The sequence below is a fragment of the Rhinopithecus roxellana genome, chromosome 14 (genome assembly GCF_007565055.1).
Source record: "Rhinopithecus roxellana isolate Shanxi Qingling chromosome 14, ASM756505v1, whole genome shotgun sequence".
NCBI lineage: Eukaryota > Metazoa > Chordata > Mammalia > Primates > Cercopithecidae > Rhinopithecus > Rhinopithecus roxellana.
In genome coordinates this window covers 94,636,041-94,780,219 of record NC_044562.1, presented here as the reverse complement: position 1 = coordinate 94,780,219, position 144,179 = coordinate 94,636,041, and the positions used below count along the sequence as shown (strand labels likewise).

General features: G+C 40.2%; 1 long non-coding RNA gene across 1 annotated transcript; it reads right to left on the bottom strand.

The window, feature by feature from the left end:
* Positions 1-29,228: 29,228 nt before the first annotated feature.
* Positions 29,229-86,747, bottom strand: LOC115893178. Its single transcript, XR_004053117.1, has 3 exons — positions 86,493-86,747; positions 83,776-83,838; positions 29,229-29,446 (listed from the first exon to the last, which is right to left on the bottom strand). It is a non-coding gene; the product is annotated as an uncharacterized LOC115893178 (long non-coding RNA).
* Positions 86,748-144,179: the final 57,432 nt, after the last annotated feature.

Below are 144,179 nucleotides of genomic sequence, written 5' to 3'. Positions count from 1 at the left end.
TCAGAACTTCCCGATTTAAGTACAAAATAATAATTATTATTATAACATCTTTATAACTGAAAACTTCCAGATAAAAAAATTAAGACACAGATGACCTTTCCCAATGTACAGGTCACTCTTCCATCTGTTTTAAGTGGAAGGACTAACAGGAATCACACCCCAAGTGAGAGAATAATTAGAATAACAAGGTTAGAACCGCCTTGCTAACCACGGCCAAGGCTGTGTTAAGATGACGAAGAATCCTGGTCAGACCACAAGTTAATACTCTCAGCTCGCCAGGCCACATGCTTGCTGATACCAGGATTTTCTAGTGGATGTGGGAAACAGTTGAAATTGGAATATCTGGGTCAGCACAACTTAATGTGCACTATGACAAAAATCTAACTTGAGCAGCCTTCCCCAGTGTTCAGAGTGTTCTCTTCTTCTCGTTCAGATGCTTTGGTCCACCGCAAACATGAGACAGTTTCTCCTAATGTCCTCTATGAACAGGAAATTCACAAGTGGCAACAAGTAGGTAGCAGCGTTATTATGCAAAGACCAACCATCTAGGAATAAGGCAGAAAGGCTTCTCTCCTCAAATGGGGCACTATTTATACCACTCAACCCACCCATGCACCTTGGAATGTCTTTCTGGAGTCTTAAAGGTAGTTCCCAGAGAAACCCAGATTAATGATTGACTTAAAGTTAAGCTAGACTTTAAAGCCATGTGTCATTGGGGAGAACAAAGGGCCTGCTGAAGTTTCACACTAAGGGTCTCAGTCCTGCTCAAATTTGAATTCAAAGAAATCCTTTTGCCAACTAAATTCTCCATAGTTTCTCTGATTGGGTTGCATTTCAATCTTTATTATTTCATTAATGTAGCTTTAGGTACACTTATTTTCCTAAAGTCCAGGTTATTTCTAATTCATTCTATATTTAGAAGTCCAAAATATCATCATCAGTTTCCCTGAAGCATCCTGGGTGGTTAAGATTATCAATAGACTCTTCAGGCTAGGAAAAAAAAAAAATTCCTGTTAACTATTTCCCCATGGTATCCTTCCCAGCAGTAAAACTTGCAGCAAAGCTACTTGATTTCTTAGGCACTCATTTTTTTTTCTATAATGAGACTGCCAACAGATGCCCATATAATGAAAATCTCCATTGACTACCATGGATCATCTCTATCCGAGTTTTGTAATCTGCATCAAGAAAGCATTTTCAATATCCTCTGTCTTTCTGGATGGTCTGTTTCCCCTTTTGTTGTTATACAAATCCTCTTCACCATGCTTCCACCTTCATGTGTGTGCATTTCTGTTCAGCAGTATATCCTCTTACCCTTATTATAGCAGTTGATTATATGTACTTTGCTTTATTATTCTTTTCTCTAGTGTTTTTTTTCTTCTAAGCATGGATTTATTCCATCCAGCTGGTTCCAAGAATAGGAACCATATCTTCTAATTCTTCTTATGCCTCTAAATACCACTTAGCATATTGAAGATGCCTAATAAATATGCTTCCCTGGTAATATCAGCTTTCTGGTCTTAGCTTCATTTGCATTAATTTGCTTTCCTTTAAAAAATGCCTCAAATTTATTTGTTATAATTTAGATGTAAATTGTTTAGAAAACATTCTCAGGCCTCTTATAAACTCATTTCACCTAGTTACAGATACACTTAGCTGGATTTTGACTGGAAAGGAATCTTGGATGTATGAGCTGTGACATGACTATATTCCTATCTTAACTCATCATCTCACCAATGGCTTTTCATTACTGCAACTCTAACTGGTTTATTATGGGTGGAGTTTAACTAAGAAACAACTTTTATCCTTCTTCCACGTCTGGCCTTAATTATTGTACTTGTTCAGATTTCCCTTCTATGCCTCCTTGGTGACAACTTGGGCAAACCACACAGCCTTTCAGTCAATTTCATAGTGTTAACAAACAGGCTCATTTTCAAGTACAAAATAAAATAGCACAACCCAATCTAATGTAAAAACTTAAATCTTCCATCTAATGGAAGCTCCTTCCCCAATACACCCCCTTCTTCACCTTGTCCCAGAGTCTCTCAGAGGAAACGTGATTCCTCAGGGCTGTAGACAGGCAATGAAGCATGGCCTGATTCCCTTTTGGTTCTTCACAGCCCCCCACTCAGCACGTGGTTCTCAGACTCTTACAGAGTTGGGCTGTCAAAAAGGGAGGAGGGGTAGACGGTGACCGAGTTTCTAATTTGGCTGCTACTTGTACGATGTCAGAGTTCCCGGTATGGCAAATGCCCCATTGCTGAATTTCTTTAGATGGTGTGTTTTGTAGGTAATTGGGGACCCTCCCCACTAAACCCCCCACCCAACACAGAGACTCTGTCCTGCACACGGGAGTGTGTTCTCTGGCTGACCTCTTGTGACACCCTCTCAGTTCTTTGCTCCAGTCATATACTCCACTGAAGTTTCCTTCACTGGGGGGTCCCTGATCCTGATTCCTGTCAAGAGGCCCCTAGAATGGGTACCCCCAGTGGCATCACATGGCTCAGAAAATCTTCATCCTGACTTGGGCTGATAGAAGTGCAGCTGACTCACTCTATTGTCTTTTCAGCTCATTTATTCTCCAGGGACAGTTACTATCTTGGAGGACAGTCCAGGTTCTCTCAAGAACTCTTTCTTGCTCCATCTCCTAAGATCATTTCCTAGTGGACTAAGATGCTGGTCTCTCCAATACAAGGAGTTGTATCAAAACCCCTTCCACTTAGCTGGGAGGGTTTTCAGGGAACTGGGGGAGGCAGACCACCCTCCTTTCCTTTTCCATGGAGATGGAGACTGGAAAAATCACTCCCATGAATTTCTCTGAAGAATCTTCTGTCTTGTGTGCAGCAGGCTGTGAATGATGGGCTAAGGTTCCCAGACCAGTTCAGGCCACTTCTTGCCTCGCTAGTCCTGCAGGGAGGGTCTTTGAAGTATGGGACATGTAACTCTTCTGGTTTTGGCCTTGGAGATGTCAGATGAAGTCTCAGTTAACACCATGTCATGATACAAAAACAATTTGTGGCACTAAAAGTCTCATGTTTCCTTAATAAAAAATAAAGTATAAGTGCACACATTCCTTTAATGTTTATTCCAGATTATTTTACATGATTCTTATAGGTGAAGCAAGGCATTTCCAAAGCCCAGATGTTTATTCTCTTCTTATTCTAATATCATACCTTTTACCACCAAATTCAAAACATATGATTACAAAATTAGATAGGTAAATATTAGAGTGTAGACTTGTTGAATAATATTTGAGCTCAGTATTCTTCATGTTGACACCTCTTTTGGTTGAACAGTTAATATTTGCATTGAAATATTCTTTAGTTAAGAAAACCTGCTATAAAGAGAAGCATATTGTGTGCAATTCTTGGCTTTAGTGATTCTGATTTCTCATATGTTTTTGAGATATCTTAATGCTGAGAATTGGATTCACTCCATAGAGTTTCATATCAGGTGAACTGCTCAGGTTTGGGACCTTGGACAAGGCCTTTTATATGGGACTTGGTTGTATTATCTTTAAATTGAGAAGATTTTACTGGGTAATCTTTAAAGTCTTTCAAGCCTTGAATAGTTTGCCACATTTGGATGATATACATTCCTGTTGGTGTGACTTGAAAAGAAAGCTTAAAAAATGGTAACTGATTTTTAAAATACATCTGATTCAATATTTGCACTAACAGTGTTGTTAGACACAGAACTTCATCATTCACAAATTCATCATATAATTCGTTCAGCCTTTAATTTTATCATGTAATATTGCTATATTTTTAGTAATGAAAAGTTAATGATCAGTGACTTTAATTATATGCTTGTTCTAATTCTAGTATTCTCCCTTTCTTCACTGGTTGTAAAAGAAGTTACTAGACATTTCTCTTAGGCTATATATGTGTGTGTGTGTGTGTGTATACATATACATATATTTGTACAACCACTAGATAATAGATTAAGGTTTCTCATAAACAGTGAGCATAACACCGCCAAAACTGAACTCAGAATGTCTCCCTAAAGTCTGCTCCTCAGGCTTTCCTACCATATGAAATGACACCAAGCCACAAACCAGGAGTCTCCTATGACTCTTTTCTTTCTCTCACCTTTGACATCCGATCAGCTAGAAAATCCTTGGCTCAGCCTCCAAAGTTGATCTCAGATTAGTTCATTGCTCTCCACCTCCTCTATTTCACCAATTCTGCCAGTCCTTCCCTGGATTAAGGCAGAAACCACTTCAGTGTTCTCTCAGCTTCTTTTACCCCTAGGCTCTGCATAGCAGCCACAGTGGTCTTTCAACACCTAAACCACTTCACTTTCCTCCTCTCCCTAAAATCTTCCAGTGGCATTTGCTTGCACTTAGAACAAAATCCAAGCTCCTTATTACGGCATGTTAGTTAAGGTGATACTGGCTGTAGTGGTAAGTACAACTCAAATGTTCAGTGCTTCCTTCACACATGAAAACATATCCCTGGGTCAGGTAATAGTTTGGTGCACGTGTTCCTGGTTTTGAGCAGTTTTCCTCTACTTGGTGATTCAGGGACCCAGGTTTTTTCTTCTTGTGATCCTGTCATCTGCTATGGCCTCAAAGCCTTCTGCATCCAGCTGGCAGATGGAGGAAGAGAGAATGGAAAAGGCACACCCATTTTTTAACTGCTGTGACATTAATACGACCCCATTACAGCAGCTCACATTCCACAGATGAGAACTGGTCGTGATAACCTACAGGCCACATTTGGCAGGCTTCCAAATTACCGCCCCCCCCCCAACCCTGGGGTAGGTCTTATGATTCATGGAGTATATCCTGTCCTGAGTGAAGAATCTTATTGTGAGTTTCTCTGTTAGCACACTGATTAATACATATCCTACTGACAGTGAAAAGGATGCTGATGTGTTTCTGAATCATGAAGTTTTGCTGATTTGTTTCTGAATCATGAAGTTTTACTGACTGTCTTGCACATAGCACATTTTAGCCTGTATGATGTCATCTGCAGCCAATGATTGTAACCTCTGTATTGTAGCCTCCACTGAACAGGACAACTCTGGTATAAGGAGTCCTCCTACCTTCTTCGAAACTTTCCCATAAAAGCCTTCCAGCTTGTAGCAGACTCTGGCACACACGCAACTTTGTTGGAATGTCTTCCCGGGGGGACCCTCACAAATTATTTCTGCCCCAACAGCCTTAATTTCAGTTAAGAGTCACATGAACTTCCCTAGAAGCTAGTGGGGGGAGCGAGAAATGTAGTCTCTGTCAGGGAGACGCTTTCTAGGCAGTGAAAAGCGCTATGGAGGGCAGTCTGAATCCTTGGTGACTAGCCAGCTAGCCATCCTGCCACACATGACTTGCCTCTGCCCTCCTTTCTAACCTCCTCGCATCCCTTTCCCTGGCTATGGTCTAGCCACACCGGCCTCCTTCCTCCTCTAATCTCAGACTCACTCTTGCCTTAGGACTTTTGTGTTGTTCTCTCCCTTCTGCCTGGAAAGTTTTGTTCCCAGACCTTTGCCTGGGTATTTCTCTTTAACACTCAAGCCTCAGTTCAAATGCCATCCCCTCAGGAGCCCCTTCCTGACTACCCAATACAGACACATCACCAGGTTTAGTTGTCTTTACAGCATGAATCAACTATCTGGAATTATCTGTGCTTTTTAACTCAGTTATTGTCTACTGTTCACCTACCCACCATCTGCATAATGTAAACTCCATGCCTGACTGTCTTGCTCTCTGCTGTCTATATGTCCAGCACACAAAATGTGACTGGCACATATATGTCACTCAATACATATTTATTAAATGAATGGATACAATATTTTGGTCGTGGATTCAAATCAATAAAGAATAGTTGGTATAGGAGCACCGGTGCCACTCTACATTTTTAATCACTAAGGTTCAGTTGTGCTGATCAATCATTCAACCAGTAAAATCAACCATTTCTTCTGCATTAAATCCTCATTGTCCCATCCTGGAAGAACCTGGTAGTATATCTTAATCCAGTCAACCAACTAACCATCCAATTTATCCTGTTAGAAATCCTTCTGTGCAAATTATTTAAAAATGTACTTAAGTCTCTTGGAATTTTTTAAATAGTCTTTTCCTGACTAAATGTGAATCTGCATTGCAAGTGGTACATTCAAGTAATTCTTATTGCCACTAATAACACTACCGGGGAATACAAATAAACCAAGGCAAAGCAATTCTAATGGCTGCTCCACCAGCCAGTTTTAAAGCTGCTAATGGAACTTGAGGCGTTAGAGTTTTGTGTGTGCTCAGAATTTTAGAATGACTTCTTAATTCCTTTTCCTTATTATTCCCAGGGTAGAAATTCAAAGCCCTTTTGAATTCTTATTGATGAGATTACTGTCAAAAATATAGAATTTTATGAGCATATATTTTACAGTGAAACAAATACTTGTTTCAAAGCCAAAAGTCCTGAGTTTGAATTTTTTGGGTCTGCCATTTGTCAGCCATATGACCTTGGGCAGGTTGTTAATTTTTTTCTGTGCATCAGTTTCTCAGTCTGTACAAAACCAGTGATAATCCTCACAGGGCCTTTGTGAGATGTAAATGTGAGTGTTTAGCTTAAAGCCGACACTTAGGTGCTCAAACGATGTTAGTTTTTCTCCTTTACGGTATTCTTTACTCCATTTAGCCCAGAGTTCTTTAGAAGACGAAGTCTGACAGAGCAAAAGTTTTTAAAAATGTAGAACACTTTAACACAAAATTTCTCATACATGCACAGGGCTGAATTAGAAATGTTGGGGTCATTTCTTTCTCTCTTGCTCATGCATCTAATAAGTTATAAGCCATGTTGAGTCTACTCCTGAATTATTCCTGGAGACCATCCACTTATCTCTGGATACTATACCTCCTAACTTTCTCAGTAGGATAACTCCCAACTAGTCTCTTCAGCACCTTCTTTTTCAACTCTGTCCTCTATATTGTGTCACTGTTAGTTTTCTAAAATACTGATATAAACATATTGCTTTCCTTCTTATGGCTCAGAGCCCTCAGTTGCCCATAGGTTAAAATTTGTCCATGTACAATCTTAGCACGGTTTAGCTCTAAATAACTTCATTAGCCAAATTTTATTCCTTCCTACTCTCACTCACCCTACATTCTTGTTATACTGCCCTTTTCATTATTCCCCAGTCTGTCTTCTGTGAGCCTTTTTGCCTCGAAAAGCAGTTTATTTTCTATCTAGAATATTCTACCTTCTCTTCTCTGCCTGGTTAACTCCTACTCGTCCTTCAGGATCCAGGTCACATACTAATTCTTCAGCTCTGTTGTGCATGTGGACATTGGCAATGTCTGTGCTGTACCACTGTGTCTACTGCTGGAGTCCAGGCTTGTCTAGGTGAATCCTAAGGACTGGGGTGGAGATGGGTGGCCCCTTCTGCTGACAGCCTGGTAATGGCACATAAACATTCCATAAAATTTAAAACATTATTAAATTCATTTTACATTATATTACTTAATAAAGCAATTCATGTATTTCAGATTTGGAATCTGAAATAGAATTCAAATCAAAGTATATAATATTAAGATGCTAAAATAAACCACATTTAGCAATAAGAGATCTGCAAGTTCAGTCAAGGAAAAGTAACATAAACCACCTTCAAAAGCAAATTACTCAACAATAAAATTTGATCAAGGGTACAACATTAAAATCAGATACTGCCGTGTATGCTAATTATAAAGTATATAAAAGTTTAGCCTGTGATGGAAACATCTAGTGAAAGGTGGATAAAAGAATAAGGCTTAAGTCAATGATATTGCATTCCCTGATAATAAAAGTATAACATCTATTACAAACATCGTCTGCAAACTTAAAAAAAATTAGTTATTAATTGATCTGCCTGGAGAGAATGTTGCTTTTTACTGCTTTAGTCTGTCTGCCAAAAATCATTCAACAAACTGCTTCAGGGCATTCTCTGTCCTCTGAGCACTGTGCTAGGCATTGTGGAGATTATAAAGAAGTGTAAAAAGGTGCTTTCTGACCTCAAGGGGCTTTCAGTCTATTTCTTGTTCAGTTTAACTTCATCTCAGATTCCCTCTCCTAACCTTACATTCAAGGGTTTGGTTAATGAGTGCCATTCTCTATCCACACTGTTCTTCTAAATCCAGTATCAGCACTTGCATCCTTTCACATTTCACATCAGCTTGTTAAGTCCCATTCCAGTTAGGAGCACTCTGGCCTGCATCTGTCCCTCTTCCACAAGAGATGCAATTAACTGGTTAATATAGCCCCCATCTTGCCCCAGAGCTTTCACCACTGTCTATAAGGGTTAAGGCCCATCATTTATATTTAATTACCTTCACCTCTATCACCCTAAATCTTTCTCTACATACTCATGTTTCTGGAAAGAAATGAATCTTAATCCCATCTTCAGTTCCCATCTAGAAAGAACTTTGTTTTCTTCTCCTTTTTCTCTGGAAGACTCTTGAACTCCAAAATTACTCAGGGGAGGTGCTGTTACAAGTTAAGCTCTTTGACCTGAGTTTTCACTAAGATCTTTTTAGGAGAGAGGATGAATGAAACATAGGGTAGGTGGACAGAGGTAATTTAAGAACTTGGAGTGGGGTAGAAACTCCTGAAGGCATGAAGTAGCAGTTCGAAGAGGTGGGAGAGAGGACTAGTGATGTGCTGTTTAGTTTACAGTCTTCTCTAAAGTCTGGTCCTGAGTATTGAAATGGCTCCTCTCTTTAGGGTCTAGTTTCATGAACTCTGCTGCTAGACATTTTTTTCCAGTGAATATTTATTACCCCAACTGTAATCCTTCATTTAACATAATATAAAAACTGTGGGAAAAGAGAGCAATTAGTAATAAATCATCATCTCATCCATTAGCAGTAAATAATACCACTTTGTCAAAGTCAATCATCAAGCAGTCAGCTAGAGGTGATTATGTGTGCTACCCAAGTGGATTCAGTCCAAAAACAAACCACAGCTCCCGTTTATTATCCTAATTATGCCTTAATATGATGCCATCTTTTTCTCCCATAAACTTGATGACAATAAAAGGGTAACAATGAAAATTGACAGGATAAGTGAGGAAGGAAGGGTAGCCTGAGATATGTCCTAGCCCTACCACTTATCAACCTCTCTAATTTCTGATGCTGAAAAAAGCTGTAAGACTCAAGGAGGGAGTTGAACAGAACAGGGAAACTCTTGATGTGTTGTGTGTACCATTATATGGAATAATCTTTTGCCATGAGTCTATTAATCAAATCAGAATACAGGCAGTTCTCACTTTCCATGGTACCATGTCAACTGAATTGTGTGCATAGCAGAACTGTGTCATTATTTTACATGGTTCAGTGGCAACCGAGATTGTTACCATGGAACTGTGCAAAAGAGAGGACACAGTGCTGATACACACACAATTCGGTTAACATAGAACCGTGCAAAGTGAGAACTGCTTGTAGTCTATGTAAAATAGCCCTTCACCCCAAACCTTTATTAACTTGAATTTTATCAGACTCTTTGGAAACAGTGGCACTGATGGGTAAATAAATGCAAAAGGTTTCTATGACATCCTCATCTGTTATCTAGGATGAAAGATGCACATCAGCTGGGTTGAGTGGATCCATGATGGGAAGATGAGACTTCTGTGCTGGAGAAGGTGAGAGAAGTATAGGATGGGGGCTCAAAGGCATAGTTTAAAGATCAGAGTTAGCTGGAGAAACCAGGTTGAAGGCTAGAGAAAGAATATTGGTATGGTGATTAATATGAAGGGCCCAGCTAAAGAAAATTAGGGCATTCTCCAGAACCGGAAGAAGGCCAGTCAAAGATTTGTTGGGTTAAAGTCTGGGGAATCCTCCCTGAATTAGCTGCTCAGGTGATGGTGCTGTTAGGATTGCAACCTGTTGTCCATACCTCCATAGAGGATTTGCACAGCCTAACATGAACTCAAGTGGTCCAACCAGCCACAGTGGTTTATCCCATGGGGACAGTCCTGACAAGGTGACTCTGCTGCCTGGGCACATGGAATTGTCCAAGGGTATTCTCCTAACCTGAGCTGGACCAGAGTCCCTTCCCTGTAGATCTGGAATTGAGAATGATTGAAAACAGTCAGATTCCTATGTGGGGGTTGGATCACTGAAAGCTTCCTTGCTGTGTGGTGGGTGTTTCTTCTCTGCCATGTACACCAAAGATGCAGAGCATGCCTTTTAGCTTTATTCTTTGGTCTCTGTGATGTGCAGATGGAATCAGAGATAAGAGATGAAGAGATGCTCTTGAATGCTCTTCTGGTTCCTGAATCTACTCTTTTGAGGTCAAGATATGCCCCTGTCTTGAGTTTCTGTAAGACATTCATGTACCCTATGCTAAACTCAACTTTTTGATTTAAACTTGTCTGAATACATTTCTGTTACTTGCAAGTAAATAATTACAACGTATGATAGGAGTCTAAAGGGCATAGGATAGATAGAATGAGAATTAATGAGATCTTGATTGGGAGGAAAAGCAGTTTAGACGAACAACAACAAAAAAATTACGATGATCCCCATTCCAAGGGCTGAGTCTAGGAGAGTGGCTTGTGGTCAGAAGGTTCACAAAAACCTTCAGTGATTAGAAATAGTCTTCAATGATCCAAGCTTATGCCATGTTGAGTGATATGAGATTTATTTATGATGGGCCTCAGCTGTACATAATCAGTGCCCTGTAATTAAAAAAGACCCACGAAATGAGGTCTAGGATCTTCTGGTCTTTATTCTTGAGTTTCATGTCCAACCATTTTCTGCCTCACGTCCTTTGCACCAACCAACCTCCAGCTGAACTTCTTTCAGTTCTTTTAATAGACCATGCGGTTCACAGCCCCTGTGCCTCCCACATAATATTCCTCCTGCCTGGAAGTCCTGTTTCTTCTCACATTTTCTACCTGGTGGTCTGTGAGATGTCCTTCCAGGCACCTCTTTTCTATATGCCTTCCCTGAACCCTCAACGCAGAGTAGATCTTTTCTTCCTTTATCTCACATACTGTCTTACCTACTTGTTTATACATTTTCCAGACAGACTCATAGTTCCTTCAGGGCAGACAGTATGTCTTAATCATTTTTATTTCCTCTATGTGAGCACAGTTCCTGGACCATATTATATGCTCAATAAGTATCTATTGACCCAACTTAATGAACCCCCTCAGGTTAGAATACAGATGAAGATCGTACATGAATTGCATCAGTGTGCTGATGTAGACTTGCTGAGGAAGGTAGACCTCTAGCAATCCGGAGATGAGAAACAGTGGTAACTCTTCAGGCATGGCTGTTTTGAAGAGAACAGCTTCTCTCTATCTGATTTTAAAAAACCTGTTCCAGGTTATGGAAGTAAAATGTCCCTCAGGTAAAAGTCAGAACATAGGCTGTAGGAACCTTCTTTTTGGAGGATGCTCTGAAAATAAGCCATCTAATCACACAGACACAGACAGCCCAGGATTGGAAGGAAATAGGATTTTGCTGATGCCTATTAAGCTGCAATATCTACATCTGAGTCTCTAGTCATGACTTCTGAGTGTCATTACATTTTCAGCTGCTGAACGGACATTGCCATCTTGAGTGTTTCCATAACTTCCGACTTAATGAGTGTAAAACTAACTCATCAGAATACCTTCTACCCCAGCTCCTTCTCTAGCCTCATTAAGGTGTCATCACTGTCTCATTCACCCAGTCTTAAATGCTGCAATTTTTTTCTCATAGCATCTGATTAACCTGAATCTTTTCTTTCTCCTATTGTGATGTCTTTTAATCCCTTCTCCCTCTCCAGTTTTACTGTCCCCATCCTCCTTCATTCTTGGACTTTCACAATAATACTAAAGTCTCCTAGCCTGAAGACATTTCACTCAACAATCTATCGTGTATGCCACCACAACTAAATTAGTCTTCCATTCTCATCATGTCAGTCTCCTGATAAAAATACCTGAAGCACCTAGCACAGTGCCATACAAAAAAGTTAATTAAAATTATAAACTTTATTGCAAGTGGGAATTCTGTCCATAATATAGAGCATGTGAATTGCTGCCAGGCCTATATTATTATAGATAAAAACATTATTTTATAGATTGTTAATACATTGCACTATAAAAAAAGGCTTTTTCAGTATTCTATGACCCTATGAGGTGGAAGCTGTATAAAGAGAAAAACAGTAACCATTCCTATTGAATGGAGCAAGCAAGATACTTACAATGCAATTTGTTTTATTCCAATGTATCTATTTATTCCATATATATTTATTATTTACTGTGTGCATGGTGGTAGGCTCTTGGGAGTGTTGAGGAGAGAAATATTTGGGTGAGGGGAGAAAAAGGATAATGGGACCCAGCCCCTGTCCCCCTACAGCTTATTGTCTTCTGGTCTTATCTTCTCTATTGGATCAGGAACTATAAGACAGAAGACAATGTCAGGATGATTGGCAGTTTGATAGGTGGATATGGTGGCAGCATGAATGTGGGTGGAGTAGGTAGGTTGAAGTTGGGGTGACAGAAGGATCAGCTTGACTTGAAGTGTGGCATGAGCAAAGGTTTATTCATCATTCATGATCTCAAGAAAAAGTCAAGGCCATCAAACTTGACTTTGGGTTTTCTATTTATATTAACTGCAATAGTGATTCTGCATGAGAAGCTGTAAGTTGGCTGTGATGACACTGTCGGTTTTTTGGGAAATTTTTAAACTCTTGTAATCCCACTGCCTTAAAGGCTCAGATGACATAATAACATGCCTATTAACTTGGTCTGGGCTTCCCCTGAAAGCAGAGCCTAAGGTGTGAGTACAAGTAATTTATTTAGGCAGTGATCTCAGAAAACAGAAGTGAGGGAACAGGGGAACAAGACAAGAATGGAGGAAAAACCTGATGAAAGAGCCTTCCTGAGTTGTTTAACACTGGGCCAGTTGGGGCTTCATCTCTCTGGGAGACCCTCTGAGGAAACTTGTAGGCCATCTCTCAAAATTTTGCGTAGGAGGGAGACATTTATGAGCCAACTTTGTCCTCCTTTGGAAGAGAGTAAAGTGCCCTGCACTTCCAGAGTGTCCTGCTGCTCTGGCAGAGAGAGCATCATTGGCCAAAGCATAAAATTGGAGAGATGTCACTGGACCCTAATGACTTGCATAGGAACTGTTACCCCAAGCTGGAACTTGAGGCAGCTGAGGACATATGGCTGGATGCAAAAGTTGCCTACCATGCCTATGCATCTACCTGGAGTGTGTATACCTCTTTGGAAATGAGGCAGAGTGTCCGGAGTAATTAAAGAGAGCTATTAAACATGGACTACCTTCCTGAAACCACCACTTTTATCCACAGATTTTTTTGGGAGGTTAAAAAGCCTCCACATTATTTATATGTAAGAACAAATATGGATACACTGTAGACTAAAATGTTAACTATGCAAAAAAATTTTAAGCCAAAAACCAAGACTTCAAAGAAATGCTGCTTCAGACTGGGCTCAAAGATGCCTGTATTTTATTTTTATGTTAACTCCCTATGACAGTTTATGTCAACTTAGCTAGGAGATGGCAACTAGTTACTGAGTAAACACTACTCTAGATGTTGTTGTGAAGGTCTTTTGTAGATGTGGCTAATATCTATAATCTGTTGACTTTAAGTAATAGAGATTATGTTCAATAATATGGGTGGGCTTCATCCAGTTAGTTGAAAGGCCTTCAGAGCAACAGTGAGGTTTCCTGAGGAAGAAGAAATTCCGCCTCAAGATTATAGCATCAGCTTCTGCCTGAGAGTTCCAGCCTACTGGGCTGCTCTACAGACTTCTGACTCACTAGTCCCCGCAACCACAGAAGCCAAACCTTGAAATAAATCTGTGTGTTTATATATATGTGTACATATATATAGTATATATGTATATGTGAGTATATGTGATATATACATATATATACTCATATATGTGCATATTTGTGTATATATAATCTTCATGCATTGGTTCTGTTTCTTTGGTAGAATCCGGACTGATATACAGTCATACCTCAGTATTCATGGCGTATCAGTCCAGGAACACCCCCACCCCGTGGGATGCTCAGGTCACTTATATAAGATGGTGTACTATTTGTGTATACCTTATGCACATCTTCCCATATACTTTAAATCATCTTTAGGTTCCTTATAATACCTAATACAATGTAAATGCTATGTAAATAGTTGTTAATACCATATTGTTTAGGGAATAATGATAAGACATACAATGTATAACTGTATCATCCATATACATTTATACATTTATTTATTCAATGTACAGCAATTTACATAGCATTTATTCATTTATTTATACATTGTATTTACCTTTATGTATACATTTATTTATACATTGTATAAATGCTACGTAAATAGTTGTTATACCATATTGTTTAGGGAATAATGACAAGAAAAGGAATTCCCAAATTTTTCTTTTCTGCATATTTTTTATCTATGGTTGGTTGAATCTATGGATGCTGAACCCACAGATACAGAGGGCCAACTGTAATTCTCTTCTGTTATTAGAAGAGCCTGGTAGAAATGTTTGGAAGGTACTAAGGAATGTTCTTTATATTTCTCAAAGCACTGCTGAGGAAGGGAAATAGGATCTGTCTCTTGTTTTGTTCTGCTCAGCGTGCTTTTTCTTTCTCCCTTTTTCCTTTTTTTTTTTTTTTTTTTTGAGACGGAGTCTCACTCTGTCCCCCGAGCTGGAGTGCAGTGGCCGGATCTCAGCTCATTGCAAGCTCCGCCTCCCGGGTTCACGCCATTCTCCTGTCTCAGCCTCCGGAGTAGCTAGGACTACAGGCGCCCGCCACCTCGCCAGCTAGTTTTTTGTATTTTTTAGTAGAGACGGGGTTTCACCATGTTAGCCAGGATAGTCTCGATCTCCTGACCTCGTGATCCGCCCGTCTCGGCCTCCCAAAGTGCTGGGATTACAGGCTTGAGCCACCGCGCCTGGCCTCTTTCTCTCTTTTTCTAGTAATAAAATCCCGTGGTCTTGTGGAGATTTTTGGCCCTGCACTTTATTTTTATTTATTTTACTTTTTGTTCGTTTTTTTGAAATACGATGTATATAGTTTTTTAAAAATACGATGTACATAATAGATGTACATAGTTTGGGAATACATGTGATAATTTAATATATTCACATAATTTGAAAGATCAAATCAGTGTACTTGAGATATCCATTACCTTAAACATTTGTCTTTTGTTGATGCTAGAAACATTTGAATTACTCCCTTCTACCTATTTTGAAATGTGCAGTAAAGTATTGTAAGATATAATCACCCTGCCGATCTATTGAACGCTAGATCTTATTTTTTTCTATCAAACTGTGTATTTGAACCCCTTAATCAACTTCTCTTCATCCCCCTCACCCCTACCCTTCCCAGCCTCTGGTAACCACTAATCTACTCTATCTTTATGAGATCAACTTTTTAAGCTTCTTCATGAGTGAGAACATGGAATATTTGTCTTTCTGTGCTTGGCTTACTTCACTTCATGTAGTGACTTCCAGTGTTATTCATGTTGCAACAAAGACAAGATTTTGTTCTTTTTTATGTCTGAATACTATTCCATTATGTACATATACACCACATTTTCTTTATCTTTTCATCCATTGATATTTTGGCTATTGCAAATAGTGCTGCACTGAGGGTGCAGATATCTCTTATATGTATTATTTTCCTTTCTTTTGGATATATACCCAGTAACGGAATTGCTGGACCATATGTAGTTCCAGTTTTAGTTTTTTAAGGAAGCTCTGTACTGTTCTCTAGAGTGGCTGCACCAGTCAACATTCCCACCAACAGGGTACAAGAGTTCCCCTCTCTCTGCATCCTTGCCAGCATCTATTATTGCCTCTCTCTCTCTCTTTTTTTTTTCAAAGCCATTTTAACTGGGATGAGATGGTATCTCATTGTGGTTTCGATTTGCATTTCTCTGATGATTAGTGATGTTGAGCATTTTTTCATATACCTGTTGGCCATTTGTATGTCATCTTTTGAGAAATGTCTATTGAGATCTTATGCCCATTTTTAAATTGGATCTTTTTTTTTTTGTTATTGAGTGCTCAAGCTCCTCATGTATTCTGGTTATTAATTCCTTGTCAAATGGATGGTTTGCAAATGTTTTCTCCCATTCTGCGGGTTGCCTCTTTACTTTTTTGATTGTTTCCTTTACTGTGCAGCAGCTTTTTAGCTTAATATGATCCCATTTGTCTATTTTTTTATTTGGTTGTCTGTGCTTTTAAGGTCTTACACAAAAAAATCTTTACCTAGGCCAATGTCTGGGAGCATTTCCCCAATGTTTTCTTTTAGTAGTTTCATAGTTTCAGTTCTTAGGTAAGTCTTTAGTCTATTTTGATTTGATTTTTGTATGTGATGACAGATAGGATATCATTTCATTCCTCTGTATATGGATACCCAGTTTTCCCCACACCATTTATTGAAGAGACTGTCTTTTCCCCAATTTATTTTCTTGGCACTTTGGCAAAAACCAGTTGGCTGTAAATATGTGGATTTATTTTTGAGTGATCAATGTGTCTGTATTTATGCCAGCACCATACTGTTTTGGTTACTATAGCTTTGTAATATATTTTGAAGTCAGGTAGCATAATACATCCAGCTTTATTCTTTTTGCTCAGGATTGCTTTGGTTATTCTGGGTCTCTTGTGGTTCCATACAAATTTTAGATTTTTTTCTATTTCTGTGAATAATGTCATTAGTATTTTGATAAGGATTGCATTTAATCTGTATATTGTTTTGGGTAGTATTGTCATTTTGACAATACTAATTATTCTAATCCAGGAATATGGAATACCTTTCCCTTGCTTTGTGTCTTCTTCAATTTCTTTCATCAGTGTTTTATAGCTTTCTTTGTATAGAACTTTCAATTCTTTGCTTAAATTGATTTCTAGGTAGTTTATATTCTTTGTAGCTATTGCAAATGGGATTGCTTTATTTATTTCTTTCTCAGATTGTTTGCTTTTGGTATATACAAATGCTACTGATATTGGATGTTGATTTTGTATCCTGCAACAGTACTGAATTTCTTTATTAGTTATAACAGTTTTTTTGGGGGGAATCTTTAGATTTTTCTAAGTAGATGATCCTGTCATCTGTGAACAAGACTAATTTGACTTTTTCCTTTCCAATTTGGAAGCTTATTTCTTTCTTTTGGCTAGTTGCTCTGACCAGGACTTCTAGTGTAATAATAAATGAAAATGACATTCTTGTTTGTTACAGATTTTAGAGAAAAGTCCCTCAATTTTTTTCCCCATTCAGTATGATATTAGCTGTGGGTTTGTCATATATGGCCTTTATTATTTTGAAGTATGTTCCTTCTAAACCCATTTTATGAGGATTTTTTATCATAAAGAGATGTTGCATTTTATCAAGTGCTTTTATGGCATCTATGGAAATAATCATATAATTTTTGTTCTTTGTTCTGTTAATGAGATGTATCATGTTTATTGATTTGCTTATGTTGAACTATCCTTGCATGCCTCGGATGAATTCTACTTGATTATGGTGAATTATTATTATTATTTTTTGAGACATTGTCCTGCTGTGACATCCAGGCTGCAGTGCAGTGGCACAATCTCACTGCACGCTCCATCTCCTGAGTTCAAGTGATCCTCCCACCTCAGCCTCCCAAGTAGCTGGGATTACAGGTGTGTGCCACCACGCCCAATTAATTTTTGTGTTTTTAGTAGAGGCAGGGTTTCACCATGTTAGCCAGGCTGCTTTTGAACTCCTGGTCTCAAGTGATCCTCCCTCTTCAGCCTCCCAAAGTGTTGGGATTACAGGCATGAGCTACCATGCCTGGTTGTGAATGATCTTTTTAATGTGTTGTTGAGTTCAGTTTGCTAGTATTTTGTTGAGGATTTTTGCATCTATATAAATCAATTTTATACTTTCAAACAATTTCTTATGGCTCATTAATGTCCATTTCTTTCTGACTGAAGAAACCCCTTTAAGATTTCTTGTAGGACAGGTCTGGTGTTGATAAAATCCCTCAGCTTTTGTTTGTCTGGGAAAGATTTTAGTTCTCCTTCATGTTTGAAGGACATTTTTGCCAGATATGCTATTCTAGGGTGAACGTTTTTTCCTTCAGCACTTTAAATATGTCATGCCACCCTTTCCTGGCCTATAAGATCAGACTTTCCACTGAAAAGTCTGCTGCCAGATACACTGGAGCTTCATTATATGTTGTTTCTTTTGTCTTGCTGCTTTTAGGATACTTTCTTTATCCTTGACCTTTGGGAGTTTGATTATTAAATGCCTTGAGGTAGTCTTCTTTGGGTTAAATCTGCTTGAAGTTCTACAACCTTCTTGTGATTGGTATTGTCATCTTTCTCTAGGCTTGGGAAGTTCTCCTATTTTTACTTTGAATAAACTTTCCATCCCCATTTCTTTCTCTACCTCTTCTTTAAGGCCAATAACTCTTAGATTTGTTTTTTTGAGACTATTTCTGGATCCCATAGGCATGTTTCATTGTTTCTTCTTATTTTTTCTTTTGTCTTCTCTGACTGTGTATCTTCAAATAGCCTTTCTTCAAGCTCACTAATTCTTTCTTCTGCTTGATGGATTCTGCTTTTAAAAGACTGTAATGCAGGGGGAGGGGCCAAGATGGCCTAATAGGTCTGCAGCTCCCAGTGAGACCAACGCAGAAGGCTGGTGATTTCTGCATTTCCAACTGAGGTACCCAGTTCATCTCACTGGAACTGGTTAGGCAGTGGGTGTAGCCACGGAGGGCAAGCAGAAGCAGGGTGGGGTGTTGCTTCATCCAGGAAGTTTAAGGATCCAGGTACCTCCCTCCCCAAACTAAGGGAAGCTGTGAGGGACTGTGCTACCTGGCTGGGTTACTCTGCCTTTCCCATGGTTTTTGCAATCTGCAGATCAGGAGATCCCCTCGTGTGCCTACACCACCAGGGCCCTGGGTTTCAAGCACAAAACTGGGTAGCTATGTGGGCAGACACCGAGCTAGCTGCAGGAGTATTTTTTCGTACCCCAGTAGTGCCTGGAACCCCAGTGAGACAGAACCGTTCACTCCCCTGGAAAGGGGACTGAAGCCAGGGAGGCAAGTGGTCTCGCTCATCAGATCCAACTCCCATGGAGCCCAGCAAGCTAAGAAGCACTGGCTTGAAATTCTTGCTGCCAGCACAGCAGTCTGAAGTCAACCTGGGATGATTAAACTTGATAGGAAGAGGGGCATCTACCATTACTGAGGCTTTAGTAGGTGGTTTTTCCTGATAGCACTAAGGAGGCTGGGAGGTCTGGGTTGGGCATGGCAAAGTGGCTGTGACCAGACTGCTTCTCTAGATTCTTCCTCACTGGGCAAGGAATCTCTGAAAGAAAGGTAACAGCCCCAGTTAGGGACTTACAAATAAAACCCCCATCTCCCTGGGACAGAGCACCTGGGAGAAGGGGCAGCTGTAGGTGCAGCTTCAGCAGATGTTATTGTTCCTGCTTGTTGGCTCTGAAGAGAGCAGCTGATCCTGACAAGAGGGATTCTCCCAGCACAGTGCACCAGCTCTGCCAAGGGACAGATTGCCTCCTCAAGTGGATCCCTGACCCCTGTTCCTCCTGACTTGGAGAGATCTTCCAACAGGGGTCGACAGACACCTCATACAGGAGAACTCTGGCTGGCATCAGGCCAGTGCCCTTCTGGAATGAAGCTTCCAGAAGAAGGAGCAGGCAGTAATCTTGCTGTTCTGCAGCCTCCATTGGGGATACCCAGGCAAACACGATCTGGAGTGGACCCCCAGCAAACTACAGCAGACCTGCAGAAAAGGGACCTAGTAGAAGAAAAACTAACAAACAAAAAGCAACAACATCAACATCAACATAAAGGACCCCTACACAAAAACCCCATCCAAAGGTCATCAGCCTCAAAGATCAAAGGTAGATAAATCCATGAAGATGAAGAAAAACCAGTGCAAAAATGCTGAAAATTCCAAAAACCAAAATACCTCTTCTCCTCCAAAGGATCACAACTCCTCTCCAATAAGAACACAAAACTGGTCGGAGAAAGAGATTGATGAATTGACAGAAGTAGGCTTCAGAAGGTGGGTAATAACAAACTCCTCTGAGCTAAAGGAGCAAGTTCTAATCCAATGCAAGGAAGCTAAGAGCCTTGATAAAAGGTTCCAGGAACTGCTAACTAGAATAACCAGTTTAGAGAGGAACATAAATGACCTGATGGAGCTGAAAAACACAGCACAAGAACTTCATGAAGCATACCCAAGTATCAATAATCAATCAAGTGGAAGAAATGATATCAGAGATTGAAGATCAACTTACTGAAATAAGGCATGAAGACAAGATTAGAGAAAAATAATGAAAAGGAATGAACAAAGCCTCCAAGAAATATGGGACTATGTGAAAAGACCAAACCTACGATTGATTGGTGTACCTGAAAGTGACAGGGAGAATGGAACCAAATTGGAAAACATACTTCAGGATGTTACCCAGGAGAACTTCCTCAATCTAGAAAGACAGGCCAATATTCAAATTCAGGAAATATAGAGAACACCACAAAGACATTCCTTGAGAAGAGCAACCCCAAGACACATAATCATCAGATTCTCCAAGGTTGAAATGAGGAAAAAATGTTAAGGGCAGTCAGAAAGAAAGGTCAGGTTACCTACAAAGGGAAGCCCATCAGACTAACAGTGGATCTCTCTGCAGAAACCCTACAAGACAGAAGACAGGGGAGACCAATATTCAACATTCTTAAAGAAAAGAATGTTCAACCCAGAATTTCATATCCAGTCAAACTAAGCTTCATAAGTGAAGGAGAAATAAAATCCTTTACAGACAAGCAAATGCTGAGGGATTTTGTCACCACCAGGCTTGCCTTACGAGAAGGAAGCACTAAATATAAAAAGACAAAACAGGTTCCAGCCATTGCAAAAACACACCAAAATATAAAGATCGATGACACTGTAAAGAAACTGCATCAACTAATGTGCAAAATAACCAACTGGCATCATGATGACAGGATCAAATTCACACATAACAATATTAGCCTTAAATGTAAATGGGCCAAATGCCCCAATTAAAAGACACAGACTGGCAAACTGAATAAAGAGTCAAGACCCATCAGTGTGCTGTATTCAGGAGACCCATGTCATGTGTAAAGACACACATAGGCTCAAAATGAAGGGATGGAAGAATATTTACCAAGCAAATGTAAAGCAAGAAAAGGCAATGGTTTCAATCATAGTCTGTGATAAAACAGACTTTAAGCAGAGACACAATAAAAAAAGAAAATTTCAGGCCTATATGCCTGATGAACATCAATGCGAAAATCCTCAGTAAAATACTGCAAACTGAATCCAGCAGCACATCAAAAAGCTTATCCACGGAGCAAGTCAGCTTTATCCCTGGAATGCAAGGATAGTTCAATGTATGCAAATCAATAAACATAATCCATCACATAAACAGAACCAATGACAAAAACCACACATTTGTCTCAATAGATGCAGAAAAGGCCTTCAATAAAATTCAACACCGCTTCATGCTAAAAACACTCAATAAACTAGGTATTGATGGAACATATCTCAAAATAATAAGAGCTATTTATGACAAACCCACAGCCAGTATCATGCTGGATAGGCAAAAGCTGGAAGCATTCCCTTTGAAAACCAGCACAAGACAAGGATGCTGTCTTTCACCACCCCTATTCAACATAGTACTGGAAGTTCTGGCCAGGGCAATTAGGCAAGAGAAAGAAATAAAGGGTATTCAAATAGGAAGAGAGGAAGTCAAATTGTCTCTGTTTGCAGACGATGTGATTGTATATTTAGAAAACCCCATCATCTCAGCCCCAAAACTCCTTAAGCTGATAAACAACTTCAGCAAAGTCTCAGGATACAAAATCAATGTGCAAGATTCACAAACATTCCAAAACACCAACAACAGACAAGCAGAGAGCCAACTCATAAGTGAACTCCCATTCACAATTGCTACAGAGAGAATAAAATACTTAGGAATACAACTTACGAGGGATGTGAAGGACCTGTTCAAGGAGAACTACAAACCACTGCTCAAGGAAATAAGAGAGGGCACAAACAAATGGAAAAATATTCCGTGCTCATGGATAGGAAGAATCAATATCGTGAAAATGGCCATAGTGCCCAAAGTAATTTATAGATTCAATGCTAGTTCCATCAAGCTACCAATGACTTCCTTCACAGAATTGGGAAAAACTACTTTAAATTTTATATAGAACCAAAAAAGAGCCCATGTAGCCAAGACAATCCTAAGCAAAACGAACAGAGCTGGAGTCATCACATTACCTGACTTCAAACTATACTACAAGGCTACAGTAACCAAAACGGCTTTGTCCTGGTACCAAAACAGATATATAGACCAATGGAACAGAACAGATACCTCAGAAATAACACCACACATGTACAACCATCTGATCTTCGACAAACCTGACAAAAACAAGAAATGGGGAAAGGATTCCATATTTAATGAATGGAGCTGGAAAAACTGGCTAGCCATATGCAGAAAGCAGAAACTGGACCCCTTCCTTACGCCTTATACAAAAATTAACTCAAGAGGGATTGAAGACTTAAATGTAAAACCCAAAACCATAAAAACCCTAGAAGAAAACCTACGCAATACCATTCAGGACATAGGAATGGGCAAAGACTTCATGACTAAAACATCAAAAGCAATTGCAACAAAAGCCCAAATTGGCAAATGGGATCTAATCAAACTAAAGAGCTTCTGCACAGCAAAAGAAACTGTCATCAGAGTGGGCAGGCAACCTACAGAATGGGAAAAAATTTTTGCAAGCTACCCATCTAGCAAAGGACTAATATACAGAATCTACAAGGAACTTAATTTTACAAGAAAAAAAACCAACCCCATCAAAAAGTGAGCAAAGGATATGAGCAGACACTTTCCAAAAGAAGACAGTTATGTGGCCAACAAACATGAAAAAAAGCTCATCATCACTGGTCATTAGAGAAATACAAATCAAAACCATAATGAGATACCATCTCATGCCAGTTAGAATGGTGATCATTAAAAAGTCAGGAAACAACAGATGCTGGCAAGGCTATGGAGAAATAGGAACGCTTTTACACTGTTGGTGGGAGTGTAAATTAGTTCAATTATTGTGGAAGACAGTGTGGTGATTACTCAAGGATCTAGAACTGGAAATACCATTTGATCCAGCAATCCCATTACTGGGTGTGTACCCAAGAAGGTATAAATCATTCTGCTATAAAGATGCATGCACATGTATGTTTATTGCAGCAGTGTTTACAATAGCAAAGTCTTGGAACCAACCCAAATGCCCATCAATGATAGACTGGATAAAGAAAATGTGGCACATATATACCATGGAATACTATGCAGCCATGAAAAAGAATAAGTTCATGTCCTTTGCAGGGACATGGGTAAAGCCAGAAGTCATTCTCAGCAAACTGACACAGGAACAGAAAGCCAAACACCACATTTTCTCATTCATAAGTGGGGGTTGAACAATGGGAACACATGGGCACAGGGAGGGGAACATCACCGACTGGGGCCCGTTAGGGGGTGGGTTCCAAGGGGAGGGAGGGCATTAGGACAAATACCTGATGCATGCATGGCTTAAAACCTAGATGATGGGTTGATAGGTGCAGGAAACTGCCATGGCACATATATATCTATGTAAGAAACCTGCACGTTCTGCACATGTATCCCAGAACTTAAAGTAAAAGAAATAAAAAAGGCTGTAATGCATCCTTCCATATGCCAATTGTATTTTTCAGCTCCAGAATTTCTGCTTGATTCTTTTTAATTATTTCAATCTCTTTGTTAAATTTATGTGATAGAATGCTGAATTCCTTCTCTGTGTTATCTTGAATTTGAGTTTCCTCAAAACAGCTGTTTTGGATTCTCTGTCTGAAAGGTGGAACATCTCTCCTTCTCCAGGATTGTTCTTGATACCTTATTTAGTTCATTTGGTGAGATCTTGTTTTCCTGAATGGTCTTGATACTTGTAGATGTTCATCTGTGCCCAGGCATTGAAGAGTTTGGTATTTATTGTAGCCTTCACTATCTGGGTTTGTTTGTACTCATCCTTCTCGGGAAGTCCTATTGAAAAGGATTTGGGTGTTGTGGTCTAAGCTGTTATCTGCTCTAGGGGGCATCCAGAGCCCAGTAACACTGTGGTTCTTGCAGACTCATAGGGGTACCACCTTGGTGGTTTTAGGCAAGATCTGGAAGAATTCTCTGGATTATCAGGCAGATACTCTTGTTTTCTTCCCTTACTTTCTTCCAAATAAATGGAGTCTCTCTGTACTCAGCCACCTGGAGCTGGGAGTGGAATGACACAAGCCCCTCTGGGGCCATTGCCACTTAGACTATGCTGGGTCAGACCTGAAGCCAGCATAGCAATGAGTCTTTTCCAAGGCCTACTGTAACTACTCCCTGGCTACTGTCTATGTTCACTCCAGGCCCTGGGGTTCTACAATCAGCAGGTGGCAAAACCAGTCAGGCCTATATCCTTTGCTTCAGGGCAATGGATTCCTCTAGGTCCTGGGCAGGTCCAGAGGTGCCATCCAGGAGCCAGAGATTAGAGTAAAAACCTTAAATGTCTACCTGGTGGTCCATTATACTGCAGTTGACCTGGCACTCAAATCACAAGATGCAGTCCGTCTCACTGTTTCCTATGCTTTCCGAAGGCAGAGGAGCCTCACCTCATGGCCAGTGCCACCACAGGCCCATGGGAAGTCCTGCCAGACTGCCACTGACGTTCCTTTAAGGCCCAAGGGCTCTTCAGTCAGCTTGTGGTAAATCCTGTCTGGCCTGGGACTCACCCTTCAGGCAGTGGCCTCCCCAGGAACCACGGCAGGTCCAGAAATGCCATCCAAAGGTCAAATCCTGGAACCAGGGACCTCGAGAGCCTGCTTAGTGCTCTATCTTCCTGTGGCTGAGATGATACCTAAGGTGCAAGACAAAGTTCCCTTTACTTTTCCCTCCACTTTTCTTAAGCAGTCTTGTCTTGTAGCCATCACAGCTGGGAATGTGTTGAGTCTCACCTGAAGCCAGCAAATCTGAGCTTCTTCCAAGGCCCTCACTACCTGGGTATCTCTGCTGGTTATTCAGGGCCCAAGGATTCTTTAGTTAGCAGGTGGTGAATCCTGTCATGACTAGGTCCTTCCCTTCAAGGCAGCAGTTTCCCTTGTGTCCCAAGGTTTGTCTAGAAATTTCATCTGGAGCTGGAGCCTGGAAAGGGGCCTCATGACTCTGACTGGTACCCTATCCTGATATGGCTGAGCTGGTATCCAAGATGCAAAACAAAGTTCTCCCTGCTCTCCCCGCTTCTCTCCTCAAGCGGAAGGAAAGGGTCTCTTTTGGAGCCATGAGCTGTGGAGCATAGGGTTAGGTGAGGGCTGATTCTAGCACTCTTTTAGCTGCACCAGCTGGTGTCTCAGTAGGTCATATGCCTTCGAGTCCACTGACTCTGGACCCAGTTCAGCACCAGAAGTCACTTACGAGTTGCAGTCCTTTTGGCCTAGACTGCCTTTCGAGTTTATTTAGAGCTCCAGAGTACTTTAACCCATGGTGGTGAGGCTTGTGAGAACTCAAGTTCCGACCACTGGGATTGGTGATTCCCCTCTGGCTAGGGCTGGTTTAAATGCTCCCTCGCTGCATTTGGTCCTATTTTACTTTCTGCTAGAATAGCGCAGCACTAAGTTCAGTGCTTTACAATGTTTCTGGGCACTCCTTCTCCCCAGTGCACAGAAATGCTCTCTGCACCATGCTTCCACTTCTGGGGGTTGTGGGAGAGGGGTGGTGTTGGTAATCAGTTGGCAAAGACTGATTTTCCTACCTCGTCAGTGCCTTTTTCAGCAATATAAAGTTAAAACCAGGTACTGCAAGTACTCACTTGATTTTTGGTTCTTATCAAAGTTTGGTTCTTTTCTTTTGTGTGTGTGCATAGATAGTTGTTAAATTGGTGTCCTAGTGGAGGAGACAGTCAGTGGAGCCTTCTATTCTTCCATCTTGTGTCGCCTCCCTCATGTATGTGCATTAGTGGTATTGACCTGTAGTTTTACTTTTTGTTGTGTCTTTGTTCCGTTTTGGTATTAAGGCAGTACTTGTTTTCTAGAATGAGTTTGGATGTTCCTCTTCAATTTTTTTTGAAAGGGTTGGAACAGAATTGGTATTAGTTCTTTAAATGTTTGACAGAATTCATCAGTGAAGAAATTAGGTCCTGGGAGACTTTTTATTATGGCTTCAGTCTCATTACTCATTATTGGTTTGTTGAGGTTTTCTATTTCTTCATGGCTCAATCTTGGGAGGTAGTATGTATCCAGAAATTTATCAGTTTCTTCTAGGTTTTTAAATTTGTTGGCATTTTTGTAGTTGTTCATTACAGTCTCTAATGATTCCATGTATTTCTGTGTTCTCAGCTGTTATGTCTTCTTTTTATTTCTGATTTTATGTGAGTCTTGTCTCTTTTTTAGTCTAAGTAAAGGTTTGTTGATTTTATTTATTTTTTCAAAAAACCAAATTTTCATTTCATTGATCTTCTGTATTTTTTAAAATCTCAATTTCATTTATTTCTGATCTGATCTCTATTATTCCTTTCCTTCTCCTAATTTTGAGTTTGGTTTTTTCTTGCTTTTCTAGTACCTTGAGGTGCATCATTAGGTTTTTTATCTAAAGTCTTTTAAATTTTTTGATATAGGCATTTATTACTATAAACTTTCCTGTTAATACTACTTTTGCTGTGTATCCCATAGATTTTGGCATGTTGTATTTCTATTTTCATTTGTTTCAAAAATTTTTTAAATAGCCTTTTAAACTTCTTCATTGACCCATTGCTTGTTCTGGAGAATGTTTTTTAAATTTCTATGTGTTTATGTATTTTCTGAGGTTCTTTTTGTTATTGATTTCTGGTTTTATTTCCTTGTGGTAGGAAAAGATACTTGATATGATTTCACTTTTTTGAATTTGTTCAGACTTGTTTTGTGGCCTAATATATGGTCTATTCTGGAGAATGTTCTATGTGCTGATGAAAAGAATGGGTATTCTGCAGCAGTTGGGTGAAATGCTTTATAAATGTCAGTTATACCTATTAGGTCCAGTGTGAAGTTTAACTCTGACATTTCTTTGTTGATTTTCAGTCTGAATGATCTGTCCATTACTGAGTGGGTGTTAAAATCCTCTACTATTATTATATTGCAGTGTATCTCTCCCTTTAGATCTATTAATGTTTGCTTTATATACTTGGGACCTGTGGTTTTGGGTGCATACATATTTAGAATTGTTATATCCTCTTGTTGAATTGACCTCTTTATCATTATATAGTGAACTTCTGTGTCTCTTTTTACAGTCTTTGATTCATAGTCTATTTTATCTAAGTATAGCTACTCCTGCCCTTTTTTGGTTTACGGTTGCATGGAATATCCTTTCCACCCCTTTTCTTTTAGTCTATTTGTGTCTTTGTAGGTGAAGTGGGTTTCTTGTAGGCAACATACAATTGGATCTTGTTTCTTTATTCATTCAACCACTCTATGCCTTGTAATTGTTGGAGAATTGAATCCATTTACATTCAGTGTTATTACTGATGAGTAAAGACTTAGTACTGCCATTTTGTTGTTTGTTTTCTGTTTGTTTTATAACTCCTCTCTTTCTTCCTTTATACTGTCTTCCTTTGTGGTTACATGACTATCTCTGGCAGTATGTTTTAATTGGTTGCTTCTTATTTTTAGTGATTCTATTACAGGTTTTTGCACTGTAGTTACCATAATGGCCCTGTACTTTGAATGAGATTGACTGACTCTCACTTCAGGAGTAGGTACTTGACCCACTCTAGCCAATCAAAAGGACACATTTTCTAGGTCACAGTGATTGGTTTAGGAATGGGAATGTGACTTAAGCTGGGCCAATAAGATTCCCCTTGGCATTTTTGCTTCAACTCTCAGGAAAGTGGCAGTTTATTGTATGGAATTTGCCAGCTGAAAGGGCAATGTAAAGCTGGAGACATGGACGAGGCCATCTCCTCTCCTTGTTACAGATCCTGCCTGAGAATAAAACCAGCAAACAGAGAAAGAGGCAGATTCCTGATGGCTTCATTTCAACCTTAGAATCTAGCTGTGTCCTAAATTTTTGTTTCATGTCCCAGGATAATCACCCCTGCCTCTTTTTCAGTTAGTTTAAGATGTTTTGAGCTGTGTTTTCTGACACGTGTACCCAAGTTCTGACTAACAGGGAAATTGAGCAGGAAAGCCGTGCCGTGGTAGAAGAGGTTACCATTATAGAGGGGGCTGAAAACAAGGCAAAAACTGCTGTATCAGGAGACATAAGAAAGATGTTATAGCATGAAACATAGGACACTGAAATAATTCCTTAATAGGAAAGTGTTTTTGCTCTTAGTGAGACAATCAAATCATAAGACAGCAGCTAAAGGCAACTTCTTAGGGGTTCAATTGCAATTTGTAGAATGCAGGTAGAAAATTTCCCCCCAAATATAAAACGATATTAAAATAGTTTTTACATATAAGTAATTTAATTGAATAGCAGGAGTTGTTTTTAGGACCAGACCATGTGATAAATCCCATAGTTAATTTTTGAAAATCCTGTTATTGAGGATACTGATAAAAGCAACCTCAATTCTTGGTCAGGTTGATCCATCCCTATTTTAGATACTAGGTGGACCCAATGGCCATTTCTTTAACATTTAGATTCTGACTGGCAAAAAGTTATGCTTTCATTGACAAGTAAAAGGAGCAGCTCTGAACTAGCATGGTAGACAGGTAAGTGAACTAGCATTTACTGCACAATAGCATGATAAATACTATCTTAGAGGTAGGTACAAGAACATTAAGAACAAAGAGCAGGGATATCTAAATCAGAGTGGGAGTTTTAGAAAGGTTCCTGGGAGACAAGACTTGAACTGCTGTTGTAGGATGAGAAATAGCTGCAGATGTGGTGTGGGGGTGAGGACATCCCAGACATCAAAAGTACAGAAACAGGAAAAATGTTAAGTAGCTCAGGATGGTAGAAATAAAACGTACATGTGGAAGAGGTGGGAAATGATGGTAGGAAGATAGGCAGAGGGCAACCACTAGGGAATTTGTGTGTCAAGCTTCAGAATTTGAACTCCAAACTGAAATTTATGGGGTACCACTGAAGAATTTTTAAACAGGTTATTGACCATTTATTTAAATTCTCTAAGACATAGACATATATTTTAAAAGCCATAATCACAGTTGAGGTTAGTCATAATTGCATGGCAAATAAGGAAATGAGCAATTGCTCTGATCTGTAGGGTGTTATAGGGAAAGCCTTGACTATCTATGAGGCTCTGATCAACAGGGCTTCCAAGCAGTGACTGGGTCATTGTTCTCATGGGGCTTCACCAAAAACCTTGAGCAGAAAGACAGCACTTTGAGAGAAGTAGGCTTTGTACCAGAAGGTGGTTACTGATTCAAATTCATGTATGTTGAGTCGCAGCGGGGGTCTTGACATTGATCTTCTGTACTCCTGGATCTGAAATAAATTCAGAAATACAGTTCTTTGTAATGAAAGCAAAAATAAGGGTGGGAAAGAAAGGCGAAATATAGAAAAGAATTAGGCTTACTTTAGTGAGAAATTCCCAGCAGGGTATTCTTTTAAGTAGCATGTACTCTGTTCTATTCCATTAATTTTAAAAGGAGGACCACTAGAAATGACTTATCTGAGTAACTCAAAAGATTCAGATCAGCTAGTCAACTAATGGGACCCAGGTCACCTTTTACATGAATGATGCATGAGTAGATGATAGATACAAAGAGCTTTGCTAAGTCTGCCGATGTTTAGTGTCTAAGAAATTGAAGGGTTTCAGTCAAATGAATAAAGATTCTTTCAATATAGTGATTTCCTGTATTTTGGGAGATTAACTAGTGTATGCTTCTGCTAGCAGTTTATTTTTCTGCTCTGACAAAGAGAAAAAAATTAAAGAAAAAGAAAGGTTGGTATGTACACATATTAGAAAGATGGAGGATTTATAGAACTGCACTATTTTACTGTTTCTGAACAACCCTTTTTTAATGGAAAAGAGACCTGTGACCTCATTTGCATTTCAAATATTCCTGGAGTGGAATGGTGAAGATCAATGAATTGATTGTCAGAGAAACAGCATGAGTGATAAATTTCTTAGTAAAGAAAAAAGAGACACAAAGAAGAAGGATACTGAGGTCTTCTTGATTCAGGAGTAATGGAACAAAAAGGTCTCAGTTCTATTCTTCTCATTTTTCTAAAATTTGAATAATCTTAGAGGATAAAATAAAAATGCTGACCTGAAAGTGTGGTTAAATATTTTCTCAGTGTATAATTATGTGGCACTTGAATATGTCCCAACATATATTTTAGTGGTGGGCTCTAGTTTCTCTTGTCTGGGGATATTTTGAGAGGCAATGCAATGTAATAGAAATTGGATTACATTTGGAAGCAGAAATCCACTTTTCTAGAAAGCCAGGCCTCAAATATTTAAGGCCAGAGGTTGCACATTTTTTCAGAAGGGTTAATAGTAGAACCATTTATTATATTCAGAGGACATTGCACTCCATTGTCTCCAACAAAATAATCACTTTAGCACATAATTGTCCCAAATCTAATCCTTAGCAGTCATCAACTGGGTTAGAGTATTTTGAATAGCATCGCATGTTTAATGCCAGTTGTCCTAAGTATGTGGAGCTACAGCAAATTAAGCACAGCTCCTTTTTATGACCCTTCTCCAATTCAAGCTGAAGGTCTGGTCTGTGCACCTTCCCTTCAGTTTGCTACATCTTGTTAACCGGTTTGAACAAAAAGAGACTTAGATAAGGAGATAAAGATCTACCCTGATTCATGGGCATATCTGATGGTTTGGTAGGTCGGGCAGTGACTTGGCAAGAACAAAGGTGGAGAATTGTTGACCTAGAGGTTTGGGGACTAGCTATATGGTTAGAAATCTCAGAATGAGCCCAGTGTTAGAGAATTTGTGTATCCTATATGGATGCTCATTGTAGTGGTTGATTTGTGTCTTCCTCCCAAAAAACACATCTGAGTCCTAACCTCTGGTACCTGTGAATGTGATCTTATTTGGAAAGAGGGTCTTAATAGATGTAATTAAGTTAAGGATTTCAAGATGAGGTCATCCTGGATTTATGGTAGATCCTTAATCCAATGACTGGTGTTCTTATAAGAGAAAAGAGAAGGAGATTTAAGACACATGGGGAGAAGGCCACATGAAGACAGAGGCAGACATTGGAGTCAGGCTGCCATAAGCCAAGAAGCAGCTGGAGCCACTAGAAACCAGAAGAGTGAAGGAAGAATATTCCCCTGGAACTTTTGGAGGAAGTATGGCCACGCCAACACCTTGATTTCAGACTTTTCCTCCACAATCTCTAGAACTGCAAGAGAATATATTTCTGTTATTTTAAACCACTAAATCTGAGATAATTAGTTATAACAGCCTTGGGGAAAAAACCTACTCATGAAAACAACCCCCCTCTGGAGACTCCAATTACTACCTTATCCCAAAAGGGGTGAAAAGGCAAAGCGGGGGGCTACGGTGTTGCTGGGTTGAATGACAGACATGGAGAAGAACTGCATATTCCAGGGAATGCCTCATACTTTTTTTTGTGAGCAGTGAGGGAAGAACAGGGACATGGAATTACTGAGTCTCCAGGTGTTCTAGAAGGGCTGTCTCTTGATGGAGAATGGGAACAGTGGAGATGGCACTGTATCAGCAGGGGAGACAAAAAAGCCACACGTTTCAGGCAGGGTGTGTGTGTGTGTGTGTGTGTCTGCATGCGTATGCATGTGTACAGATTTGAGAGAGTAAGAGGCTCTGGAGAAGTTATCAATACCTAGAGAGAAGAGGATATGGGGATTTTTAAAAAGTGTTTTTGTGGCTGGGTGCGGTGGCTCGTGCCTGTAATCCTAGCACTTTGGGAGGCTAAGGTGGGTGGATCACTTGAGGTTAGGAGTTCAAGACTAGCCTGGCCAACATGGCGAAACCCTGTGTCTACAAAAAATACAAAAATTAGCCAGGCATGGTGGCAGGCACCCAGCTACTTGGGAGTCTGAGGCAGAGAATTGCTCGAACCCAGGAGGTGGAGGTTGCAGTGAGCTGAGATCGTACCACTGCACTCCAGCCTGGGTGACAGAGCGAGACTCTGTCTCAATAAACAAATAAATAAATAAATAGTTTTTGTGAGTCATACATTTAATTTTCTCTAATACTCTTCAAAAGATAAAAGCAATTGGGATTGCTTTTTTTTAAAATGAACTTTATTTTTTAGAACAGTTTTAGATTTACAAAATAATTGAGAAGATGGTACAGAGAGTTTCCATATCCCTGTGATTGGTTTCACCTGTTATTAACATCTTACATTAGTATGATACATTTGTTATAATCAGTGAACCAATGTTTACATTATTATTAATGAAATCCCATAGTTTATTCAGATTTTGTTTTTTACATAAAGTCTTTTTCCTGCTCTAGGCTCCTGTGTTAGCCTGTTTTGTATCGCTATAAAGAAATACCTAAGACTGGGCAATTTATAAAGAAAAGAGGTTTATTTGGCTGATAGTCCTTCAGGCTGTACAAGATGGCACCAGCATCTGCCTGGCTTCTGGTGAGGTCTTGGGGAGCTTTCACTCATGGGGAAGGCAAAAGGGGGAGCCAGTGTGTCACAGGGCAAGAGAGGGGGCAAGAGAGAGGGGAGAAGTTTCCAAACTCTTAACAATCAGCTCTCGTGGTAACTCATTACCACAGGGAGGGCACCAAGCCATTCAGGAGAGATCCACCCCCATGACCCAAACACCACCTATAGGCCCCACCTCCAACACTAGGGATCACATTTTAACATGGGATCTGGAGGGGACAAACGTTCAAACGATATCAGATCCCATCCAGGAAACCCCATAACATTTAGTTGTAATGTGTCCGTAGACTCTTTTTGGCTGTGGTGGTTTTTTAAGCTTTCTTTTGATGATCTTAATAGTTTTGAGGAGTACTGGTCACGTATTTTGTAGGATGTTCCTTTATTGGAATTTGCCTGATGTTTTTCTTATGGCTAAACTGGGGTTCTAGGTTTTGAGAAGGAAGACCACAGAGGTAAAGTGCTATTTTTATTACATCATATCAAGGCTACAGATGACTGCCCTTTAAAGTCACTTGTTTTTTGAACTTTTCTTTAAAGTTCAAATACAACTGAGCTCTATGCAACAACTGGGCCTGAGGGACCATGGGATTTATTCTGGTTACAATGAACATCGAAGAAACGCCTTCTTATTAAAAAAATCAACAATCTTTACAGAAATACTATATATTGCTTTTAATGAAGACTGTCACAGTATAAAGACTGCTATTGAGCATCTGTATTACATTTCCTAGCTTGAGCTCTCTCTCCTTCGCTGGGCTCTGTTAGAGTTTGGAAAATGCTTTTGTGTATGTAAAATTTTGATCCCAATAATAAATTTGTGAGACAGATAAACCATGTATTATTGTACTGGTTTTATAGGAACAAGAGGGTCAAGGATTCTAAGTAACTTGCCCAAGATGACACAACAAGTAAGTGATGAGGATAGAATTCTGCACAAGGCCTGCTGGCTGCAAGTTATTGTCCCAGTGTATTAGTTTGCCAGGGCTGGCATAACAAAGTACTGCATGGCACAAACTGAGCAGCTTCAACAATAAACGGTTATTGTCTCACCAGTCTAGAGGCTAAAAGTCCAAGATGAAAGTATCAGCAGGGCCATGCTCCCCATCAGGTGCTGGGGAAGGATGTGTTCCAGGCATCTCTCCCAGCTTCTGGGAGTTCCTTGGCTTCTGGTAGCACAATTGCCATCCTCATGTGGTGCTCTCCCTGTGTGGATGTCTATTTCCTGCGTTTCTGATGTTAATTGTTGAGCTGCGCTGCCTCTCTGAGTGTCCCTTATTTCTTTTATTAGCACCTCGCTGTTTGGTTTCCACCAAAGGTCTAGCGCAGAGTTTGGAGGCACCCTGGTTTCAGAATCTCAAGATTGCATCTCCTGTGAGTGGGAAGAGTGTCTCCCCTGCATCCAGTGTTCTGCAAAGGTGCAGATGTTCCAAACAGCCCTGCTGACCAACTTCCTTTTAAAATGCCAGAGCCATTAAGTACAGTAAATTTGTTCTACTTGAGAAGGGTGGGTTGCAGTTGGCAGGAGTAAAAGCCTGCTACTTATTGGTCTAAAAACGTGTTTAGCAGCTACAAATAACCCTTTGGATTAATGGAATCAACAGTCTTTAGGTCTCCAGATGTAAAGAGGCCTTTTATTAGACATGCATTCATTTATTCAACAAGCCCTGGTGGCGGTTTGAGTTGAGCTAATGCTGATTTGACGCTGCTGTCCTTCCTCTTTAGGCTATCTTCAATAATTATTCTGTTATTGACACATCACTGACCCAGGCATGACTAATGGTTTAGTATTACTGAGAGATGCAGCTAAAGGTCAACTAAAAGGGGACGTGTGGGGAGTCACGCTGACATTTCTACTGTACAACAGTGGAGCAAATGGAGATTTTAAGGGGGTAGACCCCACTCAATCTTTACAGCAGACTTGAGTGCCATTACAGTGCTGCGTAATCGAATTTCTCCCTTTTCTGAAATCTTTGTTCCGCTTATTAATTAAGTGAAATGACACAACAGGGTGAGCACTGGAGGTCTGTGGCACACTTAGGTACATTGTTAGGATGGCGGCACAGGCTTGATTACAGTCAGCGCGCACAGTAGCAGGTTACTTATTGGGTAATAACACAGACCCAGGAGTGTCTTTGTAAGAGTTGAGAGAGGCATTTTCAGATACAGAAAAAAAAAAAAAAAATGTTTTTAATGAAATTTAGAAAATGGGGTCAGAGTATAATTTATTGACTATATCGTGCCCTCCAGCATCTGCAGAGATAGAAAGAAGCCAGGGAGGAAGAAAGAATGTAGAGCTCTAGGGTATTTCTCATTAGCTACATCCCCCCTTTTCATGTCCACCTGTAACCCTATGTCAATGCATTGGCTATTTTTCCAGGCAAGGTTTACTATCGTCTCCTCAAGATGCCCTTTTATTTTAAACACTGAAGGGCTTGCCTGTCAAATACTCTGGTCAATTGCTTTTTGCTGTTGTCAGTTTTCCAATGTGTAAAATGGGCAGGCGAGTCCTTGATGCAGTACTGCCTCACAGAGAACTTGAGTGAGGCAATGGGCCCAAAACTCTTTGTGTTCTGTGCTTGAAGACTTGCTGGCAAACATTAAAGTAATCCATAATCACAGATCCGTTCCATGCCCATTAAAGTGATACAACAAATGTTTCCTGAATGCACACAGGAACCCGAGCGGGACTTTTCTCTTTGGTGTCTGTGGTAGATACGGAGATGTGCTGCTCAATCATCTTTCAGGACTTAGGTCTGACTTCCCAGTCACTGGGCTGCAGGCAGATGGCTCACAGCATTCAGTTCCTTTCAGGGATGTCTCAGATGAGGAGAGCAGCCTCGAACAGGTCACAGCCCCTTCCTGGGCAGCTGCATCCAATGACTGGCTGATGAAGGGATAGAGAGGCCTGGCTCTCTCCCCAACTGGAACAGCACTGAGAGGTCTGTCCATCTTCACAATTCTCCAGTGGGCCAGCGAGATGTTCACTGAAACTTCACTGTAGCCCAGCTTTCTCCCTCTGCCTAGTCTTCCCGCTTCCCTTCCCTTCCCTCCCCTCCCCTCCTCTCCTGTGCCCTCTTCTCCCCTTTCTTTTCCTAAGAGTTAAATCCTAACAGCACTCCCTAAAAATGTTCTACACACTAATCTCTGTTTCAGAATCAGCTTCCTGAAAACCCCAAGCTGCAACATTCATAAAATTGTATATGTATCATGTACTATGCTCCAAATACAGAAGAGATTTGGGGACCGACTGGATGGGGTGGCAAAGACAATATGGTCCTCATTGATGAGAGAACTCTGGTTTGTGATTAGAGCTGTTATGTGGAATTTGCAGGCTGGAACACAGCTGCTCACAGCCCCCTGCTTTAATCTGGGATCTCATGGCCACATCCCCCTCAGAGCAAAACTCCTTTCAATTCTCTCCCCTTGAAGGCTGAACCATGCTGGGCCTGGTTTACTGGAACCATGACTGTTTTCCACAGCAGATGTTAATGAAGAATGGGCACATGAGGTCGAGAGTACTTTCTGATTGGCTAGTGCATTTTGAAGAGAACATTGAATCTATTAAAATGTGCAATTGGGAAACAGAGCCTACGATGCCACCTACATATTTTTTGTGACCTTTGTTTAAAGGGTTTCATTCAGTTCTCTAATAAGTGAAGGGAACAGTTCCAATAGTGCCATCTATTTATTTTCTTCCCCTGTTTTCCCTTTTTCAGAGCAGACAACATGATGCAGACCTTTCCTACGTCCCAGATCTGTGTTTATTTTTTCCTGCCATTTGCTTGACTCTATTGTTAAAAGAAGAGAATATGGGAAAAAGAAAAGTTATGATCCTTAGAGGCTTTTCTAATTAACTGTTTGAAAGAGACTTTAAAAAAATGCCTAAGTGTGAGGTTATTTGTATGTCTAATTTCGTTTTTATGTTACACTTACTTTTAAGTGTAATTTACCAAGGCTTAACACTTGTATTCTTTCAGGGGCATTACAAAGAGCATTGCACGTTTATTACAACCCTTTAAATGGCTATGTTTTATTTCCATATCCTTTTAAATGGTTATTGAGTGGATTTGGTGCTCTTCCTGTAGTTAAAGTGCATTTTTTTATTGTACATAAATGGTAAATAATTGATACCTGCCATATGCTTCTCTCCCTTTCTGAGCTCCACTTTCCCTTTCTCTTCTTCATTCTCTTCCCTTCTCTGCTCCTATTGGTTTATGCTCTTATTGTGCTCGCCATCCTTTCCTCTCCTCTCTGCAGGTTTCCACTGCTTTCAACGCCATTTTCCTTGCCTCTCAATGTGCTCATTTGAGAGAGAATTTTCACATGGGTTCTGGAGACCATTGCATTATCCCATGGGGTGAAGTGGGGAGGGTAAGGACAAACAGCTTTATTAGGTAATGCCTGAATCAAGAATTTTAAATAAGAGAGTGGTTTCAGAGAATGTTTTTAAAAGATTATTCTTTTCTTCAGATTGCTGAATTGATATTGGACTAATTCTTGTTGGCTGTCTTTTTTCTCTGGCTAGTGAGAGCCTCTAGAAGCCTGAAATTAAGGACGATGTGGCCAAGTGTCTGAGAGCATTCTTAGCAAGCAGCAGCTTCTCAAGCCCAACAGTTTTAAAAGATCTCTCATTAGGGAAATGAGAAGAAATTGTGCAAGAGAAAATTTAAAGAATGTTCAGTCTTTGATAAACTTGTTTTCAGGAAATTCCTACTATATTAAGGACACAGAACTATAGAAATTTTAGATTTCTTTGCTTTTAAGTCTAAAGAAGGCAACAATTAAAAGCCATTTATAGATGTTGCAACCCACTAACACTAGAATAGTTTTCCTTTTTGAGACAAGAAGGAGTTGAAAATTCATGTGGAAATGCAAGGGACCCAGAATAACCCAAACAATCTTGAAAAAGAACAAAGTTAGAGGACTCACACTTTCCAATTTCAAAACTTACTACAAAGTAACAGTAATCAGGACAGTGTGGTTCTGGGACAAAGATAGGCATATTGATCAATGGAATAGAAATGAGAATCTAGAAATAAACCTACATGTCTATGGTAAATTGGTTTTCAACAAAGGCACCGAGTTCATTAAAAGGAGAAAGAATGTTCTATTCAACAAATCATGCTGGCGTAACTGTATGGCCACATGCAAAAGAATGAAGTTGGATTACCACTTTAAACGATATACAAAAATTAACTCAAAATGAATTGAAGACCTAATGGTAAGAGCTAAAACTATAAAACTCTTAGGTGAAAACATAGGGGTGAATCTTTGTGACCTTAGATTTGGCAATGAATTCTTAGATGTGACATGAAAAGCACAAACAAAAGAAAAAAATAGATAAATTGGACTTCTCTAACATTAAAAACTTCCCTTCCTCTTCAAAGAATACAACAAAGTAAAAAAGACTGACAGAAAGGGAGAAGTAAATGTCCAAATCATATATTTGATAATGGACTTATATCTAGAGTATTAATGCTTACAGCTCAATACTAGATAACCAGACATTAAAATGGGCAAAGGATTTGAATAGAAATCTCTCTAAAAAAGATATATAAAAGTCCAACAAGCACAAGAAATGACACACAACACATTAGTAGCCACTGGGGAAATGCAAATGAAAACCAAAATGAGATACACTTCATACCCACTATAATTAAAAAACAAAAAATAACAAGGGCTGGTAAGGATATGGAGAAATTAGAATCCTTATGCACTGCTGGTGGGAATGTAAAATGATGCAGCCATTTTGGAAAACAGTCTGTTTGTTCCTTAAAAGGCTAAACACAGAGTTACCATACAACCCAGTAATTCCACCCCCCCAGTTATCTACTCAAGAGAAATGAAAACATCTGTTTGCACAAACACTTGCACATAAAATGTTCCTAGCAGCATTATCTATAATAACTAAAAGGTAGAAACAAGCCAAGTGTCCATCAACTGATGAATTAATAAATAAAATGTGGTATATCCATACACTGGAATATTATTTGACTATAAAAGGTGTGGAGTACTGATACATGCTACAGCATAAATGAGCTTTGAAAACATCACGCTAAGTGAAAGAAGCCAGCCACAAATGTTCCTGTGTTGTGTGGTTCCATTTATATGAAATATCTAGAATTGGCAGAAAGTAGAGACATAGAATTTGGGAGGCTGAGGTGGGTGGATTACTTGAGGTCAGGAGTTCAAGACAAGCCTAGCCTACATGGCAAAACCCCATCTCTACTGAAAATACAAAAATTAGCCAGGCATGGTGGTAGGCACCTGTAATTCCAGTACTTAGGAGGCTGAGATGGGAGAATTGCTTGAACCCAGGAGGCAGAGGTTGCAGTGAGCCGAGATCAGCTCTCACGACAGAGTAAGACTTGGTCCCTCCCGCCCCACAGAAGAAAGCAGAGACATAGAGATAGAAAGTAAATTAGTGATTGCTTAATGCTGAGGGAGAATGGGGAGATTAGGGAGCGATAGCAAAAGGATATAGGGTGTCTTTCTGGGGTGATAAAATGTTCTAAAATTGCTTATGGTGATGGTTTCACAACTCTATGAATATACTAAAAGCTGTTGAGCAGTGTACTTTAAATGGTTGAATTGAGTGGTGTGTGAATTATATTTCAATAAAGCTGTAACCAAAAAAAATCTCCAATGATTAAAAAAAAAGGAGTTGGAATATTTTGAAGTCATGGAAGTATATCTTTACCCAAAAGCAAAGCTACAACTTCTTTGAATAATAACTTCCAAAGTTCAAGAAACACTTGGTGCAAATAAACAATTATTGCTGCTTTACAGATGCAGCACTCGAGACTCACAGGGTTAAGTGACTTGCCCAAAATTAAACAGATAATGGGTGGTAGCTGTGGGGAACCTAGGTTTCCATCTCAGTCTCTTAGTACATGGTGCTGTTGTTAGACAAGCTCTTCTCCATGTTTCCTTCTCAGAGTCCTCTGGAGGCAGCAGAAATTGGAAACAATGCTACCTTTGCTTGTTTTCTTATAGTTTTGTTATGAACTAATCTAACACACAATTCTCAAGTCCTTTTTGGTAGGTAACAAGAACCTCTGATGAAGTTTGAGGTGGGTGTGGGTTAGCTATTGCCTCACAACCTTCCTATCAAGTTATCATGAAAGCAGATCTCAGGCCAAATTCTGCCACACATGTGAACATTCACGAAGCAGTCATGTAAGTAGGCACAAAACAGCTCCGATAATCTGCTCTGCAAACATAATGGTATCCTAGGCTTCTGTACTTTTGTGTGCATGTATCCCCACTTGCATGAAAAGTCCACTTGAGGTGGACGTGAAGATATTCCAGAGGCAGGATTCTGTTCCAACTGCAGTTCAGGCAAGCAGAGTTCCTCCTGGCTAATGGCTGGACATGGGGCCATTCAGAAAACAAGCTCTGGGCATCATCTCAAAAGAGATCATCCATAGGCCTGGTTAGATTCTGATACCCTGTTTAAACACGGGTGGGGAGAGTGTCTTAAATATTTTAACCAATATATATATCTTGAACACAGTTTTACCAACAAAGCCCATTTCTAACATTCTCGAACCTCAGAAACCACTGCTATAAAATAGGGTATTTAAGGAGTAGAATAAATATGTGAAAAATCCTGTGATATGCCCATTAGAAAGTCATTAATTTATTGAATAAGTAGCCCCTTTTCATAGTTCTAAAACTCACTATGCTAATTAACAAAATATTGGGTGCTGATTGAGATACAGAAAGAAGAAGCATTTTTTTAGTAGCTGTTTCTAGAGGCATCCATTCTGATACCTTGCCAACAGAGCACCCCAGAAGTATGGGTTTTCCATTAAGGTGGCTGACTTCTCCTGGAGTGGAAGCCTAGACTAGCATAGAAGCATACCTGACAGACTAGGCTGAAGTCTTTCCAATTAAATTGCAGACATATTAATAAATATGCAATAAAACTCCAGGCAATGTACTAAAGCTGTCACTTGCTTTATGTATTTTAATTACATATTGTGATGCTTATAGCCTCAGGCTTGTTACAAATGATACATTTTTTTCAAATCAAATCAGGAGAAAATAGAAGAAGAAGGGGAGGGAGGAAAGAGAGTAGAAAGAAAACAGAGACAGAAAGAAATAGAAACTGAGGAAGAAATAGAGTGGTAGATTTGGGAATCAGGCTCTGAGTGAGACACACAGAGAGAATGAGAGATTGAGGACCAAAATAGTCGTGCGTCCTCAGGTCGCTCATTTTTCTAATTTCTATGCAATCCCTTCAAGGACCTCCTTTCTACTGGCGAAGAGTAATAGGTCTGTCTCGACAAAACTATCCCCAGCCAGGATGGAGGGATCACTGAAGTTCAACAGAGATGTATACTGAGAGAATAAACCTAAGCTGACTCTCCCTCCCTGGGTCTGGGAGGCTGCTGTTGTGCTGTTGGTGGGGTGGGAAGCATCCTCCACAGGACAGGCCCGGAAAGCTGCAGCGACACAGCATCTGGGGGCAGATCCGGTGGCCCTTTCATGCGGTAGAGCAGATGGCTGTCTGTGGGCAATGATGTGAGGGGTCCAGCCAAGGCCCTTCTTACTTCACTATTTCTGCTCATTGCCTGTCTTGGCTTTGCCACCTAAGGTTATGTGATGTTGGACAAATTACCAAACCTTTCTGGACCTCAGATTCTACTTTTACATAAAATGAGGTGCATTGAGGACTATTGTCATAGTTGTAGGTTCCAGGACCCCCACAGACACCAAAATCCATGGATGTCCATGTCCCTTATATAAAATGGTGTAGTATTTGCATATAACCTACATGCATCCCCCTGTCTACTTTAAATCATCTCCAGATTGCTTATAATACTGAATATAATGTAAATGCTATGTAAATAGTTGTTATACAGTATTGTTTTAAATTTGTATTTTTTATTGTTTTATTATTTTTTTATTTTGTTTAACTTTTTGGAATCTTTTCAATCCATGGTTGATTGAGTCTGAAGATGCAAACTCGTAGATATGAGGACCCAACTGTAATGCCATAACTATATGAAGACTCCTGTAAACACTTCTTTCACTTTTTACTTTTTCTTTCTTTTTTTTCTTTTTTTGGTAACAGATTTTATTTTATTTTTTTCAATACGAGTACCTTGTTAAAATGTCAATAGCCCTGGGAGAGGTACATTTGGACAGTTTTTCTCAAATACCCATCAAAGCACCCCTAATGGAGGAGGAAAGCAAATATTTTGACCCCCTGAGATCTAGGCAAGGAGTGGGAAGCTCTTGCCTGAAGCTCAAAATGTATTTGCAGTTTTAAGTTTTATTTTAAAAGTCCATGAATTTTGCATTTTACTACAAGTTTGCGTTTTACTCTAGTTTGTAATGCTCCAAAAATAGTGACATTTCCTCTTCTATTGGTACTCCAGGAAAATGTACCATGGTTTTCCTGTGCTTCTTGTCCTCCTGCATGTCACCTTACACTCCTCAGAGTCTGTAGTCCCTGCTTGAGTAGAGGGAACTTACCTTATCAGCTAATGTGCTGTGTTGACAAGTAAAGCTGCGAGGGAAATGGGACACCTGAAGGTGACTCCAGTTTTATCTTGGGCCCATTGGGCCTGGTATTATACCCAGACTACTCTAAATCTCTGGATGGAAACCATGCTAATTTCATTTCCAGACAGAGGCAAAAAGATGATAAGAGGAGAAGTGGGTTAGAGAACTAATAGTTTTCTGATGTTCTCAGCCTCCTGAAAATTTGATTTTAGACTTGAGGTCTTCTTGGCCACGTGAGGAAGGCTGAGGGATTCCAGTCCTCTCAATGAGCATCTTTACTAAACTCAATTATCCTGAGCTTATCAGAGAGGGCCAGAACTTGGGAATGGTACTTGAACCTGAAGTATCCTTCAGGTAATATTTATAGTTTTGGGGCCCCTGAAGTTCTCAAGGACCTCTTGTTCCAAGGTGTAAGCATTACTTTAAGATGGCCATGCCAAGTGAGAAGACATCATCTCATCCTCTGGGGACATTAAATTCATGATCCTGCTGTCTCGGAAAGGTACTAAGAGCTTAAACATTTATTGGAAGAGGATCTTTTTAGAGTCATCTCTCAACAAGTTGTCTTATGCTGCACAGATTGTCTCAATCATTACTAACAGATGCATCTGCAGCAAAAGACAATTCTGCAAGCCCAGGCAGAAAAGAACTCTTGCTTTTCTGAAATCTTTCCCCTGGCTCATATTAAAACTAGCCGGGAGAAGAGACATAGCAAAGTTTATTAGGGATGGTTCCCCGGAGGGGAAAATAATGGGTATAATGAGACAAATATTCTTAAGGCATCCAGGGGTTTCTGAAATAAGCAGACTCTGGTCCACTGAAATCACTGTTGGAGAAATGTTTTGCTATGCAGAGTTTTACACAATGTGTTCTGTTATGTTACATTCCAAATACGTTGGAAATTTTCTAAAGGGGAGCTAGTCACGTTTAAGAGCATCATCGCCAGAAGTAGCCAACTGAATAACAACATAGATCATCCTTACTGATGTGGATGGGGTAACACAATCGTTTCCTTTGTGGGTAAAATTCACCTGGGCCTCAGAAATGGCCAGAGTGAGCACTGCTCACGTTTGGAGCCAGAACAGACTGCAAAGATAGGGATTTAGGGAAATCAAGAAAGGAGAGCTGTCATTTCTGCTTCAAGGCTGCTTCTCTTTAAGAAGTAAAAATGTGGGCTTGGGGAAAATGTGCTGAGACAGCAATTCTGTTTGGGAAGTTTGGGAACTACCCATTGTAAAGTCCAGAGATGAAGAAAGGAACTTTCATTTATTCCAAGTGACACTGCAGAGTCTTGTTTAGCTTATCTTTCCTAGGGAACTGTCGCTAGCCATGAACACAGATCATGTAATGGGAAGATGTGGGAGAATGTTCTGTGTGCCAACCAGGGAGCTTTCATATCTCTCTGCTGGCCATCTTATGGCTTTTATGCTGGCCATCTTCCTACATGCCAGGCCCTACGGGAATATAAAGTTGAGTAAATCTGCACACAAATTACATGGGAGGAGCTCCCAGTTTTGTGTAAAAGAATTATGTAGCGGCATTATATAATGGTTAGAAGCACGTATGGGGCATGAGAGTATAGTGTTTAAGCTCACAGGCTTCTAAAGTTAGACTGCCTGAGTTTGTACCCTAGCATGGCTCCACTAATTAGCATCTCAAGCTCACTGAGTCTCAATTTTACCATTTGTAAAATGGGAATAGTAGTTGGACTGGCTATAGGATTTTTTTTTTTTTTTTACCATAAATGATCTGACAAATGGGTAGTGCCTGATCCATAATAAGCATTCAATAAGTGAGGCTGTTGCCATTTATAGAAAATCTGTAGTAGATTATTGACATTCCTGAAGGAAAAGGATATAGGGAGACCTTTCGTAATCCCTTGAGAATAATGCCATAACATAGCTATGGAAGCAAAATTTCAGAAGAGGCAACTAAGCCTTAGTAAGAAATTTTGATTTTACAAACCAACTAACCTTCTTCCCTAGAAAATGCAACATTAGAATGAGTTCTGAGCAAATGACAAATTGCTTCTTGCTGTGGACTTTTGGAGTTAGATGGGTCTAGTGCAAATTGGGGCCATTAAATTCTGGAGAATGTAGAAGGTCCATAAGAGTAAAGTCATCACAGAGCAATGCAATTTGCTAGGCAAGCAAGGGGGTGGGATGCACCCAACAAACCGTCTTGTGACAAACTTGGAAATTCCAGCTTTGCCTAAGTAGTTGTCTGGGGCTTCAGGAGCTGCACTGGGGTTAGGAGTTCTTGACTGACCCAAACCTGAGGTGTATGTTGGGGAGGGTGGGGGTAGAGAGAGAGAGTGAGAGAGAGAGAGAGAGAGAGAGAGAGAGAGATTGAGCAAAGGAGAAAGTGGGAGGGAGAGACGCAAAGTGAGCAAGCATTTTGATGGTGGGCCTGTGGACTTCTTGGTTAACAGGAAGAGAACTCATAAGGATGTTGAACCAATTCAGACAAACTCTACTACAGATTCAATCAGAGACTGTGTGGAATAACTTCCTTAGCTCTTATTATTGATCTGAAAAGTTCAGATAGCCGCCTAGAGTAGGATAGTGAAGCCACATTTTTGTGAGGCTGAATTAGACCATTAGACTGTCTGGCATTCTATGATGCTCTGTAGACACTTCCTGTTTTTCTGAGAGGTGTTTATGCTCTGTCTGATTCTGAATGAGCATAACTGGACACTTTTACATAACCCTGACATTGAAGGGTAGAGCAAGTTCAAGGCAAAGTGAAACTCCATACCCAGTTGGCCTTCAATGAACTAGCCTATGTTTTCTGCATAATTTTCTGCCATCTACTGAGAGCTCTCTTCCTTTTAAAGGGCTTGACACCCTTTTCTATCTGCACTCTTTTTTTCCATCAATCACTGCTTCAGCAAAATATTTGATATTAGTCATTTACATTGCATATGAATTTAAGCCAACACATTGTTTCCCCCAGAAGTAATTTCCCCTTAGCCTCAAATATGTGTGGCAATTGAACTCATCTTGTATCTGGCTTTGACTTGGCTCTTGTGCTCATTGAGCCACAAAAACAACTTCAGGGAGGACATCGTAGGTTTTAGTGTGGTACAACAAGGGACTTTGGTAGCAGGAGTTTTGATTCACAGGTCATACTTTGATCAAAGAAAGTTATCTGTACCAGGAGAAGAAACATGCTTGTAAGTAAACCAAGGAAGAACCTCTATACCAAACTGGATTTAAAAGCAAAGGAAGGAGAATAGGGAAAAAGATGAGGAGATGGAAGAAAAGAAGAAGAAACAAATAAAAAACAAAAAAAGGAAGAGAAATAGAGAAACAATGACCGCTTTCTCTTGGCAGCTAAGAACAAAGAGCCCAAGGGACAATGCCCAGACAAGGGCCCTGCTGAGGCTAGAGCTGGCTGGTGCAGGCAGGGGCTCAGGGAATGGCACTGATTGCACAACCCCTTTCTCTTTTCCTTTGCTTTACAAATCTTTGCCTTATGAAATGACTTCAAAGGCAACTAGCACTTTCCTCATTTTCTTATTTTTTTTTTTTTTTACTCAAATGTTGCTCAAATCACACATATACAAACGAACAATAAGAACAACATGCACACACACACACACACACACACACACACACACACACACACCATTTTAGGAATTTTCTATGACTTTCCAGCCTTGTTTGATTGTTTTCCATTCTGCTCTTTACCTAGTTATTTCTCTTGCTGATTGATTTATTTGAAGATTTTAAAGGTCAAAGTTTAGTTTATTATTACCTTTAAAAATGTATGTTAAAAAATAGAACAAAGAATATCCTGAAGAACTAGCTAGGTGCTGTGCAAAGCCCAGAAGTTGTTCCAATTTCTACTTACAGGATTTAAAATCTTGCTTTTGAACAGAGATAAAACTAGAGGGAGAAAAGGAGAAAAGAACACCATCAAAGCAAAGAAAAAGGAGGCTGAAGTGTCCAAAAGTGTCATGTTAGCTTTTTTTTTCAATAGATTAAAATAATCCAAATAACCTCTGAAACACAGCAACTTTATATATAGGGTGTGTTGAAAATGATATATCAGCTTATAACTGTTTTTCTTAAAAAATAGCTCTTTTTGTACTTATAATGTCAAACCAATGATATTGTTGTTAATTTGTGGGAATGTGTAGCTCGAGGAAACTTGGTACCTGAGTTACAGGTTAAAATGTAAAACTTTATGAAATAATGGCTGTATGAAATAATGGCCTGATTTAGATTAGGCTATTGTGGCAAAAAGATCCCAGCAATATAAATCACAGTTTCCAATCAAGCTGTCCAATGAATGATTTCACTTTCTGCTATGTGCCACTTCTTGGAGGGCAGAAAGAATTGGGGTTTCTCCCTGAAAATGTGGGTCCCCAGGGATGTCTCTGTCTGCCACTCTCTCATACTATATTAGTGGTCGCTTCTCCTCTTTTCAGCACTAGAATCCAACACGGAATTGTTTTAAAAAGACACATGACTATATTTTGTTACAGAGAGTGTGGGAATAAAAACTGTACAACAATAGTAGTCATGTGTTGCATGTTTCATATGCTCCAAGCATGGTACCTGGTGCTGTACATTCATACTTCATGAACCTCACAACTCAGCCAGCTTCTTCAGCAGTCCTTCCAATCTGTGGAAGAGAAAGCCTTCCTGTTTAGGCTCCAGGCTCATATTTTTTCCTGTTAGCAGGGTCTTTTACATTGGTGAAGGCATTCACTCATGGTCAAGCTGACAGTGGGGTTGGTAGTGTGGGAGACAGGGACTTTAACACCCTCAGAGCCTCAGAGTGTTAGAATCCTGCAAGCAGGATTGGTGTTAGCCCTCAGAGTGTTAGACTTCTGCAAGCAGAGGCAGGAAGCAGATCTGGGTCATGTGACTGCCTCCCCAAACAATGCAATCCACCTGCAGATGGTGCTGGGCAGTTTCTGTCTTACAGTTGAGCCCTACTCTCTTATGTTTGTCTGAAGAACAAATGGAGAACATCAAAGTTTTTCTGTTTTTGCCATGTCATGATTTGACTTGTGTTTGAATGCCCTCACTCACTTTTTCGTGCTGGGCTGTGTGCCACTTGCTGGCCCCTTGTAAGTAGAACTTTAAGGTGGTGCCTGGAATGATCGTGGGTTTTTAGTTTGAAGTTCAATGGCCTGTATTTGAACCTCAGCTTGACCACTTATCAAAACTTTGTGCAGCTCACTTCTGTGAGTCTCAGGAGCCTCCTTCAAAAAATGAGGATTAAACAAGACACATAACATTATGCAAAACACTTCGTGTAAGGCCGGGCATGGTGGTTCATGCCTGTCATCCCAGCACTTTGGGAGGCTGAGGCAGGTGGATCACCCGAGGTCAGGAGTTTTAGACCATCCTGGCAACATAGTAAAACCCGATCTCTACTAAAAATACAAAAATTAGCTGGGCATGGTAGTGTGCACCTGTAATCCCAGCTACTTGGGTGGCTGAGGCAGGAGAATCACTTGAACCCGGGAGGTGGAGGTTGCAATGATCAAATATCACACCACTGCACTCCAGCCTGGGTGACACAATGAGACTCTGTCTCAAAAACAAAACAAAACAAAAAACAAAACAACACTTAGTGTGGTACCTGGCACTTAGTAAGCATTCAGGAAAAGTTACTCATAATTTTTATTCTGATCACTAGCCTGAGAGCCTGTATGTAGCCTGTAGTACATGGGCTACATGCTTTTGAATACAGATTACTAGCTTTGTCAATCATGTAGGAAATATGCTGTGTAAGGAATATTTTCCTTTTGTAGCTGCACAGATGTGACAGTCTTGCCCTTTGTTGATCTTTTCTTATACTATTTAAGGCTCTCTTAAGATATAAGCTATTAGGCAATTATACACACACACACACACACAAATAAATAAGGCTGGGCGTGGTGGCTCACACCTGTAATCCCAGCACTTTGGGAGGCTGAGGCAGGCAGGTCACTTGAGGCCAAGAGTTCAAGACCAGCCTGGCCAACATGGCAAAACCCCATCTGTACTACAAATGCAAAAATTAGCTGGGCATGATAGAGCGTACCTGTAATCCCAGCTACTTGGGAGGCTGAAGCACGAGAATCGCTTGAACCCAGGAGGTGGAGGTTCCAGTGAGCCAAGGTCGTGCCACTGTACTCCAACCTGGACGTAAGTGAAACTCCATCTTAAAGAAACAACAACCACACCAAAAAGAAACAAACAAAAAAACCCCAAATAAATTAGTAAAATAAATGTAAATATACAATAAAATGTTATATATTTATAGTAAATATATAAAACTGCTATCACACTTACGTTAGAATATGATAGTTTATGAAGCATATCCATTGTTTTTTTGATCTCATCAAACATACTACGGAAATTATAGGTTGATTAGTATCTTTCTTTGGGCACAAAAGTGGTAATCAATGTGGCACTGTGGCCTAGAAAATGTTACCCCAAAGTACTTTGAACTGCAGGAGATTGGGAGGGCCTCAGAAGTAAGAAGGGCACTGTGACCTTACCCTGCCTTTCTGTGTGAAGCATGGTCATAAAAGAATTCTCCAACCTACCTTATCTGAAAGTAGGACATAAGGCCCTCATCCCAGGGTGACCTGCCCCATACTCAGGGAGAAGGTATGCTACATAGAGGCCAAGAGTAATCTGAGCAAACAGGCCTTGCTGGGTTCCCTTCTCAGTTGATTACCAGTAGGTCAGACCTTTCTAATCATGTTTCTCCATAACTATCTACTTCTTTCATCAGACTTAGCATACAAGTACAAATTTTCCTGAGTCTTCAGGTCTTCATTTCTGAAGGCTCCTGTGTCAAGTGAAACTTTGCTAAATAAATTTGTTGTGCTTTTTTCTTGCTAACTTGTCTTCTGTCGTAGGACTGTTGGCCATGACTCTTGTGATGGGTGAGGGAAAGGTGTTACCCTTTCTTCCTTACAGTGGTAAAGTAATTTGCATTCAGAAGCACGCCATATGCCATGCTATATATGTGTGTGTGTGTGTATATGTCTATACATATTTGGTCATGTTAAATCAGGAAACAAAGTAATTTAGTCTAAACTTTCTTAGACAAAAATAAGTTGACTATTCTTTTTTGGTGTCATGCACATTGCAGAAAACCTAGTTTACTAGTTAATGTGGTTAATACAATTATTTCTGAGATTCTGCCGTGTTTAGACGAGTGGCTTCCTCCTGAAAATTTGCCATTTTTTCATCTGAGTGCTTTGATTCAGTGAATTGTGAGAACTTTGTCTCTTGATAAAGCAATTTAAACATGGATTTGTTATACGGAAGGAAGAACTTTCTCTAAATTCTCTTCCTGAGGAAGTTGATCCTTTGAACATGGTATTATTTTTCTCTCAAAGGATTATTTCCTGAATAAGGAAATTTAGTTTTTCATAAAGAACCTCCAAATTTGTTGAAAACTGTTTTTTTTTTTTTTTTTTTTTTTTTTTTTTTATACTTTAAGTTCTGGGATACATGTGCAGAACACATAGGTTTGTTGCATAGGTATATATGTGCCATGGTTGTTGGCTGCATCCATCAACCTGTCATCTACATTAGGTAATTCTCCTAATGCTATCCCTCCGCTTGCCCCCAACCCCGACAGGCTCTGGTGTGTGATGTTCCCCTCCCTGTGCCCATATGTTCTTATTGTTCAGCTCTCACTTATGAGTGAGCACATACGATGTTTTGTTTTCTGTTTCTGTGCTAGTTTGCTGAGAATGATGGTTTTCAGCTTCATCCATGTCCCTGCAAAGGAAACGAACTCATCCTTTTTTGTGGCTGCATAGTATCCCATCATGTATATATGCCACATTTTCTTTATCCAGTCTATCATTGCTGGGCATTTGGGTTGTTTCCAAGTCTTTGCTATTGTGAATAGTGATACATTAAACATACATGTGCATGTGTTTTTTTAGTAGCATGATTTATAATCCTTTGGGTATATACCCAGTAATGGGATTGCTAGGTCAAGTAGTATTTCTAGTTCTAGATCTAGATCCTTGAGGAATCACCACACTGTCTTCCACAATGGTTGAACTAATTTACACTCCCACCAATGGTGTAAAAGCATTCCTATTTCTCCACATCCTCTCCAGCATCTGTTGCTTCCTGACTTTTTAATGATTGCCATTCTAACTGGCGTGAGATGGTATCTCATCGTGGTTTTGATTTGCATTTCTGTAATGACTGGTGATGATGACCTTTTCTTCCTGTTTGTTGGCCGCATAAATGTCTTCTTTTGGAAAGTGTCTGTTCATATCCTTTGCCTGCTTTTTGATGGAGTTGTTTTTTTTTTTTTCTTGTAAATTTGTTTAAGTTCCTTGTAGCCCTTTGTCAGAGGGATGGCTTGCAAAAATTTTCTCCCATTCTGTAGGTTGCCTGTTCCCTCTGATGATAGTTTCTTTTGCTGTGCAGAAGTTCTTTAGTTTGATTAGATCTCATTTGTCAACTTTGGCTTTTGTTGCCATTGCTTTTGGTGTTTTAGTCATAAAGTCCTTGCCCATGCCTATGTCCTGAATGGTATTGCCTAGGTTTTCTTCTAAGATTTTTATGGTTTTAGGTCTTATGTTTAAATCTCTAATTCATCTTGAGTTAATTTTTGTATAAGGTGTAAGGAAGGGGTCCAATTTCAGTTTTCTGCATATGACTAGTCAGTTTTCCCAACACCATTTATTAAATAGGGAATCCTTTCCCCATTGCTTGTTTTTGTCAGGTTTGTCAAAGATCAGATGGTTGTAGATGTGTGGTGTTATTTCTGAGACCTCTGTTCTGTTCCATTCGTCTATATATCTGTTTTGGTACCAGGACCAAGCCGTTTGGTTACTGTAGCCTTGTGGTATAGTTTGAAGCCAGGTAGTGTGATGCTTCCAGCTTTATTCATTTTGCTTAGGATTGTCTTGGCTATATGGGCTCTCTTTTGGTGTCATATGAAATTTAAGGTAGTCTTTTCTAATTCTGTGAAGAAATTAGCTTGATGGGACTAGCATTGAATCTATAAATTACTTTGGGCAGTATGGCCATTTTCACGATGTTGATTCTTCCTGTCCATGAGCATGGAATGTTTTTCCATTTATTTGTGCCCTCTCTTAGTTCCTTGAGCAGTGGTTTGTAGTTCTCCTTGAAGAGGTCCTTCACATCACTTATAAGTCGTATTCCTAGGTATTTTATTCTCTTTGTAGCAATTGTAAATGCGAGTTCACTTATGATTTGGCTCTCTGTCTATTATCGGTGTATAGGAATGCTGTGATTTCTGCATGTCTATTTTGTATCGTGAGACTTTGCTGAAGTTGCTTATCCGCTTAAGGAGTTTTGGGGCTGAGATGATGGGGTTTTCTAAATATAAACCATGTCATTTGCAAAGAGAGACAATTTGACTTCCTCTTTTCCTATTTGAATATGCTTTATTTCTTTCTCTTGCCTGATTGTCTGACCAGAACTTCCAATACTATGTTGAATAGGAGTGGTGAGAGAGGACAACCTTGTGCCACTTTTCAAAAGGAATGGTTCCAGCTTTTGCCCTTTCAGTATGATATTGGCTGTGGGTTTGTCATAAATAGCTCTTATTATTTTGCGATACATTCTATAAATACCTAGTTTGTTGAATGTTTTTAGCGTGAAGAGGTGTTGAATTTTATCAAAGGCCTTTTCTGCATCTATTGAGATAATCATGTAGTTCTTGTCATAGGTTCTGTTTATGCGATGGATTACATTTATTGATATGCATATGTTGAACCATCCTTGCATCCCAGGGATGAAGCCGACTTGATTGTTGTGGATTAGTGTGCTGCTGGTTTCGGTTTGCCGTTATTTTATTGAGGATTTTCGCATTGATGTTCATCAGGGATATTGGCCTGAAATTTTCTTTTTTTTGTTGTGTCTCTGCCAGGGCTTTGGTATCAGGATGATGCTGGCCTCATAAAATGAGTTAGGGAGGATTCCTCCTTTTTCTACTGTTTGGAATAGTTTTAGAAGGAATGGTACCAGCTCCTCTTTGTACCTCTGGTAGAATTTGGCTATGGATCCGTCTGGTCCTGGGCATTTTTTTGGTTGGTAGGCTATTAATTATTGCCTCAATTTTAGAACGTATTATTGGTCTATTCAGGGATTCGACTTCTTCTTGGTTTAGTCTTGGGACAGTGTATGTGTCCAGCAATTTATCCATTTCTTCTAAATTGTCTAGTTTATTTGTGTAGAGGTGTTTATGGTATTCTCTGATGGTAGTTTGTATTTCTGTGGGATCAGTGGTGATATTCCCTTTATCATTTTTTATGGTGCCTGTTTGATTCTTCTCTCTTTTCTTCTTTATTAGTCTGGCTAGTGGTCTATCTATTTTGTTAATCTTTTCCAAAAACCAGCTCCTGGATTAATTGATTTTTTGAAGGTTTTTTTAATGTCTCTATCTCCTTCAGTTCTGCTCTGATCTTTATTTTTTGTCTTCTGCTAGCTTTTGATTTTATTTCTCTTGCTTCTCTAGTTCTTTTAATTGTGATATTAGGGTGTCAATTTTAGATCTTTCTTGCTTTCTCCTATGAGCATTTTAGTGCTATAAATTTTCCTCTGAACACTGCTTTAGCTGTGTGCCAGAGATTCTGGTACATTGTGTCTTTGTTCTCATTGGTTTCAAAGAACTTATTATTTCTGCCTTAATTTCATTATTTACCCAGTAGTCATTCAGGGGCAAGTTGTTCAGTCTCCATGTAGTTGTGTGATTTTGAGTGTGTTTCTTCTTTTTTTTTTGAGACAGAGTGTCGCTCTGTCACCCAGGCTGGAGTGCAGTGGCGTGATCTTGGCTCACTGTAAGCTCTGCCTCCCTGGTTCACAACATTCTGCTGCCTCAGCCTCCCGAGTAACTGGGAGTAGGGCGCCCACTACCACGCCCGGCTAATTTTTTGTATTTTAAATAGAGACAGGGTTTTACCATGTTAGCCAAGATGGTCTCGATCTCCTGAGCTCGTGATCCACCCGCCTCAGCCTCCCAAAGTGCTGGGATTACAAGCCTGAGCTACCGTGCCCGGCCTTGAGTGTGTTTCTTAATCCTGAATTCTAATTTGATTGCCCTGTGGTCTGAGAGACTGTTTGTTATGATTTCCGTTCTTTTGCATTTGCTGAAGAGTGTTTTACTTCCAATTATGTGGTCAATTTTGGAATAAGTGTGATGTGGTGTTGAGAAGAATGTATATTTTGTTGATTTGGGGTGGAGAGTTCTGTAGATTTCTATTAGGTCTGCTTGGTCCAGAGCTGAGTTCAAGTCCTGAATATCCTTGTTAATTTTGTCTCATTGATCTGTCTAATATCGACAGTGGGGTGTTAAAGTCTCCCACTATTATTGTGTGGGAGTCTAAGTCTCTTCGTAGTTCTCTAAGGACTTGCTTTATGAATCTGAGTGCTTCTGTATTGGGTGCATACATATTTAGGAGAGTTCTTCTTGTTGCGTTGATCCCTTTCCTATTATGTAGTGCCCTTCTGTCTCTCTCTCTCTTTTTTTTTTTATCTCTGTTGGTTTAAAGTCTGTTTTATCAGAGTCTAGGATTGCAACCCCTCCTTTTTTTTCTCTTTCCATTTGCTTGGTACATCTTCCTCCATCCCTTTATTTTGAGCCTTTGTGTGTCTATGCATGTGAGATGGGTCTTCTGAATATGGCACATGATGGGTCTTGACTCTTTATCCAATTTGCCAGTCTGTGTCTTTTAATTGGTGCATTTAGCTTGTTTACATTTAAGGTTAATATTGTTATGTGTGAATTTGATCCTGTCATTATGATGCTAGCTGGTTATTTTGCCCATTAGCTGATGGAGTTTCTTCATAGTGTCGATGGTCTTTACATTGTGGTATGTTTTTGCAGTGGCTGGTACTGGGTTTTCCTTTATATATTTAGTGCTTCCTTCAGGAGCTCTTGTAAGGCAGGCCTGGTGGTGACAAAATCTCTCAGCATTTGCTTGTCTGTAAAGGATTTTATTTCTCCTTCACTTATGAAACTTAGTTTGGCTGGATATGAAATTGTGGGTTGAAAATTCTTTTCTTTAAGATTGTTGAATGTTACCCCCATTCTCTTCTGGCTTGTAGGGTTTCTGCAGAGAGATCTGCTGTTAGTCTGGTGGGCTTCCCTTTGTGGGTAACCCAACCTTTCTCTCTGGCTGCCCTTAACATTTTTTCCTTCATTTCAACATTGGAGAATCTGATGATTATGTGTCTTGGGGTTGCTCTTCTCGAGGAGTATCGTTGTGGTATTCTCTGTGTTTCCTGAATTTGAATGTTGGCCTGTCTTGCTAGGTTAGGGAAGTTCTCCTGGATAACATCCTGAAGTGTGTTTTCCAACTTGGTTCCATTCTCCCCGTCACTTTCAGGTACACCAATCAAATGTAGGTTTGGTCTCTTCACATAGTCCCATATTTCTTGGAGGCTTTTTTCATTCCTTTTCATTCTTTTTTCCTCTAATCTTGCCTTCACGCTTTATTTCATTAAGTTGATCTTCAATCTCTGATATCCTTTCTTCTGCTTAATTCATTCAGCTATTGATACTTGTGTATGCTGCATGAAGTTCTTGTGCCATGTTTTTCAGTTCCATCAGGTCAGTTATGTTCTTCTCTAACCTGGTTATTGTAGTTAGCAGTTTCTGTAACCTTTTATCAAGGTTCTTAGCTTCCTTGCATTGAGTTAGAACATGCTCCTTTAGCTCGGAAGAGTTTATTATTACCCTCCTTCTGAAGCCTACTTGAGTCAATTCATCAATCTCATTATCTGTCCACTTTTGTTCCCTTGCCAGTGAGGAGCTGTGATCCTTTGGAGGAAGAGAAGCATTCTGCTTTTTGGAATTTTCAGACCTTTTGCACTGTTTTTCCCTCATCTTTGGGGATTTGTGTACCTTTGGTCTTTGATGTTGGTGACCTTCGGATGGGGTTTTTGTGTGGTTGTCCTTTTTGTTGATGTTGATGCTATTGCTTTCTGTGTGTTGGTTTTCCTTCTAACAGTCAGGTCTCTCTTCTGCAGGTCTGCTGGAGTTTGCTGGAGGTCCACTGCAGACCCTGTTTGCTTTGGTATCCCCAGCAGAGGCTGCAGAACAGCAAAGATTGCTACCTGTTCCTTCCTCTGGAAGCTTTGTCCCAGAGGGAAATGCGCCAGATGCCAGCTGGAGCTCTCCTGTATGTGGTGTCTGTCAACCCCTGCTGGGAGGTATCTCCCAGTCAGGAGGCATGGGGGTCAGGGACCTACTTGAGGAGGCAGTCTGTCCCTTAGCAGAGCTTGAGTGCTGTGTTGGGAGATCTGCTATTCTCTTCAGAGCCCGCAGGCAGGAACGTTTAAGTCTATTGAAGCTGCACCCACAGCTGCCCCTTCCCCCACGTGCTCTGTCCCAGGGAGATAGGAGTTTTATCCATAAGCCCCTGACTGGGGCTGCTGCCTTTCTTTCACAGATGCCCTACCCAGAGAGGAGGAATGTAGAGAGGCAGTCTGGCTACAGGGGCTTTCCCAAGCTGTGGTGGGCTCTGCCCAGTACGAACTTCATGGTGGCTTTGTTTACACTGTGAGGGGAAAACTGCCTACTTATGCCTCAGTAATGGTGGATGCCCCTCCCCCACCAAACTCGAGCATCCCAGGTTGACTTCAGATTGCTGTGCTGGCAGTGAGAATTTCGAGCCAGTGGATCTTAGCTTGTTGTGCTCTGTGGGGGTGGGATCTGCTGAGCAAGACCACTCGGCTCCCTGGCTTTAGCCCCTTTACAGGTGAATGAATGGTTCTGTCTCACTGGCCTTCCAGGCACCACTGGGATATGAAAAAAAACTCCTGCAGCTAGTTTGGTGTCTGCCCAAATGGCCGCCTGGCTTTGTGCTTGAAATCGTGGGTTCTGGTGGTGTAGGCACCTGAGGAATTCTCCTGGTCTGCGGGTTGTGAAGACAGTGGGAAAAGTGTAGTATCTGGGCTGGATAGCTCCATCCCTCACAGCACAGTCCCTCACAGCTTCCTTTGGCTAGGGGAGGAAGTTCCCCGACCCCTTGCACCTACTGGGTGACACAACACCCCACCCTGCTTCGGCTCCCTCTGTGGCATGCACCCACTGTCTAACCAGTCCCAGTGAGATGAGCAGGGCACCTCAGTGGGAAACGTAAAAATCACCCCCCTTCTGCATTGGTCTCACTGGGAGCTGCAGACTGGAGCTGTTCCTATTCAGTCATCTTGCCCGGGAAAATCTGAAAACTGTTTTTAATAATCTGTTTCATTTCCTGTGTCAAGTATCAGGGTAGAAACATACTTTTTGAGTATCATAGTTAATCCAAGGGCCATGAAATGTAATACATCAAGTGCTGAGTCAGCAAGCGGTGCACCTTTGTGTTCTCACTCACTGGCAGAGGTGTTTTTACTTGTTTGAATAAACTTTTGAAAAGTAACAAATAATATAAAAATTTTAAAATTAAAAAATTATTTTTGAGATAGAGTCTCACTATGTTACCCAGGCTGGAGTGCAATGGCACCATCTCAGCTCACTGCAACCTCTGCCTCTCAGGTTCAAGCAATTCTCCTGCCTCAGCTTCCTGGATAGCTGGGACCACAGGTATGCACCACCATGCTGGGCCAGTTTTTGTATTTGTAGTAGAGACAGGGTTTCACCATGTTGGCTAGGCTGGTCTGGAACTCCCGGCCTCCCAAAGTGTTGGGATTATAGGCATGAGCCATCATGCCAGGCCAAAAGTTTGTTAATGACATTCTATATGACCCTGCACTTTACATTACAATATGGAATTTTTCTTGAGCATGTCTATTATTTTTGTTTAAACCCTCAAACAGACCTCCTTACAGCAATTACAAGCTGGTTAGCATTTTTCTTTGGACACAAAAGTGGAAGCTGTTGTTCTGTGGACCCAAATGAAGAACAGGGTCTGAGACTTGGACAGGAAAGTGCAAGTTGTACCTAGACAATGCCTTATGATGTATCTTGCTTCAAGATGAAACTTAGAAAGCCTCAGAAATGTGAGCTTCTTGGTCCTCATGGCTTCTTCTTATTCTACCAACTTTTTTTTTTTTCTTTTCCTTTTTTTTTTTTTTTTTGAGGTGGAGTCTCGCTCTGTCGCCCAGGCTGGAGTGCAGTGGCCGGATCTCAGCTCACTGCAAGCTCCGCCTCCCGGGTTTATGCCATTCTCCTGCCTCAGCCTCCTGAGTAGCTGGGACTACAGGCACCCGCCACTGCGCCCGGCTAGTTTTTTGTATTTTTTAGTAGAGACGAGGTTTCACCATGTTAGCCAGGATGGTCTCTACCAACTTTTTATTTTGAAAAATGTTGAACCTATAAAAAAATGAAATAGTTATAGAATCCTGATATGCTTTACTAGATTCAATGATTGTTTTAGCATTTTGCCACTTTGTGCTCCCCCTACCCCCACCAGGCACACACATACACCCCCATGTCCCACACTCTGGATTTATGCGAATTTCCCTGCATGATAAGATTCAGGCTAAACATTTTCGGCAAGACTGCAACACAGCAGAGATTGAAAAGTGTTTAGAGTAGAAAGGAATGTGGACAATTGCCCTCTCCTGTGTAAGTGAAGAACTCGGGCAGAGTCCTTCCTCAGATCAGGGGGCAGGGTGACAGTTGCACATTTGGGGAGGGACATAGAGTGACTTAAGGAGCTAGTGGGTGTGCAGGGCAATATAGAAAGATGGTGACTTCTGCCAAGTTGCACATTTAAATATTTAAATATTCTCGAGGCTAATACATTTATGTATCATTGGTTTGCAAAACTCTCCCCCACTGTCTACATTTCCAAGGCAAAATCTATGATGATGTTCCTTTCATATCTGCTCACAATTCCTTCCAAAAATTTGTGGACCTTCCAAAAGTTTGTTTTTCACTTCAGTGATATTTTTGATCATCATTTATATCAGGTTTGACTTAAATAAAAAGGTCTGTGGTTTAGGATAAGGATAGGGAGGGAATCACTGTATGATTTGCCCCATGTCTTGTACTTATTAAAGTCAGCTCCAAACTTGTTTTTATTTTTCATTTGAAAACCATGATTCTCTGTGGTGAAAGGGGCAGAGGAATACTTAGGAGGGAAAATGTTGAGAAGGATTTCCCAAATTGGCATCTGAAGAAACCATGATGGAAATCCTGCAAGAGGAAATGAAGCAACCAGAAGGATGAGGTCAAATGCTCGAAGTCCTGGAGTCTCCAGGAAACGCTGTAAACAATAGATTGTTTGCCTTAAAATATGACTAAAAAAAGTAAGTGACCAAAAAAATGGTAAACTTCAGAACACTTCGTAGATTTATCTTTTTAAGTAATTTTTTTAAGTAAATATTTTTTTAAGTAAATATTTTTAAATAAATAAATGTTTATTTATTTATTTCTCTGTGCCCTGGGGCACATTACCTCTGTGGCAAAGATGTCAGAAAACTGATTTTAAAAAATGCTGGCCAAGACTTGTAAACAACAAGGGCAAACAGCTATCCAGAAGTCCTGGGAGAATGGGGGTTCTGGGGCCCACCCAGGCTCGAGCTGGAGTCCCCAAGCCAGATCATGGGAAGCAGTGGTAGCTATCGGACTTTTTCCCTCTAGGTGGTTCTCTGGGCCTTAGAATCTCCTCTCTGACAGATAGTGGAGGCTGCAGAACAGGACAGCAACACAATGAACTCCGGGCAAAGACTGAATTTCCTAACTTTCTGCTCTTGTCAGTGGCTTCTTGAAGGTCAGGGCTGAGTTCACAGAAAAAGTGGCACAATGGCTGTAAATTAATTATTGCTGTAATTTCCATTCCTATTTTTCTTTACTTTCCATTGGCAGGTGGCTCATGCTTAAGTGCTCAAAAAGTTCAGCCCCAAGATGCCTGGGCAGCAGTTGGCATGTGAAATGAGCTATGCCCCTCAGAATACCGTCCTTATCAGTAGCTGTGCTAAAGAAACATCTGCCCCCATAAAAAGTCAAGGGCAAAGGTCATCTGGCATTCCAAGGGAACTCTCCGCAGCAGGGAGCCTTCTAATTGGCTGGTATTGATCGGTAAATTGTGTCCCTGCTGTGATTAATTCCAGCGCCCCCCCCCACAAACTCCCACAGCATGAGCGTGATAGGTCAAGGTTTGGGGCCTCTAAGCATCCTTTACAAATGGACCTCAGGTCCTTAAAGGTACCAGTGAAGGATTGCAGCTTGTTAAGTCTTCCTGGCTGCTGGTGCTAACCCAGGAAGCCGGTTTCATTCAGTTTCCTTGCTATCACTAATAGCAGCTTAATGGGATGCTAATGTGAGGAACAGACGTTATCTGATGGCTTATGCGATTTATGATGGATTTATTGCCACTCTGTGTTCCCTTGGTGTTCAGTGCATCTTTTCCCCATCCATCCCTGTTATTGGCCTTAGCAAATGGTTTCATAATTAATTAATTTTTTTTCCTGAAGGGGGTTAAATTATTTTTGCCCTGCTGCTTTTCCTCCATATTTAATTCTCAATGGGCGACTCTTCTCTGTGTGCCTACCAAAGAGGGAATATACTAACTCACAGCTGTTCTCTCCATGGCATCCTCTGTGCCCCACCTTTCCTGCCAGCTAATGCCTACTCATCTTCCTAGAATAGTGGTTCTCAGGCTTCACTCTTCACTGGAGTTACCTGGGCGAGCTTTTAAAATGCTTAGACCTGGGCCGCATTCCCAGAGACTCTGATTTAATTGTTCTGGGGTGCTGCCTGAGTACTGGGTGTTAGAAAAGCTAATTCTAATGTGCATAGTTGAGGAGCACTGAAGTAAGATTCTAGACCGTGCTGAATGCTACCTAGCCCATGATGCTTGCTTTTCCAATGTCTCCCAGTGGGCACAATCTCCCATTCCTTGTAATCCAAATAACACTGTATGCGTCCTTGGAATCCACATAATACTTCACACATTTCCATTGGCAGCCACCTTACAGTTCACCTATTTGTGAACTTGTCTCATTGCCATTATCAGACTGTGAGCTACTTTGGGCAGGGACAGTGCCCGAGCCATCTTAGTGCCATTGCAACACTTTGCGCATAACAGGAATTCAGTAAGTATTTATTGACTTGAGTTTTCTACCAGTGACAACACTTCTTGGGAAGTGTGCTACCAGCCCCCAGTCCTGAATCCATATCAGGCAACAGGAATGGATTCTATTTTCGGGCCCCAAAGACAGATTTTTCCTGCCAGTGTGTCCCTGCTACCTTCTACCATCCCCTCTCATCAGGGTGACCACATGTCCTGGTTTGCTGGGGCAGTCACTGCTTATGCCTTTTGTCCACTGTTATTATGAATAGCACCTCCTTTCACTCTCAAAGGTGTCCCAGTTTGGATGACAAATTATAGGGTTCCTCTACTCACCCTCCTCCTCCACGTCTCTTTCCTCAAGTCAGCCTAAAAAAGGAAGACTGCTTCAGAACCCATATCTTCTTTATGAACTAAGCTTAAATAAGCTTAGAAAGACCTGTACTAATACTACATAATTTTTTAATTCCATGTATAAAAAAAATTATGAAAACTGGTAGAACTAATCTATATTGTTAGAAGTCAGGAAAGGAGTTTTCTTTAGATGAAGAATGCCTGGAATGGGGCACAGGGGCTGGTTCTGGGATGCTGTAGGGATTCTGTTTCTTCATCTGAGTGTTGGTTTCACAGGTATATTCATTTTATGAAACTTCATCACACGTAACATTTATGCACTTTTCTATATGTATGTTTTATTTTTATAGTTTTTTTAAAAGAGGGCTAAATTATTATCAGTAGAGAACTGCAAAAGTCAATGTTTATTCTTATTAATGAATATAACTGTTCTGATTGGCAAATTCTTGTCAGCATCAGCAAAGTTCTACAACACACAGAACACCCAGGAAATCTAGTGTTCGTCTTCTTGGAGACATATATTATTATCGTTTTATTAAGAATGTTATTTTTTTATTAGGAAGATATATGTCATCAGTTAAAAATATAGTACAGTCTTATTATATAATTCTTCCAACAATTCTGTGAACTAGGTGAGTGTTTTCTCATATTACAGATGAGAAAGCTGCCGCAGAGGTGTTGGAAATGGGCTGAGTTTATATGGGCTGAACTTATCCAGAGTAGGTTGTAGAATTGCCAGGGTGTTCAGCTGTCTCAATGACAGAATCAGATTAAATGTATGGCTGATCTCATTGATTGGGCAGAAATCAACTCAGAGAGCTTAAAACAAAACAAAATTAAATTACAACTAGAAAATAAACAATTTTGTGGCTTTAGATAGAAAAGACCAGAATGTCAATAGCTGAATTGAGATTAGGACCAACAGTTTCTGAGTTTCCAGAAAGCATGATCAAAGTCTAGGCACCATGAGAGACTCAGTCCCAAATTGAGAGAATTTGCCGAGGGTTTGACATGAACCTTGCCTTGTTTGAGCCCAGTTCTCCAAGCCCAGAGCACAGGTTCTCCAGGATGGAATCCTCTTAGAGACTCCTCAGTGACTGTCCCCATCTCCTTTCCATTCTATCCCTCTCTGTATGACTAGAGAGAATTGTTTTCCCTTTTAGGCATAGCTAACATGGACAAATGAAACAAATTAGTTTTCATTATTACAGATAATAAATAAATCTTGTGGTGAAATAAATAATATAATATATAATAATGGACTGAAAAAACACAGCTCAAAACAGACAAAGCTGGGTAAAAACAGAAACCATCAAAAGTAGAGAAAGTCAGAGAACTATCCAGTCAAGCAATAAAGCAACAACATCTGAGAGGCCTCATGTACTGTCCTGAAGTGACTTTTAGCTACTCACGCTGTGTTAACTGTTGATGAAATGTCATTGAGCTTAAAATAAAATAAGTTTGTAGTCCTAGATAACACTCTGCAAGAGCAAATAATATTAGGCCACTATACACCGATATATGAAGAATAACTCATAGCAATGTACCAATATGTCAAGATTTTTCACAGGAGGGAGTATGAAAACTAGCTGGATAGTGTCAGGCTCATTTAAAAACTCATTTGCTCCCCTTAGTCACTGTCCTTTAACCTTTACATGGCATCTCTCCTGGTCTCTTGTCGATGTGCTTGTCAAAGTACCAGCTTAATAGTGCTGGTCCATCAGCAGAGATGTGTTAAATGTAAACATGGCAAAGTTCCCCACAGAAAGCTACATGCAGACTCTGGAGTCAGCTGAAGTCATGGGGCGTCGGGTGACAGTGAGACTATGTCATCAAATGACATGTATCCCTGAGGTGCCCACTGAATTTTACACAAAGTTTTTTTTTCCTATTGTATTATTCTGACATCTTGCTAAAAACAAAAAAGAGAAAAGAAAGAGGACAGACATTTCTATTCCACAGAAAGGAAAGCTTGGACTCAAAGAAGTTGCCCGAATTGCTCTAGATGACTTTATTTGGGATTTCCTGGTTTCCATAAACAGCCACCCATCTGCCTACCCTCCCTCTCCCACTCACTTCTGACCACAACTGCACCCTGCTGTGTGTTAGGGGGAGTGAATTTGATGTCTCGGAGGCAAGGGGTGTGCCTGAGGTGAGTGGGCATGTCCATACCTCCCTACTTTGTGAAATGATTGCAACAGAGATCACCCACATACTCCCAGCCTGGTTCAGTGCAACATATGTCTGGTCCATTAGATGCAGCCTGTTCAGGCCTCTTCTCTTCTACCTGCTGAGACTTCACATCCACAGAATCCAGTTAACACCTCTGAGTCACAGGAGGCTGCCCTATCAGAAGACTACACACTTCCCAGCTTCCCAGCTCAGGAGTCACAAGACCTGAGTTCAGATTTCATCTCTGCCACTTACTGAGGCGAATACTTGTATCCATCTTAATGTCAGGTGGTCATGTTGAGTAACCTCTGATTTCTTATCTAGAAGTATTTTTTTTTGGATAATTGAATGGAAAAACTACCTTAAATTGCTTAGTACAGGAGTCATCAATGTATAGTCTGCCTGCTGCCTGTTTATGGAAATAAAGTTTTATTGGAACACAGCTGTGCCCATTCATCTAAGGCTAGCATTTATATTTATTGTTTACAGCTGCCTTTTTGCTACAATGTCAGAGATGAGTGGTTGTCCCACATAGCAGGTCTGTATGATGTATGAGTTGCTTACTCCTTTTCTTCTTTCTGTTTGCCCTCACTCTTAACTGTATGCTCCTAATCGGTTGCTCTCTAATTATCCAACCCCTCCCCAGAAACAGACTGACTACACTTTCTTTTAACAGTAATTTGCTGGAGAGTTTCAATTTCACTTTGGGCACTGCTCCGTCTTAGTGACAATAAGGAATTCAGCTGGGGTGATAGGGTGGGGGTGGGGCTGGAGGAGGTGAATAGGAAGCATTGTAGCTTCGCACTTCGTGAGTGGACTCAGTGAGGAACAACGACAGACACAGACCCTAGTTCAGTGTGCTATCTCTGTGTTTCATCAAACAACTACAGGATTTTGTTTGTTTATTGTTAGCAGGAGTACATGGTGTAAGAGCAAGTCGAAACATTTTTTCCCCCTAATTTCAGCATCGTTAAAAAAAGTATATTCTCCAATGTATTGTGATATCAATGTAGTGAAGAGAGGCCTTTTATGAGAAGTCAGAAAATCTAGGTTCAAGTCTGGGTTTATTTAGTTTTATTATGTTGGTCAAGCCACAACTGAAGAAACTTCAGTTTCTTCAGAACTAAGACTGAGGATAGTAATATGACTTGATTCCTAGCATGATTCTGAAGCACAAAAGATAATGCAGGTGGAAAACTTTGTCAACCATGAGGCCATCTGTAAAATGTGACACATATGTATAATAGGGTGTTTCAGGGGATTTCATTATTTTCTTTTTCTTTTTATATTTACATCAAACGCACAGTTTCGGTTTTTACAATAGGTTCTGATACCTTACAAGGCTGATCCCTAAGAATATTTGTATTTGGCTAGTTTTCCTGTTTATAGATTTGAATGTTTTTAATAAGATAAGCGCTAAGCTTAGCAATTCGTCAATGTTCATTCTAATGACCTCCAAGAAACGCCCCATTGGATCTTTAGACAGAATTATTTTAGTAAGTTTGAGGAGCCTTGGCATCTTTATGTTGAATTTTTCCATCTAATAAAAATATAACTCTCCCTGGGCGGAGCAAGATGGCCGAATAGGAACAGCTCCAGTCTCCAACTCCAAGCGCGAGTGACGCAGAAGACCGGTGATTTCTGCATTTTCAACTGAGGTACTGGGGTCATCTCACTAGGGAGTGCCGGACAATCGGTGCTGGTCAGCTGCTGCAGCCTGGCCAGCGAGAGCTGAAGCAGGGCGAGGCATCGCCTCACCTGGAAAGCGCAAGGGGGAAGGGAATCCCTTTTCCTAGCCAAGGGAACTGAGACACACAACACCTGGAAAATCAGGTAACTCCCACCCCAATACCGCGCTTTAAGCAAACGGGCACACCAGAAGAATATATCCCTCACCTGGCCGGGAGGGTCCCACGCCCAAGGAGCCTCCCTCATTGTTAACACAGCAGTCTGCAGCGATCTAACAGCGAGGCAGCAGCGAGGCTGGGGGAGGGGTGCCCGCCATTGCTGAGGCTTAAGTAGGTAAACAAAGACGCTGGGAAGCTCGAACTGGGTGGAGCTCACAGCAGCTCAAGGAAACCTGCCTGTCTCTATAGACTCCACCTCTGGGGGCAGGGCTCAGCTCAAAAAACAACAGGGGAAGCAGGAGAGGCCTGAGCAGACGCGAACGACACTGTCTGACAGCTTTGAAGAGAGCAGTGGATCTCCCAACACGGAGGTTGAGATCTGAGAACGGACAGACTGCCTGCTCAAGTGGGTAACTGACCCCTGAGTAGCCTAACTGGGAGAAATCCCCCACTAGGGGCAGTCTGACACCCCACACCTCACAGGGTGGAGTACACACCTGAGAGGAAGCTTCCAAAGTAAGAATCAGACAGGTACACTTGCTGTTCAGCAATATTCTATCTTCTGCAACCTCTGCTGCTGATACCCAGGCAAACAGGGTCTGGAGTGGACCTCAAGCAATCTCCAACAGACCTATAGCTGAGGGTCCTGACTGTCAGAAGGAAAACTATCAAACAGGAAGGACACCTATACCAAAACCCCATCAGTACGTCACCATCATCAAAGACCAGAGACAGATAAAACCACAAAGATGGGGAAAAAGCAGGGCAGAAAAGCTGGAAATTCAAAAAATAAGAGCGCATCTCCCCCTGCAAAGGAGTGCAGCGCATCGCCAGCAACGGATCGAAGCTGGTCAGAGAATGACTTTGATGAGATGAGAGAAGAAGGCTTCAGTCCATCAAACTTCTCAGAGCTAAAGGAGGAATTACGTACCCAGGGCAAAGAAACTAAAAATCTTGAAAAAAGAGTGGAAGAATTGACAGCTAGACTAATTAATGCAGAGAAGGTCATAAATGAAATGACAGAGATGAAAACCATGACACGAGAAATACGTGACAAATGCACAAGCTTCAGTAACCGACTCGATCAACTGGAAGAAAGAGTATCAGCGATTGAGGATCAAATGAATGAAATGAAGCGAGAAGAGAAACCAAAAGAAAAAAGAAGAAAAAGAAATGAACAAAGCCTGCAAGAAGTATGGGATTATGTAAAAAGACCAAATCTACGTCTGATTGGGGTGCCTGAAAGTGAGGGGGAAAATGGAACCAAGTTGGAAAACACTCTTCAGGATATCATCCAGGAGAACTTCCCCAACCTAGTAGGGCAGGCCAACATTCAAATTCAGGAAATACAGAGAACGCCACAAAGATACTCCTCGAGAAGAGCAACTCCAAGACACATAATTGCCAGATTCACCAAAGTTGAAATGAAGGAAAAACTCTTAAGGGCTGCCAGAGAGAAAGGTCGGGTTACCCACAAAGGGAAGCCCATCAGACTAACAGCAGATCTCTCGGCAGAAACTCTACAAGCCAGAAGAGAGTGGGGGCCAATATTCAACGTTCTTAAAGAAAAGAATTTTCAACCCAGAATTTCATATCCAGCCAAACTAAGTTTCATAAGTGAAGGAGAAATAAAATCCTTTACAGATAAGCAAATGCTTAGAGATTTTGTCACCACCAGGCCTGCCTTACAAGAAACCCTGAAGGAAGCCCTAAACATGGAAAGGAACAACCGGTACCAGCCATTGCAAAAACATGCCAAAATGTAAAGACCATCGAGGCTAGGAAGAAACTGCATCAACTAACGAGCAAAATAACCAGTTAATATCATAATGGCAGGATCAAGTTCACACATAACAATATTAACCTTAAATGTAAATGGACTAAATGCTCCAATTAAAAGACACAGACTGGCAAACTGGATAAAGAGTCAAGACCCATCAGCCTGCTGTAGTCAGGAGACCCATCTCACATGCAGAGACATACATAGGCTCAAAATAAAGGGATGGAGGAAGATCTACCAAGCAAATGGAGAACAAAAGAAAGCAGGGGTTGCAATCCTAGTCTCTGATAAAACAGACTTTAAACCATCAAAGATCAAAAGAGAAAAAGAAGGCCATTACATAATGGTAAAGGGATCAATTCAACAGGAAGAGCTAACTTTCCTAAATATATATGCACCCAATACAGGAGCACCCAGATTCATAAAGCAAGTCCTTAGAGACTTACAAGGAGACTTAGACTCCCATACAGTAATAATGGGAGACTTCAACACTCCACTGTCAACATTAGACAGATCAACGAGACAGAAAGTTAACAAGGATATCCAGGAATTGAACTCATCTCTGCACCAAGCGGACCTAATAGACATCTATAGAACTCTCCACCCCAAATCAACAGAATATACATTCTTCTCAGCACCACATCGCACTTATTCCAAAATTGACCACATAATTGGAAGTAAAGCACTCCTCAGCAAATGTACAAGAACAGAAATTATAACAAACTGTCTCTCAGACCACAGTGCAATCAAACTAGAACTCAGGACTAAGAAACATAATCAAAACCGCTCAACTACATGGAAACTGAACAACCTGCTCCTGAATGACTACTGGGTACATAACGAAATGAAGGCAGAAATAAAGATGTTCTTTGAAACCAATGAGAACAAAGATACAACATACCAGAACCTCTGGGACACATTTAAAGCAGTGTGTAGAGGGAAATTTATAGCACTAAATGCCCACAAGAGAAAGCAGGAAAGATCTAAAATTGACACTCTAACATCACAATTAAAAGAACTAGAGAAGCAAGAGCAAACACATTCAAAAGCTAGCAGAAGGCAAGAAATAACTAAGATCAGAGCAGAACTGAAGGAGATAGACACACAAAAAACCCTCCAAAAAATCAATGAATCCAGGAGTTGGTTTTTTGAAAAGATCAACAAAATTGACAGACTGCTAGCAAGACTAATAAAGAAGAAAAGAGAGAGGAATCAAATAGATGCAATAAAAAATGATAAAGGGGATATCACCACCGACCCCACAGAAATACAAACTACCATCAGAGAATACTATAAACACCTCTACGCAAATCAACTAGAAAATGTAGAAGAAATGGATAATTTCCTGGACACTTACACTCTCCCAAGACTAAACCAGGAAGAAGTTGAATCCCTGAATAGACCAATAGCAGGCTCTGAAATTGAGGCAATAATTAATAGCCTACCCACCACAAAAAGCCCAGGACCAGATGAATTCACAGCTGAATTCTACCAGAGGTACAAGGAGGAGCTGGTACCATTCCTTCTGAAACTATTCCAATCAATAGAAAAAGAGGGAATCCTCCCTAACTCATTTTATGAGGCCAACATCATCCTGATACCAAAGCCTGGCAGAGACACAACAAACAAAGAGAATTTTAGACCAATATCCCTGATGAACATCGATGCAAAAATCCTCAATAAAATACTGGCAAACTGGATTCAGCAGCACATCCAAAAGCTTATCCACCATGATCAAGTGGGCTTCATCCCTGGGATGCAAGGCTGGTTCAACATTCGCAAATCAATAAACATAATCCAGCATATAAACAGAACTGAAGTCAAGAACCACATGATTATCTCAATAGATGCAGAAAAGGCTTTTGACAAAATTCAACAGCCCTTCATGCTAAAAATGCTCAAGAAATTCGGTATTGATGGAACGTACCTCAAAATAATAAGAGCTATTTATGACAAACCCACAGCTAATATCATACTGAATGGGCAAAAACTGGAAAAATTCCCTTTGAAAACTGGCACAAGACAAGGATGCCCTCTCTCACCACTCCTATTCAACATAGTGTTGGAAGTTCTGGCTAGGGCAATCAGGCAAGAGAAAGAAATCAAGGGTATTCAGTTAGGAAAAGAAGAAGTCAAATTGTCCCTGTTTGCAGATGACATGATTGTATATTTAGAAAACCCCATCGTCTCAGCCCAAAATCTCCTTAAGCTGATAAGCAACTTCAGCAAAGTCTCAGGATACAAAATTAATGTGCAAAAATCACAAGCATTCGTATACACCAGTAACAGACAAACAGAGAGCCAAATCAGGAATGAACTTCCATTCACAATTGCTTCAAAGAGAATAAAATACCTAGGAATCCAACTTACAAGGGATGTCAAGGACCTCTTCAAGGAGAACTACAAACCACTGCTCGGTGAAGTAAAAGAGGACACAAACAAATGGAAGAACATACCATGCTCATGGATAGGAAGAATCAATATCGTGAAACTGGCCATACTGCCCAAGGTTATTTATAGATTCAATGCCATCCCCATCAAGCTACCAATGACTTTCTTCACAGAATTGGAAAAAACTGCTTTAAAGTTCATATGGAACCAAAAAAGAACCCGCATTGCCAAGACAATCCTAAGTCAAAAGGACAAAGCTGGAGGCGTCACGCTACCTGACTTCAAACTCTACTACAAGGCTACAGTAACCAAAACAGCATGGTACTGGTACCAAAACAGAGCTATAGACCAATGGAACAGAACAGAGGCCTCAGAAATAATACCACACATCTACAGCCATCTGATCTTTGACAAACCTGAGAGAAACAAGAAATGGGGAAAGGATTCCCTATTTAATAAATGGTGCTGGGAAAATTGGCTAGCCATAAGTAGAAAGCTGAAACTGGATCCTTTCCTTACCCCTTATACGAAAATTAATTCAAGATGGATTAGAGACTTAAATGTTAGACCTAATACCATAAAAACCCTAGAAGAAAATCTAGGTAGTACCATTCAGGACATAGGCATGGGCAAGGACTTCATGTCTAAAACACCAAAAGCAATGGCAGCAAAAGCCAAAATTGACAAATGGGATCTAATTAAACTAAAGAGCTTCTGCACAACAAAAGAAACTACCATCAGAGTGAACAGGCCACCTACAGAATGGGAGAAAATTTTTGCAATCTACTCATCTGACAAAGGGCTAATATCCAGAATCTACAAAGAACTCAAACAAATATACAAGAAAAAATCAAACAACCCCATCAAAACGTGGGCAAAGGATATGAACAGACATTTCTCAAAAGAAGACATTCATACAGCCAACAGACACATGAAAAAATGCTCATCATCACTTGCCATCAGAGAAATGCAAATCAAAACCACAGTGAGATACCATCTCACACCAGTTAGAATGGCAATCATTAAAAAATCAGGAAACAACAGTTGTTGGAGAGGATGTGGAGAAATAGGAACACTTTTACACTGTTGGTGGGATTGTAAACTAGTTCAACCATTATGGAAAACAGTATGGCAATTCCTCAAGGATCTAGAACTAGATGTACCATATGACCCAGCCATCCCACTACTGGGTATATACCCAAAGGATTATAAATTATTCTACTACAAAGACACATGCACACGTATGTTTATTGCAGCACTATTCACAATAGCAAAGACTTGGAATCAACCAAGATGGACTTGGAATCAATGTCCATCTGTGACAGACTGGATTAAGAAAATGTGGCACATATACACCATGGAATACTATGCAGCCATAAAAAAGGATGAGTTTGCGTCCTTTGTAGGGACATGGATGCAGCTGGAAACCATCATTCTTAGCAAACTGTCACAAGAAGAGAAAACCAAACACGGCATGTTCTCACTCATAGGTGGGAACTGAACAATGAGATCACTTGGACTCGGGAAGGGGAACATCACACACCGGGGCCTATCATGGGGAGGGGGGAGGGGGGAGGGATTGCATTGGGGAGTTATACATGATATAAATGATGAATTGATGGGTGCTGACGAGTTGATGGGTGCAGCACACCAACATGGCACAAGTATACATATGTAACAAACCTGCACGTGATGCACATGTACCCTAGAACTTAAAGTATAATAAAAAAAAAAATAAATAAAAAAAAAAATATAACTCTTCCTCTTAATTATTAAAAATATATCCCCCAATCAAGGTTTTAAAACTTTTAATACATTTCTTATTGAGCTTATAAATATTTTATATTTGTTGCTATTTGAATGGCTTTTCTTTCGCTTTATATTATCTATCTGGTTATTGCCAGTATATAGAAATACTGTTGCTTTTTAGGTATTTATCTTATTCCAAGTCATTTTATGACTCCTTATTTAAATTAAGAAAGCTTTTAGTTAATTCTTTTGACTTTTTCAGATTTATGTTTGTGTGATTTTCATGTACTTTAGTACCTTAGTTCGCAAAATTTATTCATTTTGTTTTTGTAACTTACTGCATTAACCAGAGAAACTAAAGTGATAATGATGCTAGCTGATAGTCCTAGCTACTCGGGAGGCTGAGGCACGAGCATTGCTTGAGCCTGGAAGACAGAGGTTGCAGTGAGCCAAGATCGTGCCACTGCATTCCAGCCTGGGTGACAGAGCAAGACTCTGTCTCAGAAAAAAACCCAAAAACCAAACAAAAACCCAAAACAGAGATAATCATACTAAAGGACATTCTTTGTGTTTGTTTCTGATTTTCAATGTTTACCAGTTAATTATAAACTTTATTTACTTTAAGCCAAGAGCATCTTTATCACATTGAAGGAGCATCCTTCTATTCCTATTGAAATGTTTACTCTATAATTAGGAAAAGGTGTTGATTTTATCAGATGTGGTATCTATGAAATTATCACATTGGCTAATTATTGTTGAATCAGTGAATACTCAGTGGATTATTTTCTCCTTGGAAATCAATCCCTGTGGTCAGCTGACTGGCTCTGCTAACAGTGACAGATGTGTAAACGGTGCCTTCATGAGTTCAGACATTTCAGGACCAAACTTTTTGCACAAGAAAGTGGCCCAATGCAGAAGCAAGGGTTGCAGGAGTAGGAATCCCCCCACCAAGTTTCTCTCCTTGGACATATCTTCCAAAGTTGGCCGCTTTGAACAATCCTTTAAGGTAAGGACAATGGACATGGCAGTTGTTCACAAGAAGAAGAAGACAGTAGAGGAAGGAACATGGAATATGGGAACAAAAACCTGCCGGCTGCTCAAGAAATGTGAAATTAGAAAGTAGAGAAAGATGGTGTCTTTGTATGTGCTCCTCCCCTCCCCTCAGCCAGGCCTAACAAATCCTCAGCCGCACCCCTCCACCCCACTGACTACCCCTCGGAGCCTGCTCATGCCTTTGGGCTTAGGACTGGGAGTGGAATTTCAATGCCATGGAATTCGCATTTTAAAATGCCATGCTCAAAAATATCGCCTGAAATGTAGGCAAATGAACTGCTAACATCAGTGTCTCTACCGGGCTCTTACTGGCACTCTGGCCGCATGTATGACCTTTCAACACGGTATTTTAAAAAATGAGCAGCGCTTTCCTCTTCCCCTGGCAGCTCAGAATAGCCCTGTTTCCTTTCCTATAAACAAGTCATATCTCTGGGAATTTCTAAAGTTGAATATTGTCTGCTAAGAAGACGTGACTCACGCCATTTCCTGGCAGTTCTCATAAATTCAAGAACACCTCTTGAGGAAAGAATCCCAGGCAAGAGTGGCCACAGAGAGCCTCGGATGCCTTCATTTCAAACACAGGAAGCTGAGAGACAAAGGAAAACACTAGCAATCATCCCTGGCCTCGGCATTCCCCTCTTCTGGGCTGAGTTCCTATTGTGGCTGTCAGAGCAGCCAGGGGACGCCCACTGGGAAACTTCTGGGCTGGTCTTCAGGCCTTTAGTCACTCACCCACCCCCTCCATTTGGAAACTCACCTAGCTTAGCTTCCTTCTAATTCTCGGGGTAGAGGTTCTCTGAGGCGGGATTCCCCAAGGAAATTACCAGGAGTTCACACACACTGGAGCTGTGGGGCTTCCTAGCTGCTTTTAGCAAAAACTCTGTGGCCCAAAAAACTCTCCTTTCTGCACATTCTCTTCCCAGCACATCCTCTCCTCCTCCACCCACTGGCCCTGTCTCTCTGAGTCCCCTCTTCAGTGCCACATCATTTTCCTCATATTTGCTGAATAGTCTAGAAACAAAGGAAAAAGTGTTTTACTTGGCTTCTCCCAGCTCAGCCGTGTAAAAACCTCTGTGTGTATGTGTGTGCCTCTGTGTGTTTATTTGATGTGTATGTCTCTGTGTTTGTGTGTCGACCACATGGGAACAATAATGCAAGGGGGTTGGTTGAAGAGACTGGATGAGAAAAGTTGGAAAAGTGGGTAATCAGGATGTTGCTTTAGTTATACCTACTTCTTGCCTTCAGTTGCACCTATTTTTTGCCTTCTCATTAATGAAACGTCAAAGGATTGATTTGCATATGGCTCTGCAAATGCACTGCAGTGGGAAGGTTTAATTCCTGTTGGTCTATAGCATGCCCTGATATTGGTCTCATTAGAACCAGAACCCTGGAAGTTGGAAGTATCCGTAAGGGCATGATCCAGAGACAATAGTGACTAACATGTATAAAGCATGATGTATGTGTCAGGCATGATGGTATGTACTTTGTATGCATTTTCTCATGTGTCACGACCTAATAATTTTCAGCATTTCACTAGTAAGGAAGCAGGACTGGGGAAGTTAAGTCGGTTGTGCAAGATTTTTTAAAAGACATGCCAAAGCTGGAATTTAGACCCATATCTATTTGGAAACCACAATCTGGCTCTTAGTCACTGTGCCATAGAGCTACCCTAAGAGAGTAAGATGGGATAGGAAGGGAGGGAAAGAAAGACAAGGAAGAAGCAGAAGACAAGTATGTGTTTACTACCTTGATAAAATTGAATGATGTAATTTCTCCCTCAACTCTCTAGGATGACCAACTTATCCAGGTTTGCCTGAGATCTTCTTGGTTTTAGTACTGAAACTCTCACATCCAAGGAACTCCCTCAGTCTTGGGAAAACCTGGACAGTTAGTCATTCCATTGCTTACCATCTGGAAAATCTGCTACAGATGGTGTGGATTGTTAGAAGATAAAGCCCATCCATTTATGACCTAAAGAACCTGGGTTATTGGGGGATACAGTTGAAATCCATGTCATGGATAACTGCACATTATGTATATGTTGTTTGTATGCCTCTCACAGAGTTCTTGAAATTTTGAGTCCATAAAAGACATGTAATAGTTGTTGACTCGATTTATAAAGAGCAAGATAGATTATGAGTAAACATCTGTAGGATGAGCACAATTGCAGGTAATAGGACTTTAGGTAAAACCTAATCCATGAACAGTAAAGATTTTTTTTTTCAATGTAAAGTTGTTTGCTACATGTATGTGCAATTTCTTTCAACACACTGAAAATAATACGTTTTGACTAGATTTTTTTTTTATGTTAGAGTCTAGGAATATTCACTTTGTGTCACTGCTGTGCTCCTGAATGGTTCTATGAAAAAATAGTGGATTTTTATAAACCATATTTTCTGTGTATTAGGGATGTGAATTCTTTTGCAGAATGTGATTCACATCCCTAATGTGAATTCTGCAAAAGAGCCAATACGGTCCCTCACCTGTTTGGTTTTGCAAATGTCTGTTTTAGATATACAGTTAAGACGCTAGCTGCAAGTGGAAAATACCTATGCCAAACACTTGAGGAGCAATAAAGAGAATTACTTTATTGGTGGATCTGGTTCAGCCCTGATATAGGTTTAATCTTCAATAAAACAACTTCCATTTTCTTTGGAAATAGAACTGACTTTCTCTCCTCCTATGTCTGTCTCTTTTACCCTAATCTAAAAACTCCCCTACACAAGCATCTACTTCCTCTTAAGCTTTTTAAGCTTCTTAATGCCTCATCTTTCTGATGTGATGTGTTTGGGTTTTGTTTTCTTTTAGAGTTTTTGAAGAACTCCAGGAAGTGGCTGCAGAGCAAAGTAGGATCCTGATACTGGTAGGGAGGCTTCTGCAGTAACGATCTAGGGGTGACCAAAGTAGTATTGATTACAAGCAAACCTTGAAATGTGATCAACCTACAGCTCAGTTCAGCTCAGCTCTCTCCAGTTCCTCCATGGGAGCTTTGTTCTTCCATTTGAAGGGAGTAACTAAGACTGCAGACATCCTCTACACTAGAAAAAATTTGGTTTCCATCACATCAATTAAAAAGAAAAATTTGGGACAATCTGTCCCCTCCTCCCACTTTTTCAAAGGCAAAGGGGAAACCTTGGGATATTTGGGTGTAATAGACACTGCTCGAGGCTGAGCAGTCACTCATCTCTCTCAAGGGTCCTTCCTTGCCTCCCTTTCTCCAAACGTTCATATATTTGCTTTAAAGACCCCTTCAATTTAGGTCCGGCTGACCCAAGCTGGGGAAAGTTATCTTTCTTTTCTACCTCTCCTTCAGGTGAGAAACAAGGCTGACAAATTTATGGATTTCAGTTATTTCTTTAATAAATTACTCCCTGGGATGTGATTCCAGGAAAAAGATGCTTTAGGGGATAAAGGTTTTAGAGAAAGTGGTGACTAGGCAGAATTAATGCATTGTGGTGAAAGATACTCCACACTCCACGTTAGGCACTTCTAGGAGACTAGTCATTGTCAGAGAAATACCCACAGAAGTGGACAGGGGTTGGTAAAATGTCTTCCATGGACATTATAGTGATACAGCACCTAATGATGAGAATGCGTTCTGAGAAATGCATCATTAGGCGATTTCATCGTTGTGCAAACATTAGAATGCATTTACACAAACCTACATGGTACAGCCTACAACACACCTAGGCTGTGTCATCTAGCCAATTGCTCCTAGGCTGGTTACAAATCTGTGCAGCATGTTACTGTACGGAACATTGTAGGCAATTGTAACACAATGGTAAGTATTTGTGTATCTAAACACAGAGAAGGTACAGTAAAACTTGGTATTATAATCGTATACGGTCTATCATTGACCTAAACAGCATTATGCAGCGCATGAGTATACTTTAGGATAAAGAGAGAAACACTTTTTTTTTTTCTCCACCATTCCTGCTTGTTTAGTGTTTTAAACAGAACAAGTAGTGCTGAAACAACCTGGAGAACTTGTCAGTCGTTTTTGAGAATCTAAAATATTTTTTTAGGAGAACAATTCCCACCACTTCTTTTTATGACATTCTTTGTCTCTTGAGGGAACAGGAAAAAATGACTTTGAGTATTTCATAGGGTATGGAAGGAGAAAGGAGTCTTTCTGATGTGGTTATACAATTTCTTCCTTTTTCGAGATGAGAAAACTGAGGCCCAGAGAAGTAAAGGAAGTCATCGTAGATCCTACAGTGAGTTTGCACGCATGACCCAGGCCAAAGCTCAGTTTCCCTTTTTGGCACTCTATGATTACGTGGGAATTACCTTCGGAGGCTGTGTTCCAGACCCTGGAACCACATGCATCAGCCCCTCCCGCTCCCTGTGCTACAGCTCATAGCTCACCTGCGCTTTTTTCTGTGCTGGCCCGGATATAGTTGGTTCGCCGAGCTGCCCTTGGGCTCCTCAGAGAGCATTAGTCATGAGCTCCTGTCTCAAGGGCCCTGATTCATTTCTAGCCATGATTGCATCAGTGTGCATGCGTATCTCTTTGTGAGAGATGTGAGTCCATGTTGCATGTGTGGGAGTTTGCCAGAATTACAACCTTCTGCCCCTTCCTAGCCATGGCTAAAGAACAAAGCAAAGAAGAAAGAGACATCCTCTTGGGGCTTTTTACAGACTAGAGGTCCTGTTTACTTAAAGGTTATAAATGCTGCTGTAGGAAATGTTAAGAATTAAAATCATGATTACATTAGGCATCTGCTTTGCTTTCCGGTGAGCCTAACTAGCATTTGGAGTCAGTGAATAAAGTGAAGGCAGCATTTTAACTGTCTCCTTGCAAAAGTGGCTGGGCAAGGATACTCAGGCTTGTAGGAAAGTGCATTGAGATCTCAAGATAAAAGGTTTTACTTGAGGGAAAGGTTATTGTTATTATTTTGAACTTTCAGAGTGGTTTCCTTTTTGCATATTTATGATATTAATATAATCTTAATAGAAGGTTTAATGTGCAAGTTGCTAAGCACATTGTCCAATGGAAAAAAATAAATTATACAACTATTGCAATGATAAGCCAGTTTTCTACTACATTTAGTTATCTCTTTCTTAAACAGAGAGACTTGCAGAAATCTTAAAAGCATACTGGAAAAGTTTCAATAATAAAATAGTTTAATTTTAAGATTTATGTTTCAGGTAAATACCAAATGATACTGGCCTTTACACAATATAAAATAAAATATAAAATAAAGTGAGCTTAAAATTTTTCATGATTGTTTGATATCTATTACTGCTGGAGAAACTGGATGTTGAAATGGATGAGACTGAAAACTGAAATAGATATATTCTTCAAAACAGTGTGTGAAAGAAGCAAAGGATATGGAGCTCTTCAGTGAAATAAATCTGAATTTGGCCTAAACCTATTTTAGCACTAGGCTTTGATGTAGTTTTGCACTATACATAACTTAAATGGAAAAGTGTGGGCACCATTCTTCTTAAATAGTTGAAACTGTGGCTTTGGCCCTGTAGATCATGTTTTATCAATTTGTACGAAACAGAGATGAGACTCACTATGTTATTGGATTGAAGTATATTGTATAAGCAGTTTCCTGCTATGTAAGTCAGTTTCTTAACAACCATGTGAATTGATTCAGCTACATATTTACAATCTTCAGCTTTTGCAGGGTCCTCATGGCAGCCCATATCCTATGCTTCCTTATTCCAAGAGAATGTTAAAAATTTTCACCGTTCTCACTCTGAACAACCTTACACTTGGCTCGTGATATTACTTTCTAATTCACAGAAAAAAGTATAGCCTGTCAGGGAGGAAATCCCTCAATTTCTCCCTTCCCACCCCAGAAACAGTGACAGCCATACCCCTCCTTTCTTCCTTCTTTCCCTTCAAAATCCTCCTGTGTCCAGACCTGGCCCCTCCACCTGTGCTTTGGGCTACATCACTCCTCCTACTCCCATCTCTTCAGGAGGTTTGCTCTTTGCATTCAGTGTTCTCAATCACTCTTTTTCTGTTGCTTTCTTGTTCTCAGCACAGAAACATACTTAATTCTTTCCCATCTTAAGAATATTTTTATGCATTTTCCTTAACCTAGGGTATCCTAGCTACTATCAAGTCTTCTCTCCACATACACACAGCATAGTTTATACTTAGTACTTCTACTCCCTTATCTTTCATTTATTACTCAATTTAGTCCCATCTTCTACCCCTACCACTCCCCAGGAAATGCTCTCACCAAGGCCATCCAGCATCTTGTAAACTCTAAGTTCAACAGCCTTTTTTTAGGCTTCAGATGGCTTGACTTTAAGGTAAATGCTTCAATCATCTTTGACTCCTCCCTTTCTCTCACTTCCCACATCTGGTCCCACAGCAAATTGTGTCAGCTTTACTTTGAAAATCTGTCTGGAGTTTAACTACTTCTCACCATCCCACTGCCACCTGGTCCAAGTTACTATCATTCTTGCCTGAATTACTGCAATGGTTTCTTAACTTGTCTCACTGATTCTGCCCTCACCCTCCTCCACCCTGTTATCAACCCACAACCAAAGTTGAGGGCTTAAATTAGATAATGCTATTTCCTCTCCTAACACCCTCCAATAAGTTCCCATCTCAGAGTAAAAGCTATAGTTCTGAGTATAATGCACAGGGTTCTACATGATCCTCCCCTTCTGCCTGTTTTCATCTTCTATTAGTCCTCTAATTCCCCAGAGCCAGGACTAGCTCAAGGCCTAGGAGATGCCTAGGGTGCGAGATGAAAGAATTAAGAAGGTGCTCAGTCTCGGGGGTCAGCTGCGCTATCAACACCTTCTAAAAATCGCTCTTCTTGACATTCTCCTTTCTTTGCTTCTGTTGCCTGGTTTTCCTTCAGCAACTTTGACTTTCTCCTTAATTCTACACCTCCTACCCTCATCTAAGCTCATGATATAGTCATGGTTTTGTTAGATTTTTGCAGTGCAGATACACAGTTAGATTGCTTGAGTTCACCTTTTGCTTCTAGAACCATGTGGCCACAGATAAATTATTTAAACTTTCTAAGCCTCAATTTCCCCATTCGCAAAAAATCATACTGCCTACCCAATAGTGTTGTTATGAAATTTAAGTAAGTTTAAATTAAGTCATGTAAGAATTTAGTGCAATACTAAGCACATAGTAAATGTATAATAAATATTGTAATTAGTAATTATTTTTAGTAGTATTAATATTACTCTTGTACCTGTCCCCTTAAAGCCCAGCATCCTCTCTGTTAAGCCATTTGAGTTTTTCCAGAACAACTGCAAAATATGAATTCCTGGTACATAAGTGAGTAATTTTGTCCCTAAAAGGTAGAGAAGAGAATAGCACATTTTACATTTCCTTTTTTTGTAGGAAAAATGTTACAGATCACACTTTTGTCAAGAAGCCAGAGAACAAAGTTGATTAAAACATTATGCCTGGAAATAAAGGGGAACAGGACATCAGCAAAATTCTTTTTATCAGTTCACATGTTGAAGACATGTAAGATCAATGACACACAAAATGGAAGAGAAATCATAATCATATGTGTGAAGACTAGCAAGTATTTTTTTCCTGTGCACATCAACGGGCTGTATTGTGGCATATACATAAAAGGGTGAAGTGCTTGATGTCTTTAGGTTATATTTTCCTAAAACTCCATGCTACTAGGAGAGAGGATTTTGTTTAATTAACAATTATTTCAGGAGTCATACTGTGAGATGCAGTGTTAGGATGCATACTGGGGGAGCACTAGCTGTGGGTTCAGCAAGGAACTAGAAGATCCTTCTGCCTGAAATACTCTCTCCCTGGATTTTATCATGACCATCTCCTTCTTGCCACTAGGGTGCCAGTTTCCTAATCAGTCAGAACTCTTTATCTCATTTATCTGTTTTATTCTTTCTCAGACCTTATTGCCCTGAAATTATTTTGTTTACTTTTTGCTTTCTTGTTTACCATCTGTCCCCTTTCTCTATGAATATAAGTTCCACGAGAAAATGAGACTTCTTTGTCCCTAGAATCTGTAATAGTGCCTGGCTCTTGAAGACATACAGTCAATGCTTGCTGAATAAAATAGGTCGTACCTGGTCACCAAAGCGCTCATAACTTTATTCCCAGAGAATAACTGTTGACGATATGCTTCCTTAACTTGATCGTGTTGAAAGAAATAGTTAAACTTTGTGAATGTGACAAAACCACAGCCAGAATGTTGTGATTTCAAGATACTGTGAAAAAAAAATATTTGTTTACCCTATAAAGGTCCACAGGATACCAAGCAGAAGGTCTCATACAAGTGTTGAAATGAGGGAAGAAGTGGAATCAGATTTTTAAAAATTAATGAAATAATACAAACAAGCACCCAGAGAGAACAACGCAGTGAACATCCGTACATGCAACTTCATCAGGCTTCCTTGTAGCTTCACCAAGAGTTTATGTACCATAGTACCCTCGGGTTTTTAAAAAGTGTTACAGTATTTCAGAATCAGTTAAAGGACCCTATAAATTCCTCCAAGTCCCATTTTCTTCCCTCCTCTTTCAGAATTTACCACTACACCAGAGAGTTAGAGCTCGCTAAAAAATCTAAGTTGGGGTCGTATGACGTTTCGGCCAGAGAAATATGAATTGAAACCACTTTTGGATCAAGGCATTCAGAGCAAGGGTGGTCACCCCCGTCCTTCTCTGATGTGGTGCATCTTGCAGGCCATGTGCCCCAAATGTCCAGATACAAGTGCCACTTGACTCATATCACACTCATATCAGATGAGGAATATGTCTTTATAAGCCAATGGGATTTTGGGATGTGCCTATTGACACTCCATAGCCTATTCTTTCCTGAGTAGCATAGACATAACTGCTCATTTGGGTGTTTATTATTTATTGTTTTAATAACATTGCTGCATATATATGATGTACAGATAATATTCAGGTTATTGTAATGTTTTGAAATATGCTGTAAGTGGTATGATATGCTAATATAGTTGTGTAACTCTCCCTCTCAACATGAATTTTTGGGGATATATCCATGTTGATACTTTTAGGCTTAAGTTCATTTAATAAAAAATTATTACAGTTCATTCATTCATTCTCTGTTGATGGACATTTAGGCTGTTTGTTTTTTTCTGTCATAAACAGCACTGAAATGAATAGTTCATGTCTCCTCCTGCATGTGGTAGGAGTTCCTGGAGAGTTTATATCTAGAAGAGGAATTGCTGAATTCAAGGGTATGTGCAACTTCAGTTTTACCAGGTATTGTGAAATTGCTTCCTAAAGTTATATCAAAAAAACTTGCCTTTTTTCTTTAATGTCATAATTCCAGCAAACACCATTTCTATGATTTCAAGTAGCTTTTTCAAATTATGTATCCTCAGTGATATACATTCAGTACCTTGAATAGATTGAACCAAGTCCATCAGGGTACAAAACCCTACGTGGATTTTAATGTTAAAGATGAGCTCTTGGATATTCTTTAGCAGACTAAACTGTGGTGCAACTGGCTTAATTATTGAGGTTTTTACTCTTTTCTAACAGGTAATTGTCTTGACTTGTTGGAAAAATAACTTAATGGTATATCATTGCACATATTTCAAAACCACATGCAAAAGAGTACAAGAAAATAATAACAAATGCTTTCAAGATGTAAATGCAACCAAAAAGAGGCTTAAGAATTTATTTCCCATTAGCTCTAGTTCAAACATTCAAATGTTCCACTTTTGAGAGTGATATGCTTGTCAATCTAGCATCTGGCAGAACACTGATGGTATCTCTCAGCAAGATAACTCTCCAAAGTTATCTTGAACCTGTGATGGTTCGGACTCTACAGAACTATCTGAAAAGCCATCAGTTATCAGCTGCTATTCCCAACAACCTATAATTGTGAGTTAGTTAAGATTTTTTCTTTTCTTTTCTTTTCTTAGACCAGATCTTGCTCTGTCGTCCAGGCTAGAGTGCAGTGGTACAATCTAGGCTCACTGCAACCTCTGCCTGCTGGGTTTGAGTGATTTTCGTGCCTCAGCCCCAGAAGTAGCTGGGACCACAGGTGTACACCATCATACCTGGCTAATTTATGTATCTTTATTAGAAACGGGGTTTTGCCATGTTGGTCAGGCTAGTCTCGAACTCCTGGCCTCAAGTGATCTGTCCACGTTGGCCTCCCCAAGTGCTGGGATTATAGGTGTGAGCTACCATGCCCTGCCAGGATTTTCTTTTTCTTTTTCTTTTTTTTCTTTCTTTCTTTTTTTTTTTTTTTTTTTGAGACAGAGTCTTGCTCTGTTGTACAGGCTGGAGTGCAATGGCGCTATCTCAGCTCACTGCAACCTCTGCCTGCCAGGTTCCAGTGATTCTCCTGTCTCAGCTTCCCAAGTAGCTGGGATTACAGGTGCGTGCCACCACGCCTGGCTAACTTTTGTATTTTTAGTAGAGACAGGGTTTCACCATGTTGGTCAGGCTGGTCTGAAACTCTTGACCTCACGTGATCTGCCTACTTCGGCCTCCCAAAGTGCTGGAATTACAGACTTGAGTGACCCACTGCGCCCGGCCAGATTTTCTTAATTGAACAAAAGAGTAGGATGCAAAACTAGACCTATTCTAAAGATGCAAACAATATCATCTCTTTCATGGATATGAAACAATTATTATTACTGCTGTTAATGTAAGATAATATGTTTAATTTTAGTATTTTGAATATTTTTGATGAATTTTCTAAGCCTAAATTGGTTGTCTACATGTATGCCAGCATAGATATCTTTAAGAATTTAAGAAATTCAACCCAAATGACAGGATCAGTCACAGGAATCGTCAATGCCTATGGCTTCAACTGCCCCTCTTGGGGTCATGCCAACTGAATCAAATCTCTGGGCACCTCCAGACCAGATCTCTGTGCTGATCATATTCCTAAATATCCAACATGATATTTGACAGCTTAACCCAGCTACAGCCGACTCTTCAAATTCAGCAAGTCCAAAGTTGATCTCATCATTTTTCACTCCAGTTCATTTTCCTTCTTCAGGCAATGCTTAGATAACAGTATCACCATCTATCTAGTCACTGAACGCAGACATTTTAGGTCACCTTTTTCCTCACATGTCACTTCCTTTTGAAACTATCCCCCTCACTCCATCTACTACCATTGCTGGCTCTGATTCAGGGCTTCATTGTCTTCTGCCTGGACTATCACGGTAGTCTCATATTTATTATCTCTGTCTCCATTCTGGTCCCTGCCAGTCATCCATATTTCTTCCAAAAGAAATTTTAATAAATGCAAATGCCATTCACTAGTATCACTTACTATTCTTTCAAGGCTACCTATTTCTTTGCAGGTAAAGGCCTTTTTTTTTTCTCTTTTTAAACCAGGTCTTGCATAATCTGATATTTGCAGACATCTCATTTCCTAACAGTTTTTGGCTGGACAAGAACACAGGATGCATATGAAATGTCTTGTAATTCCCTAAGTCCATCTTGCCTTCTTAGCTACCTTGCCTTTGTACATGCCTTCCTTCCAACCAGAAGATGGTCTGTTCATCAAGGGCCTGCGCAAATGCCATCTTCTTGGTTGCTCCTTTAGTGCTCTCTGCACACTTACAATCATCACACATTCACTCCTTCTGCTGGGCTGGGAGAGCTCCTAGAAAGAGGGACTGAAGTTGTATTCATGTCCGTCATGCAGTTTGTGCGTTGCAGCTCAGACCTGCTACAGATGCGTGGCCAGCAGTCAACAAAGGGGGTGTGGTCAGCTTTCTTCTTCGTTTGTACTCTTACTCTCCCACATTGCTAACCTAACTTTCTGACCCTTCAAGCACTGAAGACAAGGCAGGGCTTGGAAAATCTTTAATGTATTCTCTTTCTTTTCTGGACTTTTTTTTTTTTTTTTTTTTTTTGCCAGGCTGGAGTGCAGTGGTGTGATCTTGGCTCACTGCAACCTCTGCCTCCTGGGTTCAAACAATTCTCCTGCCTCAGCCTCCTGAGTAGCTGGGACTACAGGCACACATCACCACACCTGGATAATTTTTGTACTTTTAGTAGAGACAGGGTTTTGCCATAATGGCCACACTGGTCTTGAACTCCTGACCTCAAGTGATCCACCCGCCTCAGCCTCCCAAAGTGCTGGGATTACAGGCATAAGCCACTGTGCCTGGCCTCTCTTCTGGACACTTTCATGGCTTCTTGAAGACATTGCTGATACTCTTGCCTGGAGTTCCCTCAACCCAAGTGAATAGATCTCTATTGTGGTAGTGCACAGGAGCTCTCATCCTGCCCCAATTGCCTGGTCATGATAGAAACCCCAAGCCAGTCTTTTTCCCCTACTCACTCAGCCCACATTTGGACAAGCTTGGAAAGCCTGCCCTGCTGCCCTCAGAAAGCCTCACTACAGAAGTAATGAAGATTTTTATACCTCGTTGATGTAGGTATGGTATCTGTCTTGACATCTGAACCAGATTTTCAATGAAGGTCCATTCTGCAGAAGAAGGGGTTTATATAATAACTGGTACAGCAAACAGGATAACCACAATATTTATTGTGTCTGATGTTAGTATAGCCAGTCCATTTCTCTTGTGGTTGCTGTTTGTATATCTGTTTTGTGTATCTTTTTCCATCCTTTCACCTTCAACCTATTTGTATCTTTCAATCTAAAATGTCTCCTGTAAGCAGCATATAGTTGTACCTTGTCATTTAAAAAATCCAATCAGATATCTCTTTCTTTTGATTGGATTGTTTAATCTAGTCACACTTAATGTTATCACTGGTGTGGTTGGATTTACATCTGTCCAACCATACCAGTGTTTTTCTGTGTTTCACGTTCATGTCTTTTTCCCCCCCATTTCTCCTTTATGTTTCCTTTTAAAAAATAGACTTCATTTCTAGGACTTTTTGGATTTACAGAAAAATTGAGAAGATAGCAGGGGTCCTGTATATCTTGTCCCCAGGTTCCCCTATTATTAACATTTTGCATTGGTATTGACAATTGTCACAGTTAAAGAACCAGTATAGAAACATTATTATTCACTAAATTCCGTAGTTTACTCAGATTTCCTGTTTTTGAAAAAAAATGTGGCAAAATGTATATAACATAAAATTTATGATTTTATCCACTTTTAAGTGTAAAGTTCGGTGACATTACTATGTTCACATTGCTGTGCAGCCGTCACCACCGTTCATCTCCAAAACATTTTCATCTTCCCTTTAAACACTGTACCTATTAAACACTAAGTCCTCATTCTCTCCACCTTCAGCTCCTGGCAATCACCATTCCCTTTTCCGTCTCTATGAATTTGACTGCTTAGGTACCTCATGTAAGTGGAATCATATAACGTTTGTCTTTTTGCACAGGGCTTATTTCACTTTGTGTCATGCTGTCAAGGTTCATGTATGTTATTGCGTGTGTCAGAATTCCCTTCCTTTCAAAGACAGAATCATATTCTATTGTATGTGTGTACCACATTTTGTTTATCCATTCATCTGTCAATGGACATTTGGGTTGTTTCCACGTTTTGGCTGTTGCGAATGATGCTGCTGTGAATGTGGACGTGAAAACATCTGTTTGAGTTCCTTGTTTCAGTTCTTTTGAGTATATACCCCATGTTTCCTTGGTTTTTATTTAATGTATTTTTTTGTTCCCAGATCCGATTTATGACATGTTACATTTAGTTTGCATGTCTCCTTAGGCTCCCCTTGGTTGTGACGATTTCTCATTTTTCTCGTTTTTGATAACCTTGATGGTTCCAAGATCAAGGAGTACCAGTCAGGTATTTTATAGGATGCTCTTCGATTGGAATTTGGAATTTGCCTAATGTTTTTCTCACACTTAGAGTGGTGTTATAGGGGTTTAAAGGAAAACCATAGATGTCATGGGTCATTTTCATCACGTCGTATGAAGGGTAGATAGTATCAACATGATTTGTCACTGTTGATATTTACCTTGAACACTCGGCTGAGATAGTGTTTGTCAGGTTTCTCCACACTAAGTTACCCCTCTTCCGTAGTACTCTTTGGAAGAAAGTCATTATGAACAGTCCATATTTAAGGATTGGGGTTTTATGGTCCTTTCATTAAAGGAAGAGTATCTACATAAATTATCTAAAATTCTCTTGCCAGGAGATTTGGCTCTTGTCCCCCATTTATTTATTTATTCAATCATTGTTTTAGATTAGTATGGACCCATGAAAATTTTTTTTGTACTGTGGATTATAATCTAATACTATTTTGTTCTTTTTTTTTTGCTCAAATGGTTTCAGCTTTGGCCACCGGGAGCTCTTCCTGTTGGCTTCTGTGTCCCTTTGAACTACCCCTATCAATGCAGGGGTTTTGTTTGCTTTTAGCACTTCCTTACTTTCTGGCACTATAAGATGCTCCAGGTTTATCTTCTATTTTCTGCCCAAGTACTAGTTTCAGTCATTTCTTCAAGAGATCCTGTTTCCTTTTATTGGAGGATGGTATTTGAAACCAAGGTCTGGGAAATATGTGCTCACAACTGCTGTTTCCTTGCAGGTCTCACAATTTTGTGTTGAAACTAGACACTGTAATAATATTTTACAGCAGCCCTGGACACGGACTCCTTTCCTTCCCAACCCCCAGGACTGGTGGTGTTTGTTGTATGTTTTGTCATTTGTTTACTTGTTTAATGATTGGACTGAACTGATCCTGTGATGTCTGTTTCTCCCACAGTGTGCAACCTCTGACGTCCATGCTTAGATATTTTCCCCTTGTTTTTATCTTTTAGCTTGGCTACTTAGGGGCTGCTCCTGGGTCTGAGTCCACATAAACCACTTGTTGGCCAAAGGTGGTACTTAAGCCCCCTTAGCCAGTTAGACTTTTACTCTTTATCTTTGGATGTGTGTGTGACTTATAGGCTGCCATAATAATTCAGAGAATTTATGTTTATTGCCCCCATATTCAGCCATGGACTATTAGCTTGGAGTTTCTTTCTCTAATTGCTCCCAAGAAGGCTTAGTCTTGGGCATGCCATGATCTTCCAGTTTGCCCAGGGTGAGTGTGATTTTATTTTTAAGCCTAGCTTCTTAGGAGTCACCCCTGGGTCACGAAGGCTTATTATTCAAGCCAGTGTTGGGTCAGAGGTTGTGTTTAAGCCCCTTGTGCCTGGGAGGATCCTACCTTGTGTTGACTGTGATCCCAGGAGGGCTTTTCCTGGCTGCTCTTTGTCCGATTCTGTCTATTGAACTTCTGAATGCTCTGCTGTTTTGTTTGTATCCTGGAGCTACTGGCTTCTTCTTATTCTCCACCAAGACTTCCCTTGTTTTCGATAACATCCTTAGGCATGGAGTTCTCCATTCTCTGTTTCAAATAGCCCCTTCAGGCAGAGCTGCAGAGCTGTACATCCTTGGGGTCACCACATCCCCTGGGCAGTACCCTGTGCCACTGCAGCAGAGCTAGGGGTTATACTCCAGCTCTGTGAGCCAGCTGGGGAAGCAAGTGCCAGCCCCTGGTCTTCTCAGCCTGTACTTTCTAACATAGAACTTCTTATGTGGGTGAGTTGGGGCAAGGGTGATCAGAGCCCCAGGATTCTCAGTGAGCTACAATTGTGTAGGACTGGGGAAAGGAGCCCTGTCCTCTAGGGCCAAGCCTGCCTTGAATAGAGCTTCTGCAACACCAGGCTGGAAGGAAGAGAATGAGTAATGCCACTGGCAACATGCCCCTCCCAGGGTGAAACCATAGCCCTAGACTGCGTGCTGTGGGGAGAGGAAGTCTCTATCTTCTTGGCTGTTCATGGTCAGGGTACAGTTTCTGTGACATGGAACTGAGTGGGTGGGGAGGAGGGTTAAAGAAGTAGGTCATGGCTAAAATGCCACACACTTGCCATTTTTATGAAACTTGGTAGATTGTGTTAAATGGATATTTTTCCATTTGTCCTATGTTCTTGGGACAATTTCCAGAAACTGTAAATGATGTATTTTGATTTTTATAATTATCACCAGTTAAATTGTTTTGCTGGGGAGAGGTTTCACCAAAAGTCCTACCCATCCTATTTTAATACCCTTTTACATCACCATTATGATCCCGACCATGAATACTGGAGAAAGTCTTCTGAGATATTAAGGTTGCTGTTGCCACAGATTGCTTGGTGGGGAGTTGAAATTTGAGAACCAATGAGAATGTAAGGTCATTTTTGAGGATTAAAGAAAGAACTGACATGGTCGTTAGTGGGAAAGAGGTGCCAGAAATGGGTTTCATTCTCATCTGTGGCCTCTGAGTGTAATTCAGGTAGATGATTATTACTCCGGTCTTCTTACTACATTCATTCTAGTGTTCCGGCGATCTTGATATTAGCCATCTGATGTTTCCTTAGGCATGTGAGCTGATATCAGCATCAAATAACATCTGTTCACTGTGAGGAGAGAGAATGCACTTTAATTGCAGCGGGAGGAATTTGGGCTAAATGTCAGTAGATAGTCTCTGATCATAAATGTCAGCCCAAGAGGCCTTTTTCAAGTGTAAATCAGATCATGCTACTCTCCTGATTCCAGACCCCCAATAACTGCCCAATGCAATTAGAGTCAAGTTCACTCTTCTAGCCAAGACCTACATTTCATTTCACTCTTTCTGTCACTGACCATGCTCCAGTCACGGGGGCTTGCTTTCTGCCCTTCAAGCCCAACAGGCTTGTGCCTGCCCTGGGACCTTTGCATTCGCTGGTTCTTCTATCTGGAATGCCCTTGCCTAGATCTCTATGTGGTTAACTCTGATGAATAGTCTCAACTCCAAGGTCACTCCTTGGAGAGGCCTTTCTGGACGACAACATCTAAGGAAGGTTCTTCACACCCCCAGGCTTCAGTGTTTCATGTTTGTTATTGAGATGCCTCTATTCTCCACTAGAATGTAACATCCATGAAACAGCAATCTTTATTTTCAATGTTGTCTGCTCTGTTCTAGGTACTTAAAACACTGCTTGCCATCCAGTGAGAATGTATTAAATCCAAAGCACAAAAGAGTGAAAACATGACATGGAATGAATGTGCACAGTTTTCTTTTTAGGTTTTAAAGGAAAGAATAAAATACTATAATTGTATATTTTAGTATAGGTATCTCAGAAGCAGGGGTCTAGATGAGATTATATGATGATGTCTTGCAATGTGGTAATTCATTTTCTTAGTAGAAGAAATCTTTGTAGGAGTTGGCAGACTAAAGTGTTTTTCAGGGAAGTAAATCTTCCAAATAAAAACAATCCAAAATATAGTCAGTTCAGGTCCTGTTTTTAGTTCTACTTTGACCCCTGATTATGAACAATTTCATGTGTGTTTTTATTATCTTCTGGTTATGACACCCAGGAAGAGGCACAATATGAATAACACAATGGTCAACCTCATATATTTGTGATTGCAACAATAATTTTGAAGGTTATGACTCATAGAAGACACAGAAGCTCCAAACAACGCTGGCTTTGCCAATTTAAACAAATCCTCGTTTCTCTCTATTTCATAATCAAGTAAATGTCCCTTCCTCCACCACAATGATTAAACTATTCAGTTCCAAGAGGTGTCTTCTTTGTCAATTATTGTACTGAGCAATTTTATCATCTTGAATTTAGAAACTAATCTTCTTATGAGAAACGCAGGAAGATGACCCCAGTTTTAACAGGTCTAGGACTTGGAAGTCTGCATTATGGAAGGGTATGGAAACGTGACATTTGATCATGGGAGGTGAGAGAGAATGTTAGAGGTTCAGTCTAGTAAATAATGGACTAGATACACTGTATGCATAAAATATTGTGTACCTCATCTGTTTGTTCATCAAATGCATAGCAAAAACTACATGTGTGGAAGTTGTCAGAGTCAAAATGGAGTCACTAATGTTAAGAAAACCTGACAAACAGAACCAAGGAAGGCCATGAAGAGATGGGTCTCATGCTTGTATGTTTTATAACAAAAAAGACTCTACAAAACCCACAACCTTGCACAAAGGCCATCACAATCTTACTCAAAAAATATTTCCCCAAGGACATCTGCCCAGCCACTGTCTGACCAACTTCAGACTAACATCACCCTGTTATTGATCTTTGTAGCCAAGGATAATTATTTCAAAACACTTATGTACTCCTCCTCATTTTTTCCTTTAAAACCCTTTCTCTTTCTTTACTTCCCTGAATACACACATAATTTACTATGGTATGTGTAATTCCCATTGCAATCAATGCTTTATTCCCAGGTTTAAAGGTCTTTCCCTGTAGTGAGCCTTTCTCTGTTTGTTATTTATGTTGACACATGTAAAGAGTAATTATCGCATATTTCCTTTGACGTGATGACCAAGAGTGCAGAGAAAGCACACCGTACACTGAATAGGGCTTAGAAGCCAAGTTTTAAGGCTGGCTTTATTTTTCCTTCACCCTCCAGCCCTCAGTTCATGACGTAGAAATGTGGGTTCCAAGTGCCCAAACTGTTAATAATTTCAGAACTTCACATTAAAAAATTCACATTTCAAAAGTTCTTTATTATGAAAAATTTCAAACATACACAATAGCTGAAAAGGTAGTACAATGATTTACCCATATACTAACCACTTAGATTCAGGAATAGCTAATATTTTACTAATCATTTGGATGTAATACTTCAGATTTAAGTACTTCAATATGCATCTTCTAAAAATAAGAATCTTTTAGTGACCTGCAGTTTGGAGGGTCAGGAGAGTGGCTTCCCAGCCACGGCCCTGTTGCCATGGAGCTGCAGACCCAGACGGCCTCAGACTGGGGCTGGAGATGCTGGGGACACTGGTGTTGGGATATGGTTCATATATTTTCTGTTTAATCTTGGGCATTTTGTCTCTCTGAGAACATAACTTGAAACACTACAGAACCAGTAATTATATAAAAAATAAATCTGTGAACATGCTACAGTTTTATATACATTCACAATGTATTTCTGCTGCCTTCTAGATAATTTATTTCTCAACACATTATTGCACAGTTGTAAATAACTTAGGCACTGTAATAGCACTTTCGGTTATGTGTAAAGACATATATGAATTTAAAAAATAAAAGGAACATTCTTTAGTATAGTCACTTCTAGGATCATTAACAGTAATTCTCTAAGATCATCCAATAAACTCAAGTGTCCCCAATTATCCCCAAAGTATCTTTTATACCTGTCATTTTTCAAGCCAAGATTCATCAAGGTCATGCATTCCATTCAGTGTTTCTAGTCACTTTTAATCTGGAATAGACCCCGCCCTCTCTCTCTCTCCCTCTCTCTTTTTTTTTTTTTCTCACAACATTGTATTTTTTGACAGACTAGGCCAGCTATTTTGTAGAACATCCCACATTCTAGATGTTTCTTGTTCTATTGGGTCATAGCATTTTTCTTTATCCCTTAGGCTTGGTCCAATTTAGGTTAAACATCCTTCAAAAGTGATGCGGTACACTCATATTGCATCACATTAGGAGGTATATAATGTTAGAATGCTCTACTATTAATGATGCTGATTTTTAATTTGTTTAATTGCAGTGTTTCCATAAGAAAAAAGTTAGTATTTTAGATAGTAGAGAGCTATTTTGTACTAAAATTAAGGTGATTTACAGTGTGCAAAATAGTGACAGGCAACAGTTTGCAGGAATAGTCTAAAATGATGACTCATTATTCATTATTCTGCCATTGAGGGGAGAGATACAGCTGAATGTTAAAGGGACTTAAGAAATAGTTAAGGTCAGATTACCTCTCCCCAGGAGGATAAGAAGATGCCCATGTGGCCCAGGTCCTGGTAGGTACTTTGGGAACATAGGTTTCAGACCTGGGTGACAGTATGTAAAAGGCTTAGGATGGTGGCAGTGAAGTTCAGCCACCAGCCCCCATTGCTGCTTCTCCAAATTTTAGGAAACCCTCCAGGCTCTTAGGCAAATAGTTATACAGCTCAAGTGGAAATTCTAGCCCTACTGCTTGTGCTGCTTTTATTTCAAGTGCAACGACTACACATTTATCTATTTGATTTAAAAAATTGGTCCCTGCTTTAAAAAGCCTCTGGGCACAGGAACAGTAAAATTATTCAATAAAATACTTAAATCAATTGACACCATCATGTTTAAAAACACAGTCTATCACCAAGGGACAGAAAATGCCGTGACTACTGTGAGATTCCTTTTGACTACACAAATTTTAAAACGCAGGCTTTATACTCGATTGTAAACATATGCAAGCCTGGGTCTGGTTGAACTAGTGAAGACAGATGGCATGATTGAAGAGACACCCTTCTGATTTGGATGGGCAGGTGGGTGACTAGCAGCACAGTTGAAATTATCATCCAGGCTAACCTGCATCCTTTGTTCACTGTGCACTAGGCACTCTTACTAGGCTAAAAGACTTATACTCCTGGCATCATTTAATTTTCACAACAAACCTGTGAGATAGGCATGCCTGTTATCCCGATTTTACAGGAGAAAAAAACCAAGGCACAAACAGAGGCACTTAAAGGTCAAGCCAACTGTCTAATGTCACACTAGCTGGTTTATGATAAACCGGGGATTTGAACCCACGCACTTTAGTTCTAGAGCCTGTGCTTTTGCTTTCAATTTTTGCATTTCCATTCTAAACTGACTAAAGTCATTCATTTGGTAACATATTTAATGAATTATATACATGATATGTTTATGTTTGTGTATGTATCTTACTATGCGCCTGGCATTTTATTCAGCTGAGCTCAGGAATGCACTCAAAGTCCAGAACATGTGTGGCTCCTCAGTTCAGACTGACCCCAATTCAAGTTGACCCCAATTCAGGTTGACCCCTAATTATATGGGTCTTGGATTTGTAGATAAAACCTGATGAAGGGGCCACATGTCAACAAGTTATGTAATTGCTGATGGAGGCATTTCAGGCTGGGAAATCTTCATTCTGACCATTACATGGGCTCTGTGCCATTAACATTTAATGACATGTTGGAGGTGTGTTAAAATTTATCACTGTGTAGACGATATAAGAATGGGCCCAAGGAAGCTGATGTTATAAAAGCAGACTAATGGAGGGAGAATCAAAAGATAAGGAGGTAACTTGAAAAGTATCTTCCACATGGATTGCTCATATTAGCTGCAGTCTAGAAACTAAATACAGCAAGCAAAAAAACCCACTTTAACAGAATCCATTTAGAGATCCTATTTTGGATATAAGGATTTTTTTATGAGGAGATGAAGTGGCTTATTTCAGAGAGGTACTGTTTCAACAATAACAGTGGAAACAAGGAAGGCTTCATTTGTACAGTCTAGTTGAAAGCTCATCAAACTTATACAAGTGCAGAGACTATGAGTTGGAAAGACAGTTGCATTTTCAAGAAGACCAATAAAACAACATCACTTTTCATTGTTTGTGGCTTTACAGTTTCTAAACCGCTTTCTCATGCTGTATCAAATCTATCTTGCATGCATCCTCTCTTCCTCGTGGGATTCTTTCATCTGCATGACAGTCTCTCACCCTTCCCTGCCCCCTGCTTGCACTGAAGTTGCTTATTCTGAAGTAGCTGTCACTTTTGAAGCCAAAGGGTTTTGGGTGGGGTTGCAGGGTTTCACCACTCATGGTCAATCCGGAGATTCCATCTCTTCCAGACACTCCCAGGCTTGGGTGAAATGTCATACTAAAGGACAGAGGAGTTGATTTCAGGGGGGACTGGGGAGAGGTGGGTAAGGATGAGGCAATATGGAAGTGTGGGGGGGTAAAATCTCCAGTGGGTGAATATTGACCAATGTTCTGTTCTCTCTTGATATGTTTTTTCAGGGTAGAGTTTCTCCATGTAAAATGTCCTCTGTGGTCCAATGGATGCCCCTGTCAAGTGACCGATGTGTCCCTTTGTGGCTTCACATGAAGCAGTAGTCAGTGTAGGAGCCCACCCACGTTTTATTTCTTCTCTTTCTTTCTGTTTTTTCTTTCCCTTTTCCCTCATTCCCAATGCTTAGGGATTGTACCTCCTACTTAAAACACCAGCACTTGATCCCTGCCTTAGGCTCTGTTTTCTAGGAAATTGAGTCTATACATATTTTATTTCAAACTCTTGCCAACATTTTGACTCAGGCAGGTATTTTGTTGTTGTTGTTGTTGATCATACTTTAGAGATGAAAAAGCTAAGGCTCAGAGAGTTTAAGTGACTAGCCCAAGATTACATTCGTTTGTTCATTATTCTGTTTATTTAGCAGACATTTTTCAAACACCTTCTGTGTGCCAGGCACTGTTCTATGTGCTTGTGGTGACTAAGACAGACAAGGTTATGCTTTCATGAAACTTAAATATGGATTGGTGGAGACAGATGGTACATAAGTAAATACGTCAATCAACAAATTAGGGCAGTGGTAAATTATATTATTCTATTCTATACAACAGGATTTTGTGTTAGAAAGTGGAGGGAAGGCAAGGAGAGCTAATTTATAATGTGATCAGGACAAGCATCTCTGAAGAGGTGACACATGAGCTGACACCAGGGCTAGGTTAGAACTTCTAGAGGTTCTAAAAACTCATAGTTCCCCATCCCTGCTTATGTATTGTAATTCAAATAGAAACAGTACCACGTTGTATAATGAAGTCCAACATAGAAGGTAATTGGTAAGTATCTGCTAAATGAATGAATTAATGAACAAATGAAAGATTCTTATTTTCCCCATGATGACTACTTGGATTTTAAAAATATATACCAACCCCCCAAAAAACCTTTATCTGGGAGAGGGTTCCCTATTGAGTAATGCAGTATTTGTTAAGGGTCAAATAATTAGCAGACTACAGACACTCTTAGGACATTGTAGGCAGAGGGAGCAGCATGTACAAAGACAATGAAGTATGAACAAACCCAAGTGACCTAAAGGAACAGAAAGATAGGCTGATGTGTCTGGGGTGTAGCAAGTAAGAGGGAGAGAAGTGTGAGATGGGGTCAGAGAGATGGCAAAAGCCAGATGATACAGTCTTGCATTCCATCATAAGGGGTTATGATTTTATTTTAAGGGCAATAGGGCACCATAGGAAGACTTTTAGCAGGTGAGTGACATGATTAAAGTGATTGCTAAGTGGTAATTCTAAGTCTAGAACTCAGACCTCTGACTCCTGGACCTAAGTACTTCTATACTAAGCAGGTGTCAGGATTGGAACTAGGGTTAAACTCTGAGGCTCCCACTCCTGTGACGGAGTGAAGCCTAGCTTCATAGTTGTGTCTTCAGATGACATAGAGGCCTTCAGATGATGCAACAATATGTCTCCAACTGTACCCTGTTTCCTGGCAATAGACAATGTGAGACAGACTCATGAAAGCACATCCACTCAACTGGGCCTTTGTTGTTCCATCTATAGACTGGGATTGATGTAACCTCTCACCCATATAGGGAGGTGGTGGAGTGGTGACTCACAGGTCATCAGGACAGGAAGCATGTGATGTTGGGACTGCTGAGAATCACCAGTGGTTCTCATCAGTCTGAATACTCCAGCCGTCAGAACAGCAGCATCTATCCCACCATTGAAGAAGTGAACATTATGGAGAAAGTGCTTCATCCAGTGTAAGAGGGCTATGTGGTTATGTGCAGTAACAAGGGAAAGTCCAGGAGGAGACTCATAGTTTTAAACATCATCCAGAAAAATGGCAGGGAAAGACCAGTAACCACCATCTGATAAGTAAAGTTTTATTTTGTTACTGTTTGCTGCTTTTGCCTGAAAAGGATGGAGGATTTTCTTAAATGGGACACCTTTGCGAAGAATTCTGAGATTCTCAATAAATGGGCACATCAGTGCATATGTCAGGGGTCACTATTCTGAGGAGGATTCAGGACTTATCCATAGGCTTGAAGCTTTTCTCTCCCTTTCCCTCCCAACTTCCATTTTCTTAAAAGAGAACTCTGGTCTGGAGACACAAGCTCCTGTTTTCCCAGGGATGCCTCTCTCCAGGGAGGGGAGTGGGGACCAGGCAGTCCTTGAGGCCTTTGATAATTCATGCACCTTGTGCTTTTGCACCATAAGTGCACAAATTCCCAACACTGACGCAGCCATCCCCTTAACTCCCTAGCCTGTCCCCCAGTGCTGCTGTGATTTCTTCTGGCTCTGCAGATATAAACTCCTAAATAGGATGCCTTGAGGACATCAGAGAGACTGCCCCCTTCAGCTGATCACTATGTGACATTTTGATGTTATTAATGTGTGTTCATCTGCTCCCTTCCTTCTCCCAAAAGGAGACAGGGAGAGAAACGTTATTGAATAGAAATGCGGGGACCCACGGAGTGAGCATGCAGGAGGGGGAAGGGAGAGAGGAAATTTAAACTGGGGAGAGGTTGATGGAGCTGAGGGACGTGGAGAGGACTCCAAGGGGAGTGGGTAAACAACAGTTTGTGCATCACAAATCACACCTTCTCTCGAGTCCAACTGTTTCACCATCCTGCCCCCACCAGCCCGGCGCCTCTTAGCAATTCCCTGGCTGTCAGCTCTCTACCTGCCTGGCTCTGGCTGCTCCGCTCAGAGCTGCTCCCCTGGGCCTCCCTGGCTTGTCAGTGGGCTGCGTCAGCATCACGCCACACTGTCTCCCGTTGGCCCGGTGATCAACGCCTGACGGACCAGCCCTCTCTCCCCTCTCAGCTGGGGCCAATGGGAGTCAGGCGAAGGTTTTGGTTACAAACGAAAATAAAATAAATAAGTCATACTCCTGCACTCAGGAGTCTGGGAGGAACGTCTTCATGGCCTCGTAAATCTTTCATTTTAAATCTGTCCTTCTCCTTCTAGATGCCCCTCCCACCCGCCCCCCACCCCAACCCCTTTGGGCTGCCCCTTACAGTGCAGGGAATACAAAATGAGAGGCTTAGATTTAGACTTGGTGTTAGTAATAGCACCTCCCACAAAAGGCATTCGTACTCTGTGTGTGTGTGTGTGTGTGCATGCGCACATGCACAGAAGCCAGCAAGATAGAATTCATGACAGTGTTATACTGTCCCCACCCTGACTCATGGTCTTCTGACTTTTGCAACAAGTCACCCAGCCCCCTCCCAGGTCACCCCTCGACCCTGTCTTCCTACTCCAAAGCTCTCAGTTCATTTCTTCCCATTACAGGGAAGCTGAAATGTGGAGATTAAATGCATTACCCTATTTTAAGATGTTTTTAAATAGAAGTGTTTCTTAAAATCCATGTCTGTATCTCTCTTTATTAGACATTTAATTAAAGCTCATTCACTTTGAATCTTCTGCTTAAGACATTGTCCTCTTTTTCAAAACATATACCTTAAGGTAGGGGGTGTTATTAATCTCATACCTTGAATGAGAATAAAAGTGCTTGAAAATTGGACCTCAGAGGGTCAGGAGAGATGGCCAGACCTCCTGAAGACCCCGTGGGTGTGGGGAGCAGGGGTGCACGCTGGAGAAAGTCTGGGGCGCTTTGCTGGATTGCCTAGGGTTGCCCAGGAGCTTTTCTAAGCACGGTTCATCTTGGTCATCAGGCAGGTGTCCTCTGAGCAGATGCAGTGGTGGCATGAGGAAACAACCATGGGCACAGGGGCCAAAGAGTTAGAGGGGAGCTGGGGAGGAGAAGCATTGAGAAATTAATGCTCAGTGCACAAGAGGCCCCCAAAGTGGTAAGTTTTTTCTTGAAAAGTCCATTTTAGACCAGGGTGGGCAACCTTCCTTGGCCACTCCTCCCACACTCCCTCCTTGCCTCACTCCAATGCACAACACATGAAGAGAGTGGGAGTTTGCCCTCCATTGACTGTGTCCAGAGGGGGTCACCTGGCCAGTGTCCTGGGCTGTTAAGGGGTCCAGGTGTCTGGTGTGTTACCTGAGGTTAAGAAGAAAGAAGAGTATGTGAAAGGATTAGATTTCAGGAAATGTTGCCCAACTTCTGCCGGATGGGAACACTGAAGGCATTGCATGGCCATGGGGTTCTCTGAGAAATGCCAAGATGGAAGCCTGTTGGCTCTGAAGGACAGACAGGCAAGATGTCTGCTGCCATTTAATCATTATCTAGTAAGATTTCACTGTGTTCAGAGCCACACACATTTCTATCTCTTTGAGCTCTTTCTAACTGTTTCCTCTGCGTGGTTGCAATGCTGAGGCAGTGTTGAAGTTTTTATAGACTGTACTTTTGGTGGGTGGAGTAGCTTCCAGATTAGGTTGCGGTACAAGATGCAAAAGACTTCATCGCAGAGCCTCTGCATAGAGGTGGGTTTGCCATGAAGCTAGTGCATTTTAAGCTTCAGGGCCCTTCATTTGCATGGGCTCTGTCCATGGCTCTGAAGCTGGCCAAGGAATAATCACACTAAGGATACAGTTTGCCCTTGGAAGGAAAGACTCCAGGAAGAGGTCTAGGGAGGGTCTGTTTGATCAAGAAATTCCAGGGTCCTGTGTACTTGGAGTGAGATCAAGAAGCAGGGGGCATGGGCTTTGAGCAGACATGTCTCCTAGCCCTACAGATTTCTTGCCCTGTGCAGAGAGACACCAAGGGCAGAGGAGCAGAATATATTCCTGTCAAGTGCAGGTTCCCTCTTGCCTGGGTGGTTCTGATGGTATCCCAGTACGATGTCTGAGATTAGGAGTATGCGGGTATACAGAGAATAACAATAGTTCAAATAGTGCCAGAAGTTAGCTTTTGGAAAGTTATTCCACATCTTATACTTCATATGTATGAAAGAAATTTGATAAGTTCCCCCAGATTTGACAACTATCCCAATAAAAAAATAAAAAAGTTTTTCTAAACTGTCTGTCAATAATCAGAGGTGAATTTTGGTTAATGATGCTAGAGGAAAGACTGAATTGCTTTTCAATTTTTCCTGTAGGAAAGAATTTACAAAATCCTTGTCATGTGAAGAAGTTACCAAAGAGCACACAGCAAAGATTGAAGAGGAACAAGTATTATAGGCATGTGAGGAAGTTAATCCATAAAAACATCACTTTTTTGTTATTTGTGATGTATGTGATATTTGCCCACCTTATTATTTTATATTTAGAGACAGTGTCTCACTCTTTTGCCCAAGTTGGAGTGCAGTGGTGCCATCATAACTCACTGCAGCCTCAAACTCCTAGGCTCAAGTGATCCTCCTGCCTCAGCCTCCTCAGTAGCTGGGACTACAGGTGCAAGCCACCATGCTCAACTCATGTTCACTGAAAAAATTAACTGCATTTTATATTTCCTCATTCTAAATAAATATTCTCTTTTTGTACCCAATTTATATTTTTAGCTTAGCGTTGTTTTTCCTCAGAGAAGCTTTGAAGTTTTATAAACTTCAAGTCCCACAAAACCTGCCCCTGACACCCTAATCCTTTTTGGGTAACAGTATTCAATGGCCTTCATTTCCTAGCCTGGCAATGAGAGGAAATTTTTGTAATGACTTCATATCCTCAGCAGATTGGGTCACATAGGCTGAGCCCAAGTTTAAAAATGTTTATGAAACTTGGGATGTTTAACAAACTTGCAAAGCTCCATGATCTTGAATAAGTCATTCAACATTGTAGATTTTAGATTCTTCATCCGTAAAGTAAGAGGGTCAACAAAATGTATCGTAGTTTGCTCTCTGCCACTAATATTCTATGCTTTTTCCACTGAAAGAGAATCCGGCATAGGTAATCAGTGGTGGAGGAACACACAATATGAGCTGAGAACTGTAGGTATCAGTTATCATCCATACTGATAACTAGATCCCCAGATGATGTCTTTCCTAAGCAGCATCCAGTCCCACAACTTCTTCCCATATTTTACTTCAATATAGGTGCAGCCTGAAATTTACACAACGTACATGCTTCTGTACAGTCATATTTTTCTGATTCAGAATACGTAATGAAGGTACTAGGGAGGCATTTAAGAAAAAAAAATCTATCATGAATTTCTTATTGGCAAATGTAAGAAAATGTGACCTTAAAAAGGATTATTCAAGTGGGTTCCATCTACACAAAGATATTCATGTCACTCATGTAATTTCTTAAAATTCATATATTCAGACTCATAGAATGTGAGGTCACATTAGCAACAGGCAAAAGTGACAACTAGGAGAACCAGTTTAGATCTTAGAATGGGGACAATGAGTAAAGGTGGAGAGATCTGAGGTCTGGAAGTTGAGTGTATGGGTTGAAAAGGGCTTGCTTGTACCAAAATGTCTGGGTGATACCAAACTGAATGGGAGCTCTTGGAATGCCTCAGATGCCACACGTACTCCTACTTTGGCTACAAGACTTTCTGGCATCAGAAATATGGCCAAGACATTTCCACACATTATTATACATGGGTCTGCTTCTACATATTGTATATAATATGTTCAAGAACCCATAAGCATTCATTTATGCCTCTAACTGGAAAAACCTTGCAGCGATGAGGCTAATAGGCTTCTGCCTGAGGGAGCTGAGATCTCCTAGCTCTAACAAACAAATAAACTAATCTGACTCTTTGCCATTGTTCAACAGACATTTCTCTCTTTTTTTTTTCTTACTGTCTCTATGCACTCCCCTCCCTTATCTTAAAATGGTCACTAGCTGGTTGCATATGTAATTCTGAAGCAGTAATGGCTTATTTATTAATTCTCTCTGCTGTCTCTGTGTCACTGTCTCACTGGATCAATAGTCTTGGCATGGGAAGTGCTAACTGGAAGCTGAGGCCATCTCCTTCTTCCCCTTGCAGAACAGCAGGGCCTCCCTGGAGTGTGACTAACACCTGTGCATTTACCATTTCTCTTTTGTTCCTATTTCCATCTTCCTCCATCAGGTCGAGGCAGACCCTGCTTGTAAGGTTGGACTGAAGGATGGAGGACTTAGATCTTGATTTTTTTTCTTTCATCCCTGTGCAAAGTTTCATTTTAATATGAGGAAAGAATCTGTTATTTTTAGCTTGCATTCTTTTGCCTAGACAAAGTCGTTTAGACATTAAGCCCATAGATCTAGAGAAAGACTGATTTCCTCAGTTCCAGTATTTCCTATCTGTGTGTCCTTGGGCAAGTCATGGAACCTTGCTGAATTATAATTTCACAGTCTAGAAAATGGGGATTTAAAATGTGCCTTCCCGTAGAGTTGTGTCATTAGGTGGCATAAGGCATGTCAAGTGCTTGGCATGGCTCCTACAGGTACACAGTGAATGCTCAATGAGGGTCAGCCAAGATCACTGCTTCTCATGCCTCCTCTACACTTTATACCCCCGGGAGGTTTTCTTCTGACTCGAGTTTTTGCAGGAGGGGCAAGAGATCGGCTTAGATCTCTATGATTAGCCCTTTGGCTTTGTATTGTGATTTTTTCTTTTTCTTTTCCTTTCTTCCTTTTCAAGTTCTCTCTCTTCTGGACCACTGCCTTCCTCATCTCCTCCCCTCTCATACAGACTCACCTTGATTGTGAGTTTCTCAGGGGCCAGGAGAGATGATTTTTGTCTCCTACCCCCACCCCAGCCTCCGACTTAGGACACAATTTGTAGTAAATGCCCAATAAAATGCCTAAGTGATTTCTCTTCTATATTCTGATCAGACTCTTGTCTTGCTATTTTTATTAGAGTCCTACATCCTGAACATTTGCTTGTTTTGGCAATGAAATCTGTGTTTATAAGATATTCCTGTAAGGCTGTGTCCTCAAAAAACATTTCACAAAGTATATATGCCTTTCAGGACACTAGTCCAGTGGGAAGTACCAGGAGAAAAGGTGTCTATGGTCATCTCTATCTGCTCTTGTGCTTTGTGAGAAATGGACACTTGTAAATAACTATCTGGTGAGGAGACAATGACAGTCTACATGACCCGGAGCGGGTGCTGAGGCTCCTGTGCCTTCTTGGCTCCTTTTCTGCACTGACAACTTATAAGGAACCCATCTGGCACCTGACATCCTGGCCTAGCCCCCTCCATCAGCCAGCCAGGCCCCTTCCTCCTTTCCAGTTGCTTTTCTCTAACTTCCTAAATGTTTGCAGCCAAGGCTCAACTTTGCCCATCAGGATTAGGTGACAGCCTCTGCCACGCCTGTTTTTTTTTTCTTTTTTTTTTTTTTTAACACTTCCTCTCTGTCCTTTACAATGATGTCTGGCTGGCAATGTAATCCGTCCCCTCCCTGCCCTTTCCAGCAGCATTCACCCCTAGTAGCCGTTTATTGGCCTCTCCGCAAAGGAAGCTCATGGTCGTCTACAGCTAACTTCTAAAAGCAAGAGGAGTGGGAAAACACTGAGCTAGGGTAGGGATTCCTTTCCATGAAATTTAAATAAACACTTTATCTCAGAGGTAGCTTTAGATTTATAGAAAAGTTGCAATAATAATACCGAGAGCTCCTGTATACCCCTCACCCAGTTTCCATGTTGTTACCATCTTACCTCACTGGGCAAATGTGATGTTTTCAAAAAGTTTCACATTTAATGTGATGTTTTCAAAGTTCATTCATGTTGTGGTATGTATCAATACTTCCTTTCTTTTTGTGGCCTAATAATATTCCATTGTATACATATACCAGAATTTATTTATCTATTCATAAATTGATGGATGTATGGGCTGTTTCTACCTTTTGGCGATTGTGAATAACGCTTCTATAAACATTCATGTACAGGTTTTTGCATGGACATACATTTTCTTTTTTTTAAGGTATATACCTAAGAATAAAACTGCTGGGTTATATATGACAAATCTATGTTTAACAATTTTAGGAAGAGTCAGACTGTTTTCCAAAGCAGCGGTACCATTTTACGTTCCCACCAGCAGTGTATGAGGGTTCTGGTTTCTTTATCTCTTCACCAATATTTGTTGTTACCTAACTTTTTGATTCTAGCTATCTTAGTGTGTGGTGACATCTGGTAGCTTTGATTTGCATTTACCTGATGACTAAGAGATGGGCATCTTTTCATGTGTTTATTGGCCATTTGTGTATCTTCTTTGGAGAAACATTTACTCAAATCCTTTGCACATTTTAAAACTGAGTTGCCTTTCTATTAAGGAGTTGGAAGACTTCTTATATATTTTGTATACAGGTTCCTTATATATTATTTTTAAATATTTTCTCCCATACTGTGGGTTGTCTTTTCATTTTGTTGATAGTGTTCTTTAAAGCAAAGAAGTTTTAAATTTTGATGAAGTCCAACTTACCTATTTTTTCTTTTGTTGATCTTGCTTTTGGTGTGGTATCTAAGAATACATTGTCAAATCTGAGGTCAGTAGATTTACCCCTATATTTTCTTGTATGAGTCTTATAAATTTAGCTTTTATACTTAGGTTTTGATCCATTTTGAGTTAACTTTTATATATGGTTTAAGGTAAGGGTCCTATTTCATCCTTTTGCTTGTAGCTATGCATTTGTTCCAGCACTATTTGTTAAAAATATTATTTTTTTCCAATTGAATTGTCTTGGCATTGTAGAAAGACAGTTGAGACACATGGGTTTACTTCTGGACAGTCAGTGCTAATCCATTGGTCTACATGTTTATTTGTAACTATATGTCAGCATCATACTGTCTTGATTACTGTTGTTTTGTAGTAAGTTTTGAAATTGGCGAGTGTGTATCCTCCAACTTTACTCTTTTTTGGATGAATTTAGTGATTCTGACTCCTTCCAATTCCATATGAATTTTAGGACTGCCTTGCAAGTTTCTACAAAAAAGCCAATTGGAATTCTGATAGGGATTTTTTTGAATCTGTAGCTTAGTTTGGGGAATATTACCAACTTAACAATATTAAATGCTTCAATTCATCAAAGTGGAATGTTCTTCTATTTTATGTAGATCTTCTTTAATTTCTTACAACAGTATTTTACAGTTTTCAGTGTGTAAGTTTTATACTCCTTTCATTAAATTTATTCCTACATATTTTATTACTTTTGATGCTATTTTAAGTGGATTTTTTTTTTAATTTCACTTTTGGATACTTTGTTGCAAGTATATAGAAACACAGTTGATTTTTTAATATTGGCTTTGTATCTTACAACATTACAGAACTTGTTTGTTCTAGTAGTTTTTTTCATGGATTCCTCAGGATTTTCTATAATATGAGTTCATGTCATCTGTGAATAGATATAGTCTTATTTATTCTTTTCCAATCTGGATGCATTTTATTTATTTTTCTCACCTAGTTGCTTTGATTAGAACCTCTAGTTCAATATTGAATAGAAGTGGCAAGATCTAACAACATTGTCTTTTTCCTGATCTTAGGAGAAAGCATGTAGACATTCACTATTAAGCATTAATACGATGTTTGCTGTGGGTTTTTGTAGGTTCCCTTTATCAGGTGGAGGAAGTTTCCTTCCGTTCCTAGTCTGTCAAATATTTTTTTATCATGAAAGCATGCTGAATTTTGTCAAATGACTTTTTGACAAAAAAAAGACCATATGGTTTTTGTTTTTGTTTTCAATAAGGTGCATTGTATTTACTGATTTTTGGATGCTAAACCAATCTTGCATTCCTAGGATAAATGCTACTTAGTCATGCTATACATTTTTTTTTTTCTTTTTTTGAGACAGAGTCTCACTCTGTCACCCAGGCTGGAGTGCAGTGGCGCCATTTCAGCTCACTGCAACCTCCGCCTCCCAGATTGAAGCAATTCTCCTGCCTCAGCCTCCGGAGTAGCTAGAATTATAAGTGCTCACCACTGTGCCAGGCTAATTTTTGTATTTTTAGTAGAGACGGGGTTTTGTCATGTTGCCTAGGCTGGTCTTGAACTCCTGGACTCAAGCAATCCACCCACTTCAGCCTCCCAAAGTGCTGGGATTACAGGTGTACAATTCTTTTTATATATTGCTGTATTCAGTTTGCTAGTATTTTGTTGAAATTTTAAATCCATATTCATAAGAGACATTGGTCTGTAGTTTTCTTTTTTTGTGTGATACCTTTGTCTGGTTTTGGCATCAGGGTAATACTGGCCTCACAGAATGGATTGGGAAGTGTTCCTCTTCTATTGTTTGGAAGAGTTGTAAAGAATTGGTATTAATCTTTAAATGTATCATAAAAATCACCAGTGAAGACATCTGAGCCTGGGCTTTTCTTTATGGGTAGTTTTTTGGTCACTGATTCAATCTTTTTACTTGTTATTGGTCTATTAAGATTGTTTGTTTGTTCCCCAGTCAGTTTCCTTTTTGGAGTTTGTCTATTTCATCTAGGTTGTCCAGTTTATTGGAATATGTTTGTTTACAGTATTACTTGAGAAATCTTTTTATTTCTGTATGGTTGGTAGTAATGTCCTCTCTTTCATTTCTGATTGTAATAATTTGAGTGTTCTCTCCTGTTTTCTTGACAAAGCTAAAGGTTTGTCCGTTTAGCTGTGTTTGAAGGAGCAGATTTTGGTTTTATTGATTTTTCTCTATTATTTTTCTCATTCTCTCTCATTAATTTTTCCTCTGATCTTATTTCCTTTCTTCTGCTCTCTTTGGGCATGAAAAGTTTGCTTTTGTTCTCAGTGCCATAAGGTGGAAAGTTAGGTTATTGCTTTGAGATCCTTCTCCTTTTTTAAGTATCTAAAGCTATAAATTTCCCGGTGAGCACTGCTTTAGCTGTATTTCATTATTTTGCTATGTTTTCATTTTCATTTATCTCAAAGTCTTCCTTAATTTACCTTTTGATTTTATCTTTGACCCACTGGTTTTTTAGGAGTATGTTATTTAATTTCCACATATTTCAGAGTCTCCAAAATTTCTTCTGTTATTAATGTCTATACTTCATTCCATCATACTTGGAGGACATAGTTTGGACTATACTTATTCCTCTAACTCTGTTGAGGTTTGTTTTATGGACTAGCTTATGTTCTATCCTGGAGAATGTTCCTTAAGCACTTGAAAATCATCTATATCTGCCGTTTGGGGTGGAGTTATTCATAGATGTATGTTAGGTCTATTCGGTTCATAGTGCTGTTGAAATGTTGATATTCTGCCTAGTTTTTTAAATCCATCATTTAAAGTGGGGTACTTAAGTATCTTATTATTATCATTGAATTTCTCCTTTTATTATTGTCTCTTTTTATTGTTCATTTTCCCCTTCATTTCTGTCAGTTTTTGCTCTTTTTTTTTGCTGCTCTCTTGTTAAGTGTATGTTCCTAATTGCTATATTTTCCTCATAGATTGCTCCTTTCATCATTATAAAATGTCCTTCTCTATCTCTAGTAACTTTTTTTCCTTTTAAAGTCAGTCTTGCCTGATATTAGTATAGCCACTCCAGCTTTCTTGTGGTTACTATTTCATAATATTTTTTCATCCTTTTACATTCAATATATTTTAATCTTTGAATCTTAAATGTGTCTCCTATGGACAGCATAGAGTTGTACTCTATGGACTTTTCCATAGGAAAAAAAAAAAAGAAAAGCATGGACTTTTCTAGTATGACAATCTCTGACATTTAACTGGGGTGTTTAATCCATTCACATTTAATATTAATATTAATATATTGGACTTACATCTGCTGTTTTTTGTTTTCTATCTCATGCCTTTTTCATTCTCTTATTCCTCTTTTAGTGCTTTTATTAGCATTAGTAATTATTTTCTAATATACCACTTAAATTTCTTTAATAATTTAAAAAAATCATTGGTCAGAGACTTTGAGATCATTTTTTTCTAATAGGTTTTTTTTAAGGTAGTTTTAAGTCTACAGAAAAATTGTGCCAGAAGTAAAAGAGTTGCCATTTAACCTGTCTTTCACCACCATAATTTCCAGTATTGTTAATATCTTGCATTTCTAGGGGACATTTATTACAATTTATGAATCAATATTGATAATAATTATTAACTAAAGTTGATAGTTTATATTAGCATTTACTCTGTGTTGTATTGTTCTGTGGGTTTTAATAAATGCATAATGTCATGTATCCAGCTTTACTGATTTTTGTATTTTCATTTTTTGAGTTATTTCCTTACTGGTTGCTCTAGGGACCATATACATATTAACTTATCAGAAATAGCTTCAGATTTATATTAAGTTAATCCCCATGAAATATAGAAATGTTACTCCTTTATAATTGTGTTCCTTTTCCCCCTTTGGTGTTATTACCATACATATTACATTTATAAATGTTACAATCCCAATAATTCATTGTTATATTTGTTTACTTTATGTCTTTTAAAAAAACTAACAGAAGAAAAGAGAACAAGTATGTATTTCTCGCTCTGCCGCCCAGGCTGGAGTGCAGTGGCCGGATCTCAGCTCACTGCAAGCTCCGCCTCCCGGGTTCACGCCATTCTCCTGCCTCAGCCTCCCAAGTAGCTGGGACTACAGGCGCCCGCCACGTCGCCCGGCTAGTTTTTTGTATTTTTTTTAGTAGAGACGGGGTTTCACCATGTTAGCCAGAATGGTCTCGATCTCCTGACCTCGTGATCCGCCCGTCTCGGCCTCCCAAAGTGCTGGGATTACAGGCTTGAGCCACCGCGCCCGGCCTATATTCATCTTCTTATTCATCATTTCTGTTTCTCTTAATTTGTTCCTGTGGATTCCAGTTACCATCTGGAGTCATTTCCTTTGCCCAATAAGTTTTTTTCCCCTATCTACCTTCTTTGTGCCATTGTGGGTAAATATCTTACTTTTCTGCATGTTATAGGCCCAACAATACATTATGTGCATATTGTTTTAGACAATTGTGTTTTAAATCAGTTAAAGAAGAAAGAACCAGAACTATGCATCTCTAATGTCTTTTATAATTACATAATTACTTTTTCCAGTGTTCTTTATTTTCTAATGTGGATTTGAGTTACTGACTGGGGTCACTTGCTTTCAGCCTAAAGAACTTCCTTTAATACTCCTTATGATGAAGATGGGCTAGCAACAGATTCTCTCAGGTTTTGTTTTTTCTTTATTTTGCCTTCATTTTTGAAAGGCAGCCTTGCTGGATGTAGGATTCCTGGTTATTTCAACACTTTGAATGTTACCCCACTGCCTTCAGGCCTCCATTGTTTCTGTTAAGAACTCACCTGGTAACCTAATATGTGTTTCCTTGTAAGTAATGTGTCTTTTTTTTTTTTTCTTAACTGCTTTCAAGATTTTCTCCTCGCCTTCAGCTTTCAATATTTTTACCATCTATTTGTGAATCTGTGTTTATCCTACTTGGAGATCATTGAGCTTTCTGAATATGTAGATTAATATTTTTTCAGACATTATTATTATTTTGAGATAGGGTCTCACTCTATCACCCAGGCTGGAGTACAGTGGTGCAAGACAGCTCACTGCAGCCTCAACCTCTAGGACTCAAGCAGTCCCCCTATCTCAGCCTCCCGAGTAGCTGGGACCACAGGCACGTGCTGCCAAACCCAGCTTGTTTTTTTGTATTTTGTAGAGATGGGTTTCACTACGTTACTGAGGCTGGTCTTGAACTCCTGGCCTCAAGTGATCCTCCTGCTTTGACCTCCCAAAGTGCTGGGATTACAGGCGTGAGCCATAGCACCTAGCTTTTATTTTTTCAAATATCTTTTCTGCTTTTCCGCTCCTCTCCTTGTAGTCTCATTATAGACATTTAGTATGATTAATGGCATTCTATATTTCTCTGATGCTTAGTTCATTTTTCTTTATTTTTTTCCTTGCTGTTCTTCAAATTGCATAAACTATATCAATATAGCTTTGAGCTTGCTATTTCTTTCTCCTGCCAGTTCACATCTATGGCTGAGTCCCTCTAGTGAAATGTTCATTTTAGTTATTATGTTTATAAACTCCAGAATTTCCATTTGGTTCTTTTTTTTTTTATAAAAAATAGAATGTCTATCTTTTTTTTTTTTTTTGGTGTAAAATTCTTTCTTTTTTTTTCTTATTTATTTATTTATTTATTTGTTTATTTATTTATTTTTATTATACTTCAAGTTCTAGGGTACATGTGCATAACGTGCAGGTTTGTTACATATGTATACTTGTGCCATGTTGGTGTGCTGCACCCATCAACTCGTCAGCACCCATCAATTCATCATTTATATCATGTATAACTCCCCAATGAAATCCCTCCCCTCTCCCTCCTCCCCATGATAGGCCCCAGTGTGTGATGTTCCCCGTCCCGAGTCCAAGTGATCTCATTGTTCAGTTCCCACCTATGAGTGAGAACATGCGGTGTTTGGTTTTCTCTTCTTGTGATAGTTTGCTAAGAATGATGGTTTCCAGCTGCATCCATGTCCCTACAAAGGACGCAAACTCATCCTTTTTATGGCTGCATAGTATTCCATGGTGTATATGTGCCACATTTTCTTAATCCAGTCTGTCACAGATGGACATTTGGGTTGATTCCAAGTCTTTGCTATTGTGAATAGTGCCGCAATAAACATACGTGTGCATGTGTCTTTGTAGTAGAATTTATAATCCTTTGGGTATATACCCAGTAGTGGGATGGCTGGGTCATATGGTACATCTAGTTCTAGATCCTTGAGGAATTGCCATACTGTTTTCCATAATGGTTGAACTAGTTCACAATCCCACCAACAGTTTAAAAGTGTTCCTATTTCTCCACATCCTCTCCAACACCTGTTGTTTCCTGATTTTTTAATGATTGCCGTTCTAACTGGTGTGAGATGGTATCTCATTGTGGTTTTGATTTGCATTTCTCTGATGGCGAGTGATGATGAGCATTTTTTCATGTGTCTGTTGGCTGTATGAATGTCTTCTTTTGAGAAATGTCTGTTCATATCCTTTGCCCACTTTTTGATGGGGTTGTTTGTTTTTTTCTTGTATATTTGTTTGAGTTCTTTGTAGATTCTGGATATTAGCCCTTTGTCAGATGAGTAGATTGCAAAAATTTTCTCCCATTCTGTAGGTTGCCTGTTCACTCTGGTGGTAGTTTCTTTTGCTGTGCAGAAGCTCTTTAGTTTAATTAGATCCCATTTGTCAATTTTGGCTTTTGCTGCCATTGCTTTTGGTGTTTTAGACATGAAGTCCTTGCCCATGCCTATGTCCTGAATGGTACTACCTAGATTTTCTTCTAGGGTTTTTATGGTATTAGGTCTAACATTTAAGTCTCTAATCCACCTTGAATTAATCTTCGTATAAGGAGTAAGGAAAGGATACAGTTTCAGCTTTCTACTTACGGCTAGCCAATTTTCCCAGCACCATTTATTAAATAGGGAATCCTTTCCCCATTTCTTGTTTCTCTCAGGTTTGTCAAAGATCAGATGGCTGTAGATGTGTGGTATTATTTCTGAGGACTCTGTTCTGTTCCATTGGTCTATAGCTCTGTTTTGGTACCAGTACCATGCTGTTTTGGTTACTGTAGCCTTGTAGTATAGTTTGAAGTCAGGTAGCGTGACGCCTCCAGCTTTGTCCTTTTGACTTAGGATTGTCTTGGCAATGCGGGCTCTTTTTTGGTTCCATATGAACTTTAAAGCAGTTTTTTCCAATTCTGTGAAGAAACTCATTGGTAGCTTGATGGGGATGGCATTGAATCTATAAATAACCTTGGGCAGTATGGCCATTTTCACGATATTGATTCTTCCTATCCATGAGCATGGTATGTTCTTCCATTTGTTTGTGTCCTCTTTTATTTCACCGAGCAGTGGTTTGTAGTTCTCCTTGAAGAGGTCCTTGACATCCCTTGTAAGTTGGATTCCTAGGTATTTTATTCTCTTTGAAGCAATTGTGAATGGAAGTTCATACCTGATTTGGCTCTCTGTTTGTTACTGGTGTATAAGAATGCTTGTGATTTTTGCACACTGATTTTGTATCCTGTGACTTTGCTGAAGTTGCTTATCAGCGTAAGGAGATTCTGGGCTGAGACAATGGCGTTTTCTAAATATACAATCATGTCATCTGCAAACAGGGACAGTTTGACTTCTTCTTTTCCTAACTGAATACCCTTGATTTCTTTCTCTTGCCTGATTGCCCTAGCCAGAACTTCCAACACTATGTTGAACAGGAGTGGTGAGAGAGGCCATCCCTGTCTTGTGCCAGTTTTCAAAGGGAATTTTTCCAGTTTTTGCCCATTCATTATGATATTAGCTGTGGGTTTGTCATAAATAGCTCTCATTATTTTGAGGTACGTTCCATCAATACCGAATTTATTGAGTGTTTTTAGCATGAAGGGCTGTTGAATTTTGTCAAAAGCCTTTTCTGCATCTATTGAGATAATCATGTGGTTCTTGTCTTCGGTTCTGTTTATATGCTGGATTACGTTTATTGATTTGTGAATGTTGAACCAGCCTTGCATCCCAGGGATGAAGCCCACTTGATCATGGTGGATAAGCTTTTGGATGTGCTGCTGAATCCGGTTTGCCAGTATTTTATTGAGGATTTTTGCATCGATGTTCATCAGGGATATTGGTCTAAAATTCTCTTTTTTTGTTGTGTCTCTGCCAGGCTTTGGTATCAGGATGATGTTGGCCTCATAAAATGAGTTAGGGAGGATTCCCTCTTTTTCTATTGATTGGAATAGTTTCAGAAGGAATGGTACCAGCTCCTCCTTGTACCTCTGGTAGAATTCAGCTGTGAATCCATCTGGTCCTGGACTTTTTGTGGTGGGTAGGCTATTAATTATTGCCTCAATTTCAGAGCCTGCTATTGGTCTATTCAGGGATTCAACTTCTTCCTGGTTTAGTCTTGGGAGAGTGTAAGTGTCCAGGAAATTATCCATTTCTTCTAGATTTTCTAGTTGATTTGCGTAGAGGTGTTTATGGTATTCTCTGATGGTAGTTTGTATTTCTGTGGGGTCGGTGGTGATATCCCCTTTATCATTTTTTATTGCATCTATTTGATTCCTCTCTCTTTTCTTCTTTATTAGTCTTGCTAGCAGTCTGTCAATTTTGTTGATCTTTTCAAAAAACCAACTCCTGGATTCATTGATTTTTTGGAGGGTTTTTTGTGTGTCTATCTCCTTCAGTTCTGCTCTGATCTTAGTTATTTCTTGCCTTCTGCTAGCTTTTGAATGTGTTTGCTCTTGCCTCTCTAGTTCTTTTAATTGTGATGTTAGAGTGTCAATTTTAGATCTTTCCTGCTTTCTCTTGTGGGCATTTAGTGCTATAAATTTCCCTCTACACACTGCTTTAAATGTGTCCCAGAGATTCTGGTATGTTGTATCTTTGTTCTCATTGGTTTCAAAGAACGTCTTTATTTCTGCTTTCATTTCGTTATGTACCCAATAGTCATTCAGGAGCAGGTTGTTCAGTTTCCATGTAGTTGAGCGGTTTTGATTGAGTTCCTTAGTCCTGAGTTCTAGTTTGATTGCACTGTGGTCTGAGAGACAGTTTGTTATAATTTCTGTTCTTTTACATTTGCTGAGGAGTGCTTTACTTCCAATTATGTGGTCAATTTTGGAATAAGTGCGATGTGGTGCTGAGAAGAATGTATATTCTGTTGATTTGGGGTGGAGAGTTCTATAGATGTCTATTAGGTCCGCTTGGTGCAGAGATGAGTTCAATTCCTAGATATCCTTGTTAACTTTCTGTCTTGTTGATCTATCTAATGTTGCCAGTGGAGTGTTGAAGTCTCCCATTATTATTGTATGAGAGTCTAAGTCTCTTTGTAAGTCTCTAAGGACTTGCTTTATGAATCTGGGTGCTCCTGTATTGGGTGCATATATATTTAGGAGAGTTAGCTCTTCCTGTTGAATTGATCCCTTTACCATTATGTAATGGCCTTCTTTGTCTCTTTTGATCTTTGATGGTTTAAAGTCTGTTTTATCAGAGACTAGGATTGCAACCCCTGCTTTTTTTTGTTCTCCATTTGCTTGGTAGATCTTCCTCCATCCCTTTATTTTGAGCCTATGTATGTCTCTGCATGTGAGATGGGTCTCCTGAATACAGCAGACTGATGGGTCTTGACTCTTTAACCAGTTTGCCAGTCTGTGTCTTTTAATTGGAGCATTTAGTCCATTAACATTTAAGGTTAATATTGTTATGTGTGAACTTGATCCTGCCATTATGATATTAACTGGTTATTTTGCTCGTTAGTTGATGCAGTTTCTTCCTAGCCTCGATGGTCTTTACATTTTGGCATGTTTTTGCAATGGCTGGTACCGGTTGTTCCTTTCCATGTTTAGGGCTTCCTTCAGGGTCTCTTGTAAGGCAGGCCTGGTGGTGACAAAAATCTCTAAGCATTTGCTTATCTGTAAAGGATTTTATTTCTCCTTCACTTATGAAACTTAGTTTGGCTGGATATGAAATTCTGGGTTGAAAATTCTTTTCTTTAAGAACGTTGAATATTGGCCCCCACTCTCTTCTGGCTTGTAGAGTTTCTGCCGAGAGATCTGCTGTTAGTCTGATGGGCTTCCCTTTGTGGGTAACCTGACCTTTCTCTCTGGCTGCCCTTAAGATTTTTTCCTTCATTTCAACTTTGGTGAATCTGGCAATTATGTGTCTTGGAGTTGCTCTTCTGGAGGAGTATCTTTGTGGCGTTCTCTGTATTTCCTGAATTTGAATGTTGGCCTGCCCTACTAGGTTGGGGAAGTTCTCCTGGATGATATCCTGAAGAGTGTTTTCCAACTTGGTTCCATTTTCCCCCTCACTTTCAGGCACCCCAATCAGACGTAGATTTGGTCTTTTTACATAATCCCATACTTCTTGCAGGCTTTGTTCATTTCTTTTTCTTCTTTTTTCTTTTGGTTTCTCTTCTCGCTTCATTTCATTCATTTGATCCTCAATCGCTGATACTCTTTCTTCCAGTTGATCGAGTCGGTTACTGAAGCTTGTGCATTTGTCACGTATTTCTCGTGTCATGGTTTTCATCTCTGTCATTTCGTTTATGACCTTCTCTGCATTAATTAGTCTAGCTGTCAATTCTTCCACTCTTTTTTCAAGATTTTTAGTTTCTTTGCGCTGGGTATGTAATTCCTTCTTTAGCTCTGAGAAGTTTGATGGACTGAAGGCTTCTTCTCTCATCTCGTCAAAGTCATTCTCTGACCAGCTTCGATCCGTTGCTGGCGATGGGCTGCGCTCCTTTGCAGGGGGAGATGCGCTCTTATTTTTTGAATTTCCAGCTTTTCTGCCCTGCTTTTTCCCCATCTTTGTGGTTTTATCTGTCTCTGGTCTTTGATGATGGTGACGTACTGATGGGGTTTTGGTATAGGTGTCCTTCCTGTTTGATAGTTTTCGTTCTGATAGTCAGGACCCTCAGCTATAGGTCTGTTGGAGATTGCTTGAAGTCCACTCCAGACCCTGTTTGCCTGGGTATCAGCAGCAGAGGTTGCAGAAGATAGAATATTGCTGAACAGCGAGTGTACCTGTCTGATTCTTACTTTGGAAGCTTCCTCTCAGGTGTGTACTCCACCCTTTGAGGTGTGGGGTGTCAGACTGCCCCTAGTGGGGGATTTCTCCCACTTAGGCTACTCAGGGGTCAGGGACCCACTTGAGCAGGCAGTCTGTCCCTTCTCAGATCTCAACCTCCGTGTTGGGAGATCCACTGCTCTCTTCAAAGCTGTGAGACAGAGTCGTTTGCGTCTGCAGAGGTTCTGCTGCCTTTTTGTTGTTGTTTTTTTTTTAGCTGTGCCCTGTCCCCAGAGGTGGAGTCTACAGAGACAGGCAGGTTTCCTTGAGCTGCTGTGAGCTCCACCCAGTTCGAGCTTCCCAGCGTCTTTGTTTACCTACTTAAGCCTCAGCAATGGCGGGCGCCCCTCCCCCAGCCTCGCTGCTGCCTTGCGGTTAGATCGCTGCAGACTGCTGTGTTAGCAATGAGGGAGGCTCTGTGGGCGTGGGACCCTCCCGGCCAGGTGTGGGATATATTCTCCTGGTGTGCCCGTTTGCTTAAAGCGCAATATTGGGGTGGGAGTTACCCGATTTTTCAGGTGTTGTGTGTCTCAGTTCCCCTGGCTAGGAAAAGGGATTCCCTTCCCCCTTGCGCTTCCCAGGTGAGGCGATGCCTCGCCCTGCTTCAGCTCTCGCTGGTCCGGCTGCAGCAGCTGACCAGCACCGATTGTCTGGCACTCCCCAGTGAGATGACCCCAGTACCTCAGTTGAAAATGCAGAAATCACCGGTCTTCTGTGTCACTCGCGCTGGGAGTTGGAGACTGGAGCTCTTCCTATTCGGCCATCTTGCTCGAATGTCTATCTTTTAATTGATATTCACCGTTTGACGTAAAATTGTCATCATGCTTACCTTTCTTTCTCTTTTTTTAGAGACAGAGTCTAACTCTATGACCCAGGGTGGAGTGTACTGGCACAATCATACAGTCATAGCTCATAGTAACCTTGAACTCCTATGCTAAAGCAATTTTCCTACCTCAGCCTCCTGAGTAGCTAGGACTCCAAGTGCATGCCACTAAACCCAGCAAATTTTAATTTTTTTTTTTTTTTTTTTGAGACAGGGTCTCACTGTGTTGCCTAGGCTCGTCTCTAATTCCTTGCCTTGAGCAGTCCTCCTTCTCCAGCCTCTCAAAGTGTTAGGATTATAGACATGAGCTGCTGAACCAAGAACCTACTTTTATTTCTTCTATAATGGATTCCTTTAGTTTTTATGAGTGTATTTATATTTGCTACTTTGAAACCTGTTTCTGTTAAACTGACATTTGATCACGCTCACAGTCAATTTTTGTTGCCACCTTCCCCCTCCTCCCCCCAGTATACAGGTCATATTTTATGATATTATTATTGTTGTACTTTATTATTTATTTGCATGTATCGTTTTTTGTTGTTAGAAACTATGTATTTTGGATAATCTACCGTAACAATCTTGAGTGCCAGCCTCTCCAGGGATTTTTATTATTTACTTGTTTACTTCTTTCATAGTTGATTGAATTACTTTAGTAAAATCTATTTCTCCTCCCCATCTCATCCCTCTGGCAGTGTGAAGGCTCTGATGTTGCTCTTCAGGGCTGTAATGTCAGATATGCCCACAGTCACCTGCAATGATAGTGGTTTTAACTGGGCTTAGTTTGACTGTTTTTCTCTTTCCTTGACCAGACACAACTTTAAACTTAATTAATTTCCAGCTTGATTCCTCTGTTTTCAGTAATGCCCCAGGCATAAATTGATTCACAGCCTAATCCAATCAGATTTGGGCTTCTTTGAAGGAAAAGTTCTGAGGCCAGATATTTGCAATTTGTTCTTACCTCAGGAAGGTAAGATGTCTCTTTCTTCATGTCTTTCCAGCAAGCTAGCTGTCCCACAGCTTCGTCCGAATGTCCAGCGACTCTCAATCAACTTCAAATTGCCTTACATCACAAATTCCACTGCTTTTGAGAGCACCTTTAGGCTTGTACTCTTTCACACACTGTTGAAATAAAGTCAGTTCCTTTGGGGAGAGATCTGGAGCTCTCTGTTCTATGACCTGCTTCTTCCCTCAAACAAACTCTGTGATCCAGGCTCTGGTGTTGGGGGCAGGGATCACAGTGTATTTTCCTCTGAGTGACATTCTTGCTTTAGAAGCTGAATGCTTAGTGGATGAGGAGGATGCAGCACCAGGCTGCCGCTTTTGGCATGGAATTCCAGTGTTACAAGCCAAGATAAGCACAATTGGGGCCCCAGTATTCTCATAGCAGCATCCTCAAGATAGAGCCTCAGTATTCTCATAGCAGCGGGGGCTGCTGGGCAGAAGAAGGGAACCCTCACCTTTTGGCCACGCTGACCCAAAACTTAGCCTCAGCAACAAAAAGCTGGGGTAAAGATGAGAAGTGCCAAATGCAATACACCTCCCAGCAAAATAGCCCTCAGACTGGTAGCAGGAGGGAGAAGAAGCCCTGTGTTTTCAGCTGCAGTTTGGAGTGAAATCTCCACCTTCCTCAGCTGGGAGAGGAGAGGAAGTATGTTGGTCTTGGTTTGAATATTGCTAACACTTGTACTTTTTAGTTTTAGTAGATTTTCAAGAACAAATGTTCCTTCATTTGCTGTATGTTGGTAAGACTATTTCCAGAGACCTTAAATTATTGTTTTCGAAAACAATTTTCATCAGTTTCACTGAGAAGTGGGTCTGCAGAGCTCCTCATGCTCAGTGAAACTTCTCAGTGATAGGGTAGGGATTCTTAATAGAAAGTGGGTAGGGGGAGAGCATATCAAAATCCCATGTTCAGAAACATGGAGAGTGGTGTATGAACTTTGGGTATCAGTGGTAGTGGGACATCTCTCATGAGTGTGATGGGATGAAAAAAAGGCAAAAAATGACTGAGGTTCTTTCCTACAGTTAGGAAGTTACTTGTAGGGATAAATGGATATGCTGTCTACATAGAAAACTCCCATAGATTCCAAGTAAATAAAGAATTTAGTTTTATGGTTAATTTGAAGTAATGTAGGCCAGGCATGGTGGCTCATGCCTGGAATCCCAGCACTTTGGGAGGCTGAGGTGGGTGGATCACTTGAGGCCAGGAGTTTTAGACCAGCCTGGCAACATGGTGAAACCATATCTGTACTAAAAAATACAAAAATTAGGCTGGAATGAGCTGAGTTTGTGGCACTGCACTCCAGCCTGGGTGACAGAGCGAGACTCCATCTCAGGAAAAAAAAAAAAAAAAAGAGAGAGAGAAATGTAAATACATTTACAAGAAAAAAAACAAACAACTTTATTAAAAAATGGGCAAAAGACATGAACAGACACTTCTCAAAAGAAAACATTCATGTGGCCGACAAACATGAAAAAAGCTCAACATTACTGATCGTTAGAGAAATGCAAGTCAAAACCACAATGAGATACCATCTCACGCCAGGTGGAATGGCAGTTATTTAAAAGTCAAGAAACAGCAGATTCTGAAAAGACTGCCGAGAAAAAGTAACACTTTTACACTGTTGATGGGAATGTAAATTAGTTCAAGGATGGTGGAGACAGTGTGGCAATTCCTCAAACATCTAGAAGCAGAAATATTATTTGACCCAGCAATCCCATTACAGGTTGTATACCCAAAGGGATATACATCATTCTATTATAAAGATACATGCATGTGTATGTTCATTGTAGCACTATTCACGATAGCAAAGACATGGAATTAACTCAAAGGTCCATCAATGATAGACTGGATAAAGAAAAGGTGGTACACATACACCATGGAATACTGTGCGGCCATAAAAAGGAACAAGATCATGCCTTTTGCAGGGACATGGATGGAGCTGGAAGCTGTATCCTCAGAAAACGAATGCAGGAACAGAAAACCAAATGCCGTATGTTCTCACTGGTAAGAGGAAACTGAATGATGAGAAAACATAGACACATTGCGGGGAACAAGACATACTGGGACTTGTTAGGGGGTGGGGAAAGGGGAGAGAGAGAGCATCAGGAAGAATAGCTAATGGATGCTGGGCTTAATACCTAGGTGATGGGTTGATCTGTGCAGGAAACCACCATGGCACACATTTACCTGTGCAACAAACCTGCACATTCTGCACATGTGCCCCAGAACTTAAAAGTTGAATAAAAACAAAGACTTGAAAGCAAAAATAAAGAAATAAATAAATAAAGTAACCATAAGGAATTAAGAACATAGTAGTCAAATTGCCTGGGTTTGCTTCTTGGCTTCATCTTTTATTAGCTGTTTAACCTTATGTGAATGAGTACTTAGCCTTTCTGTGCCTCTGTAAAATAGGAATAAATGTCAACCACTAGGCAGGTTATGCAGACTTTTGAGTTTTGCTGGATGGATAAGTGAAATTGTCTAATGATCAACATGAAATATCAGTTTCAAAGAAAGAATTAATAATGCATTCAATTATGATTGGTGTAGTTAAGTGTTTCTGGGGTGATTCAGAAAGCACTTAAGCATTTTACAGTAACCAAGCATCATGCCTCTGAGAGGAAGAGGTGAGGAAGATGGATTGAATCCAACCTGGCCTGATGACATTCCCTGCAAGTGAATTTTGTAATGAACTATTAAAATTTGTTTAGCTTGCTTGCCACTTTTCTCTGTTCTAAAACAAGAGTGCCAAATGTATGAAGAAAAAAAATCTATTGTTTGGATACTTTGTGTGTGGAGTTTTTATTATGCTACAAACACAACAGGTGTCACAGCATTTCCTGAGGGGTTGGATTAGGTGAGCCATAAGGTTGCCTCCTATCCTTAGAGTGTGTGGTACTTTGTATCAGCATCATCAATACATTTTCCTCCAAAGTCTCACTCATTGTGCTGCCAAGAAGCAGCCCCATGGAGCCACTTTAGTGAAGTAAAGCTTACTCTTAGTCCTTCTGTGATCATTATAAATTCATCATTTCCAGCTGCTCCTGAATGCGTTTCTACCTTTCTTCTTTGCGCTTTACAAATTGCATAGCTTGGGGGGTGGAAAGGGGATAACTTTAGTAGGGAAGCTATTGCCAAAAACATAAAATGAAAGAACCACTCTTCTTTCTTTCAAATATGCCATCTCAGAGGATTTCTTTTCTTTTATTTTTTCTGTTAAATTACATCTCCTAATTAGGTCATGCCACTGGAGGTGACCTACATTTCAGAAGCCAACAAGCAACACCAGAGAGGCAGGGAAATGGGTGGGAGAGAAAGAAGAGTGGTTTCAAAATGGCTTCAAATGCAGCTTTTCTCAAATATTTCATTGTGAGAGAAGTTTTCATAAGCTGAATTTTGAAATAAAAGATGCATTTGTTGGTTGAATGCAATATTCTGAAAGCTTATCTAATGGGATATACTGTGCTTATTCATTTATTCACACATGTTCACCAGGCACATGATATATGTATACACACAGGTATATATGTGTATTTGTGTGTGTATGTGTGTGTGTACATATGCAAAGACACACAAGAAATGATCCCTGCCCTCAAGGAGTTTGCAATCTGGTTGAAAAGTCAAGATCTTCCCAAGAAGGGTTAGGTAATGGAAGACAGTATATTGTAATAGAGGTCATACTATTTATCTATTGCTGCAGAAAAAATACTCCATAACCTAGTGTCTTAAAATAATAGACATTTATTATCTTCCATAGTTTTTGTGAGTCTGGAATCCAGGAGTGGCTTAGGTGGTGGTTCTGGTTCAAGATCTCTTACAAAGTTGCGGTGTCAAGATCCTAGCTAGACCTGAGTCATCCTAGTTAGGCTTAAGTCATCTGAAGGCTTGACTGGGATTGGAGAAGCCACTTTCAAGTTGGTTCACTTATATAAATGGGAGTTCATGATGGCTGTTGGCAGGAGTTCTCCATTCTTTACCAGGTGGACTTCTCCATAGGGTGTCCTGAATGTTCTAAGTATGTGTCTTCTCCAAGAGTGAATGGTCCAAGCAAGCAAGGCAGAAGCTGTAATGTCCTTTATGACTCACACTTAGAAATAATGCATCATTTTCATAATATACTATCGGTGACATAGGTGAGTCCTACCAATGTGAAAGGGGGTATACGAAAGCACTAATACCATGAGGTAGGAATAACTGGGGGCCACGTGAGGAGATATCTACCATAGGTGTCAAGTGAAATGTTTAGAATTTAGGAGCTATAGAAGTCAAGAAGTAAGAGAGATAACTTTGGGTAGGAGTGTTGTATTAGTTTCCTCAGGCTGTCATAAGAAATTACCCCATACAAGATGGATTAAAACAAATAACATTTATTTTCTCACAGTTCTGGAGGATAGAAGTCCAAAATCAAGGTGTTGCAGGGTTCCTTCTGAAGACTCTAGCAGGGAATCTTTGCTTGTCTCTTTCCTAGCTTCTGGTGATTGCTGGCTACTCTTGGAATTCCTTGGCTTACAGACAAATTACTCTCATCTCTGTATTTGTCTTCACATATTTCTCTTTGTGTGTCTTCACATGGCCTTCTTATAAGGACACAAGTCATTGGATTTAGTGTCCACCTTAATCCAGGATCACCTCATGTTAATTTAACTAATTACATTTGCAAAGACCCTAATTTCCAAATGAGGTACCAGGAGGTAGAACTCAGCGTATCTTTTTGGGGAGCTCAATTCAACCCATAAGTGATCAGGAAAAGAGGGCATGAGGAAACAGAATTGGAGCTTCAAGTAGGGTTAAGATGTGGATGGAGAAAGAATAATACTCTAGTTGATGAGCTGTCATTGCAAAGGAAGGAGGAGAAGAAGCAAAGGAAGTTGAGGAACCTTGAGTTCTATTCAATAAAATTAGACACAAGAGAGTAAGCCTGATTGGAGAAGAGAAGTGGTAGCACTTCAGTTTGAAGTTAGGTTATGAATATATTGTGAAAGATCTTAAAAGACATGCTAAGGAGTTTGGATTTCACTCTTCAGTCAATGGTGAAATCACTCAAGTTTCTCTCTCTCTCTTGCTCCTTCCTCTCTTTTGAAGGCCCAGAACTACATTTATTTATTTTTATTATATTAATTGAAGTATAAATCACATACAGCAAAGTACTCAATTCTCAATAAACTTTTACTTATACATACACATGCACACATAAACACACAAGTAAATACCTCTGGATTAAATAACAATTCTGACACTTCAGAATGTACACTTTGTGTCTCTACCCTGTCAATATCATCCCCCAGAAATCACTGTTCTCACATCTATCACCATAGAGTAGCCTGCTGTTAAACTCCATATAAATGGAACCATATTGTATGTACTGTTATACGTTTAGTTCCTTTTGCTCATCATTGTCTGTGAGTTATCCATGTTGTGTGTAGTGGTAAGTGGTGCCTTTTAGTGCTATATAGTAACCCATTGTATGAACACATCACATTTTATTTATCCTTTCTGCTATTGATAAACACATTTAAGATTTTTTAATGTATGAAACAGCTTGATGAAAAGAGGAACTGTTCCTGGCATGCACTGTTAGATAAGTGAATGAATAATCTCCAGGTGGATTGAACTGGTAGAAAACGGTTTCTAAAACTTTAGGGTATACAAATATCACATGGGGAGAGCTTGTTAAAAATTTGGATTCTGGAATGCCAGCCTCAGCTATGGCTTCTCCAAGGGTGAATGGTCTGGAGCCTGGGAATTCTGCACTTCTAACAAGCTCTCTTGGTGATTTTGTTGGAAGTGATCTTTGGCCACCTTTTGAGAAACATTGAGAAAGAACTTGAATTTAGGAGACAGGAATTAAATAGTGTGTTAATGATTGCCTGAACTGGGATTTTGCCCTGGGAAAGGAAAGAATGCAATGGACATGAGATGAAAAAGACAAAAAGAAGACTTGAAGGCATTGTCGACAGACTCAGTGAGAAGTGAGGGAGAGAGATGAGTCTAAAATGACGCTGAGGTGTCACACCTGGATGACTACATATTGATGACACCATTTGAGTTCAGCACAGATCTGTTGTTTGGGAAAATGATGTAGGCCTGTGCCAGTAATTGGATGGTAATTGAGGAAGATGCACTGAGGTCACTATTATTTCTGATCAGACTGCTGGCATCTTGTTGAGCTTAATAGTTGTCAAGGTCATAAAACTACAATTCTGAGAGGTACCCCCGAAGTTCCTCTAGCTTTCTTTCTGCTGCTCATCAAACCAGCCAAGGAAGGACGTTAAGGGTAACTCCGCTCCAGTGTGTTTGGGCAGACCCCAAGACCTCTTTGATATTAGAGATGGTTCCGAGGATTTCTGTAGCTGAAAAACTCAAAGATTTAAAAGTCTTGTTCAAATGCGAGTAAAACATATCTGGTTGTTCTTTAATGATCTTGCTTTTCCCTTCAGGCATTTCTCAGAGTCACTGGTTACATGCATTCCTTCACACACAGGGAAGTGGAGAACCCTCTACTCTTACCAGTCTTTTCTTCTCCAGGATATAGGAAGCCAGTTCCATTAGTATTTCTATATAGATCCAGTTTCCCAAACCTTTAATCATTTCTTGTGCCTCTCATCTGGAAATATGTGATTACATGCTTGACTAAGAGAAGCATTTGTTTTCTTGATACCATGTTGGCATTGCTGGAAGTGCTGAAGGGGTGCAATCAACAGGCGTAGTTGCTCACTTTCACCACAGATGTGTGCCCTAAAAATGTGAATATAAATCACTCTTTTGGGGTGAAATCAAATGACACTTTCCCCTTTGTTTAAATTTCAATCTCAGCAATGCTTTCACTTTATTTCTCATTGGCCTTCTGGGAGCTCTAACTTCTAACCTTTTACCATGAAGTATGTTCTTTCTAAACCGTCAATGGTCGTAACTGTCCTTCCAACCCCCCATAATAAAATATATCTTTATTATGATTTGGCATTGATCACTCTTTTAAAAACTGGATTTATCGAATTGGGAATTTTAAAAGTCTCTTTTTAAGTCATGGAAGGGAAAATACCAGAGGGTCAATTATCCTGGGAGGATCCTAGGTAGCAGCTAGAGGCCCCTAATTCACAATGAAAGAGAGTAAGAGAGTTCACCTCTTCTTGACTCGGGAGATTCACATGCTCCACCCCACCTCTTGCAGAAAGCAGGACTCAGTCACCATGGCTGAGCTGGGCAGGGCTTACCCATGGAGATGGGAAGGGAGGGTACAGCAAGCAAGACTGGCCTTCCTGTTCAGTTACTTAAGCTTGTGAACGCTCAAAGCAATAGACAGCTATTCTTTTTCCTGTTCTTCTGAGTATTTGATGAATGATGAGGGCAATTGCAGTTGGCAAAGTATTTGCAGCCCAGAGAGGTTAAATGATTAGCTGAAGATGATGTTGCAAGTAAATGACAGGGTTAGAAGAAGAACCAAAGATTATACAGATCCAGGGTTTTTTTCTCAAGAGACCAGAGGGTCTTGATTATGGTGAATGATGTCAGGCTTGAGAAAGATGTTTGTCATTGGGGAAGTATGGATCCATGCCCAGAGAAGCAGGAAAATCCTGTTTTCCCTCACAACCATCAACCTTCTTTGCATCGACTTGGAGAGAGCATTACATATCAATTTTTCAGGAAGGTAAGGTAATTTACATAAGGCTATAAAGGGACAGCAGAACCAGAGTCGAGAATGATGTTCTGTTCTCCCTCTTGCTCCTGCTGAATGACAGGGCATTTATCTATTGTCTTTGTTGGTTGTCAGTATTTATTTTGGTGTTTGGTCCCTAATCTCACTAGAAGCATTGAGCTTTGTTTCCCCATTTGTTGAGCTTCCCTGTCTTGTTTACTGAGAAAGTTCTGGGCTTCAAGCAGAGCAACGGTCTGGGTGAGGAAGGCAGAGCCCCATATTCCCCAAATGGAATCATGTATTAGCTTTGGTGTATTTCTTGAAGAAAGTTCAAACCAGATGAAAGCCTCCCTTTCTTAATTTTAGCAGGAGAACTGTAATATTGCTTTTACAATATCCTCTCAAATCTAGGTGATGCTCTGAGGAAGTTTGTAGAATTCATTCTTTCCCCACCGGGTTATTTTGCCAAAAGCTAGCATGGTCTCTTCTAGGGAGTGAGGCTGTCTACACTTCTGGCAAACAGCTCATCTAATTAGAACCATGGGAAACCCCTCTGGGGAATCCCTGGCTGTGTGTGACTAGGCTATTCTGAATAAACACACACTAGGGGATATTTGTCTGGTAGAGGCCACAGACTTCCCCCCACCCCCTCCTCTTTTTTGGGGGGGGGCGGGGGGGGAATGAGAAGTTTTTGTTTGCTGCAATTGCTGAGAAGATGAGGGTTTTTCTTACAATCTGGAGTCCCCATTCCTTTGACTGTCTGAAAACTCCTGTGAGCTCCGCTCCCTTGCATAGGGCATGGGGGAGAGTTCAAACCCTGCAAAGCACTTTAGGCTAACCATGCTTGGGGCAGAGCTCACTATCTTAGTGATCTTTTTAAATTTTTATTTTATTTTCTTTTTTAGAGTGGCACCATCATAGTCAACTGCAGCCTCAAACTGCTGGGCTCAAGCAATCCTCCCGTCTCAGCCTCCTGAATACCTGGAATTCCATACATGAGCCAGTGCAGCCAGCTTATTTTTATTTTTTAAGTAGCTTCTTATTGAAGGATAGTTAACATATAGAAAGTGCATGTATCATAAGTGTATAGCTAGATGAATTTTCTGAAAGTGACACTAGACTGTGTAAGCAGTCTATAGATGAAGAAATAGAAGACATCAGCAACCCAGAAAGCCCCGCAGGCCCCCTCCTGTTCACTACCTCTCTCTCCAAAAGGTGACAACTATCCTGAATTCCAACGTCATAGATTAATTTTGCTTCTTTTGAAAATGTTTAGAAATGAAGCAATACATCATGTTTCCCACATGTCTGGCTTCTTTTGCCCAACATTATGGTTTTGGCATTCATCCATGTTGCAAGGATGTTAATAGTCCATGCCCTGTCATTGCTGCTTAGTACTCCATTGTATGTATGTAGCACAACTTCTTTATTGATTTCACTGCTGATGGACATTTGGGTGGTTTTTTTTCCTTTGGATTTTAGCTCTCTTTTGATGTGTGTCTGCCCTGTGTACACAGAGTGTACACAAGCTGTCACATAAATGTGTGCCTATGTGTGATCTTATTCTCTGCAGAGATATAGCTGCCAGAGATGATCAATTTTGGGGCTCAGGCCTGATTTCAAATATACTTATTGTTCCATGAGTGTACTTCAGCTTATCAAATGAGTTATGTCAAGTTTCAGTTTGGAGAAAATGGTTTCTGCAGATATAAGACATGTGAATATGTTTCTTACAAAAACCCGTTCTTCATATAGACCTATGTTGATTCCTTGCGACTTTCAGCTATGCATTAAGTATGTATGTTTAGAAAAAACTTAAATTATATATAAAACCAATCCAGGTTATTCATATACAATTTGAGTATAGCATACTTCTACATGGATAACATAGGGAACGTTTTTACCCAAATTTTACTTCTTATCCACTGTAGTTGGAACCATTTTGCTAAAGTACATTCTCTTTATTACACATTATTTTATAAGACTAACCATTTATTTAAAAAATAAAAGCGAAATGTTTTTGGAAGAAGCATGGCTAGATATAATATATGTAACTTGTATTATATGTTTTTCTACCATGGGATTTTTACCTTTCATATTTTTAGCCATTAGAGATGAAAAAATGGTTTGTCTTTCTTCTTGGTATATCTATAAACCAACATACTAAAGTTGTTTTTACTAGATTAATAACTAACTTTCCCTGACCTGATTCAACTTCTAGAAAGTCCTCAATTATATTATCCAGAACTACATAAGCAACTGTGATAAATTATATGCCAATAGGAGATGAATATAACTCTCTCCAGGATAAAATGGGGTAGGCAACAAAATTACTAAGAATGCTCTCCCCTCAAACAGTACAAGTACTTTTTAATGCATTCAAAACATGTGAACAAATATTTGGAACATAGTTCTGTATATTTTTTTTTAGTACAAACATTGTTTACAGTAGTCACCAATGAGCTACTAATGCAGTAATTAATTTGCTATGCAGCTCTAGTTGAGAAAATGGCTTGAAATTGTAAAAATGTCTTGTAAAGAATGATTTAATTTAATGATTTAACATCAAGCATTATCCCCTTTAAACTCAAATTTATGGAAAACCCTTCTGTGTTGTCACCACGTGCCTCACATAATAATTTAGTGAGGAGAGGAGCCACATCAGGGGAGACAAACGCTTTCACTCCAGCATGGGAAGGTAAAGGGAACCCACCCTGCTTTGTTGCTGGTCTCCCCTGATTTTCTTCAAGTAGTCCTTTTAAGAGGTTACTTGGGGGTTAGAGACTCTCACCAACCTGTCCCCTCACTACACCTAGGAGAAGCTGAGAATGTGATGAGAGAAATGCAGGTACATGTGACATTTAACTTCCTTCCCAGGGATAGGGCCCAGACAGCATCGAGAGTAAAGGCTACTTTTGAGTGTGTGTTTTTATGGGTGTCTATGACCAGTTCTTGTGCTAAATATCCAGGCAGAAACATCCCGATGACTTCCATTTTCTTGGACTAGCTAAATAACTGGCCACATGTAGCCTGAGTTCCCTCCACTGCTGATCATGACCTTGGACAAGTCACGTAGCTGATCTAAATCTGGAAAGGGGCATGACCACATCTCCCTCATTGCCTTGTGAAACTCCAACAAAATAATAGTATCGGAAAGCTCTTTATGAGTAAAGCACTCTCATGTTTACTATGGTTGAGGGAAAAATAGATTTTTTTTCCCCCAGTCTGAATTGTGCCAACCCTTCTGGCTCACTCACTGCAGGTCCTGTATTCAGTTTGTGGAGTGTGGATTCTGCCTGTTTGTATTCTGATATTCTGCCTGTTTTGGAATGGAAGCTTTCTTTTGTGCAATGATTCTGGTTTTCTATGGATTATACAGAATTCTGATCCAAGCATAATAGAAAAGCTTCATGTGTTTAAAAAAATAAACAGTAACAAAAAATTACTATTTTAATGAGCTAACACATGGTCTTTATGTGCCAGCTATGGACTGAGCTTTGTACGATTTCTTTTTTTTTTTCCTTAGAATCAACAGCAACATAAGAGATACGCTTAATGATTTTGCTCCTATAAAGTGTAACAGGAAATTCACCTGGCCTCCAGCCAAAGGATGTCCACAGTTAGGTGCAAATTAAGATTAAAATGGTTAGTCTGTGTCTGATCCCATTCCGGTTCTTCCCCGTGGCTGCAAATAGGTACAAGGAGAAGGATTTGTCACAGTATTTTTTCCCCAGGGTCTCCATGTGATCCATGTGATTCCAGCTGATTCTCCCTGGATGACTTGCCCAGCAATGCAGCAATGCTTAGAGATTTCTCACCAGGCCAGAAGAATCTACGTGCATCTGGAAGCACATGCTTTCAGCTTGGGCATAAATGATTGGCTCCAGAATGTGTCTGTGGTTTGCTGGTCACCCTCGAGTCCCAGCAAGAGCAGGGTGCCTCATATATCATACAGGCCTACATGGTGCGTCTTCCAGGAGGGTGGGCAAACTGCCTAACTACTCAATTTGTCATTTTTATTTTATTTTATTTTTTTAAATTTTTATTTATTTATTTATTTTTGAGACGGAGTCTTGCTCTGTCGCCCAGGCTGGAGTGCAGTGGCCGGATCTCAGCTCACTGCAAGCTCCGACTCCCGGGTTCATGCCATTCTCCTGCCTCAGCCTCCTGAGTAGCTGGGACTACAGGCGCCCGCCACCACGCCCGGCTAGTTTTTTTGTATTTTTTAGTAGAGACGGGGTTTCACCGTGTTAGCCAGGATGGTCTTGATCTCCTGACCTCATGATCCGCCTGTCTCGGCCTCCCAAAGTGCTGGGATTACAGGCTTGAGCCACCGCGCCCGGCCCAATTTGCTCATTTTTAAAATGGGGTTATAATATTACCCATCTTGATGGGTTGTTTGGAGCATTCAGTGAGATAATGCTTACAAAGCAATTAGAGCAGGGCCTGGCTAAGGTTAGCTTTTAAAATTGTTGTGTGTCTCCCATCTCCACCTGCAAAGGAGGCTGTACCTCATAGTTTCAATGCCTGGTCAGGTAGTACAAGCCTCTTTCCCAAAGCTGCAGAGGCTGGATCCCATTGGGGAACCATGATAGAGAGACAAGCACCCCACAAAGATTGCAGGATTCCTGCCCTTCTCTTATTTCTGCTCTTCCAGCCCTTATCTCTCATCTCCATTAGCAAATTTACTTTCTAAAACCAGTAGCCTTATCCTTTGAAGGGATTACTTGGTGAATAGTTTAAGAACAAACAATAACAAGTATAATCATTGTAGCAATAACTCTTGGTTGGCCTGGATTGGTTTCTTCCTTGCACACACGACAAGGGAGACAGAGTAAAAGAGAAAGGGCAAATTTTTTGCGTTACCTTTCCCTGTGAGGGGAGTTAGGGACCCTTTCCCAGTTGAAAAGAGCAATGCTGCTTGGTCCTGGGTGAGACACAATGTGACAGTAACATGCCCCCAAATTCATAAACGCTGGAGGGAGTTGACAGCTGGTATTTTTAAAGGAGCTGATTTGGTGGCTAATTTTATTTATCTTGCTTCCTTTGCCAAGATCAGCTGCTTCTTTGCCCTGTGCCATTAAGTCCCAGGAGGTCCACAGGCAGCAATTTACAAATCTATTCCTTTCCGTGGCAAAGGTTCTTTCTACCGCCATGGGTTTTTCATAGAGAGAATAGAAAATCTAGAAGCCATATAACCAGAGTGATCTTTAATGCTTCATCAAAAGCTGTCCTATATGGGTATTTATTTATATTTAGCCCAGAGTGAAAGGCCCCAGGAGGCTACAGCCTGAGCAGATTTGGTTCAATATCTGCAAAGGAATTTAAATATGCTTACCAATAAAGAAATCTTCCTACAAGAGAAAAAAAAAAAGTGGAACTTGAGTCTGATTGACCTTGGGACAAAGACAGGCTGGAAACCATTCAGTAGTCAATAACAGAGCCATGCAGCATGTAGACATATCTTTGTGAGTGTGCTTATGTGTAAATCAGGCCAGAGGTGGAGGGAAGGAAGCAACATCTTCATGCAGTCTCCATGGTTGCATTAGACTGAAAAAAGGAATTGATATTTTGTTATAAAGCTGAATGTTAAAAATTAGCATTCCTAAAATTTCTGACAATCTGGCTTAAATAAAATAATAACAGATGTATATGAAAGTGATATCACTCGAGATTAACAGTTGTATAATGGATGTCCTGCTGTACAACATTTATGAATAATGCAGCATTATCTATTATCTTTAAATCTATCCAGGATTAACAGCTTTGCAGATTATTTAGCCTCCAAGATTTAAGGGATAAAATCAATACATATATGTTTTGATAATCAATGACAATCAATTCGTTAAAAATAAACACCTAGCCAACCTCAGTTAAATGCTCAGGGGGTGTCCTTATTCTCTAATTGTGTTGGTTTATTTGCCATGCTACAATTTGGGATGATGTCGTTATAATTCATGTCAATGTTGGAAAAAAAGAGAGAGAGAGAATGTTCTCCAGATCCAAGCAAGAAACAAACAAACAAATAACCCAAGACATCTTCTCCAGGAGTTTCAACCTAAAAAAACCAGAGCTTTCTATTGCCCTTGGGGTTTTGCTGCTGCATCTCCTGACACTAGGGGTTGGACAATGATTGGTTTCCTTTGATAAAAAGTTCTTCAGGAAAAGAACAGCTTAGTCAGAGGAGGCCACCAGGCTGTGCACCCCAGCAGTGCAGTCTTGGGCAGGGTTGAAGAGGGGAAAGAGGAAGAAAAGCCACTGCCTCTGCAGCATCCACAGTGGGAAAGCAGCGTGCCTGGAAAAGGCGACAAATTGCTCATGTTACATTTAGAATGATCCCTATTCTTCCCCATTTTGACATGGATCTCACTGTAGAAAGGGGTTTTAGCTTAGATTACTGATAGTTGTCAGAGTGAGGAGAGATTCCCCCACCCCCAAATTCTGTAGTAGAATTCTTTATTCTTGAGTTCATCTCCTCAAGGTGACACTAGACCCTCATTTCAGACAGTTGTTGTATCTTTCCTCTCCCTCCACCTTTCTCTCCCTCTCACTTTCTTTTTCTCTGGAATGCTGAGCTTTTGGCAAAGATACCAAACAGACAATCCATTTGCAGCCAAAAGTTTATGTGTATGTTGATTGTTTCTGATGAGTGGATGGAAACCTCAGCTTCTCAGTGCCCTTGAGCAAAAAGGGCTGAACGAGTTGTGTGTTTCCACATCACGTATCGTCTCAATAGCTAATTCTTAGGTTGCAGAATATTGTTCTAATATGAAATTCTGGGGCTGTAGCTCAATTCACTCTCCTCTGTAAGCTACTGCATACACAGATCTGTGTCACAGCTTTTTGTTTAAGCCAATAGCTGGTTTCACAGGGGTTAGAAGCTGTGTTTGAGAAATGTGTTTTGCATCGATTAAAATTTCTTAAAGGACACACCGCAATTGAATGACAGGCTATTTTTAAATTATTTACAAGCTCGACATTTTAGTCAAAGCAAATTGTCAACTATATCTAGTTATCATTTTATCTGCTGGACCCATTCCCCCTGAGCATACCAACCATGAAAAAGATTATCTCCTCAATTTATTGCTTTAGCAATTCAGTAGACATCTTCTTGGCACCCCCCTCCTAGTACTAAATGATGATAGAAATGCATTGATGAGTTTTGGGGGCATTTGTTTCCAGAATTTCCCCAAACACAATTTTTCAATTGCGTTATGAAGGAAGGCCATGATGTGAGAGCTTTTTTCTGGATCTAATTTCCACTATAATCACTCTCCTATGGAAAAACCAGAGATTATTTTTCCACTTACATTTTCCCCATGCTACTAATAATATAAATGGACACAATTTCTTTTGGTACTTCTCTAACCATGTACATATTGCTATTGTATTGTCATGAATGCAGTTCCAAGCTCTTCTCCATCTCACTGCTTATACATGTCAGTTCCTTCTGTCATGGGAGACATTCTTCCCATTGACCTTTGCTTGGCTCTGTCCTCATTATCACTCAGCTCTTAGTCCAAGTAACAACTCCTCTGGGGGCTTCCTGGACCATCTTATCCTATGTTACTTACTTCCCCCAATACCATTCCAGTAGTTATCTATTACCATGTTACTTACTTTATGTCACTTACTACCATCTAAAATACTCTTACTTATTAACCCTACATGATTCTGGTTTGTTTTTCTCAGCAAAAGGTAAGCTCCATGAAAGAAAGGATCTCATTTTTTGAGAAAGTTTACTGCTCTTTCCCAGTGCCTATCACAGTGCCTGGGGTATAGTAGACAATAAATATTTGCCACACAAGTGAATGAACAGGTACAAAATTGCAATCAGGAAACCTAGCTACATTTCTGTCTGTATTTTTAGTTTTCTGCATGATGCTGGACTTTCTATTTAACCCAGCTGATTTTCTACAAACCCATAAAATTCTAGATTTCAGGACCAAAAGATATCTGTAAGGTTAGATAGTCATTCTGTTAATGAGGAACTGGAACACAGAGTGGTCGAATCACCCAATGAGTGGTAAACATGAGTTTTAATTCCAGCCCTCCAGTTTTCTTAGAACAGTGGTTTTCAATTGGCCAATCTGCCTCCCTTCTCCTCCCCCAACCATAAGGGATATTTGGCAATGTTTAGAGATATTTTTGGATGTCACAACTGGGGGAAAGGGAGTGGTGTGTGTTACTGGCTTCTAGTGTGTAAGAGTCAGGGATCCTGCAAAACATCTTATAGTGCATGGGACAATGTCCCACAACAAAGAATTATCCAGCCAAAAATGCCAATCAGGCCAAGGTTTAGAAAGCCTGACTTCAAGCTATAAACAGCAGTAATGAGACTTCTCCCTTCTGTTTGAGAATCAGTGAGAAAAGGTCCACAAAATTTTGAGTTTTTCAGGATTTTCTAGTACAGAATCATTGGTTGGCATTTTTTGCAACAAAAAAAATTTAAATTCTTAAAATGGGAGTGCTTTATTATTTGTTGATTATAGAAGTAATACATGCTTGTTGTAAAGGAATTCAGGTCAAAAGAAATATATTAAAAAGGAAGAGAAAATAATCCGTAATCCTACCCCTTGGATATAAACATATGAGCATTCTGGAGTGTATTTTTCAGGACTTTTTTTTTTAAATAAATACATATATACACCTACATACATTCTGAGAAAACTAGAATACCGAATTTATATATACTCTTGTAATCTGCTTTGTTCATTTAACAATATTTTATTGACATATTATAATTCTATAAATAAAAAGCCAATTATAATTTCTAATGGTTTTATAATATTCTGATGTATGGTTGATACAAAATATGTTTTACCACTCACCTGTTGATGAGTATTTATGTTGTTTCTGATATTTTAATATTATAAACAACGTGTCAGTGAATATCCTTGTTTATTCATTCTTGTTCATTCTCAGTTCCTTCCTTAGGATAAATGACTGAGTGGGATTGCTGGGGCAAAGGAAATGTGATACATGTTGTCAGGTGCATGCCCAATTACTCATTGGAACAAAATAATTAGAAATCTCAGTATGCTGGAATTCTCTGTCATCCCACTTTCAGATGAGAAACGCAATTTGCAAAGCAAAATATAGTGAGGCATGATTTTTTTTTCTTTATGCCCTAGTATTAGAACAAATTTATTCTCACCTCCTCCACTCATTTAAATTGGATTCAAGAAAAAATTATTAAGAAGGAAGGAAAGGAACATTCACCAAGTCCTACTGTGCATTATTCACTCTATGTTAGGAATTTGTATTCTTCCAACAACCTAAGGGGTAGACTGTCTCTTCCTGTTCATGGATGGGGAAACTGAGAATTAGACACTTTCACTGAATATCACAAACATGGCAGAATCAGAATGTGAATGTGGTTCTTGCCTTTAAGAAGTTTATAGCCACTGTAAGGCAAAATGTGCCAGGGACGCTTGCCATATTAATGTCAGGTATGATGAGATTGATGTTCAAATTATGACCCTAAGGATTTTAAGATTTTAAACCTGTAAAGAAATAGTCAGCTAGGTTCAGGATATTGTACTTACCAAAGCAGGAAAGTAGATTAATGTATATTTGAAAGTACTTTCAATAACTAAGATTGAAAAATGCAGAGATGTCTGATCTCTCTCTAGTAATCAAAAAATTTAATCAGTTAATTGAGGTTTGTACTTGATACATTCCTTTTTCCAAAAGACCCCAGGATATTTGCCTATCATCAGCATGCAAGATATATGGCGCCAGTCAATAACTATGCCATAAATACAATTTCTTTTAGAAAGCTGAGAAGCCAAGAATATTAGAGAGCTCTCTTGTCTGCTCATTTTCTTATGTCCTTTTATTGCCCCTCATTAGAATTCTTAAGTCTTCTCAAGCCTGTGTATTCTGGTTAAGCTATGCTAGGGTCTCTAAAAGGACTAAAAATGGGCAGGGCCCAGGCAAAGAGAGATCAAACAGCTAGTTTCAGAGTGAGATTTGCAAGATGGGAGAAAACCCATGGGGTGGAAATATCTTTCCATTGGCCTTTGTGGTTTGAAATGCTCTGCTTCATCCCATGACTCAGCACTCCACTTCTGAGTAATTCATTAAGAAAACACTCAAAGATGTACAAGTGTATTTATTGCTGCACTGTTTTAGATAGTGAACAATCAGAAACAGAGTAAATGATCATCTCTAAGAGATAAACATAAACTATGATACATACATACTGTGGAATAATATGCAGCAGTTAAAAGAATCTATTGTGGGTAGGTGTTTTTTGTTATGTATATGTACTGTGAATATTTTTTGTGGCTTGGCTTTTCACTCTCTTTCTCTCTCTTTTTGAGATGGAGTCTTGCTCTGTCGCCAGGATGCAGTGCAGTGGAGCAATCTCGGCTCACTGCAACCTCCAACTCCCTGGTTCAAGCGATTCTTCTGCCACAGCCTCCTGAGTAGCTGGAATTACAGGCATGTGCTACCATGCCCAGCTACTTTTTGTATTTTTAGTAGAGACGGAGTTTCACCATGTTGGCTAGGAGGGTCTCGATCTCCTGACCTTGTGATCTGCCTGCCTTGGCCTCCCAAAGTGCTGGGATTACAGGCATGAGCCACCGTGCCCGTCTTTCACTCTCTTAATAGTGTGTTTTGATAAACTGAAATTCTTAAAGTACTATGTCTTATCATTTGCTGTACTTTGTATGTAGTGCTTTCTGTATCCTGTTTATGAAACCTTTTCCCTCCCCATGGTCATTAAGATATCCTTTGTTTTCTTAAAAAAAAATTATTGTTTTGCTTTTCACATTGAGATCCACAGTTCATCTAGAATTTGTTTTTGAGTATGGTCTGAGGTGGGGGTTAAAATGTATTTTTTTCATATAAATATCCTTTTGACCCAGAGTGATTAACTGTAAAGACATCCGCCCCCAATACATACACACACACTGTTCCTCACTTTTAGTTTTATCACAAATCATGTGACCATATAACTGTGGGATTTTAATTTTTTTCCTTTGATCTATTTGTCTGTCCTTATGCCGATACCACGTTGTCTCAATTCACAAAGCTTTAAAGTAGGCAGAAGACTACAATGAGACTTTGCAAAAGAGGATATCCAAATGTCCAATAAACTTATTAAAAAGTGCTCAACCTTATTAATAGTCAGGATAACTGTATATTAAAACCATAACAAAATATCACTACTTATCTACCAGAATGGTTAGAATGAAAAAAATGAGACTAACAAAAAACACAAGGTGTTGGTGAGGATGTGGAACAACTGGAACTCTCATAGACTTCTGAATATAAATTGATGCAATCATCTTGGAAAGATGGCAGTATCTGCCAAGCTGTTTATATGTACATCTTCTTATCTAGCAATTCTACTCTTAGACATATACTCAAACAGAAAGGTTTGTGATACATATACTGAAACGTATATACAAGAGTGTGCATAGCAGATTTATTCATAATAGCACCCCCCAAACAACCAGATGTTCATCAGTAGTAAAATGAATAAATAATTTGTGTTGTATGCAATCAATGAAAAAAAACGAAACTATTGCTGCATGTAAAACATGAGTGAATCTTCCAAGGATTAAGTTGAAAGCCATAAAGTAGACACAAAAGAGTATATACTCTATAATTCCATTTACCTAAAGTACACAAAGAGGCAAAATCAATACATAATGGTAGAAGTTAGGTTAGTGATTGGGATCTAGGAATATGGAGGGGACATGAGGGGAATTTTTTTGTGTGGTAATGTTCTGTTTCTTGATTTTGGTGCTGGTTACTGGTGGAATGTTCACCTTGTGAAAATTCTTTCACCTGTACATTTGTGATTTGTGCCCTTCTTTTAATGGATATGTCAAAAGTATTTATTTTAAAAATGAATCAGATAGTTATGTATTGTGAGTGCAAAGTACCCACAAAATAATACTCTCTCTCTCTCTCTCTCTCTCTCTATATATATATATATATATATATATATATATTTTTTTTTTTTTTTTTTGAGATGGAGTCTCGCTCCATCGCCCAGGCTGAGGTGCTATGGTGCGATCTCAGCTCACTGCAAGCTCTGCCTCCCGGGTTCATGCCATTCTCCTGCCTCAGCCTCCCAAGTAGCTGGGACTACAGGCACATACCACCACACCTGGCTAATTTTGTATTTTTAGTAGAGATGGGGTTTTGCCATGTTGGCCAGGCTGGTCTAGAACTCCTGACTTCAGGTAATCCGCGCACCTCAGCCTCCCAAAGTGCTGGGATTACAGGTATGACCAACCACGCCCAGCTCAATACCACCTATCTTTATGAACATATATACAAATGCGTGTGTATCTCTGGAAAGGATATCAGGTGTTACCATATGTTGGCTTTCTAAAATTGAAGATATTTCACTTGACTCTATTATCACAATTCTGTTGGCATCAGCTTGGCAATCAAATTGGAGATCAGATCATTAGGTGGATTAAGGTTTACTCAGAGGGTCTCAGCAAAAAAAGGCTATTAGCCGCTCCTGTTTTTCTAACACTAAATAGAGCTGTTGACCAAGAGTTGAAAGGTCTTTGAGTACCAGTTGACCATGAATAATCCCAAACCCTGTGCAAACTGCTTTAACACTAGCTGTCAACTTTAAGAAAAAATACCATTCAAAAGCAAGTATTCAAAAGGGCACCTATTAAGAGAACCAACCACATCCCAAAAAATTTTACAAATAAGTAGAGAAAAGTTAGCTGGGAACAGTGGCTCACACCTGTAATCCCAGCACTTTGGGAGGCTGAGGTGAGTGGATCACATGAGGCCAGGAGTCCAAGACCAGCCTGGCCAACATGGCGAAACCCCATCTCTACTAAAAATACAAAAATTAGTTGGGCGTGGTGGCACACGTCTGTAATCCCAGATACTGAGGAGGCTGAGGCAGGAGAAGTGCTTGAACCTGGGAAGTGGAGGTTGCAGTGAGCTGAGATCATGTTACTGCAGTCCAGCCTGGGCAACAGAGTGAGACTCTGCTTTAAAAAAAAGTAGAGAAAAGTTAACCATTTTATTTTTCATGTAGTTTGAGTCTAGACAATAAATATGAGGGTCAACATGTATATCTGAGAACTGCCTAAATCTCTGCTGTTTCTTCTATCGATAAGATATAGGAAATGAAGCCACAGAAGTCGGAACAACAAATCGTCCTACTGAAATCTGGGAAGCACAGAGAAAGCCACTGTGGGATCTCCTGGCAGTTATATGGGTTCTATAATTAAGTTTTGGGGAATCAGGGGGCTGAATTTAGCAGCAGAGAAGAGAAGGGATTCAGAAACATTAGGAGGAGTCCTTTAATATTGGAGTGGAAGGAAGTCAAAGGGACTTTAGCACATCTGTAATTTCATTTGTTTGATTTCTGGAAGAGAGTATAGCTAATGGTGCTACACGTATCATAAAAAAATAAGGCCCTCCATTAGTGTAACGGCCAGAGTTGATTCCCTAACCTTGGATGGTAGAGGCCCTCTTTAAAATGTTTGCATCATACTGGAGTAAGGGCAATCCTGTGTTATTATGGAACCAGAGAACCGTGAAAGGTGGAAGGGCCTTAGAGCTCATGATTTTAGTGGCTCTCGGCGCAAGACGTCTATAAGATTCACCTGAAGGACTTTTATAATGTTGAAACTGAATCAATGGGGTGAGGCGCAGACATTTGTGTTTTTCAAATGCCCCCAACGGATTCTGATGCCTGGTGTGGGGTGAGAACCAGTGATCTATTCGGTCCATTGATTTTCATCTCTCTGAAGCTCCGTGGCCTGCCTCAGATGCTTCAATAGAGCTGTGCCACTTTATTCTGCTGTATGGCCTTATTTGAAGAAATAGTTCTACTTCTAAAGGCTAAACTCTGGAGAACCCCCAATTTAGTCTAATGAGCTTCCAGCCATTCCTCTTTCTTCACCTGGATGTATTGGTCAGATTGGTCATTTGGCAATAATCCCATGAAGAGACTGAAATGTGAAACAGCTGTCTCAGATTGTCTCTTCAGAGCAGATACTGAGCCCAAGTTTCCAGGGCAAGATGCTCATCAGATCAACACCTGAGAAGGGATGAAAACAAAACCAGGATTGGGGAAGGGAGAAAGCTGACCTGTGATACGCGCCTGAAAAGGCCTTGGCCAAACTGGTAGGGAGTGCTAGAGTGAATATTGCCCATCCACGTGGTTTCCCTGTGGGCATCCCCCTCAGTCAAGGGTTGTGGGCTATCCTGGGAAGAGTGTGACCTCAGGTGGAGAATGTCTCTGCAGCCAGGGTAGGGCCTGAAATAGCTGAAGGCTGGAGGAGGTCCATTATCTACACTCCCACATCAAGTCATTCCTTGAAAAGGAAGCTGGGCGAAGCTCTGGGGTCTATATTGCAGGTATGCCGATTTGGGAAGAGGGAATGAAGGGAATGCCTGTGAACTGGTAATCCACGATTCAAAAAGAGAAAAGGGTTCAGGGAGGAAGTAGGGAGGGAATTTAAAGCATCAGCTGGGGTTAGATAACTTCCCAGAGGATACTATTATGTCTTGACTTTTGTCTGCTACCTCTGTCTCACACCGTGGACTAACTTTAGGACAAAGGAAGTTTAATTGTTGCAAATCAGATTCAGCATGCATTTATTGAGTGCCTAGTATATGCCACCTTCTGTGCTAGATATTTTTGTGTATGGTCCTACATGCCTATACTCTCATTTTAATTAGTTTGTCATGAAAATTACCCTTTGCGTGATTTTCTTTTGATTTTTCAACTTGCTTGTTTATTTAAAACCTAGATGTAGAGGACCTCATCTTCTGAACTGAAAACAGTGGAATCCCTAGAATCTTGTTACTAATGTGGTAAATAAGTTCTCGTTGTGTTTAAAAGATTCATTGTTATCACTTTAATTATACTTGTAAAATAAATCTTTATGAGCAGGAATGCCTTTAGCTATGTTCTTAGTTTTAAGAGACCGTACACAACCCTTTTATGGTGGCTGAGTAGTAGATTAGATCTAGAGCAGTGAACTAATACTGAGTTAACTATCACAAGATTGGTTGTTTATATCAACATTCTATAACAAACATAGAACAAGTCAACACAGGCTGTTTTCTACTAAAACTCACAAGGTTCAGTAACAAATTCCTGTAATGCACTTTAACATATTTCATTTTCCATAAAGAACACTTGTAGTTTCAAGGTTATATTATAGGGCAACAGTTATTAGAATGATTAAAATACACTTTTTAATGTCACAAGAAATCTCTTTGCCATAAGAAGCAGGCTTAGAAACTCAGCTTTAAGGTAAGATATAAACAAGGGATTGATTCAACTTAAATGTTGGTAACTGGTATGTAAATATTCAATAATAATTTTCTTAACTATTAAGGAAATTTCTAACAGAAAGATTTGTCTACTCAAACTACCAGTGTTGACTATCTCCCGAGAGTTCAAAGTTTCTCATTAATCTGCTCAGTGAAGCTTGTAACTCCTGGCTTCAGTTATAATTTCAAGCCAGAGGTATGTTAAAAGAATATGGAGCCTATTAAATTCTGTTGTCACGTTAACTAGACTTCAGGTTTGAACAAGTTATCTGTATTCTCATTTTGGCCCAAACATGGACATCTAGAACTGGCCCTCTGGCAGGTACCCTAGGCAGGGGCAGATCCTAGCAAAAGATTGTACGTGGGTTGGCACCCCCGAAGCCTACTGGCACTATGTGTTTCTGATCAGCCCATGTAAAGTGAGGGTCAGGAACACAGCTGTACAGAGGGTGGCTCCCTCTCTTTGAAGGAGCTACACTGGGCCACTCTACTCCTATAGCTCCCGAATTAAACACAGTGGAAGGAAGGGAGACTTGGGCATCAGGGATACTATCTTTTGCTCATAAATGAAGGCCAGCGAAGGGAGGCAGGTGGAGACAAGAACACAGTGTGATTTTCATGGGCCCTACACACTGTGCCTGTGGTTGCCAGTGGCTACGTTGGCCATGCATGGAGATGCTGTTCAGATGCAGTCTCAAAGGTTCTGAGTTCCAAGTCCCCAGTTGTACAAATTCAAAATAACAGGGGCAGTGCCAACTACTCTAGTTGACAGTGAATCTGGCCCCTTCAGTTTCTGCTGGCAAAGGGAAAAAACAAAACAAAACAAAACAAAAAACAGCTAAGAGATCATCATCAGGGACATAAGTGAGGAGTTATATCTGGTGGAATAGTCCATCATCAGAGTAGCTGTTTGAAAAGATTATTTTCATAATTAAGCGGGGAGGGGAGTGGGTAGGTTCAAGGGATCCTGCATTTTGGAGAACCTACTACTTTAGGCAACTGGAAGACCACAGAAATGCTAAGAAGGGGCTGAAATTGGTGCTCCCCCACCACTCACTTCCCTCTACCAAAATCTCTTCAGGGTAAGGCCCTCAAGTTCTCCACTTCCCATTCACATCCCATCACTAAAATACCCTGCGGCTGGCCCTTTAACATCTGTTGCGACACTATGGCTGAATATACAAAAAACAGCATGAGAAGCCTCCTTAGGACTGTGTGGAATCTATTTAATTTGAGATGGTTTGTTTGTGGGAGGAATAAAAACACAACAAGCCCTAGAAAATAACTACTTCATCACATCTTATAATTTACTCCATCAAGAGGTTGGAAGTATGCCTCCAAATTGCCCTAGTGCAATTTTTTTGGATTTGGTGGCTCATACTAGTAAAACTAAAGTCAGTGGAAAATTTCCACATGTGAGAATTATAGTATTAAATCCTTTAAGACAACAACATGTGCATACACAGTCCCCAACATTTCTGAGTGTCTGGAAATCCTGATCCTGACTCTGAAAAGCAGGAAGTCAGGATCTGTTGCATCAATTGTGTTGGAAAGCACTTATGTGGTATGTTTTCTTAATACTAAAAAGTTGTTTGGTTAGACTTAACATACTCAGTTCCTGAGAAGATTTCTTCTTAATTGTTACTGTGAAAAAGTTCTGCTTTACACCATTCACAATAGCAAAGACATGGAATCAACCCAGTTACCTATCAATGGTGGATTGGATAAAGAAAGTGTGGTACATATACCATGGAATACTATGCAGCCATGAAAAAGAATGGAATCATGTTTTTGCAGCAACATGAGTGCCGCTGGAGGCCATTGTCCTGAGCAAATTAAAGCAGAAACAGAAAGTCAAATACTGCATGTTCTCACTTATAAGTGGGAGATAAACATTGGGTACAGAGGGACACAAAGGAAAAACAGACACTGGAGATTCCAAAAGGAAGGAGGGAGAGGAGGGAAAGGACTGAAAAACTACCCATTGGGTACTATGTTTGCTACTTGGGCAGTGGGATCGTTAGAAGCCCAAACCTCGGCATCATGCAATATACCCATGTAACAAATCTGCACATGTACCCCTGGGTCTAAAGTAAAAAATTAAAGTAAAAATCCTGCTTTAAATCATAAAGTAATATACAGGGGTTGCTGGTTTGGGTTTTTTTTTTTTTTTTTTTTTTTTAAGTTAGGTAAACAGAGTAGACAGAATGTGGTAGTAACCTATTGCTGGTTTTCATAAAACAGTTAATGGGAAAGAATCAATCTTTCTCTTTTTTTGTTCCTTCTTCCCTCTCCCTTATTCCTTTCTTTGTTACTTAAGCAATCGTAGCTAAGACTACGAGTTTGCAAGAGCCACTGCCTTTAGATTTCCTGTTTATTCTTGCTCTCAGATGGCAACTGTATAAATCTTGTTCTGACCTAAAATATCTTGAAATCTGGGAACAGGGACTGTGTTGAAAACTAGAAAGGTACTAATTTTCACTGTCTGACCCTGGTGTTCTGATCATCTCAGTGCTACCACACATGGGCTAATACCTTCCCTTAACAGTTCCACTGGCTTAGAATTGCTTTCCTCACTCAGACCTGTTCTTATTATGTAGGCCATTTTCTTCCTTCAAAATCTATAGTTTCTACTCTATGGGAACCGAAGTGCAGATAGAAAGAGGTAGAAGTGGAGAGTTGTAGGATAGAGCCTGGCCTGGGCTTTGGGAAAGGGGTGACGAGTCAGCAGAGGGCTTAGGAACAGAGTTACCATCAATCCAAACCACAGTTGTATGAGGGAGGATAGGGGAGAGACTGGTGGTGCTGGAAGAATCCCAGTTCAAACTGGGCTGGCCAGTTCATGGAGGTTCCTTAGCAGAAGATGCCATGCAGCAATGTCAGTAGATACCAGGGGTGCTTGACAGGAGTCTTCTCATGTGAACCCTGCACCCAAACCATCTGCAAATCCTGTTGGCTCTACTACCCAAATGTATTTAAAACCTGATATCCTCACCACCTCTGCCACAAACACCTGGGCCAACCCACCATCCCCTATTACTTGGATTATTACCTACCTGGCTTCCTTGCTTCTGCTTGGGCCTCCCCCACTTCTCAGCATCCCAATCCAGCAGCCAGAGCAATTCCATCAAGACTTAATGGCTCAAAGTAAAAGCTCAAATTCTTCCTAGGGCCTCCGGGGTCCTACACGGGTCTGTCCTTGCCCTCTTCCCTCTTCATCATGTCCTCCTCCTCCGTCACTCCCTTGGTCCTGATGCAATGGTCCACCTACTGCTTTCCCTTTCATCCCAGGCACACTCCCATCTCAGAGCCTTGCTCCTCCCTCTGGCTGGAGCACCTTTCCTCCAGGCAGCTGCATGGGCCTCTCTGCCAATTCCTTCAGATCTCTGCTCAAAGGTCTCCTTCCTGTGGAATCTTCCTCAACCACACCTTTAAACCTTGCACTCTCAGCTTTGCCCTGCTCTATCCCTCTGTCCTGCCTTTTCTCCACAGCACTTACTACTGGAGTATTTACTTTGTTTGTTGGTTTATTTTCTGCCTTTACTCAGCAGAAGCTGAAGTACATTTGCTTTCTAATATATCCTTAGAGTGTAGAACAATGCCTGGCATACAGTAAGCACTTAATAAATATTTCTTGAATAAATAAGTGAGTAAATTGGTAAATTAAACAGGCCCCCAGTAATGACAAGGGGAATAGAATGGAGCTCAGAATGTTCACCAAGAGTCAATGGGACAGTCAGGGTCCTGGTTCATGGAGCTGAGGCTGTGCTGTTAGGAAAGCAAAAGCAGATACAATATTGTCTATATTGATCTGGTGCTCCTAGTGGAGGCACAGGGTGCTATCAGTTTGTCAGAGAATGGTCCATGCCTCTGGTCAAATAGGTTCAACCCGGCCAGAGGCTGGCACTTCAGGACCCAAGCCTTCTGTGAACCTCTGTAACAACCACTGTCTTATTCATTCACTCATTCTTCTGTTCATCCATCAATGCATCCACCCATTCATTCAATCTTATGACAGTTATTTACCCAATGTCTTTTCAAACCCAGGTTTTCACTGCTTGGATTTTCTGAACATCATTCCTACCAAACTCTATGTCCTTGTGAGCAGGAACTCCTGTGTCTTCAAATTCTCTCATACCTTAATATGTCTTGAATGAATGAACCTTGAACAAGAGGTTTCACTTGATTGTGCCTTATTTTGTTTCTTTATAGTCCAAGCAAAAGAACAATGAGAATGGATAAATTAATAGATCAAAAGTCTCAGAATTTTAAAGTTAGAATCCAAGTCTCCAACTAGTTCTGAATACTCTCACAGTGCTACCCATATGTCTCTGCTAACCTCTCATGATCAATTCCGTTTGTTTAGAGCCTTGATAAATCCCAGGCTGACCCTAACACTGGAAAAGGGGCTTCATTCCTGACTATTTAGTCCATTAATTGCTAGGTTATTTTAGTCCATTCATCTCACTGACTTTATATCTCTTTCTTGTTCCATGTTCTTGAGTTTAAATAACTGTAGCCATTTCACATAATAAGGTTTTTTAAAATGGGTATGTTGGTGCTCCTCCAAGCAGATTTTAATTCTTGACTGCCTGTCTTAGTTAGCTTGGGCTGCCATAAGAAAATATCATAGGCCGAGTGGCTTAAACAACAGAAATGTATTTTCCCACAGTTCCGGATGTCGGAAGCCCAAGTTCGGGGTGCCAGCATGGTAAGTTCTTGATGATGGTTGTCTTCCTGACTTGCAGATGGCAGTCTTCTTCCTGTGTGCTCATATGGCCTTTCCTCAGTGTGTGGGCAGAGAAAAAGAGAGGAGGGGAGAGAGACACACACAGAGAGAGAGATTTCTTCATCCTCTTACAAGGCCACTAATCCTGTTGGATTAGACTCCACCTTTACAACCTCATTTAACCTTAATTACCTTCTAAATACCTAATCTCCAAATACAGTCACATAGGGCTACAACATATGAATTTTGGTAGGCACTGTTCATTCCATAACACTGCCCTATTTTAAGATGCCCATTATACACAGTAGCAAGTACTGATGGGGTTAATTTCATTGCAACTTTAATTTGATCATAGCTCCATGCTGTGTTTATGCCCAGTCTTTGTATTTTCTTCCTCACTTAGCATGCATTTCAAGTCACCACTTAAACCCACTTCAGGAAGAGTGATTTATAGATTAGTCCTACTTTTGCCCCAGTTGTCAAGTTTTTACTTTACTCAAAATCTGGTTTCTTTTATTTTTGTTGAAAAGCAGGTCAGTGTAGAATCTGCTGTCCCTATTAAACATTTTGTACACATTGTCCAGCTCTGTCTTCTTGATCTTATCTACAGTTACACAGATGCAAGCGCAAGATTGCTCGTGCTCTCGCTCTCTCTCTTTCCCCTCACATGGCTGCTTTCTTCTAATCATTTGGGTTTCTGTTTAGAAGCTTCAGAGAAGTCTTGACCAAACACTCTCTGTGGAAGTCAGTCATATCACATCACCTGTTTTTTTTTCTGACACCTAAGACTGCTGCTGTTTTGCAGATGGAGAAACTGAGGCTAGAGAACATGAGGAATTTGTTCATGGTTATTCAATTTCTGAGTAAAAAAGAGAAGGCCTGAGAGGTGGGATGGGGCTCAAAGGAGTCTGGAGGTAAACCGGCCATCCCTCATAAAAAGCAAGACAGCATGTCATTAGGCTTTTCTCTTTTCAAGGTATTTTCAAAGTTGTCCTCTCTCCCTTCTTTTCTATCTTGACCTCCTTGACAAAATCTGTCTGGCAGAGTGATAGGACAAGTATGTGGAGGGTGGTGGGGCATTTGGTCAGGTGTAGGTTGCCAGATTTAGCAAATAAAAATGCAGAAGCACAGCTTAAATTTGAATTTCAGATAAACAAATTTTTCTTAGAATAAGTATGTCCCCATGCAATATTTGGGACATATTTATGCTAAAACATTATTTGTGTTTCATCTGAAATTCAAATTCAACTGGACATCCTGTATTTTATTGGGCACCTTTAGCTAGATAGCTATACTATAACATATGTCCTCTGGGTA